General features: G+C 36.5%; 1 protein-coding gene across 1 annotated transcript; it reads right to left on the bottom strand.

Annotated features, from left to right (window-relative positions):
* Positions 1-57,095: 57,095 nt before the first annotated feature.
* SPOPL (speckle type BTB/POZ protein like) lies at positions 57,096-138,906 on the bottom strand. The gene is made up of 12 exons (XM_037028903.1): positions 138,717-138,906; positions 87,664-87,708; positions 83,025-83,162; positions 82,723-82,844; positions 82,324-82,475; positions 78,876-79,003; positions 72,648-72,825; positions 72,512-72,567; positions 69,456-69,578; positions 64,627-64,769; positions 64,484-64,537; positions 57,096-61,366 (listed from the first exon to the last, which is right to left on the bottom strand). The coding sequence occupies exons 3-12, from the start codon at positions 83,100-83,102 to the stop codon at positions 61,222-61,224; spliced, it is 1,179 nt and encodes a 392-aa protein (XP_036884798.1). The 5' UTR covers positions 83,103-83,162; positions 87,664-87,708; positions 138,717-138,906; the 3' UTR covers positions 57,096-61,221.
* Positions 138,907-144,179: the final 5,273 nt, after the last annotated feature.

Genomic DNA, 144,179 nt, shown 5'->3' with positions numbered 1-144,179 from the left:
GCACAGTCTAACTTGGTATGTCTTCAATTAACAATGGCTTATGCCTCCCAAATATTTGCTTTTTAAATAGGACCTTCAATGCCTTGAGCCAGAGTCAACCAGAATATATAAGTGGAGTTGGCATCTTTGCAAAAGGAAACAGCCATCTATAATACATCGCAGTCTACAAACATCAATGTAGAACACCATTTAACTTTCTCCAAATGCCACTGGGGATACTTGAAATGGGATTCTTTCTTAAGGTTCAATTTAAATTTCTTGACAGGAGAAAGAGAATATGAAGATTTGTGTGATGCATGTTACTTCTGGTTTGTCCAACTAAAGAAATTACATGGTATCCCTTTTTTTCTTCTCTTTCTTTTTTCATTCTCTCTTTCTCATTCCTTTTCTCTCTCCCCACAATTCTCCATCCATTAATCAAAACTCTCTTCACTTAGGTTTGAATAAAGAAAACATGTTAAAATATTCAAGTACATCTTTTGTCCCTTTCTTTGTGCTAATTCCCTAGCTTATTGACTACCATAATAAAAGTTATTATTCATTTTCCTCCATTCCTCTGCTTTTCTTTGTGTTTGAAGAATTCTCTTTTATATTCATTATATTCAGTAATCTAACTCTATTCCATAAATGACTCCCCTCATCTTTCAGAGGACTGATTCTAATGAATTTTCCACTTCTCTGCCATAAATCAACTTGCAATGATGTTTAAGCTCCACAGTAATTTCAAGGCAAACATCAGGAGAGACCCCCAACATTTACAGCTTCTTCATGGAGTATTTTAAAGATCACCCAGACAGGAGGTGGGTTCTAGTTCCAGCTCTTTCACACTGTCACCTTCAGTAGTGTCTTTCTTATCTTTAAAATGGAGATAATGTCATGCTATTTCCTGTACATGATACTGACCTAATTAAGCTTAATAAGAAAAAATTTAAATACAATTAAATATCAAGAGCTGTAGCTGTTAGGAGATTTTTGGGTAAAAGAAACAACTCAAGTAACTGTAACAATTGGGTTTAGGAGGAATCCAAGATGATGGTAGAGTAGGTGGAAGCTGCACTCATCTCCTGCCAGGACCAACTGAAATTACAACTAAATTATAGAACAATTATACTAAAATAACCAACTAAAGACTAGCTGAAGAGAAGCCTAATAACCAAAGATTTACAGAAGAAGCCACAACAAGACTGATAGGAAGGGCAGATATGTAAAAAAGTCTGGGCCCATTCCCACAGGTAGTGGCTGAGGTTCTGGAGGAATAGCTAAGCTGCAGGGGGTTCTCCCTGAGAAGCAAGGGGTCTCAAACCCAAACCAGGATCCCCAGATCAGAGCACCAGAAACAAAAATAGGTACCTGCATAACATCTGGCTGTAGAAAGCGGTGGGCTTTATGTCCACCAGGGGAAGACTGGAGTTCTCTAGAGATATAGGCACCCTCTTAAAAAGCTAATGAACAAAGTTTGTTCACAGTCACCCACCCTGGGCTCTGGTGGAAGCAGGGTAGAGCAGACAATAGTAGTGTGAGGAATGACTAAAGATCATGGCACTGGAAAGGGAGACTGAAGGGACAGATGCCAGGATTCCTGTGTTGAGTCATTCTCCCATATCACAGATGTCATCATTCTTGGGTGGAGCACTCCCCTCATGTGAAATCAACCTGAGAGAAAGCAGTACCCTACCCTCTGGGCTCCCTCTTGCCCCACCCTGTTGAGCTTATGCCCAACTGAGGAGTCAGCTGCCTGTGTCAGGGTCTAAAGGACTGGGAAGACTCAGTGAGTGTTGGAGACAGGATTGTGTGGTTTTGGATAGGGTCCATTCTCCCCTGTTCCTGAACCTGAGTGGTACTTCCCACTTGTGAAAGATCTGCTAGAACCACTCTCCAAGCTTCCAGCAAACACAACATCTGGACCCCAGCAGCAGCATCCACCCAGCTCCTACTGGTTCTGTTCTGCTGAAGTTGGGGCAAAATCTGATACAGACTGAGCTGTGTAGCTCTGAGGCAAAAGCCACACAATAAAAGCCTAACCACCACCTCCCCCTCACAGGAAATCTACTAGCTCAGGTCCATCCTATCTGCACTCAGCAGCCCCACCATGCTGAGCTCTGTCTCCTACTGGGATAATCTGGAACAGACCGAATTGTGTGGCTCTATGACAGGGGCCATTTCTTCCTCACTCATCCAACTGGAGAAGAGCCCTCCCTTCACATGTCCAAATCATGGTCTATTTGAACATGATAAACTGCATGATAAACTCACTTGATGATTTCCTGAGACCCTACCCAAACACAAAGATGTGCAAGCACCCAACAGATGGTGATTAGACTTGGTATATCTGGAGATATATGCTGAGTGGATATATACACTGGCACTAATTTTGAACTCGTGTCAGTCTGATGAACATTACTTGCCCCTACCTGATGACTCACTGAAAACTTACCTTATGCAACTTAAGCAACTCCAGAGGCTCTTTAATTTACTGAGCCAAACAGGCAGCTAGCCAGTGGAGGCAGGAGGAGACAGATATCAGGGTGCCTTGGAAATTTTGCTGACCTGCCCCATGGCCTGGTGATAGTAAAAGCCTGCCTTGATGTGCAGATGGTCCTTTCTGTGTACACCTAGGCCCAGAAAAGGCAGCCAAAAACTATGGATCACTTATAATTCCAAACAGGTTGCCCAAGACCAGTCACAGACAATACCTGACATTGGTCTACACCAGAGTCCCCCACAAGAGGACCCAGAACAGACACACCCAGTGGCAAGCTTCAGACAACATCAGAGCAGGTTCTAATTAACTTTATAACTGGCATATCCAAAAAGAAATCTCAGCAAGCACTAGACCCTGGTAAGGCGAGGGTTTCATGTGGTCAGTACTTGCACAGCAGCTCCCATGCTATGGTCAAAATTGAACCTCACAGTCCGTCAGGCTGAAGGTTGATCCTGCACACAAACAGGCCAATAGCAATCAAGATACATTTACAAAAATTAGGGCACAAATAACCTACACAGGGACATTCCTGGAGAACACAGCTTAGGAAATCAAGGATACTGTACCACTGGACCCTACAGGACATCTACAACATAAGGCCACCCCACCAAGACTGGGAGTCATAGTAGTACTATCTAATACATAGAAATAAACACAAAAAGGCAGCCAAAATGGGGAAATAAAATAAATAGGCCCCAAGTAAAAAAAAAAAAAAAAAAAAAACAGGAGAAATATCCAGGAAAAGAGCTAAATGAAAGGGAGGCAAGCAATTCATCAGATACAGAGTTCAAAATAATAGCTATAAGAATACTTACCAGCATGAAAAAAGGCCTAGAAATAATTGAAAAGGATCAATCAGAAATGAAAAATACACTGGAAGGAATAAACAGTAGTTTGCATGAAGCAGAGGATAAAATCAGCAATTTGGAAGCAAGGTAGAAAAGAACACCCAATAAATGATGAGAGAATCAAAAACAAAACAAAATTTAAAAAATTATAAAAATGAAAATAGTTTAAGTGTCCTTTAGGACAACATGAAGTGTAACAATATCCACATCACAGGGTTACCAAAAGGAGGAGAGAGAGAGAGAAAGATCAGGAAATTATTTGAAAAAATAATGACCAAAAACTTTCCTACTCTGTTGAAGGAAACAGACATACAAGTCCAGAAGCCCAGAGAGTAAAAAACAAGGGGAACCTAAAGAAGCCCACACCAATTGCAGACTGGTGCAACCACTATGGAAAACTATGGAATTTCCTCAGAAAACTAAGAATAAAACTGCCTTTTGACCTGGCAATTCCACTGAAGGATTATATCCTAAGAACTCTGAAACATCAATCCAAAAGAATCTATGCACCCCAATGTTCACAGCAGCACAATTTACAATAGCCAAGTGATAGAAGCAACCTAGGTGCCCAGCAGTAAATGAATGGATAAAAAAAAATGATGGTACATTTACACAATGGAATTCTATGCATGAGAAAGAAAGAAAGAAAGAAAGAAAGAAAGAAAGAAAGACAGACAGACAGACAGAAAGAAAGAACGAGCTCCTACCCTTTGCAACAGCATGGATGGAACTGGAAAACATTATGCTGAGTGAAATAAGCCAGGAATGAAAGACAAATACCATATGATATCACCTTTAATGGAACCTAAACAACAAAACAAACAAGCAAGCAGGATATAACCAAATACACTGAAATAGAGAACAGGCTGACAGTGACCAGAGAGGAGAGGGGAGGGGATAAAGGGAAAAAAAGGTGAAGGGTTTATAGGAACAATTATAAAGGATATATGGACAATAACAAGGTGGGATGGAAATGGGAGAGGGAGGCAGGAAGGGTTGGGTTGGTGGGGAGGTGAGGGGAGAAAAGGCAGAAAACTGTACTTGAACAACAATTTTTTTTTAAAGCCCACCAAGATCCATCATAATTAAACTGGTAAAGGTTAAAGACGCAGCTGATTTCTCAATAGAAATATTTCAGGCCAGAAGAGATTGGCATGCAATATTCAAAGCGATGAAAAGCAAGGATCTACAACCAAGACTACATTTACCAGCAATGCTAACATTTAAAATTGAAAGAGGGATAAAGAGATTCTCAGACAAGAAAAGGCTACAGTTGTTTGTTACCACCAAATCAGTATTACAAAAAATATTCAAGGGCCTTCTGGAGGAAGAAAAAGGAGGGAGAAGAGAGAGAGAAGGATAAAGAGAAGGAGAAGAAGAAGAAAGAGAAGGAGGAGGAGAAGAAGAAAAAGAGGAAGAAAAATAACTACAACAGAACATAATTAAAAAATAAAGTAAAAATAAATATGTACTTATCAATAATCACTTTAAATTTAAGTGGATTAAATGCTCCAATCTAAAGACATAGGCCAGCTGTATGGGTAAGAAAACATGACCATATATGCTGCATACAAAAGACCCACTTCACAATGAAAAATACACATAGACCAAAAGTAAAGGAATCAAATGAAATAAGATATTTCATGCAACTGAAAATGATTTTAAAAATCTGGGATAACAGTACTTATATTCAACAAAATAGACTTTAAAACAATGACTATAGCAAGAGACAAAGAAGGACACTGCAAAATGATACAGGGGAAAATCCAACAAGAGGATGTAACCCTAGTGAACATTTATGCACCCAAACACAGGAGCACCTAAATATGTGGAGAAAATCTTGAGGGACATAAAGGAAGAGACTGACAGAAATATAGTCATAGTAGGGGATTTTAACACACCATTGACTTCAATAGATATATCTTCGAGACAGAATATCAACGAGGAGACAGCAGCCTTAAATGACATATTAGATCAAATGTATTTTACTGGTATCTTCAGATTATTTCACCCCAAACTAGAAGAACATAGTTTTTTCAAGTTTATATGGACTGTTTCCTAGGACAGACCATATGTTAGGACACAAAACAGGTCTCAATAAATTTAATAATATTAAAATAATATCGAGCATCTCTCTGACCACAATGGTAGAAACTACATATCACTCACAATAAGAACACTGAAAAACACACAAAGGCACAGAGGCTGAATAACATGTTACTAAACAATGAATGGGTTAACAATGAGATCAAGGAAGATATAAAAAGATACCTTGAAACAAAAGAAATTAAGAACACAACCCAAAATCTAGGAGACATAGCAAAAGCAGTCCTCAGTTGGAAGTTGTTAGCATTATAGACCTAACTCAAGAGACAAGAAAAATCTCAAAAAAAAACACCCCAATCTAACAGTACACTTAAAAGAACTAGAAAAAAGAACATTAAACAAAACCCCAAGAAAGTAGAAGAAGGAAACAATAAAGATGGGAGTAGAAATAAATGAAACAGAGTCTTAAAAAAAAAACAACAAGACAAAGATCAATGAAACCAAAAACTGGCTCCTTAAAAAGTTAAACAAGACTGATAAACCTTTAACCAAACTCATCAAGGCAAAAAAGAGAGAACCCAAATAAATAAAACCAGAACTGAAAAAGAAGTGCCAAGTGACACCAAAGAAATTAGAAGAACTGTAAGAAAATATCACAAATAACTATATGCCAACAAATTGGACAACCTGAATAAAATAAATAAATTCCTAGAAACATGCATTCATCCAGAACTAAATCAGAAAGAATCACAAAACCTGAATAGACAGATTACAACTAATGAAACTGAAATAATAATTAAAAAACTCTCAACAAATAGAAGGCCTGAACTGGATGGCTTCATAGATGAATTTTACCAAACATTCAAAAAAGTAACAGGTATCCTTCTCAAACTATCCAAAAAATTCTAGAGAAGGGAAGACTACCAAGCTCATTTTACAAGGCCAAAACCAGACAAAGATAATTCAAAGAAAGAAAATTATAGGCCAATATCCCTGATAAACATAAATGTTAAAATTTTCCACAAAATATAAGCAAACTGGATCTTGAAATATATTAAAATTATCATACACCATGATTAAGTGGGATTTATTCCAGGAATGCAAGGTTGGTACATTATCTGCAAATCAATAAATGTGATAAACAGCATATACAAAAATGAATAATAAAAATTATATGATTATATCAATAAATGCAGAAAAAGAATTTGTTAAATCCAGCACACATTTATGACTTTAAAAATTTCTCAGCAGCCCTGGCTAGTGTAGCTCAGTGGATTGAGTGCGGGCCTGCAAACCACATGAACGCGATTCGATTTCCAGTCAGGGCACATGCCTGGGTTGCGGGCCAGTTCCCGGCAGGGAACTCATGAGAGGCAATCATACATTGATATTTCTCTTCTTCTCTCCTTCCTTTCATCTCTAAAGATAAATAAATACAATTTTATTTATTTATTTTTTAATGTTATTTATTTATTTATCTTTAGAGGGGAAGGAGAGAGGGAGAGAGACATCAATGCATGGTTGCCCCTCGTGCGTCCCCTGCTGAGAGTTGGCCTGCAGGGAACTGACCTGCAACCCAGGCACTTGCCCCGACTGGGAATCGAACCTAGATCCTCTGGTTCGCAGGCCTGTGCTCAATCCACTGAGCCACACCAGCCGGGGTAAATAAATAAAATTTTAAAAAATTCTCAGCAAAGTGAGAATAGGAGAGAATATATCTCAATTTAATAAAGGCTGTATATGACAAACCCACAGCTAACTTTATACTCAATGGACAAAAACTACAGGCACTTCCCTTAAGATCAAGAACAAGACAGGGATGTCTGCTTTCACCACTCTTATTCAACATAGTACATGAAGTCTTAGCTACAGCAATCAGACAACAAGAAGAAATAAAAGGCATCCAAATTGGAAAGGAAGAAGTAAAACTGTAATTATCTGTAGATGTCATGACACTGTACATTGAGAGCCCTTAAGATCCTATGAAAAAACTACTAGAAGTAATATATGAATTCAGTAAAGTAGCAGGATACAAAATAAATATTCAGAAATCAATTGCACTTTTATATACCAATAATAAACTATCAGAAGGGGAAACTAAGCAAACAATTTCATTTACAGTTGTATCAAAAAAATAAAAAATATATCTAGGAATAAATTTAACCAAAAACGTAAAAGACCTATACTCAGAAAATTATAAGACACTGAAGATAGAAATTGAAGAAGATACAAATAAGTATATACTATATTCATAGATAGGAAGAATTAACATCATTAAAATATTTATACTACCCCAAGCAATCTATAGATTCAGTGCAATTCCTATCAAGATATCAATGATATATTTCACAGAATTAGAACAAATATTCCAAAAATTGATATGGAATACAAAAGACCCTGAAAAGCAACAGCAATCCTGAGAAAGAACAAGGTTGGAGGAATCACACTACCTAATGTCAAACTATACTATAAGGCCATAGTAATCAAAGCAGCATGGTGCTGGCATAAAAACAGATGTAGAAGAATGGAACAAAATAAAGAGCCCAGAAACAAACCCACGCCTCTACGGTCAATTAATATTTGAAAAAGGAGTAAAAAAAATACATTAAGGTAAAGATAGTCTATTCAATCAATGATATTAGGAATATTGGACAGATACATGCAAAAAATGAAGCTAGACCACCTTATACTTTACATAAGAATAATCTCAAAAGGAATTAGAGACTTAAGTGTTAGAGTTGCAATCAAAAAAATCCTAGAAGAGAACATAAGCACTAAAATCTCAGACATTGCTCATAGCCATATTTTTTGGTATATTGCATCAGCCAAGGGAAACAAAAAATAAATAAATGGGAATACATCAAACTAAAAAGTTTTTGGACACCAAAGGAAACCATCAACTAAATGAAAGACAACTCACTGAGTGAAATAACATATTCATTAGTGATACATCTGTTAAGGGATTAATTTTCAAAATTTATAAAGAACTTCACAACTCAACACCATAAAAGCAAACAACCCAACTAAGAAAATAGCCAAAGAACCTGAATAGACACTTCTCCAAAGAGGACATACAGATGGCCAATAAACATAGGAAAAGATGCTTAATGTCACCGATCAGCAGAGAAATGCAAATTAAAACCACAATAAGATATCATCTCACATGTGTCAGAGAGCTATCATAGCGAAGCGCCTTCCCTCCCACCTCTTCTCTCTCTCTCTCTCTCTCTCTCTCTCTCCCCCCTCTCCCCCCCCTCTCTCTCAAAAGCATTAAACATATCCTCAGGTGAGGAATATCACATATCACACACCTAACACCTCCTGTTGGTGAAAGTGTGAAAACATCTAATTGTTCAGAAAGAGCAAAAACTAAAGAGTCAAATGAATACTGCCTCTTTGCCTCAGGTCTGTGTCTCCCCCAGATCTAGATTAGGGTCCAAGAGAATCAGCTTCATAAATAGAAATTATCAACACAGAATGCTCTTCTCTGGCTCTGAGACACTTAGTGACCAAAAGTGCAGGTTTCAGAGTCAGATAGGCATGAGTTGAATTCTTTTTCTGCCCTTTCTAGCTGTTGATCTTGGCCAAGTTAGTGTGTAAAACCCTCCTGGTACTCATTTGAAAATGAAAATAACAGTATTACGTATCTCCTTGTATCACTATGAGGTTTAAATGAAAAGCACTAATTGCAATGGCTGCTATATAGTAACCACTCAGTAAACGGTAACTGTTATTAGCATTAGTAGTAAGAGTAAAACTTTTCAAATTTAAAGATTCTCTGACTTTATCCCAACTTTGTCCCCCAAAATCAAAGTTAACAAAAGTTATGCTGACTAGTGATATTCTTTCACTTGTATCTGAAACTGAACCACAAAATTGCTGGAATCCATCCTAGATTCTCTGTAACTGTCAGTATTTGAATGACAAACTCTCCTACATGGACTAAGACTTGTAAAGAAAACTATGCTATTCCTGGGTTTGGTGATCAGTCCTGAGAATACATCTAGTAAGCTCACTAACTGTCTGTGGTAGCATCTTGCCAAATTCAATCTGCAAAGACACAGCTTGATAGTCATTCCTTTTCATCTTGTTTGTAATATTGACCATTAAATAAAAGATGCACCATGCCAGATCTTGTTCATTTCAAAGCAAATTAGAAGAGGTGACTAAATTGTGCATCAAGAGAAAGAGTCCCGTGTTTCACCAGCAGGGCCACAGAATCAGACATCTGCTTTTTGACAAGCTGACAGGTTCAAAGAATTGAAACTTGATGAATCTTAATGCTGTCTGTCACATACATAGTGTTCTTCAATTATTTCTTTATGAAAAAAATGACGAATGATAATTCCTACTAGAGGATCATTTGCATATTCAAGCTCAAGTGTTTCACAGAGAGGAAAATGTCGATATGTTGAGAGGGCAAATTCCTCCCCTCCAGATTAAAATTCTTCTTTTCTGCACACTGCTCCATTAGGCTAGCTATTGAAACCCTGGGAGAGATGACATATAATTCATGAGCTGAGTACAAACCTATTTTCTCATTTCTAAGAAAAAATAAAAACAGTGTCTTTTCCTCATATGCTAGACTAGATTTTTCAAGGACATGCTCTGCAGCTGCCATTGTTCATAAATGAAAAATGATCTGGATACAATTGGCCTAATCAACTCTTAATATGAGAACATAAGTGGATGATTACATTTAGTGTTACCCATACAAGCAGCTGCTGACACCAGGGCCCTTTAGAAAATGCTGCTACTAAAATAAATGCCAGGTAGGTGGTTGAAGACCTCAGACTCCGGGGCTCAGGGAAGCTGAGCCATTGCATCTAGTGGACTAATCCACAAAGCCGAAAGACTACTCTACTGTCCAGATGAACGAGAGTTAATATAGCTGTCCTTAGACCAGGAGTAGCTGCCAGCCAAGGTCGCCACCCTCCTAAAGGGTGGAGTTGGAAAGAATCAACCATGGCAGTCTGATTGGTTTGACAGTTAAGATACCAGAAACCTGTCAAGAGGACTTGCTGCTGCTACAAGACTGCACACAGTTTTTCCTAATTACAGGGTAAAACAATGTCACACACAGTTCCGAGAAGCAGTATCACCTTCTTCCCAGCCTCATGCTGCTTTTAGCCCACTTCCTCTGACAGCATAAAGTTAAACCTGCCCAGGGGTGTCTACAAAGTCCACTTGGAAGCAGTGAGTGATGCATGAAAGACAAAAGAGGAGAGAGTATTTCTGGTAGAAAGAACCTCATGATCAGCTCAAGTCTGAAACACCATGATGTTGGTATCAGTTTCCTAGAGTGGCCTTAACAAAGAACTGTAAAGTGGATAACTCAAAACAACAGAAATCCATGCCTTACATTTCTGGAGCCTAGAAGTCTGAAATCAAGGTGTTCTCAGGGCCATGCTCCCTGTGAAGCCCATAGGGAAGAATATTTTCTTACCTCTTCCTGCTTCTGGTGATTCCAGGTATTCTTTGGCTTCTGAGTATATAACTCCATTCTCTGCCTCTGACACCACATGGCCTTCTCTGCTGAGTTTCTTATGGCTTCTTATAAGGATAGCAGTCATTAGATTTAGGGCTCACCTTAATTCACTGTGGTCTCATCTTACCTTGACCTTATTTTCCAATAAGGAAACATTCATTTGTACCAGAGGCTAGAAGCTCAACATATCTTTTGAGAGATACAATTCAACCCACAACATTGGCACATAAAGAAGAAATAGGAAGCATGTAAGAGAATATAGAGGACAGGCTATTTCTGATAGAAAAAAATATATATCACAAGTTGGGACCAAGGAGCTTGAAACACCCTGATGCCTTTCCAGAAAAACAATGCAGTTGTCTGGATTTCACTCCCTATCTTCACTCTCATCAGACCCATTCCTTCTCTTGTTGTAAGACCTATACCATGTAAGATTACTTGTTCATTACATATAAAGAAAGGTCATTAATGCAATCACACTAGCCTGCCCTTAACATTTGCACAGGATGAGAATATAAATAGAGATGCACACAGTAAATGCCTAATTGTTTCAAACTTATATTTCATGCTACAAACTGTTAACTAAAATATATTCTGTTTTTCTATTTTGACAAATATACCTTTCATTACTATAAAATTTAAAGAGAAATTGAAAAGTTCTTGCTTTGATTTAACTGGAGGCCAGCAAAATCTCAAAGATGATCTGCCTGGGTGTTCTGTTAGAGGGTTGGTGATGTTAGAATGAGTACTAACATATAGACATACATAATTTATTTTTATTGTCTTAATTTCAGAAAATGTACTAATTTTTCACATAATTTGTATTTATTGACAGCATTGCCAAATTAGACCAAATTTCTTAAGTGATTATTATTCTTAAGTAGTTTTAATGAACTTTAATCTTAAAACACTTCACTTTGCTGAGATAAAAGCAACTGATATTTTCAACAAAATGCCTAAATCAATGCCTAGATTTAGATATGATAGGACTCATGAATTTTAGAGAACATGTTCAAATATCATTCATTTACACATGAAAATTTATCATTACCACAGGAAAGGTTACTGTATATTTAATTTCATCATAAAAATTGCTGTAACATATCACAGTTTTGGCCATCATTTAAAGCGATATCTATAGTCATTACACATTTCTTAAGTTTCTTAAGAAAAACTTCTTAAAATAAGTTTTTCTTATTTTAAATATTTCAATATTGAGATGTTTATAAAGAATATTGAGAATAGTACCTTATAAGATTTGTTCAAATATCTCTTTACCCTGATCAAGTGGCTCAGTTTGTTGTAGCGTTGTCCTATCCACCAAAAGGCTGTGGGTTAAGTCCCCGGTCAGGGTCCCTACAGGAGGCAACTGATGCGTGTTTCTCTCTCATTTTGACATCTCTCTCTCATCTCTCTCTCTCTCTCTCTCTCTCTCTCTGTCTGTCTCCCCCAGTCAATAAGCATATGCTTGGGTGAGGACTTTTTTTAATGTAGACCCAACAAATATCTCTTCAAATAGGACTATATCTTAATCTATAATAGCCAGAGAATAGTCTTTTTAACTTAGTTTAAAAATTACTTGTATGTATTATTTATTTTTCCTTAAAGTCATTTTTTTCTAATTTCTAGTTAATTTTTAATATTTTGTTAACACTGTTTTATTTACTGACTCACATAGAGTTTCTTTTCTTTTGATTAAAAGAATATGTTCTATAATTTAAACTTAGGGACCTTGGTCTTAGAGAAGATTTTATTAATTTGACCCCAAAGCAAGGGAAGTAAAAGCAAGAATAAGTAAACTGAACTCTGACAAACTAAAGAGCTTCTGCACAGCAAAAGAAACTGCCAACAAACCAAAAAGGCAACTAACCAAATGGAAGACATTTGCAAACAACAGCTCTAACAAAAGGTTAATATCTAAAATATATGAAGAACTCATACAATTCAATGACAGACAAATAAACAAAACAATTATAAAAATGGGCAGAGGAACTGGAACCTGAACAGACACTTTTCCAAGAAGGCATACAAGTGGCCAACTGATATATGAAAAAATGCTCAACTTCACTAACTATTAGGGAAACACAAATCAAAACTACAATGAGATACCACCTCCCATCTGTTATAATTGCTGTTATCAACAAACCAAATATTAACAAGTGTTGGTTGGAGAGGCTGTGGAGAAAAAAGAATCATCTTTGAGATTCATTGCTGGTGGGAATGTAAACTGCTACAGCTACTATGGAAAACAGTACAGAGGTTCCTGAAAAAATTAAGAATAGAGTTACCATGTGACCCAGCAATTCCTCTGCTGGGTATCAAATTTCTGAAAAAGGTGAAAACATTTATTTGCAAAGATACATGCACCCCCTATGTTCATTGCAGCACTATTCACAGTAGCCAAGACATATAAACAACCTAACTGTCCCTCAATAGATGACTGGATAAAGAAGATGTGTGCATATGTACAATGGCATACTACACAGCCATAAGAAAAGATGAAATACTGCCACCTGTGACAACATGGACCTTGAGAATATCATTCTAAGCAAAACAACTCTGACAGAAAAAGTCAAAGGACATAATATGATTTCACTCATGTGTGAGATATGAAAGTGAAAGCAACAAATGAACCAACAGGACAAACAAAAACTCACAGACACAGACAACAGTATGGTGGTTACCAGAGGGAAAGGAGGAGGGGCAGTAAAGGGCAGAGGGGGGCGAGTGCATGTTGACAGAAGATATGGCGTTGGGTGGTGAGCACACAATGCAATATACAAATTTGTATCATAGAGTTGTACACTTGAAACCTATAAAATTTTATTAACCAACATCACCCCAATAGATCTAATAATAAATGAATACATATATACATGTATATGCATGTGTGTGTATATAGAGACAGTATTTGGACTTTTTTATATTACAAACTGTTCTTCCATTACCACATGAATTATGGCAGATTCAGTGCTAATTCTTCTCTACGTTCTGGACCACAAATTGGATCACAAAGATGAAAAAGAAAATGAGTGCTAGACACTACAAAGATAACATACTTCATTAGGCAAAATTCTAGTGTATTCATCCCAGCAGAGAAGGAAGGACAAATTAATTTATTCACCTTTTCCTTTATCTTTTAAAGTGCTCCTCAAATCCAAATCCTTCTCAAACTCTGGGTCTGGTTCCAAAGTTGGCAGTGACTCAACCCCAAACTTTTCACAATCAACTATGTGTTCAAGGATATGGGGTAATAAATTTGTATCTCAGAAACCTGGTATGTGGGCCCTCTGACATAGAAGGCTCAGAGCAGAGACCCCTCTTTTTCAGGAATAAGGAGGGTTCTGCAAAGAGTCATCAGTTCCAGGGACTCTGTTGGGCATAGCTCACTGGCTCACTGGCTCACAGCCATAGGAACCCAACAGACAAACCATACAGTCACACTAGTCAAATAGGACCTCTAAACAGCACCATGTGCACATACCCATATTTTCCTGTGTATAGCACACCTTTTTGCCCAAGTTTTTGGAAGAAAAATAAGATTACGCATTGTACATGGGTATAATGATTGCACACCATGAGTTATAATAATCCCAGGTATAATGTGCACAAAAACATGGATGTGCATGATACACGGCAAAATATGGTACATACATGCACACATTGGTATGGCAACTTTAAATAGTACCTATGTGCACCTTCATTACAGTTATTTTGTAACAGTGATAATGATATTAATAATAATAAAAAAGAGAAGGGGAAAAAGGCAAGTACTATTTATCAAAGCATTCCCATGTGCCAAATATTGTGCTATATGCCTTGAGCATATTGTCTCATTTAGGGATTATTATCCTTATTTTATAGATGAAAAAATGAAGACCCAAAGAAGTTACATAACTTGTATAAAGTCACAGCTGATTAGTATTCAAGTAAGATTTAGACCACAGATTAGTCTGATTATAAAGTTTATGTTTCTACCCATTGTAGTAGACAGCATTTAATCTAACAGGGCAAGACATTATCAATCATTACTCTATTTTTCCTCTTTTTTAAAATTCTCAAAATGAAAATACCTACACAAATAATAAAAGACAATGTTGTTATGATAAACAATTCAAGAAACACAAAATTGTATACAGTAAAATGCTAAGGTTATGTTTTACCTTCCACCAATGTCCTTTTCCCCTTTCCAGGTGACCAGGGTGTAGCTTAGTGTGCTTCAACACCTATAGTTTCATTTCAGTCAAGGAAAAAAAACTATGTATTATTTTGTGACTGGCCTTTTATGAATGTGCAATATGTTTTGAAATAGTTTTACAACTCTATTTCCAGATTTACCATACTTTTGGTGGCCAGACATTTTTCCTCTTTCAACTGGAATTGAGATCATTTACATTTTTTGTTATTACTAAAATGCTGCACTGAATAACCTTGTGCATACATCTCAGTGTGCACATTGATTTTGAAGAAACAAAGAACAGAATTTAAATTGCTAGGTTGCAAAGTATATCAATTTTTAGCAGTTTGACAGAAATTGTCTAATTGCCTTTCAACATTACTAATCCATACCCACACCAAAATTGTACATGATTTTCTTTTGCCATGAGAGATGGATTTATTCAAGGGAGTATATTTGCAACTCTGTAGCTAAACCACTTCTACCTATAATCAAGGGTACCCAAAGTTCATAGTAATCTGCTTAAGGCATCCAGTTCTCAGTGGATAAACAAGTAACAGATCATTTTTCCTAAGTTCTTTTCTCTCTGTGAAAATCTTTACTTCAACATACTATCTGTAATTTTTCCTTCCACAAGAACAAAACCCTGAATTAATTAAAAATGCAATTCATATTTGGGTTCTTTCAGGCTTAGGAATGGTGATGCTAAAACCTGAATTAGTATTGTGGTTTTGAAAAAAATTTTCTTACAGCTTTATTGAAGTATGCCTGGCACATAAAAAAATATATGCATTTGGATTGTACAATGTGAGTTTTCAAAGATGTACAATGTGATTATTTAATATATGTATATATTGTGGAATAATTAGCATAATCAAGTTAATCAGTACATCAGTTAACTCACATAGTTACTTTTGTTTGTGTGTGTGTTCCTTTAACAAATTTGAGTATTTAATACAGTATTGTTAACTATAAGCACCTTCTGTACTTTAGACTCTTAGAACCTATTCATCTTTAAACTCGAAGTTTGTACACTTTGATCAACATCGCTCCCCTTACCCCTCCCCCCAGCCCCTGGAAACCACAGTTCTAGTCTACGGTTCTACAGATTCAACACTTTCAGTCTTGAGGGCATGAAGAAAAGGGAACCTTGGTACTCTGTTCATAGGAATGGTAATACAGCCATTGTGGAAAAGTCTCGAGGTTCCTCACAAAATAGATCCAGCAATCAATCCTACATGTAGGTGGATAGCCAAGGAAAATAAAATCAGTATCTCAAAGAGGTATCTGTTCTCCCATGTTCACGGCAGCGTGATTCACAATATCAAAGATGTGGAAACAAGCCAAGTGTCCCAGTGAATGAATGCATAAAGGATTCCATTGTGTGTGTGTGTTAAATATTATTTAACCATGAAGAGAAGGAAATTCTGGCATTTTGAACAACATGGATGAATCTGGAGAACATTATATTAGATTAAATAAGTCAGATACAGAAAGACAAACACTGCATGATCTCACTTTAGGTGTGTGTTACTTTCAAACTATTTATATATGTATATCATTTCCTTTATAAAACCATAGAATTTTAAACATAAAATAATCTTATAATGTTTTATTGGACTTGGCTCTACATGTAGTTTGAGCTTTCATCTGGTCAAGAGTGGGGACTCCAGTGTTTATTCATCGTGGTCTCCCTTTAGCTTTATAGTGTGTTTGACATTTAGGATGCAGATAAAACTCCCCAGTTCAAACCTTCCTTTGGACAGAATTTTGGGAGTTTACTGATGACAGAATCAGAAGTCTTAGCAGCTAAAATCACAGCACAGATAGGCCTCAGTGTGCTGTCTCCTGCTGTTTAAGCACAGCAGGTCACGCATGGAAACTTCACCACGACTAAAACTTGTCTTGTGGATCGATCACCTGGTTTAAAAACTAAGAGCTTCTCTGACTATATTTTTCACTTACCACCTGTGTACCGAATATCAGGGTTCTATTTGGTTCAGTTTTCCCTCTAATTTAAAAACCAAAGGCATCTAGTGTAATAGGTAGAGAAAATAGACAATTTGTCTAGCTATCCACCTGGTTTATTCCTATAGAACCATTTCAAATTGCATTCTTTTTTCCCTGCTCTCTCTCCCCTAACCTAGTATTTTAAATTTCCTTTTGGCACAGGTTGATGTGTGTGGTGAGGAAAGGCCACACACATCAACCTGAATTTCCTCACATCTATAACCAAGGAGACTGGCAGGAAGGGAAGTCAGGCAGCAGCATGCAGCCAAAGCAGATGCAGCCTGCCTTGGAGAGCTAATCCCTGAGGCTTTGCTCACAGACAGGCACAAGGCAGCTGGTGACCCTCTCCGACCTGGCTGGCCCCCTCAGCAGAGAAAACCCTGAAAACGTGCCTCTCCACCACTTCTTTAACATGAGGCTCCACTGCTTAATCCCCCAGAACCTACTTTTGCTTGAAAGGTTTCCAGCTCAGCCAGTTCTGAAGTCTAAAGCAGGATCGAACAGGCCACCTACTCTCTAGGGCAGAAAAGCATCAGAGGTGCCTGGGAGCTCAAGCACAGGGCCTGCTCATGCTCAGGAGGTGCGGATGGCATAATCGCCACATTTCCAAGCATTAAAGCAGTGGGCCAGCCACGCCTGGCTGGCCTTTGTAGTGACACCTACAAAGGTGATGAAGGTGTGTTTTCTGTCCTCCGGAGGAGTGTTTTCATAGGCCGAGTAGGTTGTGTCTCTGAATAATGGTGCCAACCAGCATGTCCCTGAATAATAGTGCAAATTTATATGTGATCGACAACCTATAAGAGAAGCTCTAAACAAGCATTCTAAGAGGAAATAGTTTATTCTAGCCAGATGGCTCAGGAAAAGGTAAAAAAGCCAGAGTAAACACCCATCAGTGACTAACTACCACATGCCTCACATCCTTCCCCGAACAACCAACGCTACCTACTCACACCACCTTGATCATGGGAAAGGGGCTTTCCACTTACTGCTGATCTCAAAGGGATGCATCAAGTTAAAGAGAACAAGCCCTTCCAAGGGCATGTGTCACAACTTCATTAACAGTTATATCTGAGGAAGATTCTAGTACCCCAAGTAACATTTTTTCAAGAATTAAGAAAAAAAGTGTCAATAATTTAACCCAATTCAAATTACTTGACATAGGTTGAACATTTATTTAGTATAGGTCATAGTTTATAAGTGCACAGTCCCTGACAGCTATTTCTCAGCAATTTGTTGCATAGTTAAGTTGCTGTGGAAAGATTTTAAGCATTACCTTGAATATATGTAGTAATTTGATATTTAGAATATATATATATATATATATTAGACTACAGATATAAAATAGGCTAGAATACTGTAGAGAAGCAAAAAGGAACTCTTCTTAGTGTTCATGAATTATATCTATTCAGAAAATACTCTTCCAATAAATAATTGGTGGGAGTAGTTATCTATGTCAGGTCTCACATTAGGTAATTTTGTATCTGACCCTAAGAACTAATAGCAAAGTCAAGAATAGTCACGGACACATAAAACACAGCATTTCGAACCAACTGTGATGGATAGTAAAACAATGGGCTATATATACATTTGAAAAATATTAGATACCTATTTCTGACAAATACAGAAATAAAATTTGCCTGCTTAAGTATCTAAAGAATAGACTGTTAAAATATCTAAAGTAGGCCCAAGATGGGGTTGCTCATGCTAAGCTCTATGCCAGCAAACCAAAATGTAACTAAGTTTCTATTCTCAGTTTTCCCAGAAAAGAAAGGCCTAGCTCAACCAATTGCTGCTTGCTTGCTCAGCACAAGCTACCTAACCCTGCTCTGTTTCAGCCAGTCAGCAAATACCCAGTATAACATCCTTGTTCCTGGTCACGTGGGTCTGTAAATATCTCTCGTTGTGCAGCTCTTCAGAGCTCCTTTCTATCTGATAGATTGGATGCTGCACAATTCATAAATTGATGAATAAAAGCTTACTAGTAAATTATCTGTGAAAAATTTCCCTTTACCAAGACCCACTTGACATTTTGGTTTATTGAACATTACACCCGATAACTGCAGAGTACACATGGAATGTTCCCCAAGATAGACATGAGCTCAGCCCTTAAAAAGTCTTGCTGAATTTCAAATAAATCAGAGTATGTTCATTGATTACAATGGAAGTTAGAAATTAGAAATCAATAATAGTGATACCTAAAAATCCCTAGATATTTGAAAATTAAACAACCAGATAACTAAATATACTTGGCTCAAAAAATAAATCATAAAGAAAATTAGAAAATATTTCAAATTAAATGATCATAAAAACAAGAATCTATCAAATCTTGTGTGAGGCAACTAAAATAGTGCTAGAGAGAACTTGAGTGTTAAATGGTTATATCAGAAGTGAGATAGGCCAACCCAAGCTTCTGCCTTAAGGAGCACAAAGAGAATGTCAAACCTCAAGTGAGTAGAAGAAAATAATAAGAATAAATCAAAATCAATGGAATAGGAAACAAAGCATTAAAAGTCAACGAAAGTAGAAATTAATTCTTCAAAAAGATTAATAAAATTGACAAGCCCTGAGCAAAACCATCGAGATAAAAAGAGAGAAAACAGAAGCTACCAATTTCAGGAATAAAGAGAGGATACTACTAAAAACTCGTAACATTAAAGATATTTTTAAAGGATGTTATAAAGAATGAAATACAGTCATTCCTCAGTAGCTAAGGAGAATTCATTTCAGGACCCACACCGATAGCAAAATCTGAGGGTGTTCAATAACCTATGTTGCCACGTAAGCTACAGCAGGGTGTGCCTACACATCACTTCATTTGCCTGGACTCACGGCACATGGCAAATTGAAGTTTTCCTTTTTGGAACTTTCTGGAATTTCTTTTTTAAAAATATTCGATCTGTTTGTTTGGAAGGCTGATTGTACCAAGAAACTCAATAAATTAGGTGAAATGGACCAATACTTGTAGAAACAGTTTACCAAAATGTACTAAAGAAATAAAAAAATTATATAGCTTTATATTTATTTCAAAAATTGTGTATAGATAAAAATATTCACACCACAAAAATACTAGGACTCAATGGCTTTATTGGTGAATTCTATCAAACATTTAAGAAAGAAAGAAAACCAACTGCATACAAATTCTTTTAGAAAATAGAGGCGTGGGGAGATTTCCCAATCTGTTTTCAGAGGCCACAGCATAACTCTTATTCCAAAATTTAACAAGGATATTACAAGACAAGCAAATTACAGATGAATATTACTCCAGAACATGTGTATTTATACTTAATAAGATATTTGTGTATGAAATTAACAACAACAACAAAAAACCAGCAAGCAGGGTTTATTTCAGGAATGAAAGTTAGTTTTAACACTTGAAAAACAATAAAAAAAAACAATATAATTCACTATACTGAGAGAATAAAGTAAAAACTGAGTTATTATCTAAAAAGCTGTCCAAGAAATATATTTGGCAAAATAAATTACCAAAGAATAATAGTAGTTTAAAGATCTCAGAAACCAGTAACAGACATGAACTTTCTCAACCTGATAAAGGGTATTTACAAAAAGTCTTCTGCTAATATAACACTAGTGATGAAATGTTGAATGCTTTTCTCCTCAAGTTGGGATTAAGGAAAGATATATATTCCCACTTCAACTTTTCTACATTGTATCAGAGATCTAAGAGAGGGAATTAAAGCAAGAAAGTGTAATAATTGTGTTAAGATTAAAAGGGAAGAAGCAAAATTGTTATTTGCTGATGATATGATTATATATATACATAGAAAAGAAAACAAAAGAAAATGCTAAGTGATCTGCAGAAACCTATTTGAATTAGTAAGTATATTTGGCAAAGTCACAGGATTTCAGGTCAATATACAAAACTTATCTGCATTTCTAAATACAACCAATAAATAATTTTATCATTTGAAAATTCAAACTATTAGGAATAATATATAATAATAAGAGATGTCTATACTGAAAACACTGCTGAGAAAAATTAAGATACCTTAAACAGTGAATACCATATTAGTGGATTTAAAGGATCAATATTTTTGAGATGTCAATGCTTCTCAAATTTATGTATAGATTCAGCACAATCTCCATCAAAACATTACCAGGCCTACAATAGATCAGACAGGTACAGAAGCAACCTATGTGTCTATCAATAGGTGAACGGATAAGAGGTGGTAAATATATACATATATAATGGAATATTACTCAGTTATTTAAAAAAATATTGCCAATTGAGGTAATGTGGATGGACCTAGAGAGTGTTATGCTAATGAAATAAAGACAGAAAAAACCCAAATACTTCATTTATATGTGAAATCTAAAAATAAATAAATAAACAAAACAGAAACAAACTCATAGATACAGAGAAGAAATTAATGGTTGCCAGATGGAAGAGGAGTTGGGAAGTTGGGTTAAAAGAGTAAAAGGCATTAAGAAGTACAAATTGCCAGTTATATTTTAAAAGTATATAAATTATAGCATAGGAAATGTAGTCAATAATATTTTAATAACTAAAGTATGTATGGTGTCAGATGGATACTAGACTTTGAGGTGATCACAATATAAAGTATATAAATGTCTAAACTAAGTTGTATACCTGAAACTGACATAACATTGTATGTCAACTATAATCAGAACAGTAATTAATTTAAAAATATATAATCAAGCTTTATTTCAGTAGACAACAACAAGCAAATTCCAAGATTTACAAAGGAATGCAAAGAACCTGGAATAGTCAAGACAATCCGGAAACAGAATAAAGTTGGAAAACTTTTACAATACAATTCAAAACTTGTTCCTAAGCTATGATATTTTTTAAATGGGGTATTGGCATACAGATAGTTAAGTACTTGAGTGGAACAGAATGAAGACTTGGTCATATTCATCAGTTCACTGACTCGTTGATTTCCAAGAAAAGTATTGAGGAAATGGGATAGGGAGGGATCGCTGAGAGGGTACAGGTCTCTTCAGAAGTGATGAAAATGTCTTGAAACTTGGTAGAAGATTTGGCTGCACAACACCATGAGTGTTCTAAATGTCACTGAATTCTACACTTTAAAATGGTTAATTTTATGTTATGCAAATTTCACCTTAACGATAACAACAGAAGAACATCAAGGGAACTCAGTGGAGTAAAGCCTTTTCAACAAATGGCACTGGAATAACAGGATATCCATCTGATTTTTTTTAAAAGAACCTTGACCTTTTATCACTTGCCATTTGCAGACATCAATTCAAAGTAATCATAAATCTGTATGTACAAGCTAAAATTTGAATGTTTTAGAAGAATAATGCTTCTATGAACTTGAAATAGGCAAAATATTTTTAGATAGAATACAAAAAGAACTAATCATTTTAAAAAATGAAAAAATTGTATTTCATCAAGATGTAGAACTTTTTGCTCATCAAAGATCACCACTAAGAAAATGAAGAGACAAGATTTAAACTAGAATGAGAAAATACATATATTTGGCAGGGAATTTGCATCTGAAATATACAAGAAGCTACAAAATAACAACAAAAATAATTAATAAATAATAATTATGTTAAAATAAAATAAACAAATCATTTAAAAATCTTAAAGTAGACAAAACATTTTAGTACTTTACAAAAGAAGATACATGGATAACCCACAACACTTAGTGATCAACATCATTAGTCAACAATTACACACCAGTTAGAAAATCACAAAGGTGCCACTTTACACACAGTAGAATGGCAGTAATTAGAAGGTCTAACAATATGAAATGTCAAGGACATAGAACAACTGTAATTCTCACACTTTGCTGTGGGAGTATTAATAAGTACAACTGCTTTGGAAAACTTTAGAAATGCATTATAACCCACTGTATAAAATAGAAAATCATGTTCATACAGATACAAATAAATCCATTAACAAATACGTAAAAACTTTCATGAAGAGTAGATGCTTAGACAGTTTCAAAGTAACTCCTCACAAAGTGCTTACTATAGCTGATCCTGGCACAACACAAGCAGAGCGCAGGCAGCGAGTGGGGGAAAGGAGATTAGGTGCAACCGGCCCCTTTCCGTCAAAAACCTGAAGTATAACTTTTGACTCTACAGCTAATGCTTCCCATCTGCATCCTCATATTCAACCAAGCCCAGGTCAAAAACAGCACTTTTATTGTCTTGAAGGTTTTATTTATTTATTTTTAGAATGGGAAAGGAGAGAGAAAGAGAGGGAGAGAAACATAAATGTGTGGTTGCCTCTCATGCACCCCCTACTAAGGACCTGGCCCGCAACCCAGGTGTGCCCTGACTGAGAAACAAACTGGTGACCCTTTGGTTCACAGCCCAGCACTCAATCCATTGAGCCGCACCAGCCAGGGCAAAAATCAACACTTTAAATCTGTAATAAGGAAACTGCAGTTAGGAGTGCAAAAGTAGCATTTCAATCCCAGGTAGATTGAATTTGCAGATTGGAAACACATTGATATAAAAGGCCAACTCCACTTATTGAAAAAAAATTGCATGTAAGAGGGCCCAGGCAGTTCAAAGCCATGCTGTTTAAGGGCCATCTGTGATTTTAAAAGGATAAAAGAGTAACAAGACAGTGGAAAAGTCCTACAGACAGCACCTTAATTAAATGATCCAAATGAGTATAATCCGCAATGGCACAAATGGGGAATCCTGTGCCACCAGATAAGAAACAATGAGCACAGATTTGCGTCTTAGGCATGCCCACCAATGCAGTCCTGCGTGTAACCTGTAGTCACAAGGAAAGAAAGTAATCAAATGAACCCAAATCGAGGGAAATTCCACAACATAAAAGACCCATTACAACTCAATGCAACACGTGATGCTGAACTGGATCCTTTTGCCATAAAGAATATAGGGACATTGGAAAAATGAAGAATGCATGATTATACAGTTTAATGTGTTGATGTTGATTAGCTGACTTTGATGATTCTACTGAATAACATCCTTGTATGTAGGACATTCACCCTGAATTTCCATATACAGGTTATGGAGTATCAAGTCAATGACTTCCTCTAAAATAATTTGGGAAAATAAGTTCATTACTCTGTAGTTGTAACTTCTAAGCTTACAATTCATTAAAAAAAATTTAAGATAATATATAAAATAATAGAATATGAAGTACATTCCAAATATGAAAATAAAAAAAAAAACTATGGCTACTTTTATATATGTATCTATGGAAATCTAAAGAAAGAGCTTTGGATGAAGAGTTGGAGAAGTTAGAAAGAATTCTTATTTGTGAGTAAAAGTATTTCTGTATTGTTTTCATTTTTATACAGTGATAACATTTTCATATGTTGCTTATATAAAGTAGGAAAGAAGAAATACAGTTATCAATGTTTGCAAATGATATGATTATATACTTGAAAAATAAAATTAACTTGAAAATTACTACAAGCAGTAAGAGAATTCAATAAGGTAGCAGAGTAGAAAATTAATATATGCAAATCAATCAATATCATATATACATGAAACAAGTTACAAAATGTAACAGGAAAGAAAACCCATTCTTAATTATAAAAAAAATAGATATAATTTGTAGAGGAAAAATAACAACATATCAGTTCTGTGTGAATTAATTTAGAAATGTAATATAATCTCAAAAGTATCAATAGGTAGTTTTTAAAAACTAAAGAAAGTGATTTTAAAGTTTACATGGAAAAGTAAACAGAAATAGCTTGAAAATTTTTGAAAATGTTATAGAACTATCATGTTAAAAACAGATAATAAACTCTTCATAGTACAATCAGTGAGATACAGCTAGCTGTCAGGATAGACAATGGAACAAAATAAACATGGAACAAAACCAGTATCCAGCGATAGACCTAAAAACACTGGCATCCAAAATGACTGGGGACCAGATGGGTTTTTCGGTCCTTGGTGATGGGAAATCTAGACAGCTGCCCGAAAGTAAGGATGGCTAAATTTTACATTCTATGATATGTTAAGTTCCATAAGGATGAAATAATTAAGTATTTTTAAAAATCTTAAAGTTACTAGAAGAAAACTTGAGCAAATCCTTTATAAACTTAGAGGAAGGTCCAAATGTGATTCAAAATCTAGCTATTAAAGAAAAGATAGATAAATGGTTATCTTCACTTCCATAAAAATAAAAACTTCCACTCAGTAAAAACAAAAATATAAACAAGGTCAAGTTAAAAATGATTACATGGGAGAAGTATTTAGAAGTTCTATTAATAATATATTGCTAATCTTTCCAATACATAAATAAAGAGCTTCTAGAAAATATTTCATAAGGCCAAGACCAATAGCTTAAGAGTAAATGAAGAAAAGAGATGAAGAGGCTTTCTGCAAGAGGAAAAATATATTCCTTAAAAGAAAAAAACATATAAGCCTTATTTATAGTAATAGAGATACAAATTAAAAGCATATTAAAGTACAAACTTTTCCTATCTTATTAGCAAAAATTTCTACCATTTCATGCACATGTTGGTGAGGCTATAGGGAAGAGGCCTTTCCACACTTCGCTTGGCAGAGTACACACTGACCCTGTGGAGGCAACGTGGCTGTAACTATCGAAAGTGCACATACTCTCACCATTTGACTGAGCAATTACATTTTAAAGAATGTATCTTTTTTAAAGAATGCATCTTAATATACATCTGCACTCATAGGATATAATGTCAATCTTTTTTTCTTAATAATTATTTTTTATTCTTCTAAAATTTATTTTTTAATTTATTTTTCAATTACAACTTATATATAATATTAGTTTCAGATTTACAACATAATAATTAGACATCTACATACCTTAAGAAGTGATCACCCCAATAAAAATAGTACCCATCTGACACCTCACAGTTATTAAAATATTATTGACTATGCATTCCCTATTCTGTACTTTGCATCCCCTTAACTACTTTTATAAATGGCAATTACTTCCTAATCCCTTTCACCTTTTGTAATGTCAGTCTTATTTGTTAAAATATTGCTTATAATAGCAAAGTATCTGCTGATGACATTAATAGTCATCTTAAAAATCTCAACAACCTGAAAAATCTATCAGCTGGGACCAATAAGTCATATTATACTCTTACAATGGAATATGTAATACTTGTTTTTTCAAAGAGGGAGAAGCTACAAATAATATAATATGTTATTAAGTTTTTTTAAAAAGCAAGGCACAGAAGAGTGAATATGTTTAACAATGTGTTTTGCAAGAAGAATAAAAATAATGAATACACACTTTTATTTGCTTATTAGAGGGAAAGATATTCTAGAAGGACACGAAAGCAACCATTAACATGAGCATTAGGTTTGAACAGAGGTAGGGATAAGAGGATAAGAGCAGTTTTTCTCTATATTACTAGTTTTAATCACCCTACAAGGTGTGGGATAAAATTGGCTGGCCATATTTAACTACTTTGATCTACAAAAATGGCAGTTTCTAATAGTTAATATTACTATTGCCATTTTATAGATTTTTGAATATATGTGAGACTGTTGGAGAATGTAGGAGATGCTAATATTACTGGAATGGTACAATCTAATTAATTGCATTAAATCAAAATATAGATACACGTCGTCTGAGAAATTGGTATGTTTCCTTTCACAGGACAAAGTTAATTCATGATCTTTATCTTCTGCCTTGGCTAACTGAAATCTCAAAAATGTATTGACATTTAACGGTTGTCATGTTTTCAGTTGCTTTTTTCTTCTTAATTTTTGTGAATGCTTAAATTTTGTTTAATATTACAAAAGGTATAGTAGCTGGTAAAACTGATAATCTCTATATCTAGGGAAAATCAAAGGCCTGAATAGTAGAGGCATATACCCTAATAAATTAAGTCTTGAATTTAGATAATCTCATAAGAGGTACAATAGTTCCCCCTTATCCTCAGCAGACATGTTCCAAGACCCCCAGTAGATGCCTAAAACCACAGCTAGTACTGAACCTGATACTACATTTTTTCCTATATACACATACCCATGATAAAGCTTAACTTAGACATTAGGCAATTCCAGGGATAGAAGATTTCTATTTACCATAGATCTTAGAAACCTCAGCACACAATTCTTTTTCTTATTGAGAACCTTCACCTTTTCACTTAAAGGGAGCACTTTACAAAGGCTTCTTTTCAGCCTATCAGAGCTGCTGGCATCACTACTCTTGTGCTTTGGGGGACATTGTTGAGTAAAATAAGGGGGGCTTGAACACAAGCACTGCACTACCATGACAGTTACCTGATGACTCAGCTGGCTGCAGAGTGACTAATGGGTAGGGAGCATCTGTAGTGCAGAAACTCCATACAAAGCAATGCTTCACATCCAGGGCAGGACAGAGTGGGACTGTGAGTCATGCTGCTCAGAGTACTGAGAAACTTAAGACATACAAATTGTTTACTTCTGATCATGTTCTTAACGTTTTTGGATCAAAGTTGACCACAGGTGATTGAAACCATGGAAAGCAAAACCACAGATCAGAGGGGACTACGGTACTGGAAGTCAGTGAGTATACTGTGATCAAAGAGTCAAGCACAATTTACAATAGCCAAGTGCTGGAAGCAACCTAAGTGCCCATCAGAAAATGAGGGGATCCTAGTCTTTCTTGCATACCAATGAAATAAAGGGGAAGGAGCCAAGGAAAAGAAGCAACAATACAGAAGTGGAGAGAAAAGGAGTAGAGGAAGATGGCTAAAAAACATAGGTCCGAAGACTCTAAATAGATGGTTACTTAATCTGAGCCAATTTTGGGAAGAAGTTCTTAGCTCTCTTTTTAACAAAAATTCAAAATGCTGAGATGCACAAGCATTGACCAGACAGATAGGAAATCACCAAACTTAAATGTAGATGACGGAAAGAAATACATTTGATTACAACCAAGAGCTACAAAAATATAGCCATCGTTCAAGGCCTTCCTATAGACCTGAAAATTAAAAAAAAAACATTTTGGAGAGGAAGGGAAGGAATGAAATAAGCACATATCTGATTCGAGCAGAAGGAATACAGACCACGTGAGGAACATTTAATTTACAGATTAGCGAAACGCTGCAGCTTCATCTGTTTGCTCCTCTTGCTCTTTGTCCCCTGGGCTTGTAGCTCAGGATATTGGTTCAACATTCTTTTGTAGAGTTGAGAAATTAGAGCATAGGTCTTATTTAAAAGGCCAATTGTTTCAGCCTTTTAAAGATGAAAGTGAAATTTAAAATAATTAGATCTTCTTTAAATTGATTGGATCCTGTCCATCTACTTTTTTACTATTTGTGGTATTGGAAGTGATTTTCCTCCCAGGGAAAAACCAAGGAATTTGTCCTTAAGAAGTCAAAGAGATCGATTTGCAACATTCTGAATGTAGGAAATCACAGGAAACTATACAATGTAGGATAACAATGATCCTTTAAATAAAAATGGATCCTATTATAAATCAATCTATTGGGCTGGCTTGCCCTTTACAATTCTATAAAAAAAGAAAGGATCACAATGAAAATAAAGTTTGCTCCTAACTTCCAATTTTCAATATATGCTTAATGACAGATCTATAGAAGTTTATAGAGATTCTTAAAGTCTAGTAACACAGAATGAGTTGAACCAAGATTTTTAAAATATTTTATTTATTTATTTATTTTTAGAGAGAGGGGAAGGGAAGGAGAAAGAGAGGGAGAGAAACATCAGTGTGTGGTTGCCTTTCACATAGCCCGCACTGGGGACCTGGCCTGCAACTCAGGCCTGTGCCCTGACTGGGAATAGAACCAGCAACACTTTGGTTCACAGCCTGTGCTCAATCCACTGAGTTACACCAGCCAGGGCGAGTTAAACCGATTTTTAATGGGAGTTTACATTTGAAATATTACATTGTGAATATCCACAATGTCAACATATCACTACAACAAAGAGCACTTATTTTTTAATCTCAGAAACAAGTCAAACCCAATTTCTGATCTGTAAGACACAAAAAAGGATTTCCTAGATTTACCTTCTATAAAAGGAAAAAAAGAGAAGAGAGAAATTAAGACAAACTCTTTACTTAGAGCAATATCAGAACATGACAAACTTTTCTTTTGGTATCTCAGGGTCTTGGGCCCTGGTTGCCCCATTTTACTGGGAGGAAACAAAAGTCTCAAGAGGTCGCATGCTAATTTGAAAGAGAAAGTCATTAAGCATAAGGGTACCCAAAGGCTTTGGCCAACATCTGGTCTAGGATGAAGCTGATCCATTTTGGAGAATTAAGAGTCTGTAACTAGATACTAAAAGTAAAGAAGTCAATTTCTGAGAGTGGTCCCTTCTGTGGAATGATTCATTCAAGTTTAGTGATTAACCAGAAGCTCTTAGTAGCTTGAAAAGTGAACTAATGTCCTTTTTCTGGAAAGAACTGTTCTGTTCTACATTATTATTTCACTGTCCAGGGCGGTATCAAGTTTTGTGAGGTCTGAAGTTTATAGAACATAGTGGAGGGTGTTTTTAAAGAAAAAAACAGTTATTAATACAAAACTTAGAAAAGTCAGTGTTCTAAGTAAGCAATTACAATAAATTATAAATTTATAAAAGCTGATCATAATACATCACAAATTAGTATAAGCACAATGTTTTTATTAGTGATCTGCTACACACTAAATTCATATACTTTTCATAACCTTGGAATAGCTCTTAATACTGGCAGTTTTGCAACGTATTATCTGTAGACTTAATAAATACATAATTCAGTCTAAAGCATGGCTGATGAAATTGGTATTACAGTTGCAGGACTGGGTGAAAAAGGTGAGGGGATTAAGGAAAAACAGAGAAGCACCCCATAGACATGGACAACAGCATGATTCCCAGAGAGAAAGAACAGGGTAGAGGCAGTCAAAGAGGGTATAGGGGGTGTATATGGTGAAGAAGGAGACTTGACTTTAGGTGGTAAACACACAATACAATATAACTATGATATATGGTAGAATTGTATATATGAATCCTATATAATTTTATTAACCAATGTCACCCCAACAAATTCAATAAAAATTTTAAAATGTAAAAAAGTCAGTTTCAAAAGTTGTTGTTGGTAATGAGATATGTTGCAATGCATAAAACATGACTTCACACTTAGCTCTACTGCATCTGTAATACTGCTGTAGTTCTTATGCCCTGCGTACATAGAAATGTTGATAAATACCACGTAAATTTCATCAAGAAAAAGGTTCTGCACTGATCATTTTATATGGTGCATTGTTAAGTATATTTTGTAGAGCACAACTCCCATTTTTGTAGGTAGTAGTGAGAACTGAATTCGTCTCTTAAAAATTTACATATCTGAGGATTGGATGGCTTTTCCATAGGCAATTTGGCTTCCTACACTGCAAACATTATCTCTCTTTACTCTGCCCTTCCATGCCAGGGGTGGTGGGGCATGTTTATATCATCATGCAACATCTGGCCTTGCACCCTTCTTACATTGCTTCAGGAAGTTGGCATGGTGGCCAGAAGGATTATTCCTGGAAGTCATTCCTACACCAGAGCAGCTAACAATAACTTAACTGTACATGAACATGTGACCCACATACAGAAACCCCATAAAACTCAAAACTAAAAGTATTCCCAACTCATCTTTCCTTGGCTGGAGCCTGAAAATGCCTGCGGTCACTCCAATATTCCCTCAATATGAGGGGGAAATTGACTAAAAGGTGAAATCAAAAGATGCTGGTCTTAACCAATTGCAGTCAAAACATTTTATTTTGCAGATCTTATGAAAATACATAAATGTGCAATCACATTACCAGCTTCTCTCCCAGGGCCTTGGAAGGAGCCCATCTGTGCAAGCTAGGGGCTTTAAAGCTAAAGCTTCATTAGCTTCATGGTAAGCCCACATTACACAAGGGCCACGTGAACACAGTTTAGAAATACTGGGTCTGCCCCTCCATCCATGCTCACGGCCACAAACGCCAGTTAGAACTTCAGCATCTTTGTTCAGCAAGTGCTCTCGTACTTTCCTGTCTCGAACTCCAATCTCTTCCTTTTCTTAACTTTCCACATTAGCCTCATCGTTCTCCATTTCGTTTTCACACCTCTCACATCAGAACTATAAACTGATTACTAATTGCCTCATTGGAAGGTGAAGAGTCTTGATCCTTTAAAGAGCCAGTTTTCTGAAGTTTAGGAGAGCTGGAGATTAGTTTAACTGTTGATTAATGAGTTGGTGGTGGTGCTAGGCAATGAGAGCTACTTTTTCCTGCAGACAGGTATGTTACTACATGTAAATCAGGTGTGATAATTGCATTCACGTTCACTCTCTCATTCAATCCTCACAACATTCTGATAAGGTAACAAAGTAATCAACATTTTTTAAAGTGAGGCAATAAATTTAAAGTTTCAGGCATTTGCCCAAGAACACACTGTTAGTAAGCACTGGAGGATTCCTCTGTAGTGACACAGACTCCCACTTGCTTAATTGAATCTGTGCTGAGAGCAGGTTGGCGAAGCCACACTCTACTGTAGGGTTTAGGCTTAGTGTGTCCCTTCAGTGTCTATGTGCCTCTCCAGTCACTGTCCTCAGGTATGCCAAATCCCTCCCTGGGGCCCAAAGCAGTCCAGCTGCTTCTGTAAGACAAAGTTAACCACAGGAGGAGACATTGTCCCACCCCACCATTTGATTTTAAGCTTCCTTAGCATCTTGACAGTACACTATCCAAAGCACAGGAGTTCAGAAATTATAGGGATAACATGGACATGTATAATTATTCCTCAGATGATAGCCATCAGATATTCATAAATAAATTGTATTCTATTTATTCACAGAGAATAAAAAGGACACATTTTTGAAGGACTACATGTGCTTTTTCAGGGGAGTGTGCCTGAGACTATATAGATGAAAAAGAGAAATTCAGAAAGAAAATACACGTAAAATAAACTGAGAAGTAAACTATCAGGATATAGGGATGAACATGACAACAGAAATAATCAAAAGAAAATTAATGAAAAAATTTTAAATGATTAAAAATATGCTCCAATCTTCATCACTGCAAACCCTCGGGGATAAGCAGCTGACATTGTGCTTTCATTTTCCTCTCATACTGATGTCTTCGTAGAGAAATAGAACCAGCCACCCTTCCATGTCCTACCACCCACCATCACCTACTCTGATCCTATGATCCTTCCATCTTGTTAAATGAGCCAGAGAAACTATCTTTTCTTCTACTTAACCCCACTTACTTTATTGAATATCATGCCAATGTGTGTACTCCAAAACCCTACACAGTCCATTAGCCTGTTTCTTATATTGTTATGTTTTCCCTCTCCCCGGGATATTCTCATTAGCTTAGCAAATGTTTTTGTTATCAGAATAGTACACAGGCATAGTATAAAAAATCAAACAGTAAAACTAAACCTACTGTGAGAAGGAGCGGCCCCCGACATTTTGCTTCCCAGAGGAGTTCAGTCTCTGCCAGCTCTGAACTCTTCCCTCTGAAAGTAACCTTCTTCTTTCCAAACTCCGAATTGCTCTTATGCCTATTTGTTTGTTTGTTTGTTTGAGACATTAACTATTGATTTCCCACTAAGGAAAAGGCGTGGTTATGGCAATATTTAGTGTTTATACTATCAAGCTACTATTAAACATAGTTCCTGGCTGAGCCACATAGCATGGTCTGATTGCATTTCCTCTCTGAAGAATTTTTCATACCCTGGAGTTAACAATATTTTTGTTCATGTATTTGCTTAATTTTTTAGTTATCCATCATTAACTTATCCACACACTCTCTGCTAGAGTTCTCTAAATAAATATAAAACATCAAATGGAAACTCAGATCTATGGGAATAAGCAAGGAGCATTGAAATAGGAAATACGGGGGTAAATAGAAAATATTTTCTTTCATTTTATTATTCTTAATTACTGTATAAGATATTGACCATTCAGAACAACAACTATAACATGATATAATAGGGCTTATAATGTATGTAGAAATAAAGTATTTAACAAGAGTGGCACAAAGAATGGGAAGTGGTAAATGAAATTAAATAGTCATACTTTTTTATAGTTTCCAGAAAATGATGCAACATTGTAAGTGCACTGATCAGTTGGAGCACACATTTCAATGTCTATAGAACAACCAATATGTATGCATAAAAAAGTATATCTAAAGGTAAAAGAAAGAAACAAAATAGAATGTTAGAAACATCTTTTAAAAGTCACAGAATAGAAAAGGGGGCAACAGAGGAACAAAAATGTAAGAGAAAAACAAAAAAGAAATATGAAAATAGTATGAACAAATTCAAACATATCAGTAATTACATAATGTGATTTATTTAACATAGTATACACACACCAATTAAAAACCAAATTTTTTTTAAATGAATGAAGAAGTAAGACACATCTATATGTTGTGTACAAAAGACTCACATTAGATATGAAAACATAAAGGGGTTGAAAGTGAAAGGGTGGAGATATATATATGTACCATGCAAAGTGAGTTTTACAAAGCTAATATAACTATGTTAATGTTGCTAAAACAGATTTCAAGATAAGGAGTATTATCAAAGATAAGGGGGACTATTTTATTATAATAACAAGTCATTAGAAAAACATAAAAGTCCTAAGTGTCTGTACATCTAATAAAAAGAACTTCAAATACAAAAAGTAGGCATTGACAGGGACTGAAAGGAGTAATAAACAAACCCACATTAGAGTTGGTAAGGTTGGGATTTACAACTCTCTAATTAACTGATAAAAAGGTAGACAAAAATTTGCATAGATATATATTTGAGTAGTATTATTAACCAATTTGATCTAATGATATTTATACATCGATACATGAGAAACTAAACAGTACATGTTCTTTCCCATACACATGAAACATTTACCAAAATAGAATATATGCCGAGTAATAAAAGAGTGTTAGTAAATATCAAAGGCCAGAGTATGTCCTCTGGACACAACAGAATTCAATGTTTTTAAAAAAGATATCTAGAAAAAGATCCCAACTATTCGAAATCAAAATAAAACACTTCTACATAACTTATTGGCCAATGAAAAGAAATCACAGGAAAATTAGAAAATGGTTCAATGGAAAAATAATAAATCAAAGCAAAAAGAAATTTGTAAGATGAAGTTATAAGATTGTTTCAGAGGGCAAGTTATAGCTTTACATGCTTATGATAGAAAAAAATTAAAGTGTAAAACCCATAATCTAAGTCTCTACCTTAAAAATCTACAAAAAGTTGAAAATTATTGTAACTAAAAAAGAAGAAAATAGTTAACAAGTCAGAAATCTAGTAAATAGCAATAAATAGTAACAGAAAAAATTCAAAAGGAGATTTTAAAAAACAAAATTGGACATTTAAAAAGATTAATGAAAATTGATAAAAATCCTATCATACCAATCAAAAGAATCAAATTAAAAAATGCCAACATCAGGAATGAAAAAGGGTTATCACTGTAGATCTTACAATCACTAAACAGGTGAAAAGTAAATATTATGTTGCCAATTAAGTTTGACAACATATATAAAATGGTCATAAGTAAAACATAACTTAACCAAAATGGGCACAAGAAAAAGAAGAAAATCTTAATAGCCTCATATTATTAAAGAAATTGCAAAAACATCTTTATAGAGAAAATTTCTGGTTTACATAATTTTTCTCATGAGTTCTTTTAAACATTTAAGAAGGCAACAATGCCATACCATGCAATCTCTTTCAAAAAATAGCAAATAAGAAAATACTACCCAACACATTTAGGATAATTTAACTAGAATGATTATAATACCAAAGTCTAATTAATACATTATTAAAAGAAAAAGACAAAACATACACCCCAATATCCTTCATGAACACACACAAAATTTCTTAAACATATATTCACAAATGTAATACAGTAATACAGAGAATGAATAATAACACATCATAGTCAAGTTGGGTCTATTCCAGAAATTCAAGGTTGCTTTAAAATTTTTAATGTTTTTCAGTGTATTTCACTACATTAAAAGGATAAAAGAGAACACAGACAAGAGGTAGGGGGGGTGAGGATATGTATAAGGGGACCAAATGACAATGGAAAAAATACAACAAAAACTTTTTTAAAAGAATAAAAGAGAAAGGTATATAATCACTTCACTACATTAAAAAAAAAACAAACATTTGACTAAATTTGACATCTATTTATGAAAAAACTGAGCAAAGCAGGGACAGAAGGCAATTTCCTTAGTCTGTTAAAAGCATCTGGGATAAACTACAGGTAGCATCGTACTTAATGAAGAAATAGTAAATATTGCCCTGGCTGGTGTAGCTCAGTGGATTGAGAGTGGGCTGGGAACCAAACGGTCAGCAGTTCAATCCCCAGTCAGGGCACATGCCTGGGTTACAGGCCAGATCCCCAGTAGGGGGCACATGAGAGGCAACCACACACTGATGTTTCTCTCCTTCTTTCTCCTTCCCTTCCCTTCTCTCTAAAAATAAATAAATAAAATCTTTAAAAATAAGTAAACATTTTCCTCTTTAGTAACACTCATCACTCTGTTCAATATTGCACCAGAGGTCTTGACAATGAACACAGTCCAAAAAAATAAATTAATAAAAACCATAAAGAATAAATAAATAAAGCTAGAAGTAAACTTTTCTTTTGTCACACAGGAGAAAAATTTATGTAGAAAATCATAAAAAAATATACAAAAACAAAAGAAAACCCAAAATCTCTAGTACAAATAAATGAACAGAGAAGGACATAAATACAGATCAACAATAATAAAAAATAATTGTCTGTCTACTTCTTAGAGCAAACAATATAAAATAAAATTTTAAAACTACTGGGTTTCTCACTTCCATTAAGTATTTAGATGCCTACAAGAGCCCATCACTTTCACCCTAACAACCAAAATAAGCCAGAGAGGTACAGTACCATAACTTTTCTAAATTCATCAAGAGTTAAGAATGCAAAAGTGAAACAAAACAACAATAAAAAAACACCTAAGTAATAAAAATTCCAGAAAGTGACTAACTAGCTCTTTATAAGAGAGCTGTTCCCACTCCAGGTAAAGACCAGGATGTCCATACATACACTATCTACCATAACTGTAAGGTGACACTGGCTTTTTTTTTTAACCATTTAAAGGCTGTGTGAGGACTGACATGACAATTGGAATTCTGAAAGGCCGTAGTCACAAATCAAGTTAGGCACCAATCTAACAAATCTTTCCTATGGAACTTTACAGAGTACTAGGACACTTTACCAAATCTGAGAGTAGGGCAGAGCAGGAAGAACACCCTTAGATGTACAGAGCCTGTCCAAAATGTAAGGCAGCCTCCCACGGAATTGAATGGGTAGAGCAAGCAAAATGCAAGACATCAATTCAAGTGCTCAGGACTTACCTACAAAGTGTGGGTAAGAACTGAAGAACTGAGAGAGCACTTCCCCTATAATCTCCATCTCTAGGCACTCTAGACTCTCAGCTTTCAACATGTGCGGATGAAATAAGATATATTTCTCCACTGCTTTCTAGGCAGAAAGGCATCTTCCAGGAAATTGAAGCCTGGAACAAAACTGAAGGCAAATGATACTTCTTAGCTGGCAGCTTGGCTATAATATATACATATACCTGGAATAATTCCACTGTTCAGAGAGAAAAATTGATCTTTTTTTCAAAGTATTTCAAGCCATTGGTGAAATGATTTAACCCAAATCTGCCACAGAGCCTAGAACAGAATCATTACACATCATATTGACAAAGTCTTACTTAGTGGCATGACACAAGATCATGCACTTTGGGGAAAACAAATATTATTTACTGTAGTTTCTATGGTTTTTTATTTATGTGTGCCATAAAGTTAAACACTGCATTAAAAAATGTGACTCATTGTCAAGAAAATGGTCAATAAAAGCAGATCCAGCTATAGTTCAGAAGTTGGAATTAACAGACAGTGACTTGAAACTCTACTAAAAATGCTGAAGAATATGGGAAACTAAATAATATATTTGAAGAGCCCTGGCTGGTGTAGCTCAGTGGATTGAACGCGGGCCTGCGAACCAGACGATCGCGGTTCGATTCCCAGTCAGGGCACATGATTAGGTTGCAGGCCAGTTTCCGGCAGGGGCCAGTTCCCTGCAGGGGATGCACGAGAAGCAACCATACATTGATGTTTCTTTCCTCTCTCCTTCCCTTCCCCTCTAAAAAGATAAATAAATAAAATATTTAAAAAAAAATTCTTAAAAAAAAATAATAATATATTTGAAGAAAAAAGCAACTTCTGAAGAAAAATTGAAACACTGGGAGAATCAAATGGAAATTTTCTAAGTGGAAATTATATCATTAGGTGAGATTAATAACAGACTAAATTCCTTAAAGAAAAAAATCTGTGAACTGGAACACAGGTCAATAGATAGTACCCAAACTAAAACACAAATAAGATAAAGAATGGAAAAGAAAACCAAAACAGAGCATATGAGATATGTTAGGCAATATTAAATGATCTAACATACATAAATGGAGTTACTGGAAAGAACAAAGAGAGAATGGGAAAGAAGAAATATTTAAAGAACTAGGAACCTTTCAAAATTGATAAAAGATATCAACCTATACATCAGGAAGCTCAGAAAATTCCAAAGACTATCAATTCAGAGTAAACATACCTAAACATTTTATAGTCAAACTGCTGAAAGCCAAAGATAAAAAACAAATTTTAAAGGTAAACGGGGTTAGGGGTGGGAAGACTTATTATACACAATGGAAGAACTACACATGTCACCAAAACAACAGAGGTCAGATCACAGTGTAATAACATCCTCGATGTGCTGAAAGAAAATAAGCTTTAGCATTTTATATCCAATGAGATGGTAAATTTTTAGAAAGGAGAAATAGAAACCATTTTCAGGCAGACAAAAGCTAAAAAAATTTAAATACTAATAAAAATTCATCAGACTAAATGGAAATGATGTCAGTTATAAACAGATAGCTGAGGAAGAAAAAAAGCACAAAAAAGATAAATACTAGGGTAAATTAAAAAACTTAAAAATGTCCATACATACACATTTGTAATCTTTTAAATGTAGTCAAAACACTATTGCCTGTTTAAATTAAAAATTAGCAATGTACTCTGCAATTTGTAGCATGTATTACATACATGTATGTAATATATAAGCATACAAAAGCCCAAAATGTGGGACTGTGTTATACTGCTGTATGTAAAATATTAGCTGAAGGTAGACTGGGACAAAGTTGCAAAATGTAAACTTTAGAGCAATCATGAAAACATATCAAAGAAACTACATATCAAGAATTTCATAATTAAAAGTATAATAAAATATTTTTAAGCTTATGTGATTCACTCCATAGAAAGCAGAAAAGAAGGAGGAGAAAACAAATAAATAGGATAAATAATAGATATGAAGATGGGAGAGTTAAACTCCAGTATATCAATAATCACCTTAATTGGAAATAGACTAAATACTCTAAGTAAAATGCAGGGATTTTCATGCTGCATAAAAACAAGATCCAACAGTGTGCTATTTTTAAGGGTGTACTTTAAGTATAGAGAAAAAGGCATACTGGAAGTATTGTAAAAGAATGAGAAAAATATGTACCATGTTAACAGTGTAGGGAAGGTTATTTGGCCTCATTAAAGTGACCTCAAAATAGAGTGTCCCTAGAGATAAAGAAAAACCTTTTATAATGATAAAAGGACCAATTTATCAAGAAGACATAGCAACCTTCAACATGTGCTCTTAAACCCAAAGTTTCAAAATGCACAGAAAATTAACAGTAAAGGAAGAAGTAGACCAATTCACAGATAAAGTTGGACATTTAACATTCCTTGTTCAGTAATTGCTACAAAATAGTAGACAAAAATTAGTGAACATATAAAAGATTTGATAAATCACCATATAAATGATGGTTAGGTCAGACACTAACAGCCAGCATGACCTAATCATCATTTATAGAATACAACATCCACAAATGCAGAAAATATTTTTAAGTTCATATTAGAACCTTTATTCTGTGCCATAAAATAAGTATCAATAAATATTAACTGATTGAAATCAAAGAGAATATGGACTCTGTATATCATAGATTTAAATTAGAAATCAATGAAAATATGATATTTAGAAAAACCCTCCCAAATGTAAAAAAGTAAACCCACAGTCCAAAGAATAAATCCAAGGGATATTTTAAGCTGGTGATAATGAACATACAATAAGTTGTGGGATGTAATTAAGGAGATGTTTAGAGAAAAATCAGTAGCTTTACGCGATTATAAGACAAGAAGAAACAAACTTCCAGTCAAGATGGCAGGGTAGGTAAATGCAGTATTTGGATTTTCCAACAACCACATCAACATTACAACTAAACTACAGAACAACCATCTTGCCAAATCACGTAAAATCTAGCTGAAAGGGAGTTCAATAATTAGGAAAGTAAAGAAGTCACATGGAGACTGGTAGGAGGGACAGAGATACAGAACAGGCTGGGCCCACACCCATGTGTGGAAAATAAAAATTGGAAAGGGTATCTCAGCAGCAGAACACCCCGCTAAGGAGCAAGTGATCCCAGCCCCACACAAAGGCCTCAAGTTCGAGGTTCCAGTGCCAGGAAGAGAAGTAACCACAACCTCTAGCTGTAAAAACCAGAGGGGATGTAGCTGAATGAGATGGAAGGCTCCTGAAGTCCCAGGCAGTTCCTCTTTTTTTAAAAAAAAATATATATTTATTTATTTTTAGTGGGGAAGGGAAGGAGAGAGGGAGAGAAATATCAATGTTTGGTTGCCTCTTGTGCATCCCCTGCCAGGAACTGGCCTGCAACCCAGGCATGTGACCTGAGTGGGCATGTGATCCTTCATTTCCCAGACTCACACTCAATTTACTGAGCTACACCAGCCAGGACCAGGCAGTTCCTCTTAAAGGGCCCATGCACAGGCTTATTAGAATTCACTTCCTCCGAGCTCCAGTGCTGAGACCACAGCTTGAAAGGAACTAGGGCCACACAGGGAGGAACTAAATTTCAGGGTATTAGAGTGTGAGCTAAGGGAGCAGTTTTCTACCAGAAAAATAGTACTGATGCCATTGTTTCTTTTTTGAGGCCCCCACCACTTGCCAGACGGTGGGCACCATATCTGAGAATCCATCAATCTAGCTATCATTGTTCACCACACCCCAGTGATTCTCTGAGGGCCTGCTCTGCCCAAACTGTGGGTCCATCCAAGCTGTTTCTAGTGCCTTTTCCACACATATGTCCTGTCTTGCCTTATACTTCAGACTTTCCTAAAATCTCTCAAACAAAGGGCACCTGGGCTCAGTGTGCCCTGTACCTTTCACTAATTGTCCCTAGGCCCAGCACGAGCAATAGCCAGCCTTGGTTCATAGCTGGGCCTTGCCTGGGCACCTATAAGCATAGCACAAATATTGGCCATCGGAAGATCACTTTGTAGCTCATACTGGGTGGCCCAGAGCAGAACACAGGCAGTGGCTGACCTTGGTCTGCACCTCCTAGGAGGCCCCACAGCCAGCACACCCAGTGGACAGCGTCAGACCACATGGATCATCACCAACCAACCACTTCCATAGGCAATACACTGAAGATGTGGACTCGGTGGGCAAAAGAGCCCCATTGAAGTAAGTGCTGCTCTGTGGGGTGGGCCCTACACAGCTAATCCTCCACAGTGGTTGGCATTCACAGACAGTCCTTGCAGTCGATCAAGTTGGGAACAAATCCCCACACTGATGTGCCAACAGCAGTCAATGCTGAGCTACAACAAGAGGGTATACACAGCCCACACAGGTCTTGGGGGTGAAACTTGAGTGCCCAGCTTGGGTGATCAGGGAGGCTGTGCCACATACTACACATACTTTTTAAGGCCAATCTACCAAGCCTGGGAAATGTTGCAGGTCCACCTAATACATAGAAACAAACAATAGAAACAGACACAGGAAGACTGCCAAAATAAAGAGACAAAGGAACATGTACTAAATGAAAGATCAGAATATGTGGTCAGGATGGTGAGTAGGCAGACATGCCTCACCTTTCACACAGTCACATCAAAATTACAACCAAAATATAGAACAACCATCACACAGAAACATCAGAAATCAAGTTGAATGGAAGTCTAACAACCACAGAATTGAAGAAACCACATCCATCAAAATTGGTAGGAGGGGCGTGGATACGGAATGTGCTGGCCCCACACCCACATGGATAAAAATGCAGAAGGGATATCTTGGGAGCGACATCCCAGCTCAGGATTCCAGTACCAGGAAGATAAGAACCTACAACTTCCAGCTGCAAAAATCAGCAGGGATTGAATCAGTGGAGGAGGCTGCTGGAACCCTAAGCTCTTCCTTTTGGGGAGACCATACATGGACTCACCTACTCAGACTCACTCCTTTTGAGCTCCAGTGCTGGGGTGGCATCTTGAGGCACCAGTGGTATAAGGGAGAAAGTGAAATGTCTGGCATCAGGAAGAACACAGGCCATTGTTCCTTTGCTGATCTCCACCCCCACAAAGCCAGTAGGCTGGTGCCATATCTGAGACTCCATCAATCTGGGTAACAGTGTGTGACCCAATTTGGAGATACACAGAGGCTCCACAGCACCTAACTTACTGGCCCACCCAAGCTTCTTTTTCACAAGAATGTGTGGCCTTGGCTCCTAAATCCCACCAAACAAGCAACAGCTGGCTTCAGTGAGCCCTAGCAGCAGCCAGGGTAAAGTCATAGCTTGGTTTCAACTGGGAATCTCCAAGTACAGCACAAATAGCAGGCATCTCAGATTTTTTACAGCTCATGCAGGGTGGCCCCAAGTGAAACACAGGTGGGGGCTGACCTTGTCCTATACCACCCAGGAAACCCCAGGGCCAGCTCACCCTGTGAACAGCTACAGACCATGTTGGAGCACTGCCACCCTGCTCCTGCAGAGCAGATCATGGAAAGCAGAGGTTGGTGGTCACTGGTCACAGCCAATCCTTGCAGCTGACTGGCCTGGGTAAATCCCTCCCATTGATCTCCCAACAGCAACCAAGGCTCAACTACAAGAGGAGGGTGTACTCAGCTCACACAAAGGGCACACCTTGAGTACTAAGCCTGGGTGATAGGGGAGGTTGTGCCACTGAATCCTACAGGACTAGGCCTACTGTATTAGATCCTACTCTATTAGGCCACACTACCAAGACATGGAGTCCAAGCAGCTATACCTAATACATGGAAACAAATACAGGGAAACTGCCAAAACTAGGAGAAAAAGAAACATGGCCCAAGTGAACGAACAGATCAAAACTCCAGAAAAAGAGATAAATGAAATGGAAATAAGCAATCTATCAGATGCAGAGTTCAAAACACTGTTTATAAGGATGCTTAAGAAATTTATTGAGGACCTCAGGAGCATAAAAAAGACCCTATCAGAAATGAAGGATACACTAATGAAGTGATTTACAGGGAAACACAGGAGAATGGATGAAGCCTAGAGTCAAATCAATGAGTTAGAATATAAGAAAGCAAAAATAACCAATCAGAAAAATAAGAAGAAAAAGAACCCCCCAAAATGAGGATAGTATAAACAGTCTCTGGGACAACTTTAAGAGGTCCAACATTCACCTCATAGGGGTGCCAGAAAGAGAAAAGAAAAGAGCAAGAAATTGGAAATCTATCTGAAAAAATAGTGAAAGAAAACTTTCCTAATGGTGAAGGAAACAGACATACAAGTGCAGGAAACACAGAGTGGCAATTGTGACGGATGCAAAGAGGCCCACTGCAAGACACATCATTATTAAAAGGCCAGAGGTTAATGATAAAGAGAGAATCTTAAAAGCAAAAGAAAAAAGGTTAGTTACAGGAAGTTTTCCAGATGGGAGGGGGAGAATGGGTAAAGAGGTGAGGGGATTCAGGAGTACAAATAGGTAGTTATAGAATAGTCAAGTTTTCTGGGGCTGTAAAGTACAGTATAGGAAATGGAGTAGCCAAAGAACTTATATGCATAACCCATGGACATGAACAATGATGGGGAGACTGCCTGAGGGAGTAAGGAGCTCTGTGTGTCAGGGAGCAAAGGGGGTAAAATCAGGACAACTGTGATAGCTTAATCAATAAAATATAATTTAAAAAAGAACAGAATAACACTTCAGAAAAAGTTCTAAAGAAAATGGAGACAAGCAATCTACTGGACACAGGGTTCAAAATGATGGCTATAAGGATGCTCAATAAATTTAGTAATAACTTCAACAGCATAAAAAAAGCCATGGGAACTACAAAAAAGAACCAGTCAGAAAGGAATGATACACTAACTGAAATAAAAGATAAAGTATAGTGAATCAACAAAAAGTAGATGAAGCTGAGAATCAATTCAGCTATTTGGAATATAAGGAAGCAAAAAACACTGATCAAAACAGCAAAAAGAAAAGTTTTAATCAAGCTGGTATAAACCAAATAGTGTTAAGAGAGGGCAGTCAACGTAGAGGTGTAGGTAAACACAGCTCACCTTCTTGCACAACCACAGCAAAAATTACAACTAGACTACAAAACAAATATCATCCAGAATCATCAGAAAACTGAGCAATATGGAAGTCTGATGACCAGAGAATTAAATAAGTCACGGTCATCCAGACATATAGGAGGGGAGGAGACACAGAGATGTGTGGAGTGGTGTACAGACCTGGAGAGATGGAGTGGCTGGTCCCACACAAGTGTGGTGGATAAAAATCAAGAGGGGTACCTCTGGAGTGAGGAATCCAAGCCCCGCAGCAGGCCATACAAGCCAGGGTTCCAGTGCCAGAAAGATAAGTTCCCTTAACTTCTGGCTGTAAAAAACAGTGGGGGTTGAGGTGGCAGAAGAAACTGCAGAATTCTCAGGAGTCTCCTCTTAAAGGCCCAGCAATAAACTTAGGACTTATGCAGACTCACTCCCTCTGGGCTTAAGCAACAGGGCAGCACCTGGAAGGGCACCAGTGGCATACAGGAAGAAAATGAAGTGCCTGGCATCAAGGTGAGTACCAGGAGACAGCTACATTTTGGACAAAACTCCAGAGACCAGGTAGCAGAACTGTCCCTTTCTGAGCCTTCCCCTACATAGACCCACTCAGAGTGGCAACACCAATTAGAGACTCCATCAACCCAGTTCATACTGCCCCATCTGACTTAGTGGTGCACTTTTCTATAATAGGGCATGCTACTAAGACAGGGAGTCAAAGCAACTCTACCTAATGCATAAAAACAAACACATGGAAGTTACCAAAGTGAGAAGACAAAGAAATATGGCCCAAGTGAAAGACCAGAACAAAACTCTAGAAAAAGAACTAAACAAAATGGAGATAAGCAAACTATCAGATACAGAGTTCAAAACACTGGTTTATTAGGATGCTAAAGGAACTCATTGGGTACTTCAACAGCATAAAAAGGACCCTGACAAAAATGAAGGTTGCATTAAGTGAAATAAAGGAAAATCTACATGGAATCAACAGTGGAGAGAATGAAGGCAAGACTCAAATCAATGATTTGGAACATAAGGAAGAAAAAAGCATTCAGTCAGAACAGCAAGAAGAAAAAAGAATTCAAAGAAACAAGGATAGATTAAGGAGCCACTGGGACAACTTAAAACACACCAAACTTTGAATCATAGGCATGCTGAGAGGAGAAGAGAAAAAGCAAGAAATTGAAAACTTATTTGAAAAAACAATGAAAGAAAACTTCCCTAATTTGGTGAAGGAAATAAATATACAAGTCCAGGAAGCACAGAGAATCCTAAACAAGATGGACTCAAAGAGGGTCACACCAAGACACATCATAATTAAAATGCCAAAATTTAAAGATAAAGAGTCTTAAAAAAAAAACAGCGAAAGAAGAGGAGAGAGTCCCATAAGACTGTCAGCTGATTTCTGACAAGAAACTTTACAGGCTAGAAGGGACTGACTGGCAAGAAGTATTTAAAGTGATAAAAAGCAAGAAACTATAACCCACATTACTCTATCCAGCAAAACTATCATTTAGAATTGAAGTCAGATAAAGTGCTTCCCAGACAAGATAAAGCTAAAGGAGTTCATCATCAACAAGCCATTATTATATGAAATTTTAGAGAGACTTATTTAAGAAAATAAATATCAAAACTATTAACATTAAAATGGCAATAAATTCACAACAATCAACAATTGACTCAAAGCAAACTAAGCAAACAAAGCAAACTAAGCAAACGAGCAGAACAAAAACAGAATCATAGACATGGAGATAATATGGAGGATTATCATGTGGAAGGAGAAAGGGAGAGAATGGGGTGAAAGGGGCAGGTATTGAGAAGTGCACTCTGGTAGGTACAGAACAAACAGGGGGGTGTTAAAAACAGTATAGGAAACGAAGTGGTGAAAGAACTTATATGCATGACCCATGGCCGTGGACTAAGGGAGGGATTGCTGGAGGGAATGGAGGGTACTGGGTGGAGGGGGCAAAGGAAAAAAATGGAGGCAACTATAATAGCATAATCAATAAAATACATTAAAAAAATGAAACAGATGGTGTTAGAATATTTCAAACAAATAAACTAGATCATATAAGATGCTAATGCAATGTCCTAAAGGTGGCAGTAGCCCTGGTAAATGCTTATTCCCAGTCTCTTTTGTTCTTTTACTACATAAGCCACAAGTTAGACTTACAGACCCATTTCAATTAAAATATGAACAACAGAATCCTAAATAAAATTCTAATAGCTAAAATGTAGAAGTAGAAAGTAAAACAAACCAAGTCTCCTAACGCTAATCTAGGACTCCGAGAAAGGTTTAGTATAAGGGTATCAATTCTACACCACACCAAATGTTAACTAAAGCCATTGTCATTAGTTGAACTCTACAAAACTGCACATGTATTTCACTCAAGATATCTTTACAAACCAAGTATGGGAGACATGTTTATTATTTAAAATTATTCTAGAAATTTTGTTCCATGAAACAAACATGCAATAGAAGTATGGGAAAGGCCTGTATTTGAAAATTACATACAATTTTTTTCCTATAAAACCCAAATTAAATTTAAAATGTAAGGCTAATTTAGTGAAATGGCCAGGAAAATTAGACATGATCTAAAAGATATATGTACAGGCCAAAATCATTTATGAAACATAACATCCCAATCACAGTGGCAGAAAATAAAATGGAAAGGTCCTAGTGATGATCTTAGTTGAGGTATAAGAGCACTCACTACAAAATTATACTGAAGGATAAGGAAAAAATAGGAAAAATATTTAATAAAAATATACTTGAGGGAAATATGAAAACACAATAAAACTATTTGTTTTTGAATTATGCAACACTGGGAATCATTTGTTTCAATAGACCACATTTTTTAAATTTTCCATAAGACATATGTGTATTACATCATTAATGAGATAAAAGATTGTAAACATTAAAAATATATATTCTGGAAAAGTCAATAAATTGATTTTTTAAAGCTATCCAAAATGGTAAAGGTGGTAAAATCAAGAACAATAAATTAGTGAGACTATTGACCACTCAGCTTGGGAAAGGTAATATTTCATGTCACCTGGTTGATTTGCTAGTTTGTACTTAACTCTTATGCAGACCATCATTACTGATGAGGTTGTTTACAATCATTTGGACATAAAGTGGCACACAATTGTTGGGATGGTGTGAATCCTTATTTTAGAAGGATACATTTTTCACAAAATTTTTCTTGCATTTTCCAAAAATGAATTATAGTTCAATGTTGATCTGTTCCAAATGTGAACTTAAAACACTAAAGCAAAGGCAAACCTAACACATTGGAGTCTTTATCTGATCCATTCCTTTTGGAATTTAAGACTTGCAGCTGTAAAGGAGTGTTTCCTTTAGTTACAAATATACAATTGAGCCCTTACTCAATTTGTGCAAATTTCTGGGGATACAGTGATGGTAAAACAAAACAGACAAAGGCAGGCTTGTACTCTCATACACTATGCTCACAGACTAGTAGACCAATTAATCAGTAATGATCAGTTTTGCTAGATGCATATCAAAAACAAACTTTTGACTTTGTTGATTTTGCCTATTAGTCTATTTTATATTTTACCGATGTCCCTACCTAGCTTTATTTTCAATGTTTTCTAGTTTCTTAAGGCAGAAGCTTAGATAATTTATTTTTGTACGTGAGGGGGAAACTCCCCAAACCCGGAAATATCTTCTGGAGGGCAGGCCCCTTGTAGTACTGGCTTTCCCCACTAGGTGAGTGTTCTAGGAACCCATCTGTATCAGTGCACCAGCTGGCATTGCTGTGAGAGGCTGCATTTGGCTTCAGTGAATTATTTTTGAAGACTCAACACATTCGCCTATTTCAGATGGCTGATTTACAAGCACACTTGCCCACACTGCTTTTAGTGTTCAGCAGTTTTTGACCAAAAATGTCATGACCCCCATGTTCCACCCTCCCAATTTACCGAATCCTACCCCCACAACTTTTTTTTGTTACCCTGGATTAAAAAAAGTCTTCAAAGGGAAACATTTTGCCAATACAGAAGTGAAACAAAAAGCATCAGAAACAGTCAAAAGTATCAGGATCAAAGAGTTCAAAAACTGTTTTGAGCAGTGGAAAAAAACACTCAATAGGTGCATTGTATCGGAAAGACTTCGAAGGTGACTTAAGGTTAAACAAGTATGAATACATACACACTTTTTAATAAATAAATGGTATGTTGGGGGGTTGTCCCCCCATATATTCCTCATGCTGTACTTTTACATCCCCATGACTTCTGGGACAACTAGTGTGTACTGCTTAGTCCCTCCACCTTTTTCATTCAATCCTTCCGACCTCCCTCTCATCTGGCAACCATCAAAATGTTCTTTGTAACTATGAGCCTGTTTTTGTCCTGCTTGTTTATTTTTTTTTAGATTCAATTGTTGATAGATACGTATCTATTGCCATTTTATTGTTTATATTTTAAACCTTTTTTTCTACTTCTTCTTAATGAAGACCTTTTCATGAAATACTCGTTTGGTGGTGATGAACTCCTCTAGCTTTTTCTTGTCTGGGAAGCTCTTCACCTGTGCTTCAATTCTAAAGGATAGATTTAGAATCAGGACAGTAATACTGGTTGTAGGCCCCTGCTTTTCATCACTTTGAAATTTGCTTGCTGATCCCTCTAGACCTGCAAAGTTTCTATTGAGAAATCAGCTGACAGTCTTTTGGGAACTCCATTGTTGGTAACCTCTTGCTGCTTTTAAGATTCTCTCTTTATCTTAACCTTTGACATTTTATGATGTTCTTGGTGTAGACCCCTTTGGGTTCATCTTGTTTGAAATGTTCTGCACTTCCTAGACTCATATGTCTATTTCCTTTACCAGGTTAGGAAAGCTTTTGCTCATTATTTTTTTCTATCTTGCTCTCTCTCTTCTTCTGGCACGCCCTTTATGTGAATGTTGGTACATTTTTAGTTGCCCCAAAGCTCCTTACATTATTTCATTTATTTTGGAAACTTTTCTTTTAAGTTTATTTTTTCAGTATTTACTTCAATTTCCGTATCATGGGAATTATCAGTTCCTAGAAAGTTTAAAGTAATTTCTATATAAAACCAACCTAGTCCCAACCCTTTTGTAGAGGTAATTATTTTAAAAATGTTTCTTTTTCCTTGATTTAGTCAATTTAGACCATTTAGAATTTAAACTGGCTTTCCCGACTTAGTCCTCCCAGAGTTCTCTCACTCGAATTCCTATTAAAAACAGATGCACACACCCCCGCAGGCACCGCACATCAGCAAAAAGCTCTACCTTTCAGCTCTACCACATTTCAGTAAAATCATCACCCATCGCCTCTAGCCCCTAAGCCTTCGCACTTGGTCCCTTACAAACACATGTCCTCCCTATGCCTGGCCAGCAACTACACACTGTTGAGGTGTGTGACACAGCGTCCTTTCAACTTCCCCTCCCATAAGGTTCATATTTTGTTATCTATTTCTTAAATTCTATCAGAACACGGTACCTGAGATCACTGCCGAATGAGATTTTCTTCTAGTGGGTGTGTTTAAACTGTTCTACTTGTCATCCTCATTCTGGAGCTTTGTCATGTTACCCTTGCCTGCTTTTTTGGTGACCTAATTGGTCTCTTTCCCTGACTTGCCACACACAGGATGTTTTGTGCTTTGGAGAATATATATATATAGTCTTTTTAAAATTCCACCAGTGGACAGTTAAAGCTTCTTAATTACTTTTTAAAAATTCTTAAATCTTTATAACCAAAGTTTAAAAATCAGTAAGAAAATACTTTTAATTCCTGTTGATGGAAGAGGAAGAATTTCACACTTTTATTTCCCAATCCATTCTCTCTTGCCTAGTTTACTTTTTCTTTATATTAGATGATCACTTTCACAATTATATTTGTAATATTTACATGCTTACATTTTCTAGTTCATATTTCTAAACCAGTCAGGTTCCCCAGGGAGGAAGGCAGCCCCTTTGCAGGGAGATAAGCACTGTCTCCACACGTTTCCTGAGGGAGTATAGGAGAAGCAGGTGGGGAAGGGGAGTGCTGGAGAGGGCTGTGATCAATTTTTACATTTATATTTGCAAACAATGTTATAGTAAGTTAGATTTCCCCCTAAGTTTAATACTCACTGCCAGTCCTTTAAAGCCTCAGCTTCTATGCTTTGATTAATTTTGATCAATTTTCAGCATTCTATGCTTTGGATACTACATTAACATACAAGTATATTATTTAAATACTAACTCTAGATAGGAAACATTAAATGGCTAAAGGTTCTTGAGTCAAAATTTATTTCACATGAAATATTGTCAGATATTATATGACTTTTAAATTTTTATTTATTGCTTGAATGCCCACACTGCTTATGTTCGCAATTTACAAGTGACCCAGTATGTCTGGGTTTGATTAACTATTCATGAGTACCACTTGGAGCACTGTACATTTCCTCATTTCTAAAATTCATTTTTTTAATTATTTTTTCATTACCATTTAGTTCCCTTATACCCCTCTCCCCCCACAATCACCACCCTGTTGTCCATGTCCATGAGTCCTTTTTCCCCTTTGCTTCGTCCCTTGACCCTCTGACCTCCCACCCCCAATATGGCTGTCAGCCTGCTCTCTTTCTCTAAGTCTGCTTCTGTTTTGCTTGTTAGTTCACCTGGTTCAGGAGATTCCACATATGAGTGAAATCACATGGTATTTGTCTTTCTCTGACTGGCTTATTTCACTTAGTGTAAGCCCACGTGTAGATGAGTGGATAAAACAACTGTGGGACATTTACATAGTGGAGTAATACTCAGCCATAAAAACAAAGAAAGTTTTACCCTTTGCAACAGTATGGAGAAACCTGGAAAACACATATTTTTTAAATGATTACTATCTATAATCACTGCTTCTACTCCAATTATGTATTTGGTAACATCAATATAGAAATACTGGGTCACCTCAGTTTATCCTCTCTAAAGTCATGGCCTCCAATCTCAGCTGGGCCATCCATGTTTTCTTTCCACAATATTCCAAAACTCCTCTGTACTTCTCAATCCTATGAACTCAGAAAACTATGTAAAGTGCAGGGGTCAATTCCAGCCCACCACATACTTTAATAAATACTTCTAATGGCCCACAGATGCACTAATTTATTTACATATTGCCTATGGCCACTCCCACACAGAAATGGAATATTGAGCAGGTAAAATATTTACTAAGTGCTTTACAAAGTAGGCTTGCTGACCCTGCTCTAAAACCATCACCTATACCCTTTACTCTAAGTATATGACTTCAAAAGAAATGATAACATAAAATCAGTATATCAACTTTCAGGCAAAAAAAAAAATTCCCCCTCACATGTTAGGGACAATCGTGTCTGGCATCTGATTTCATTCATCTTCTTTTCTTATAGGACCTCAGTAATGCTTTCTGTATTCTGTTTCCTGACTCCTCATCATTGCCTTAACACACTGACATCACGAAGGAAAACCAACCAACCAAAATGAGAAAGGAGCCCTCAACCCCACCTGTAGCTACAATTTCCTCTTTGCCAAATGTCCCACGTTTATATTCACAGCATTCATTTGCTCACTCCAGTATGACTTCTTTCCCCACTCCAAAGACTCCTATCATTTCCAAACTCAAAACTTAAATGTGTGTTTTAGCTTCCTGACTGCTCAACAATAGACACTCTTCTGGGTTTATCTTTGTGATCTACCTTTTGTAAGCTGCTCTTTCTGTCCCTTTCTGCCCTGCCTTCTCTTCACCTTAGCTCAGCCTATACACACCGATTGTTACCTATATGTTGAGGATATAGGTAACTGACTCCAGAACTCAGATCACTCCCACATTTATCTTTCACAGATCCAACCAAAATGCCCAGTAGAATCTCAATCGAACTAACTTTTTTCTCTCAAAACTGCTGTTACCCTGTGCTCTCTGTGTCAGTGAACAGCGGTATTCTCCACCCAGTTTCTCAAATAAAAATCCTGGGAGTTGCACTTGACTCCTCTGTCCCTTCTACCACATGCAGTTATTTTCCAAGCTCTCTCAGCATTCCCTTTCAGGTCTCTCCNACAGCATTCATTTGCTCACTCCAGTATGACTTCTTTCCCTACTCCAAAGACTCCTATCATTTCCAAACTCAAAACTTAAATCTGTGTTTTAGCTTCCTGACTGCTCAACAATAGACACTCTTCTGGGTTTATCTTTGTGATCTACCACCTTTTGTAAGCTGCTCTTTCTGTCCCTTTCTGCCCTGCCTTCTCTTCACCTTAGCTCAGCCTATACACACCGATTGTTACCTGTATGTTGAGGATTCCTGACTCCAGAACTCAGATCACTCCCACATTTATCTTTCACAGATCCAACCAAAATGCCCAGTAGAATCTCAATCAAACTAACTTTTTTCTCTCAAAACTGCTGTCACCCTGTGCTCTCTGTGTCAGTGAACAGCGGTATTCTCCACCCAGTTTCTCAAATAAAAATCCTGGGAGTTGCACTTGACTCCTCTGTCCCTTCTACCACATGCAGTTATTTTCCAAGCTCTCTCAGCATTCCCTTTCAGGTCTCTCCTCTGTCCGTAACAGTGCTTCTACCTTAGCACAGAGCACTGTCATTCCTCAACCAACCCTTAAAAGGGTCTTCCTACCCTCTTTGAGCCTCCTACAATCTGGAGATTGAGTTTTTACTTCCCACCCTCCCCTCCCACCCCTTTAGATGATCATGACATCACCCCACTTAAAATCCCTTACTCATAGGTTAAGTTTGACTCATTCAATGAGGACTTTTTCAAAAAAAAAGCATGACCTTCACGTACTGATTTAGTCTTCTCTTCCCTTTATACATTAGATTGTAGCCATGCTCATTTCATTCCTGTAAGTGTTGCATATAGACCTTGGTCAACTTTTAAGACTTTGCATAGTGAGCTGGACAACACCCCCAGTAAGCTCCCTAACTTCCACCCCATCTCAGTGTAGACACCATTTCCTCAGGAAGGCTATGGGGCCTCTCCACCCCCACCCCAGTGTGGATGCACTTCTTGTACTCGTAGCACAGTTCACACACTGAATTGTGTACTTGCACTTTCTTTCAGAACATACACTTCATGGGGATACGGCACATTTATACTGCGTTTATCACTGTAAACATGATCCGCAGTGCCTGGCACTTCATTTGTTTATAGAAACCAAACTGCATCACCAGTATTTTCCTCTCCCTATCCTTGTCCTTGTGATCTGGGAGCACTTCTGAACCCTGTCTTCTACTGGCTCAGACTTCCATTATCATCTCTGGTGATTATCAAGTGTAATGCATCTATTTTACTCCTCTTTTTCAATTACATGTTATTTTTATTTTCCTCGTTTTTGTCCTGTTTTTCTTATGTCCTCAAGATCTTTTTAGCACTCTGAAAGTATACGTTCCAAACATCTTCAGCTATGGCCGTGAATCTATACTAGAGCAAAGTGAACAGTAGCCATCAGGACAGCGACTTTTTGGGGTTTTGGTGCCACAGTTGGTATTCCTAAATATCACACTTTTTCTTTCATTTCTTGTATTTAAGGCCTGTCTTAAATTTGGGCAAAGGTAAGGTTAGATATTATAGGAATCGTTTGGTTGTTATGTCACAGGACTACATCTGAATCCTGTATAAAAGGATTAAGGGTGGAGGACAAGAGACAGGAGGTGAAAAGGAAGCTCTCAAAACAGGAATCACAAACTCTTTTTTGCCACTATCCCTGCACATGTGTGCAAACCTCCCTGTTATCAAGAGAAAAAAATATAGCAAAAGCATATTGTGTGAAAATTTTCTACCAGTATGTTTTTCATTTTAAAATAGTGATCAAAAGAAAAGGCACTCTTAGCCTTCTCTTAGAAACAAATGATTCTGAGGTGGTAGAACGGACAGGGTTTTCACGTACTTAATCACTAAAGGCACCAACTGCTACAGAGTAGAAGATTTTAAATTTAGGGTATGTGAGCACTTGTTGTATTTTAATATAATGACATACACAACATTCTTAAGATTTTTGGCCTTTTCCTCTTCACAGGGGAATTCACTCTGCACACACATGTTCATGTTGGGCATATGAAGGGTTTCCACCATGTACTGGTACTGTCCCTTTGGCCAAGACTTTTTACTAGTAATTGTGTCACTGTTATTGACCTGGTCCAGGAATGTCCTGCCCCAAATCAGCTCTTTTAGAAAGTAGCAAACGATTAAGTTGCTACTTGAAATTAAGAAGGGGTAGGAGGGTTTTGGAAAGATCACCTTTAAGCACTATATTAAAGTTACATGACATTAGCATAACTAATTCAATATTGATAGTATGCATTTGTTAAGGCAGATACATGTGCAATACCTCACTGCTAAGCAGTTTTTAGTAGGTTCCAAAAAATAGATTGCCCATGTAGAAAAGACAACTACTCTGCAAAATTGCAAATTACCATTTAAAATGCATCGCTTTTCTTACAAAGCATTGTAGTTATCTAAAGAGGAAGACGTAAATATTATTGTGTTTCATTTGTCAAATTCCTTCCCCCTTCTGCATTTGATTTTTCTTTTACTTATCAATTTGTTTGCTCCAGGACAGACTTAAGATACGTTTCCCTTGTTTCCCTTGAATTGAACAAACAGGTGATTTAGGACCAGGGATATTCTCCTGATGTTTTGAACTAATTCACAATGTCCACCCACTGGCATAATGCTCACAGGATATGTGATGGCCCTGAGCCCATTTGAACTCAGATCCATCCTCTGCCCTCCTCAGCTCCATCTCTCAGCCAGCTCCTCCAGGCTGTTTTCCAGGCTCCTGCTGGGTTAGGCCAATAGAAGGGACTGTCAGGAACCTGGAAGGCAGAGGAAGGGAAAAGCCAGTACATTCACTCTTTCTGCCTTAGGCACCTTCCCCAGCAGCAACTCTGCCTGCTCCCAGGCCCCATTTCCTGCTGGGCAGACCTAGCAGGAATCAGCCCTGGACCCAGGCAATATCACATTTTCCCTCACACCTGCTTAAAAGTGCAATGGTTTCCTCTGGTTGCTCAAGCCTGGATTCTTCTCATCACCTGTGCAATGGATTCCCTCTGAGATTCCTTGTTGGAAATGAGTGCGGTTTCTGTTCTTCTGGTTGGCCTAAGTATATGTGCCCATTTGATATTTCAATAAGGGTCTAACCCCATTTAGAGGGGAAGGAATGATATCCACAGGAAAGTAGTCACGTTAAACTGAGGAACTTGTCTCTGCTCCTCCACTTGGCTTGACTAATGTCATTGTTTCTCTGCTCCTTACCTCCCATACTTGCTTCCACCTCCCGTAACACCAACCCCCACACCCTGCCCTCTCTCTTCATCCTCAGAACAAATTACATCTGTCTTCTGGAGTCATGAACCACAGAAACACGGTGATTAGATTTTTACATTTTTAAATCTTTTCATAATGATTAATCTTTTCAACATTAATCTTTAAATAATGTTCTTTACAAGAATATCACAACTGGTGGGTAGCAGAAAGGTCACTGGATTTTCCATGCAGAATGGGAGTGTGACCTTGCTTGAACCACTTAGCCCCATTCCTGAACAAGAGTGCCTTTGCTAGGAAAGCAGGAAACAAAGGTGACTTATCAGAGCCATGAGGAGAAGTGAGACTAAAGCATATGAAAGGATTTTGTAAATGGTAAAATACTAAGCAAACAAGGTTATTATATAAAAATAGTAAATAGACTACTTTTTCTTGAAACATTTATAATTTTAAAACTTAGCATCAAAGGTATTTCTCAACTGGAATTTATAATGAAGTTTAATAGTATCACATAGCCTTCATCTAAACGGGGATTTCTCAGTCTTAGTTCTATGGACGTCTGGCTCTGGATAAGTCAATGGTGTACAATGTAAAATGTTCAATAAAACCCCTACCTTTATCTGCTAATGCCAGTAACACCTTCCTCTTCAGTTTTGACAACCAAAACATCTCTAAACATTGCCAAATGTCCTGTGGGAGAAAGGAAGGTACAAAAGCACGCCAGGTGAGAAACACTGAGCTAACCAAACCTATTTGGAAAAATGGCACCTTTTTAATGTTAAAAAAATGGCTTCCTAAGAAAATATTTTGGGAAAGATCTTTTAGAAATGCAGGTCAGTAATGAAACATAGCCTCTTAGAGATCCATAAACCCATAAATGCAGGGAAAGTCAGTGGTTACTGTGACAGCAGTGATGTGTCCTATGAAGTATTTGTGTTGAAGAAACTCATCTTCCTGCTGAGTACTGCAGATGGACGGGCTTTCTTTACACAGTTAATACCTTTTGTTATTTTTACTAGGTATTAAAAAAAGACCACATCACTTCATATTTAACTACTACATGTTGGTATCTTTTGATGTCCTTTAAGGCAAGGAAAGTCATACTAAGTATTCGTAGGAGCATATATCTCATGACTCAGATAATCTGGGTCTGTACCTGTATAGACTACCCTGAGTGGCAGCAGGAGTTAGAATTTTATGACTAAGTCATCATCGTGGCTAAGTCATAATCAGTGGAATCCTGCATGTGATTACTACTCCTAGTATGATACTCTTAGCTACCATTGTACATCTAGGACACTGGAAGCCAAACAATAGCTATTTAAAATCTAGAAATTATTATTATTTTTAAAATGTTGACCCAGCTCTCCAAATATGCTGTGTGGGTTAGCTTTCTTACTAGCTTACGAAAATATTGACCAAAAGAGATTGTAAAACAGGAGAAGCAGGTTGTAGTAATGGGCTACTTCGGCTGAGAAAACAGTACAAATGTATTATCCTTGGCGTGTGTATAGTGCTGAGCTTTGTGGACACACATCTCCAACCAGTAAAGAGGGTAATCACTTCTTCAGGAGATTTAGACTCATTTCCTCATCTGTGATCTTGCATTCTCCCGGGTAATCTTCTTTTGGGGGACCATGGGTCCTCTTTATAGGACTCATTAACAATAATGCCACTCTATTATTATGTTTTGCTCTACTTTTGAAGATTTTTTGGTAGTATTTTAATAAAAAACACTCTTATGGTTAAGGTAGGTCACAGGAGTTGAGGATACAGACAGTGCCATTGAGTCGAGCCAGAAAGTTAGAGCCTCATTTACTGTCATACTAGAGAGTCTGAGTGACTTTGGACCAGGCCTACCTCTACATTGCTGGCCATTTCCCCAGTTCATCACATAGTTCGCCTGGCCTGCAACTTCCCTTCTACCAGGCTCCTGTGTTAGAATTTGAATTGGTAATCTCCGCCAGGACAAAGCTTGGGCTAACATTCCATCCTATTTGTGCATATTCCCCAGTAAAACGTTCTTATGTTTTAAGAAGAAATCCATTTGAGGTGTTGGTGCATCTGTTTTTTAAGGTCTGAGAAACAAACAAACAAAAACCTATCTTGTTTTCTACAGTGTGAGCCACACTTCCCATTCTCATCATAACTAAGGAAAGACAGTGATGATGTGCCACTTCAGAGTCCTTCCTTCCACCTCTGATTAACGAAAGCTACACGGCCCGGATGGAGTTACAGGGTCTAGATTTATCCTCCCACCTGTCAACAACCAAACCAAACCAAACAAACAAAAACACAAAAGACAAAATACATGAAACATGGTTTTCAAGACACTGGATAGCAGGTAAAAAGTAAGAGTTCATATTTTCAAATAAACACAAAATAAACCAATTAATTGTGAATACGTAGTAACAACTTTATTTTAACGCAAAGTGCTGAAATGCAAAAAATATTTTCAGCAACAAGATACCAAAAGTATGTATCTCATCATTAACATGAGTGGATTAAAAATGAGGCTGAGAAGTTCAATATAAGCATTTATACATTTGAAACTTGAAAATCAACTTCCCCCAGAACTAATTTTTAAATAATTTTAGATTTTCATTTTCAAAAGTGGGACTCAAGTTTTATCTTTACTCTAAAAATCTGATTGCAAAATTAACCGGGTACAGTGTACAATAATAAACTCTAACAAAAAAATTAAATATAAGAATTCCTTTTCAAACAAAGTCCACAGAGTGCACGCAGAAGACATGTGATGATATGATTACTAGCGAAAGGGAACTCAGTCTTGGATATGGCGGGCACTCAGTATTTCTTCAACTGGACCTAAAATTTACATCATTCCACAAACACTTAAATAGAGCTCATAATCTGTATAAAAGAGGTCTGCAAAATACTCTTATTTGTGTGTGAAAGTGCTGTCTTTATAATCTGAAAACACAATGAAACCCACCCACCCACCTTATTTTGCAAGAATATATTGAATATTTTTATTTTACCCACCAAAGAGGATGAAGGTCCAATTCAGAATAATTGAACATTTGAAGTATACCTGGCTATGATAAAAGCTCTGTGAGTTTAAAAATCAACTTACTGAAGTTCCTAGTGCTCTATTTTAGTAACAATGGGTGGCGTCTATAATCCACAATTTTATAAAGAATTCCTGCTTACGTTTTAAAATGCTTAAATGCATAAAACTTAAATGGGCAAATAAATTCGTTATTATACTTTTGGCAATTTAAAGTCTAGTTTTTAAAAAGCCAATTATAGCCATGACAATTTTTAAGAGACCTTTGTTAATATTTTGAACTTAACTTTAAAACTAATGATGTCCTAAAAAGGCACTACTTTGTCATGCAGTAAATTGGTCACATTTTTGACAATTATTATTTCCTCTGTCAATCAATATCCCCCGAAGTAAAGCACATTTAAGTGAAGTATTTCAACTAGCCTGAACTTTCAACATTTAACTGAGTCCTATTTCAGAAATTCACTCTCTTGAATATACCACACACAAGTCCAAGTGAAAACAAGTACAATACATGTACACTCACACACACATGCACACACGCACACACTGATGTCCAAATAACCAGGTAATACATGCAAGGTTCTCCAATGACTATTTTAAGACAATGACACACGAGTATTCAAGGAGGTAACAATGGCAGCCATAGTATTATGGCACCTTCATATTTGTGCTCCAAATACCAATATACACATTAAAATTCAAAAATGAAAAAGGCACAAATACAGTGTGTTTCCCTATCTGAATCTAAAGAACGGTTTTCTAATGGTTACCTTTATTGTATGTAATGTTGAAAAGCCAGTCACTACTTTTGAAGAAAAAGTTCCATTTAGATGACAAAAGGGAAACAGGAACAGGCTGATAATCAAAAGGCAAGACTGCTCTAGACAGAATCTGTGCCTGTTGAAAGCAACATCTTTTCAAAGTGAAGAAAAGGGTTGTCAGAGCACTTATGTCAGAACACAGTTTTTTTTTTTTATCACTGCCTCAAGAACCTACAATACCAAAAATGTAACATAATAAATAAAAAAATACATGAACTACCATATGATCCTGTTAGTATAAAGGTAGGCATTATATTATCTGAAAAGTGGACATTTCTACAAACATGGATATTCTTACAGCACAGTGTTTGACATTTTTGGTACAAAATGTGCTATTGAACTAAAAAAAAGTACTTACAGTAAAATCCCTAAGATTTGCAATAAACACAAAAACAAGTGAGGGCAAGCTGAAATGTTCATTATATGGTATTACGACTCAAGTCACTATGCTCAGAAATGTGGATTCTGACCAGGCACGTTCCAAGCAGTGAATTCACACTGTGCCTGTACATGTTCGATGTAAGTGGGCATTCCAGTATTTTTTTTTTTGATATACAACAAAAAAACTCTATAGGAGTTTTTGTTTTCTTAACATAATTTTAAAGTAAAATCGTAGTATATATGGTATGTGTGTCTATCTTTTAAATTGCACATTGTAAATTTAATGAATTCAATCTTATGGTGAATTTAAGAAAGTGAATTTCTGCTCCCTACAGCAGGGCTACATAGGATGGAGTCCATTAACATATAAGAATCTTCCTTCTATCTCAAGGGACTCTTCCAATTTCAAATGTAATTTAACAAAACAAAGAATGAATGAAACCACACAGAAAGGAATAAAGATATCTGAAAAAACAAGATCTTTCCAAACTGCAGTTTGTTATGGATCACAAGTGCCTATTTGACAGTGTTGTTCAATGTAAATATTAATCACTCTTGCTATATTAGAACTGCTTCAGTGAATACCTAACAAAGAGATAACCCCCAAAATCTATTTTGAAACCCCAGGCTTATTTTTCCTTTTTATCCTAAATTCAAAACCTAAATAAACAAATTATACATATCTGAATCTGGGGACTAAAGTAATATATGCAAGTATATAGGTTTATGCACCCTTTCCCAGTGACATACTTTCCCCCTGTGATCAAATACAAATCTTGCCTAAGTGCACTGTCACTATTTCAGGGATCAGATGCAGTGACCTGACACCGAGAGCTCCTCCTTCTCTGGGACGACGCTCTGGAACAGACCTCCTCTATGAACAGAGCTATCGAACACTGAACAGGTTATTTGTTTAAAGCTGAAATTCATTTATAATAAAGAACTGGCCCATGAAAAGCAATTTATAAATAGTTTATCCTGTTCACATTATGCAGAATTTCAGTATCATCCACGTTAGTACAGTAACTGAAACAGAAAGGAGAACACTAGGTGTGGGGGCGGGGGGTGGAGTTTCAGAGTGTGACCTGACATATTTCTAAGGGTTCTCCCCTTTGGTCTGCCAATAGTATCAGTCCGTTGTTTTTAGAATGGTAGACTGTTCAGGATTCATTTATTGTTCAGCTGCCTTCTCCAAAGTGTGATAAAAAAGAAGTAAATTCAGCAATAATTATCTGAAATTGAAACCAATTTAACGATAATGAAGGATATCTTTCTTATTATCACAAACTGCCCAGTTACCTCCATCTGTCTTAAAAAATTCTTTCAAAAGTTAAGACACAATTAATTATACCTTATTAATTTTCTCAAAAGCAAAAAAATATATGTACCATTCAGCATACAAAAGTTACACATTAAAAGTGCATATATATCTTTCTTAATTGGCCCACTTATTAAATTTACATTTGGTCATCCTTACTTCTAACATGTACAGAATTCTTCATATAAATGTAGGTCACTATAAATAAAAAAAATTAATCCAGCACAAAACATGCTTTCTTCTTATTGAAATCTTAACCGTAACCAGTTCTCAGTAATTGTAAACTTGGATAAACCCACCAAGAAAAGGTTTGTTATGCTTCTCTTAGTTCGCTGAACAGTTAACAAACACACATCACAGATTTTACTAAAAATTAGGGCCAACTCATTGCATATTTGCTCCATGAAATGAAAAATAAATTAGAACTGAACAGTGTATTGTCAGAACTTACTCTGAAGGTAAGCAGGTTCTCCTGTGTTTACAGAACTTAGACTGGAGACATTAACGGTTATCTCCAATGCAAGTGCTTTTAGGGAGAACCTATTTTTAAACTTTGAGATAGCACAACACAAACCCTATGAAATTAATTTTGCTTTTCTTAAACTAATGGAAGATCCTTTTGAAACTTAGTATCTTCAGTTATCAATATTACTGCATTATGGAGCTAGTGCAATCCTGCATAGCCTTGGTCAAAATGACAAGGCACAATAAAAACTTAAAAGTATTACATGAACAAGAGAAGTCATTGGAGATAATTTAAGGCCTTGAAGTGAATTAGAGTATAGTCTAATTTAAAGCTGAAGAATAAACCATAAATTATCCACCTGAAACACAAGCAATATGCTTTTTCAGCTTCTGTTCTGTGGACAAGACAACAGCAACAACTCTTGCTTATAGTTTGTCTATTAGAATCCTGGACCTGGAGGAATAAAAGTCAATTCCATTTTTCTACAGTTCATGGAGGATTTCAGGACTGTTTTAGCCGTTTGCGTGGAATGCCAAACTGTGGACACTGTGCAGATGCTAGTGCTCGGAAGGCTTCTGCTACTAAATGAGGATGAGACTGAATCATGGACTTCCACCCTGATGTTTCCATTATGTCCGCTGCTTGGCTGAAAAACAAAGTAAGAGGTGTTTATTAAAGAGTACATTTCAAAATGCATTGTTGCACTGTCAATTTTTTTTAATTTACGGATTTTAAAATGTTTTGAACACTGCTTATGTATGTAACCGAACCACTCAAATTCATTAAATCATCATCTTCACCTTACTAGTTTTTTTGGTTGTAACCGAAACTATTAAATTTTTCTGGAAATTCTTTTCTCCTGAAGTATGTGACACTCGTCCCTATAGTCCCAGTCCCATTGTTACCATTTCCAAACCAGCTCTTTCAAGAGCTCTTTTCCCTGGCTCAGGTTTTCCTTAGAGTTCCAACTTTTGCCCTCTAGGCTCCATCCATCTTCACCCTATCTCACCCATTCTTAACAGTTTTAACTATCATACTCAATGATGACAACTACTGATTTGTTAAATCCTAAGACTCTCACAAGGTAAGTTCCCAACTACTTGTTCATTTTGCTTGGATGTGTTTCAAGACCCATAAATTCAGGACTGTTGGATAAGAACTCAACAAGTCTCTCCCTAAGCCCTAAATTCTTCCCTCCTCATTTCTAGTCAGTTAATGCTTCCATCATCATCCAGTGATTCGAGTCATGTTAGACTCTGTCCTTTCCAGTCAATCATCAAAGCCCTATTTTAATTCCCAGAGATATCTTAAATCCCTAGTTAAGGCCCACATCATCTCACTTTACCCTTCCCTGTCTCCTCCCTCTTCTGCCAACCTGGCATCCAAATATAATAATATCCTAATATTATAGTTGTCCCTTTGGAATACTATATCCTTTCATTTTTCTCTAGTCCTTCCATTACCTATCAGGTTTAATCTCTTGCCTGACCTACTCCAGTGACTTTCTAAATGGCCAATTACATTTATTTAACCTTGTCAATCACCACATCACCTCAACCTCTCCACAATTTATTTTCTCTGTGGAGAAAATGCTAAAAACACAAACTTAATCAGGCCCTGTCCTAGGTTGAAACCTTTTACTAGATTACTCTTTGAATAATTTCTTTAAAAGCCTTAATGTTAATTTACATGGCTTTCCAGGATCTTATCCCTGCCTGCTTTCTCCAGCTTCCCATAACCAAAATTTTGCATACCTGATTCCCTTTTTCTGGGACGCACTTTTTCATCTCTCCCCTCCTCTTTGCCAGGGTAATTCTCACTAATGTTTTAGGTCTTTATTCACACAATTCCTTGAAAAGGCTTCCTCTGACCCCTAGATTAGGTTAGGTACCTTTATTATACACTCAGATGGCACGCTATACTTTACCTATCATCATACTTTATTCCAGTTACTTGTTTAATTCCTATTTAGCTCCTGCTAAACCATAAACTCCATGAAGAGAGAGAACACATATGCTATGTTCACTACTATATTCTTGATACTAAAAACAGTGCATTGGGCCATATTTACTGGGTAATAAATATAAATATCTGTAAAATGAATGATCAGCTACTGCCTTCAGGCTTCTATGTTTTGATCCAAACTATCCTTTCTATCTTCAACCCGTTATTTCCCTTTTAGTTCTGCTAATTACTATTCACGTTTTTAAGACACCTCTGTCATCTGCAGTAAGCCATCCCTACACCTCCAGCCTTTGTTAAGTGTTCTGTACACAGCTTCCCTTATAACATTACTTACCACATTATAATAAAATGATATGTTTATGTATTTGTTTCTTTCATTACATTTCTCAAGAATAGGAATTTTCCCCCATAACTGTTCTTTACAGGCAGCACATTAGCATGGGGTCTGAGATACAACAGATACTAAGTAAATGTTTGTTGAATAAACAACTTTTTTTATTTACCTGACATAAGATTATCAGTGTGTCATTATGTTTATAATTTCAACTAGTTGTTTAGAATCACATAGATATCTCTCAAGATATCTGACATTTTCATTTATTTAACAAATATCTACTGATGTTGTATGTGCATCTACTGTTGTACATACAATAGATTCTTCAGGGGATATAAAATAATTGATTTTTTTCCACATTGAAAAAGCTATACAATGTAAAATATTTTCTTCACAGAATAAAACTAGAGCTTGCAAATGACTTAGTACAAATGATTATAAAATTGTCATTTGCTGCTTATTCATTGTATTTTAAATTTAAACTGATTTTTATCTAGATCATATACAGTAATAATAACATTATCACACACTGACAAATATACAGAACCAATAAATTGTAAGCAGTCATTAATTTTTACTTTAAGAAAACAGAATTCACAAACTGACAGGAATTCAGTTAACTTCACATATACCAAAACATTAAAACAATGGGAAATAATTAAGTCAACAAACACTCATTTTAATGCCTCTAACACTGACTTTTTAATTTTTTTAACATCCTTCTATCAACTTTGGTTATATGCAAAAATGGAATTTAGGGGTTTACAAACAAAAAAAATCAAAAGATGCAAATTTCAACCTATCAACTCTACCTTTTTTTATTTTGAATAACTATAAAGAGTAGAAGAGTATCTCTAAAAATGACAGAAGAAAACAAAAAGAATAGTAAGTTCTAATAGTTCATATTCAAAAGAACTGGGTTTAGAAAAGATATAACTATGCTACCTCTTATAGTTTACCAGGGAAAGTAAAGAGCAAATTATTCCCATTTTTGGATATTAGGCAGTTGGCTTAATATAGCATTCAATACAAAGTACTTGGCTATCCTGAGAAGTAATACGCTGCCTGCATCCAAATATAATGACTTTTTAGGCAAATCTACAGGTACATTACTCATAGGCTAAAAATGATTATTTTCTGTATTTTTAGAAATGCATCAGGGACAAGAAAAGGGTCTCTAGTAGCCACTGAAATAGCTGGACTCGGCTATACAGTATGTGAGCATATGTGCTAAAGAAATTAGAGCATTCATCCCAGTTCACATTCACAGCTGATCTACAAGGAGGCATAGCCTCAAGAATTCACCAAGTTAGTCCAATTATTATTATTTTTAAATAACCAGCTGTTTCCTCCATATAACTAATATTTTTGATTCCTACATTTTGTAGATGAACAAAAGGCTATGCAGACACTTAATTTAATGTAAGAAGATCAACTTTAAGTCAGAAACTGATGTCATCTTACTTGCTGTTCCAGTTTTTCCCATCTTTACACCCAAGCTGTCGAAGTACACTGCACCTGCATTGAAGATTTAAACACATGTAAAAAAAAAGTCCAGTGAAAAAAGTTGAAGGTGTCATGCTCACTGAAATACAAGCATACCTTACCTATTAATAAAGTCTATGGCTTGTGCTTTCAACTGTTCTGCACTGTGCAAATCTGCGAGGACAAGGGTATCAGCAACATTTTCTACTGAGAGGTTACTACACAAAGCTTCTTCACACATGACCTTCAGCCGTTCCAGTGCATACTATCCACAAGAAAAACATAACCATTAAACATTTAGTCAAACTACCAAGTTTTAAATAATATTTAAATATTAAAATTTATAATATTATATTATTACACATAATAATACATAATATTAGTGACTTAGAAATAAAGTTACAGCACTTTATATTTTGAACTGAGAGTAACTTAAAATTCTCTAAATTATTTTTAACCTAACATGAAGAAAATACAAATGAATACATTCAAGAGAAAAAAACAATTTTCTTTAGGAAATTTCAACTTTCATAGTACAAAATACTGTGCATTTTAAAAACAGGGTTTTGTTCTTTAAAAAACAAACAAACAAACAAACTTATTGCCCTGGCTGGCGTGGCTCAGTGGATTGAGTGCTGGCTTGCAAACCAAAAGTTGCCGGTTCAATTCCCAGTCAGGGCACATGCCTGGGTTGCAGGCCAGCTCCCCAGTTGAGGATGTGTTAGGAGGAGTGGACTGATACATTTCACACGTTGATGTTTCCCTCCCTTTTTCTTCCTCCCCTCCCCTCTAAAAACAAACAAACAAACATACTACTAAATACTCCTAATGAGTATAGCTCTCTTCTCTACTAACCAGTATATTGCCACAACTCAATCTTAAAGAATGAATTATAAAGCTAAAGAAATCATATTCATAGCCACTAAATCCTTAGTATATATTGTTATAACATCTTTAGCAGCTTTATTGAGGTACAGTTAACATACAATAAACTGTACAAATTTAAAGATTATAATGAGTTTATGTAGCCCTATAATCACCATTAAATCCAGATAGTGAACATATTCATCACCCCTCAAAGTCTCCTGCTGCCTCTTTGTAAACCTTTCCTCCCATCCCAGGCACCATGGTTGACATGCCTTCTACTGCTATACTTGATACTTTGTGGAATCTTCCATAATTCAAATCATACAATTTGTACTCATTTTCGACTGGCTTATTCCACAAAGTGTAATTATTTTGAGATTCATGCATGTTGTTGTCTGTGTATCAAAAATCCAATGCTCTTTATTGCTGAATATGCCATTGTATATAAACATACCACATTTGTTTTATCCATTCATCTGTTAATGAACATTTGGATGCTTCCAGTTTTTAGCTACTGCAAAGAAAGCTTCTATAAGCATTCATATATAAGTCAATGTATGGGCAAACACTTTCTCTACTCTTGGATAAAAACCTAAAAGTGAGTTTGTTACATCCTATGGCAAGCGTAAAACTTCTTAAGGAATGACCAAACAAGTCTTTTTAAATGGTTGTGCCATTTTATATCCCATTTGCAGTATATGACAGTCCTAATTCTTAACAACCTTGACCATACTTAGTATGGTCTTTTAAATTTTTAGGTATTACGATAGCTAAAGAAGTATCTTGTGATAATTTCAATTTTCATTTCTCTAATGACTAATGATGTTGAGCATCTTCTGATATGTTCGATTGATACTATTTCAGGAAATGTGTGCTCAGATATCTTCTATTTTTTAGAAATAACACTGCTTTCTCACAACTGAGTTTTGAGAATGTTTTATGTAGTTAATAAATCCTTTATCAGATATATTCTGAACAAAAGTTGTTGATCAAGCATATGGTTTGTAAATATTTCCCCCCAGTCTGTCACTAATCTTTAGTCTCCTTTTTAAAAAAATAAAAAATATTGATTGATTTGAGAGGGAGAGAGAGGAACATCAATTTGTGGTTCCAATTATTCATGCATTCATTGGTTGCTTCTTGTACGTACCCTGACTGGGGATCAAACCTGCAACCTTGGCATATCAGGATGATGCTCTAACCAACTGAGCTACCTGGCCAGATCTCTCCTGTGTCTTAAGAAAAGAAGTTTTAATTTTACTTAAGAAGTCTTTGCCTAACCCAAGATCGTGAAGATTTTCTCCAGTTTCCTTTTAGTAGTTTTTAGATCTTTGGGTTTATAATCCTATTTTACACAACTTTTTATATATGACATGAAGTTCATGTACAAAGTTCACTTTTTCAAATTAGTTCGAAGTTCAATTTGCAGGGCATTTTGGTATCTAATTGTTCAGCACCAATTGTTGAAAAAACTATCCTTTTTCTACTGAGTTTTTCTTGCACTTCCATGAAAAGTCAGATATCCATGTGTGTGACAGTCTATTTTGTTGGGGACCTCTCTGCCTGGTTTCAGGAATTGTAACTACCCCCATGGCTAAGGATGAGTGAGTGATCTCTGGAATGGAAGACAAAGCTTGTCTCTGGTAGCGAATGCTGCCTCAGTTTCCTCCCTGCCCCCAAAGCTTGGTCAGAAGTCAATGACAGGTAAGACCCCTCAGAGGAGGGGCAACCTAAGCCAGACTCAATCACTTGGGAGGCCATCATGGAAGGACTCGAGGGGCTGCAACAAAGAGCGAGCAATGGACCCTTGCCCCCCCGGCTATGTGACATAGCCCAAGTCCCCATGTCCTCTGGGAGAAGTGCTTCCTGGCTCTAATCCCCTTAAGCCTGAGAACACCAGGGAGAGGGGTGCAGCTCCTTGCCTTGCCAGAGCGGATCTGTGGAAAAATCTGGCATCACAAGGAATTCCTCAAAAACCTGTGAAACCTGCTCTCCTAAGAGTGCTTTCATTCACATGTTAAGGGTCTGAGCAGGAAACCCTAACGTTTCTGCAAAACCCCCTTCCTGACAGACACTGACTCAGACTAAGCCCTAAGATTTCTTTGAAATGTTATCTACTGTTTGATCCTTGCCACCTGTATTCCTGTGTATTACAACCCAATAAAAGCCATTGAGGAAGGGGCTCTTGGGCTTTTTCCTCTGAGAGGTTGGCCACCTCTCCTCCCCAAGCAAATCATGTCTTGGTAGTGTTTACTTTCATCAGTGGCGGATGAAAGGAGAAACTTGTGGGAAAAGTCACCCCCACACTATTTCTGTACTCTGTTCTGTTCCAATTAATTATTTTTCCATCTTGTCACCAATAAAACACTGTCCTAAATACTAAAGCAGTAGAGTAAGTCTTATTATCAGATGGATCTTCTTTTCAGTTACTGATTATAGGTCCTTGAACTTATACATACATTTTTAAATAAGCTTATCAATTAAAAAAAGACTGTTAGTAAATGTTGGTTCTACTAATCAATTTTAAGAATAGTATTTTAATAATACTGAGAGTTCTAGCCCATCCATAAACAAGATTTATCTCTCCATTTATTTAGATCTACCTGAATTTCACTTGGAAATATAATTTTTAGTGCACAAATCTTGAACATTTTTGTCTATGTATTTATTTATGCCTATGTTTTTAATATATTTGATGTGACTATATATAAATGGCATTTTTATTTAAATTTTTATTGAGATAGTCATAGATTCATGTGCAGTTGTAAACAGATTCTATATACATTTGGCCCAGTTTCCCCCAATGTTTGCAACGCTGTGCAAAACAATGATAATACCATGAGATGGATCTGTCTATATACACACACATACATACACATATGCATATAAATGGATGAAAGTGGCATGACATCAACACTTTTGGAGAAAGCTCCCAATGTCTTCCCAGGATCAAAAACTACTGGCTTCAAGATTTTCTGTTATTTTTGTAGTTTCCCTACTTCATAAAACCACCACCATAAAAGAGCATCATAAAATTAAAATTGTTTTTTCTTTCTATATTGTCAAATTAAAATAAATTTATCTGTTGATCAGAGAATTTAATTAGTCAAAATATCCAATATTTCTTCCTTTTTATAAACAGAGGCAAGGCACTATATATTAAAAATAAGACTATCTGACAATTGCAATAAATTACATATGCTATTGTGTTCTTATAAAACAGTAAAGATAAAGTCAAAACTACTGAGTTTATAATTAATTCTCATGAAAATTCACCTTCTTCCATATAAAAATGTTTATGAGCTATTTATTTTATAAAATAAATGTATATAGCATGTTATTTATTTTTATTTAATTCTTATTCAAGTACAGTTTTGTTTTATATTCCCTGCCCTGCCCCCCTCAGTGCTCCCCACCTCCATCCCATTTCCACCCTTCACCTTAATTATTGTCCATGTGTCCTTTATACTTCTTCATGTGAGTCCCTCCCCTTTCCCCCTACGATTCTTTCCCCTCTCCTCTCTGGACCCTGTCAGCCTGTTCCATATTTCAGTGTCATTGGTCATATTTTGCTTGCTTGCTTGTTTTGTTGTTTAGATTCCTGTTAAAGGTGAGATCATATGATATTTGTCTTTCACTGCCTGGCTTATTTAGCTCAACATAATGCTCTCCAGTTTCATCCATGATGTTGCAAAAGGTAGGCGCTCCTTCTTCCTTTCTGCGGCATAGAATTCCATTGTGTAAATGTACCATAGCTTTTTGATCCATTCATTTACTGATGGGCATCTAGGTTGCTTCCACCTCTTGGCTATCGTAAACTGTGCTGTTATGAACATCGGGGTGCATAGGTTCTTTTGGATTGGTGTTTCAGGGTGCTTAGGATATACTCCTAATAGTGATTTTAAAACGATCTCATTTCCATATTATCCCACTGTATGCTATTTCATAATACTCTCAATAGCCACCTAAAAGTAGTATAAATTAATTTAGTATTTCAAAATATTTGATGTTTTCATTTGAGAACTCTCTAGATATATCAAAATCTTGAAGACATTTTCCAGCTCTTTAAGACCTATTTACTTACTTTGTCTGCAGCTGCCAACAAGTTGTCAGCCATTTTGTCAAGGTTTGGCGCTCTCCCTGTGTAAATGAATCTCATCATCTCTTTAAAAACCTCAGGGTCTACATCATTTATTTCCACTCGATTCTGATATTGAAAACAACACAAAAAATTAAAGAACATATACATGTAAATAAACCACGGGGAAATTTCAACAGTAATTTAAAAGCCCCAAATCTGTACAACTCATATACAGATTAAACTCTGTTTTTGAAACTGAGGTAAGTGTTACATTGGCCAAAAAGTTTGTTTTTTTCCGTAAGGTGGCTCTAGAAGTGTTTAGTTGTCTTTAAATTCATTTGAATCGATTTTGTTACATTGTATTGTGACAGCAGGCATGTCAGCGTGCACTTAAAAAAACTTACCAAAACTGGTGAATTTTTGTGTAGCCCTTTTATAGTAGTGAAGATGAAAGAAAATAAGTGACATTGTGGACATATTATGCTTTATTATTTCAAGAAAGGTAAAAACACACAAAAAAGATTTGTGCCATGTATGGATAAGGATGGAATGTGTCAAAAGTGGTTTAGGAAGTTTCATGCTGGAGATTTCTCACTGGACAATGATCCATGGCTGGTAGGTAGACCATTAGAAGTTGACAGCAATCAAACTGAGACATTCAGAACAGTCAACGTCTCACCAAGAGTGAGACAGCTGACATACTCAGAATATCGGTGAAGAATGAAAAATTTGTTTTTTTTATTTTACAGAAAAAAAGCACATGAACTTTTTGGCCAATCCGAGACATCTTCAATAAGGTACACAGTAAAAATGAAACAGGCAGGTCTAAGAGGAGAAGTATACCCAGCCAAGTACTACCATGTAGGAATATAAACCCCAATTTCTCAATTAAAAAGAGAAAAAAACACCATCGACCAAACAAAATACATTTGTGTTCAGTTTCTGACCTCTATCTTAGCAGATGAAGTAACTTTTTCTCCACTGAATGTCTACATTGTAATACAATGCCAAGATCCTATAACCAGCTTTAAGCAAAAGAAGGGTGAGGTATAAGATAATGCCAGAGCCCACTACACCTCAAAACCCCTTCCTTTTGCAAAATGGCATATAGTATTGCAATGGGGTTCGGAACAAACATTCCTGGGCATATAGGAAAAAAACCTCTACAACTATGGTCTTGGGGGATGAAGGAAGTGGAGGACTGTAACTGAGAGGTACTTTGTATATCTATGGTGACTTGGCTAGTTTAAGAGTTATGCTAAGTGCTCTGCTATTGCTCCGCCAGCTCTGGGGCCAGGAAGATGGGTGTGACTTTGACTTGTGATGTAGCTGAGGGCCTACAGTGACTTGTGATGTAGCTGAGGGCTTACAGTGCCTGCACGAGAATCCCTTGCCTGCCCTGATGAAGAATGGCAGCCGAAGGAATGTTAACTGTACAGAGGACTGGCAGAATGTAGTCCACAGTGAGAGGAGTCAGAAATGGGGTAATGTAAAAGGCTCCAGGTCAGGATTTAAATAAAGCAGGCAGCTATGGGAGGGGATCCAGCCATGCAGCTTGAAAAGGTGTAGAAGGAGCCATACTGCCTGTAGGGAGACAGGAGCCATGTGGGCTGTAGGAGCTGATCTGCCATGGGCTAGTAAGAAGGCAGGCAGGCTGCTTTGTTAATGCCCACTCTAGCAGACAGCAAAGCCATCCAGGACCCTTCCTTGCAAGAAACTGACCTGCCGCCGTGCAAACCCGGACTCTATCTCGACTCTTGAGACTCACGTCTTTCCTGGACTATCACAAGGAAAATGATTAACAACATACCCCAGATCCTAGAGGAGAGAGCTGCTGTGAAAGGATGGCAAATTTGGTACCTTCCAGGGGAAATGGAGAACTGTTCACATAGCCAGTTTAAAGTAAGAATATGGGGATTTTTTAGGGCTTTTTGCTTATAACCTTTTGGGGGAGCAAGGGAAGTAAGTACAAGATCTTGTGAGAGAACAGAGCTCAAAATTGAAGTGCTGTGAGCTCCTCCTACCCCCAAAGTCGGAATATTGTAAATAACGACCTGTGCTTTCCAGCATTATTGTTGGATCATTCATCAAGGTGTCAGGCAAGTGGACCCCTGTCTGCTTGTTTACAGTATTATCTACTGGCACCTGACCTATTTACTTAACACATACTCAAGCCCAAAGAGGACTAGTTCCTTTTCTAGTCCTATATCTTTGTATATTTGGTTTCTCTCCCAGGATTGATGAACCTAAAATCTAACATTGAGCAACACTAAACTTTTCTGACCCTTTGCTGACAATAGCCGTGGACACATCATTAATGTCCCTTTACTTGGAAATGATCAGAAGGCTGACTGATCATAGTACCTGCCAAGACCAACATTCACAGGACAGGAAGCCGCTATTTTGTTGCAGCCTTCAGTTCTGCAGAAAGAATAAAGCTGAGCCCACATAAACTGTGCAGCAGTCCAGTTGGAGCACTAATGACCACATGTAATGCAACCAGTAAGGAATCAACCTCAGATCTTTAATCTCACAGCATTTCATGATGGCAGGTGACAGAGAAACAATGGGGAAAACCAAATAGGTGATATCTTAATTACAGTTGACATATAATAATGCAATTTATGTCATTTTTGTTAAATCTAATATCCATTTAAATATCCATTTACTTTAGTGGTTAAAAAAATGTCGGCGTTAATTTTGTTCTGGAAAACTAATTCCAAAATCATAAAGTCTGGAAAAGAGAAATATTCTTCTTAACTAGAGAACTCCCAATTAGCTATGGACAAAAACAGGCCTTTGGATAACTACCCTTTTGGAGAACAACTACTGAGTTATTTTCCCACCAAATAGGCATCAAAATAGTGGTTACTTGGAAGATTTACCCACTTTAGGTTATGTTACCTATTTGTCTACTATGGAACACATTTTCCCCATCTTAGTATTTCTTTCTAAAATGACAGTTTAGCAATTTAGAACATGCACCATAAGTTTTAAAATATACATCCCACTATTCTACATTTGCATAAATTCAATATTAGCACTTAAACTATGGTTACCTTTTTGCTTTCTTCCATTTCGTGTTCAAACATTGCATTAAAAACTGGGGATCGAGCTGGAACAAGATTAAGCATCATTATTTAATGCACAAATTTATAAAAGAAATGTACTATATTACCCAAAAGTAAAAAGTACCTGCAAGTACAGACTTATGAGCTTTAAATTCTTGTCCTTTTACAAAAAAACTGCAATCTGTAAATCTTGTATTTTCCCAGAGATTACCCAAATCTTCTGCTAGTCGACATTCTGGCACCTTCAAAGTGTTCGTATTAGTATGCCCTGATATATTTACTGAGTCTTGGACCACACTCACCTAATAAAAAAGAGACAATAATAAAAACATTTTTATAATTTCATATCAATAATTGGTTACTAAGACTATACTTAAATTTATCATCAAAGTCATTTGAATAATTATATACACTCCTGATAATAAATGTTAATACCTGAGAATTTACTTTAAGAATACAATTTAAATTAAGAAAAAATAATACAAAAAATATTTTAAACAAACTACATCTTTTCAGAGTGATAATTCTGTGTAAATAAATGATTTATCAACTGTTTCAAATAACTGGTTATCAAAGTACTTACAGAAACTATTTCTCAACAATAAATAAGTCACAATATGTCAAATTCAAATGTGACATTTTTGTGAGATATATTTTTTGTTTTTATTTTCTCACACTACAGACCTATTGAAATTTAAAGTTTATTATATATACAGTAAATACAACATCACACTTACAATGAATTTTTACAGTATTAAAAAAGGTAAAACTATAGTCTGCTATATGTAATTTGGGAAGTACTTTAAATACTGTTGCTATGTGTTTTAACTCTAGTAAAATTGATTTAAAATATATAAATTGATTTATATTTTAAAGTGCAAGAATTCTCACAAAGCAACTGTAGTTATTAAAAGTTCATGGGATCTTTATTTAAAAAATCAACAGTAAGAACAATACAAATATGATTTAGTTTGATTTTTAGACCTCTTATTTACCTATTAACTATGCAATAAAATTGATATTTCAACATTGCTTTTACAAAGACTCCAATATAATATGAATTAAATTACCTCTAATTAAGATAACCACTATCTACTGAATGTAATCTTAAAACACTATTAAGTCTTGCACGCCAGTTTTAAGAAAATGTGTTCTGTTAGGAATTTCAAATTACATTTAATAAATTGAAGAAAACACTACCTCAACAAGTAAAGTGTGTTTCAGAGTAAATGAACCAATTTTTTAGAAAAGTACTATATTAGTTATCCATTGTTTTAAGCTGCTAAATTCTGTGGTCATTTCTAATGTAGCAATAGATAACTGTGTTCATTTAAAAACACTTCAAATGGCCCTGGCTGGTGTAGCTCAGTGGGTTGAGCACGGGCCGGTGAAGCAAAGGGTCACCGTTTCGGTTCCCAGTCTGTACACATGCCTGGGTTTGCAGGCCAGGTCCCCATTAGAGGATGCATAAAAGGCAACCACACATTGATGTTTCTCTCTCTTTCTCCTTCCCTTTCCCTCTCTCTAAAAATAANAATGTAGCAATAGATAACTGTGTTCATTTAAAAACACTTCAAATGGCCCTGGCTGGTGTAGGTCAGTGGGTTGAGCACAGGCCGGTGAAGCAAAGGGTCACCGTTTCGGTTCCCAGTCTGTACACATGCCTGGGTTTGCAGGCCAGGTCCCCATTAGAGGATGCATAAAAGGCAACCACACATTGATGTTTCTCTCTCTTTCTCCTTCCCTTTCCCTCTCTCTAAAAATAAATAAAATATTTTTTTAAAATAGAAAACATAAAAAAACCACTTCAAATGGCTTTTATTAAATAAGACTAAGTATAAATAAAAATATGCATAAGTACAGTAATAATGTAAATATGTAAATTTCAAGTGGATAAATAGAAACAAACTACTAATGTGCTAATACAGAAAGTATAATAATATAGGATAAGATATTTGGAGAATATTAACTCTCAGAAGTCCCCATTTATCTAGATGTATAAACATGCATCTCATGTCAATAAATGGGTAGTTCTAAAAAAAGTTCTTTTTTTGAGGATTTTTTATTAATCGTTTTGTTATTCCAACTTGCATTATTAACCTTTTGGAATCACATGTTTTTGAAATCATCTAGTCCAATATCCTTATTGGGTAAAAAGTTTCCAAAGTGAGGTCAAGAGAAGGCAACTGAAGGGTCCTAAATCACACTGCTAGTCAGTATCACTAGACATATCTCCAGATTCTTTTTTCAAAGCTCTCTTTGTACTAGACAATATTTCTTTTGGTATATTTTTAAAATTAGTAGTGCTGCTTTAACACAATTATGGTTCAGAAGTATTTACCACAAACCTTGTAAGATGCTTTTTAAATACAATCACCAAAATATTATGTATATAAATACTGTTCTATTTTTTAATTACTAAAATAATTTCCAAAATTTTAATAAACACAAATAATCACTAATCCTTACTTGATTGCTCTGTTATACCATACATTATAACTTAATGATACATAAAACACGTATGTTGGTGTTAAACTCAGGGATTAGTGAGGGATCAGTTTTTTATCACATAGATAGATAGTATTTATTTGTTCATATCAAGCATTTCTCTTGAGATTTCTAGACAGCAGGAACTACATCAGTTTAATCACTTGCATAAAGTATGCAGTGAAGCTTTAAAAATGTGATCATGTATTTAATTTAGAAATGGATTTCTTAAAGTCTATTCATTGTATATTATCCTAACGCAAAATAGAATATTTAGTGTAAACATTTGTTAAAAATCAGGTAATGGATGAAATAAAAGCTGCCCTGGACAGGTGGTTCGGCTGGTTCAGCAGGTTCAGCTGAGTGGAGCACTGTCACGACACCAAAAGAGCTGTGGGTTCTATTCCTGATCAGGGCACATACCTAGGGTTTTGGGTTTGATCCCCAGTTGGGGTGCAAACAGGAGGCAACCAATCAATATTTCTCTCACACATTGATATTTCACCCTCTCTCTCTCTAAGAATCAGTAAGTATATATCCTTGGATGATGATTAAAAGAAAAACAAATAAATAAAAGCATCAAAAAAAAGCTGTTATTATCTGGCACAATAGTGATGATGTTACATTCATATTTTATATATGTAATCATAATTCAGCTGAATTTATATTATTGACATACATAGTATTTGTTATAACCATACATATTATTGACTACATAGTATTTGTTATAACCAGCACAAATTTTAACTAAGACAATTCATACCCCAAAGGGTATTGAAGGGACTATTTGTAAAGTATAAGTTAATAATTTAATTAAATAGTGATATGCAGCCCTAGCTGGTGTGGCTTAATGGATTAAGTGCTGGCCTGTGAACCAAAAGGTAGAAGATTCAATTCCCTGTTGGGACGCATGCCTGGGTTGCAGACCGTGTTGGGGGTGCATGAGAGGCAACCATACACTGTTGTTTTTCTCCCTCCCTCCCCCATCTCTCTGAAAATAAAGTATTTTAAAAAATTGATATGCAATTAATTCTGATAATTATTTTCTCGATACTTAAGAAGTCGGTAAAATTTTAGTTTTTCTCTAGTACATATTTAAATATATGTAATAAACATTCTAACTGAATGGAACCTAGAGTAAAAAATTCAGAAAAAAGGCTGAGATTCTTTCCTGAGATTAAACTGTTGTTCTTTCAAAATAAAAGGGCAAACACACAATACTCAAAATTGACTACTGTTGCAAAGGAAAACCTCAAACTCATTTGACAGCTCTTTTTCAAATTTGCTTTTGGCCCCCCTCTGAGAATACAATTCAGACTAAAGATGAACAGGCAGAGGCTCAAATAAACTAGAAGCGCTCTAGAAATGTGGGTCTTCTCTAGTGTAGTTTTAAGATGACAACTAGTTCCATTTTTTTAAAAAATCTCAATTCTCTAAATTAATTCTGAGAACTAGGCATTTAAAAAGGTGTATAGGACTACAAATTTTTCCACTGTACTTAACTACCTAATCATCCCTCACGCTGGCTCCAAAGTGAGAAACTTTTTTACAGCAAAAGTTCACTCATCTTACAAAATACTGGATCTCAGATCTTCTGACTTTCATAGATAGGTGTCCTATTTTAAAGTCTGGGTGATAAAAACAATGTCAACTTTTCATTTTGGCATGAAATAGCTTCTTAGAGAATAAAACCCAACTTCCACCCATCATCGCACGTATTATAAATAGAAAGAATATCCTAGCAACAGAAAAATGGGATGGGAGAGAAAACGGTGTCTTTCTAAACAAAATTAAATTTTATATACATATTTTTGTGCATAAATGGCATGGGTCTGTAGAGTAAGATATTATTTAAAATCTTTTGGATTTCAAAAGATGAATTAATCTAACCAATTTTCTATTTTTCCTACTTATTCCTCAAATCCTGCAATCTGTATCTCTTTGAGACAGGAGGGTGGAGCTGTTTACACGGCTAGAAATTTCTACCACTGGCTACTTGATTCACAGTATGGAACTTGCAAGATTAGGTTATGTCTTGCACACAAAGGGTAGCACCAAACTGCCTTACCTGTCTACAGCACCACTTGCAGGGGAGGGGGAGGAGGCAGTTCTTTACGCAGAGCAGTGCAATGCTTCCTCCTCTTCTGCAAGCAGTGCTGGAGGTGCTGTAGAAGGAAGGGCATCAATGAGAGGTGTGGAAGATATGGTGGAGGGCATGAGTAATGTTTGTTCAAAGTACTCTTTGCTCTCCTATGCCTAATATGGTGCACAGAGTATAAATGTCTACATTGATAAAAAGGTACAGAATCAGTATCTAAAACTGAATCTGAACAATGTCAACTTAAAATGTATGTCATGGTCAGTTCTATTTTAAGGTCACTAGCACATATAATCTAGCATGGAGATAAAAGGTATACTTCAAAAATATATACCCCCCCAAAAATCTTAATTTCAGCCTTCATTCTGAATTTCTTGGTTGCTAGGTTCCGATACATGCTTAGGAAAATATCTGTAAAAACAACATTTCAACAAAAACAAACATCCTAAAGAGTTAATATTACAAGTTAACAGCCCAAGTCTTAAAAAGAGTTTTAGCTAAAGTTTTCTAAATTGGACTACATAGCTTTTAAAGCCCTTTAAATTCTAAGGTTACAAGATTTTAAAAAAATCAACATGCTAAAACGTAAGATAATTGCTAGAATTCCAGAAAATTCTATATTAAGGATGCTAAGTTTTAAATACCCTATATTTATTCAGAATACTGCTTATAATAATATCTACCTATTGAAAACAAATGTCTTAATTATTTAAAAAAATTATTTAATGATAAGCTGTGCTCAAAACACTTGTGATATGTGCCTTATCAACCAAACAATTGTGCTCTTAACAAATTCATCACACAGTTCATTTAGCCTGTCTAAATGGAAATAAGATGCACTGTATTTGCACTATGTAGTCTCTGGGGCCATATTTCAATTACTTTTCTAACACAGCATAATGGCATACAATCAGGTTGTAATCTTGCCAAGAAATTTAACATGTTTTGTATAAAGAAATTATGGAAATTAGTAATTCCCAAAACTCTCAGCTGTCTACAATAGCCTATGGAAATATATTTAACATTGAGTTTACTTGATTATAACTTTTCAAGTGGCTTTGCTATGAAAATTATCAACTGCTGCAAAAATTTTTTGATAAAACTGTTTAACTAATACATATTCTCTATAAACTATAGTGGTAACAAAATTCTTGAATTCATTTGAAAGATGAATCTCAACAATTTGTACATGTAAAAATACATAATGATAACAGGCAGACAGGGGTAGACTTAAAAATTTGAGATGCTATTGCTTATAATGCTAATAACATCATTTGATTAAAAGAACCCAACTACTTGAATAAATAAAAAGCTTCCCAATATTTTTCAGGAGCTTTATTGTTCAAAGTATGGGTTCAGACTGATAAACTACTAATAATGTTTTTATGTTTAATACAATCAATCTGAATATGAAAAAATATTTACCATCTATGTCAGAGTTATTCAGAAAGACAAAAATATTTAAATTTTTCATATAATGATGTATGTATCCATAGTCTTCCTAAGAAAAAGAAATGTTTAGTATACATTAGTATAACTGCATATCTAATTTATAACAAGAGATATGAGCAAATTTTTTCAGAGTGGGCTACTATATTGATTTCTAAGACAATTTCTAAGACTTTACTGGTAAAACATTTTCAGATGAAACCTTATCAATTATCCCAATATTATTTTGTATGACATACCCAATATAGTTACGGTTTATATTTTTGCTTTACCACTAAATATAATCATGAAGTTCCTTGAAATAAGAAATGTACCCACCTCACAAAATAAAGTAAGCTTGTCATCTGGTAAAAGACCATTAGCTTCATCAAGCAAAAAATCCCTTCGAATGAATTTTTTAAAACCCCAGTCTTTCCCTTGTACAAATCGATATGCTCTTTGGCTTTCTGGTGGAAAATAGAATAGAAATTTAAATAAAGCAAGTATCTAAGAAACATTTTTGTTAATGATAATATAGTAATGATTATGAAATAAGTAAGACTTGGATGATACATCCATAATAAAAAGTAAAGATATTTGTGTGCCATAAATATCTTTATATCTAAAGATATATCTTAATATCAACAATAAAAAGTAAAGATAAATGTGCCATAAGAGTTACATCAGGTAGAAATAAATCACTCCTCAGCATTACTCAAATTTTGGCCATCAAATGAGCTCACTTTCAGATTTCTGGATCTCTATGTAAAAGAATAGCCAGATCAAATCTCATAGAGAGGAAAGATGTAGGCCCTACAATAATAAAGTAAGATCAAAATGCATGGGCATAGGCATACTACTTGTAGTCAACCATCAGAACCTGATTAGAAACATGACTCCCATTTCCTTCTTCTCCCTTTAAAAATAAATGCTCTAAATCACCAGGCCACCCTTTAAGGTTTCCTGGGACACCATCCCACTGACTTAAGTTTTACTGAACTAGAAAACATCCATTAACTGATGAAAAAGCTAAATAAGGCCACTTATCACTCCCAGGTCTTCACACACAATCCCCTACACTCCTAAACGCTGCTTTCATAAAAATCTAAAAATCAGTTTTTAGTATAATTTCTAACAAACGAATGTCTGAAGTAAATGTTTCAAATATCCAATATAATGTATAACAACTGTATACAACAAAATAAACAAGATTCTCCAATATTAAGTATTCAATGTTACATAAAAAAATGAATTGGAGGTAGAAACCAGTGGTAAATATAACTAAAATATTCCAAGACATGGACTGAATGTGTATCCCAACAGAATTCTCATATTGGAACCATATATCCCACTTGTTTCTTGCTGATTTGCAGCAGTTCTTGGCAAACAATAATAAATAATGATGAAACATGAAAGATAATGACTACCCCTAGGGTTGAAGTTGGAAGAGGAATAGAATCCAGAAAAGATATACAAGGGCTTTCAAATCACTGTAATGTTTAATTTCTTAGGTTAGATGGTAGGTCAAGTATATTTACTGACTTAATCTTGCTCTGTTTATAAATCTTTGTACATGTTAGCTAGCATTCACTCAATGTTCTTAATCAATGCTTCTCAACTGTTCGTCTCCAGAGCAGTAGCATCAGCATCACCAGAGAATTTGTTTAGAAATGCGAAATCAAACTGTAAGCCAGACCTCTGGACTCAGAAACTCTGGGGGCAGGACCAGCAATCTGTGTTCTAAAAGACCTACTATTACTGTAGGAAAAAACTAAAGCACATTACTGATACTATCTTTAAAATAAAAATATTATAGTCAAGATCCAACTATTTTTGTAATTTTTATTTTAGGGATGCTATTTCTTGGCATCTGTAGTATATATCTGAACGAAATTTCAAAAATGTTTTAAACTATTTATTGTTTATACAATTCTACTGCATAAATACTGGGATATCTTTCTTCATCACTATCTTCCATGAAAGTTGAAAGTCTAATTTCTTTAACTTAGAACGTCCGACATTCACCCTTTACAATTCAATACATAAATAAGGGAGGGAGGGAGGAAGGGTATATAAGGGAGGAAGGAAGGAAGGCCAGCCATACATCCCAATATGATGGTAGTATTAAGAGGTCAGTGATTGACATCTGAATGAGAATGCTGCTCTTCTAAGAGACCTCACAAACTTCCCTAACCCTTTTTCCACAACATAAAGACACAGTGAGAAGCTGATAGTCCCTAACCCAGAAAGGGCCTTCATCAGAATCTGACCAAGGTGGCACCCTGATCTTGGACTTCCCAGCCTCCAGATCTGTGAGATATTAATTTCTGTTATCTATAAACCATCTCATCAGTGGTACTGGGTTTGCCAAAAAGTTCATTTGTTTGGTTTTTTTTCTTAAGATGGCTTGGTAGTCTAATAGTGCTTAGTTGTTTTTAATTTTATTCAAAACAATTTTGTTAGGGTGTATTGTGACAGCTGTCATATCAGCGTGCATTTTTAAGAAAAACTTAACCAAACTGGTGAATTTTTGTATAGCCGTTTTGATAATGAAAATGGAAGAAAATAAGCGACATTTTCGGCATATCATGCTTTATTATTTCAAAAAAGGTAAAAATGCAACTGAAATGCAAAAAAAGATTTGTGCAGTGCATGGAGAAGGTACTGTGACTGATCAAGTGTGTCAAAAGTGGTTTGTGAAGTTTCATGCTAGAGATTTTTCACTGGATGATGCTCCACAGTCAGATAGACCAATTGAAGTTGACAGTAATCAAACTGAGACATTAACTGAGAACAATCAATGTTATACCACATGGGAGATAGTTGACACACTCAAAATATTCAAATCAATAAAGTTATTGGTAAAAATGAAAAATGTCCTTTAGCTTGAAGTGAATTTAACAAGTCGTAAGACTAAGAAAAACTGACATTCTTTCAATTAATGTTCAGGTCTATTATTCAAAAAAATTCTACAGATAAAATATCAAGACATTTAATATCCTTTCACAATAATCTTCAGATTTTAACTTGCAAAAGTAGAAAGGGAGAGAGAAATATTTCCTCAACACCTATTACATACAGTAGGCATGAACCAGGTAACCTTGCCCTTAACAGCAACATCTTTTTCAAGTGACGAATGTCATTTTAAAACATGAGGAAATTAAGGGCCCTGGCTGGTGTAGCTCAGTGGATTGAGCGTGGGCCTGCGAACCACACGATCGCGGTTCGATTCCCAGTCAGGGCACATGCCTGGGTTGCAGGCCAGTCCCCACTGGGGGACTCACGAGAGGCAACCATACATTGATATTTCTCTCCTTCCCTTCCCCTCTAAAGATAAATAAATAAAATATTTTTTAAAAAATGCCCCTGGCTGGTGTAGCTCAGTGGATTGAGCGCGGGCCTGCAAACCAGAGTATCGCGGTTCGATTCCCAGTCAGGGCACATGCCTGGGTTGCAGGGCAGTTCCCGGCAGGGGACACACCAGAGGCAACGATACATTGATATTTCTCTCCCTCTCCCCTTCCCTTCCCCTCTAAAGATAAATAAATAAAATATTAAAAAAAAAACATGAGGAAATTAAATTTTTGCATAAATTTTAAGTATTAAAGTAATTTTACATGTCTATGAAGACTAACAGTCAGAAACTATAACTTTACATTGCCGTTTAAAATTAATAACCAAATTAAATATTTAGTGGAAAAAATATCCTCAATTTTTGCAGGCAAAAGTGTAGAATTCACAGCATGTAGTTACAGAGACTTCTTCATTAAGTTTGCAAATCACTTACCCATTGCTTTTGTTTCTTCCCTTTTAGCGTTCAGAAGGGAAAATTTGAATTTTGCTCGAACTTCACTTTTTGGGCAGCTGACTAAAAGCAAATATAAGGACAAGTAGTCTTTACTTTCATCATCTAATCCCTTTGGATTTACCCTCAGGCACCTAAAATAAAACAATAGGCTCATATGGAGAAATATAATACTTTAAACATTCAAAAAAAGAGGCAATATTGAAATCATTTGTTAACATCCCATCAATAGCCCCATAGTTCTTTACAGTCCTCTATACTATTAGACACTTCTTACAAATCTAATATAAAGTAAACTAATATCTATTCGGAAACAGAAACAAAACAAAGTAGCCAACAATAATATCAAAAACAAAACACCAAGCAAAAAAAAAATCTTACCATTTCATTTTGTCACTTGGGCTAGAAGAGAATGTTGAACTTTTTAACACTTCGCCCATTTCTTCTCGACAAAAACTGAAGTTATTAATGGTCCACATGTAGGAAAATTTTACTACTTTAACCTAAGAGATTCAGAAAAACACTTTCATAATAAATTTTATGCTTTTAAACTGTCACATGTTAACCATTCTATGACCTAATCTTTTACCATGTCTAATAACTGTGCCAAGGTACATCAAATATTCCCAAAATACTATAAAATCTGTAAATGACATACAGTAAGGTATTTCAACAATATATACCTGTGTATAACACCAGCTTTCTGCTATTGGAGCAGTAGACATATCTCCAGGGAGAGATGGGGTGGGTTCCCGAGACATTGCCACTTAATTGCCACTTCCAAGACTTATGCAATAGATCCTACAAAGCTGAGTATTTTACTACAAAAAAAGAAAAAGTTTCATTTACTGATCAAAGAGCGTAACTGACTGAATCCTGGGGAAAAATTATTTAAACAATCATAAAACAACTGCTTTCCCAAATTAGATTACATGATAACATGCACAGATTTCATTATTTTTATGACTTTTAAGAAATAAAATCAGCCTCTGTAGCATAACACTAGAAATCAAACTTCATACTTATAGGCAACATATTATTTTATGAAGGAAGATTCAAAGAAACATGAATTAAAGCTTTATCTAGCTTAACAGTACAATCATAAATATAAAATCACAAAAAAAGAGAATAACAGCTGATTCATCTTCCTTCATCTTTTCATTGACCTATCTGCAAAAATCAAAATGATTGCAAAGTCAGAAAGAGCCCTGAAAATTACAAATACCGGTCATATATCTTATAGACCCCAAAGTTTTGACCAACTAAAACACAGGTGGGAGCTAACTGGTAATGCTGTATAAGAATAATTATATAGATTTCCACAAAAGTCTAACTCTATTAGATTGTTATCCCTATCAGATAATATGTAATATATTGTAAAATTTCCTCCAAGTTAGCAGTTCTCACACTACATTTATTTGGATGCATAATTATTTCTTCATAACCTGGTGAGGACATTAGTAACTAGATGAAACTTGTAAAGTGTGTAAAAGAGGCAAAATATAAGAGGTACATAGTAGGGTGGCTCTGCAGGAGCACTGAGGGGATAGGGGCTTCAATGTTACATCAGAACACAGGGACTCAAGTCTGGAGAATCCTGTTTTCATTTAAGAATAATTAATGAGGAAAGAAAACCACATAACTCCTATAAAAAAAAAAACTACTAGGGGGAAAAAGGGATTTCATGTAAAATGGAGAAGAAAATACTTCCTCTATGGCTATACCCAAGGAAACAACAGTGTGAAGTGAGAAAACAAAGACTGAAGAAAGCCACCTGAAAGATACATAGAATCAAAAAAATGTATAAAGCCCTGGCTGCTGTGGCTCAGTTAATTCAGCATCAGCCTATGAACCAGAGAGTTGCCAGTTCCATTCCCAGTGAGAGTACACACCTGAGTTGTGGGCCAGGTCCCCACCAAGGGCACACAGGAGGCAACTACATACTGACTGATGTTTCTCTTTCCCTTCTTTCTCCCTCCCTTCCTCTCTCCCAGGAAATAAAATCTTTAAAAAATGAAAAAAAAAAAGATCTATAAAAGGTATGAAAAGATTTTAAACTACAAATGAAGAAGCACATCAAAATCTGCACTAGACTTGAAGTAGTGGCCTTATGTAGATGAACCTTGTTTGACCCTGCCCTATCTGATTATCTCTCAAGCCTTTGTGCTTGTCCAAGGAGCAAATTATTTTTTAATAGCTCCCAGTAGTTAAGTATATGTCAAGACTTCTCAGCGTCCCAAATGGGAAAATGTCAGCAACAAGATACAGGGTAACTGGCAGCCAGGCCCTCAGGTAGCAGCTTTCAAAATTACACAAATATATATAAGCCCTACAACCCATTCGAGTTAGGTGATCTGGAGGTGTCCCCTGGGTGGCAGTTACAAAAATATGGGCTCGAGAATAAAGCTTTTTTTCTTTCAGATACCAGAAAGCTAGAGCAAGGCAGAGGGAGAGCACCAAGATGGTGTCCAGAACCTACAATCCTTGAGAGCAGCACGTAGGACACTAGACATGGGTGAAACATGAAGCCTGCCCCTCAGGCCAAAGGCCCAGGACAAGCTAAAAGATCTCTTTCAGAGACTGGGAAGTGTGCCTCAGTCTGCTACCTGTGCAATGTGATGGGACTGGAAGCATGCCAAAACTGTCTCTCCAACTGCCACAATCCCATGGGACCTAGGAATGCAGGCCCCTCTCCCCCTTGGCCACCAGAGCCTGATATCAAGGGCATCCCCTGAACAGCTGGCAAAAAAGCTATGGCATCAGATGTATGTGTGTCAAGCTGAAGAATACAGTAAGTAAACTGAAAAATACACTAAAGCGGTACAACAGCAGATTACATGAAGCAAAGAAAGGATCAGTCAGCTCAAGGGCGGTAGAAGTCACCTAATCATATTAGCAAATAGAAGTATTTTGAAACATAAAGATAGCTAAAAGGACTTATTATATAACATCAAACCAACTAACACTCACATGACAGGGCTCCCAAATAAAGAAGAAAAAGGGCAGAATTCTTATATAAGGAAGTAATGCCTAATATTTCCATAATGTGAGTTAGGAAACAGACAACCAGATCCAGAGAGCCTAGAGAGTTGCAAGTAAGATGAACCTAAAGCAATCTGCACCAAGACACATTATAATTAAAATGCAAAAATCAAAGACAAGGAAAGAATCTTATAAGCAGAAAGAGAAATACAACTTGTAACATACAAGGGAATCCCTATACAAGACTATCAGCAGATTTTTTGTATTATAAACTTTTCAATCAGGAAGGGATGGCGCAATATATTCAAAGTGGTAAAAGAAAAAAATTCCAACCAAGAATGTTCTACCCAGCAAAGCTATTCAGAATTGAATGACAGCTTTCTTGACACACAAAAGGTGAAGGATGTCATCATGACTAAATCGGCCTTACACGAAATGTTAAAGGGAGTTCTTTAAACTGAAAAGAAAGGGCATCAGTTAGTAACCAGATACATGAAACAATACCACTCACTGAAAGGTATATAGCAATGGTAGTAGATTAATCACTGACAAATTCAGTATAAAGGTTAAAAGAAAAAAGTAGTAGACTATAATTGCAGTAGTTAGGGAAATATACAAGTTAAAAGATGTAAAATGTGACAAAAAACAGGGAGATTTAAAATATTGAGTTTTAAAATGCAACCAAGCTTAAGCTGTAAACAACTACAATAGACAGATACAAGTTGTCACATGTAAGCCTCATGATAACCACAAAGCAGAAAACCCTATCATACTATACATACGTGGAAGATAAAGGAATAAGCATACCACTAAAGAAAGTAATCAAACCACAAAGGACGCAAGCAAAAGAAGAAACAGAAAGGAACTATAGAAACAGACAAAAAAAACAATGAACAAAACAGCATAAGTGCATACCTATCAACAATTAAATATAAATAAACTAAATTATCCAATGAAAAGACACAGAGAGGCTAAGGGTATAAAGTAAAAAAGAGCCATCTACACGCTGCCTACAAGACTCACTTCAGAGGCAAAGACACACACAGACTGAAAGTGAAGGTATGGAAAAAGATATTCCACACAAATAAAAACCAAAAGGAAGCTGGGGTAGCTGTACTTACATCAGACAAAACTGACTTTAAAACAGAGATTGTAATAATAAACAAAGAAGAGAATTAGAAAATAATAAAGGGCTCACTATAAAAAGTACATATAACATTCATAAATATTTATACATCCACATAGAACCAAATTATATAAAGCAAATACTGCCAGATCTAACGGGAGAAAGAGACAGCAACACAATAATAGTAGGGGACTTTAATACCCCTTACACTAATGGATACATCATCCATACAGATAAAGAAACACCAGCCTTAACTGACACCATGGATCAAATGAACCTAACATATTTATAAACAACATTCCATCCTCAAATGCACATGGAATATTTTTCCTGGATAGGTCATGTTAGGGCAAAAAAATCTTAATAAATTTAAGAGGAATAAAATCATAATAAGCATCACTTCCAACCAAAGTGGTATTAAACTAGAAATCAATTACATGAATAAAACTGGAAAATACATAAATATATAGAGATTAAGTAATTTGCTACTGAACAAGGAATAGGTCAAAAAGAAGGCAAAAGAGAAACAAAACCTTGATACAACTGAAAATGGAAATATAACATAAAATGTATAAAATTTTATAGGACGCAGCAAAACCAGTCCCCAGTGGGAAGTTCATAGCAATGAAACAACCAAGAAACAAGATAAGTCTCAAAAAAACCTGACCTAAACTTTACACCTCAAGGAACCAGAAAAAGAAGGACAAATGAAGCCCAAAGTTGGTAGAAGAAAAGAAGAAAAAACAATATAAGAGCAGAAATAAATGATAATAGGGAGGAAAAAGACAACAGAAAAGCTCAATGAAAATAAGAGCTGGTTCTTTGAAAAAAAATCAATGTAATTGACAAACCTTTAGCTAAACTCACTAGGAAACAAGTGAGGGCTGAAAATAAAAAATGACAGAGGAAATATAGTAACTGATACCACAAAATACAAAGGATCATAAGAGACTTCTACGCCAATGAATCAGAAAACCTGGAAGAAAAGGTTAAGTTCCTAGATATATTCAACCTACCAAGACTGAATCATGAAAGTATCAAAAATCATAACAGACTAGTAGTAAGATCAGACAAGTAATCAAAAATCTCTCAGAAAACCAAAGTGTGGGTCCAGATAGCCTTACAGGTCATTAAATATTCAAAGAAGAATTAACACAAAATCTATCCAAACTCTTTAAAAAAGAAGAAGAAGAAAACAATGCTTCTAAATTCACCTTCTGAAGCCAGAATTATCCTTATTCCAATCTCAGACAAGGACACTAGAGAGAGGGGGGGAGATTGACTGATATTCATTACAGGTTATTATCCCTGATTAACACAGATGCAAAAATCCTCAATAAACATTAGCAAGTCAAATTCAACAACACATCAAAAGGACCATACACCATGGTCTAGAGATTTATTCCAGGGATGCAAAGCTGGTTCAACAGCTGCAAAGCAGTCAATGTGCTACGCCAAATTAACAAGATGAAGAATAAAAATCATATAATCACCTCAATAGATGCAGAAAACCATTTGACAAAATTCAACATTCATTTGTGATAAAAACCCTCAATACAGTAAGTATATAGTGGGAATGTACCGCCATATAATAAAGGCCATATATTATAAGCCCGCAGTCAATATCACACTCAGTGCTGAAAAGCTGAAAGGAAATATTTCAAATGGAACAATTTTTAAATTAATCATTTATGGGGGGATCCAAGATGGTGACAGTAGGTAGAAGCTATATTCCCTTCTCCCATGCCGAAACTGAAACTACAACTAAATTATAAAACAATCAACTTGAATAACCAATGGAAGACTAAACGGAAGTCTTATAACAAAGGATTTACAGAAGCCACACAGAGAATGGTAGGAAGGAGAGAGATGAGAAACTGAAGGGCTGGCCCTGCTTCCACATGCAGCAGATTAGAACCCAGAGGGATATTTCAGCTGCAAAGGTCCCCTCTGAAAAGCATGGGGTCTCAAACCCAGATTGTGGGCTCTCCAGCCCAGAGAACCAGAAGTGGAAAGAGGAGCCCATATACCATCTGGCTGTGAAAATTAGGGTGGGATTCTCTCTGCCAGGCTGAGATGGAGATCTAGATGGTCTTCTAGAAACCCATGACACCTCTTAAAAAGCCAGTGGAAAAAAGTTCCTTCTAAGCCATTTATTCTGGGCTTTGGTAGAGAAAGAGCAAATCGAAGTGGACAGGAGTGGTACAAAGATAAGCTGAGTTGTGCAGCTCTGAAAAGGAAGCTGAAGGGAGAGCTACTAGGGTCCCTGTCCTGAGTACCTCTACCATATTTGCACCCAGATACCATCTTTCCAGGGTTAACTACTACCATCCATACTGCATCGGCCTGGAAGGAAACACTAGCTAACCCCACTGACTCTGTGTCCCCCAATCCTGCCAGGCCCTGTGGAGAATCAGCTGACTGAACCCTCTGTACAGACTTTCTTGGTGGGCTCTTAAGATGAACTCGGGGATTATCAGAGACCGAGTTTGTGGTTCTGAGACGGGGGCCATTTTCCCTCCTCCTTGCAGCATGCTAGAGCAGCAGTGACCTATGTCCTGCACACCTGAGTGGCCCTGCACTCCCATGTGACACTGCACCCCCACAAGAGACTTACTAGCCCCACCTATGGAGATCTTAGTTCTACTACTCCTGGTAGTCCCACCTACCTGAGCTTGAACTCTGCAATACTGTCAGCTGGCTGTGGCGGGCCTGGACCCCCAGTGCACTATACATTCTCTTGGAAGTCTCTAGAGGAGGTCAGGGCAGACTCTGGGGAGACTGAGTTGTATGGCTCTAGGGTGGAGGCCATTTTTCCCTTGCAAGCCCTACTGGTGCCACTGTTCCTGTGTACACACTCCCTTTCACACAGACAAATCTTGGACTCTGCTGGCCTTACCCCAGTTACTCTGAGACCCCTCTTGAACACAACAGCCCAGAAGCACCTGGCAGGTGGCAAACAACCTTGGTATAGGGAGATTGTTGCTGAGTAGTCTCAGATCCAGCACTGGTCCTGAGTTGAAGTCAATATCAATCTGCTGAAGATCATTCATCCCAACCTAGTGACTCACTGAGAACTTACCTCAGGCAACTGGCATACCGCCAGAGACTTTCAATGACTGAGACTAACAGACAGGTGGAGGTAAATCTTGGGGTGTCTTTGACCTTTTGCTGACTTGGACCCAGATTCAGTGCTGGTGAAAACTGACCTTTGTGCATAGGCTTGGCCTCTCCCACACACACCCAGGCTCAACACAACACCACAGACTACAGATTGCTTTGCAGCTCCAAACAGGTAACCCAGGGCTGGTCACAAGCAGCATCTGACATTGACCTACACCAAAATTTCTCCCAAGAGGTACCAGAACCAACACACCCAATGGCAAGATTCAGACTACATCAGAGCACTACCCAATTATCTCCAGAAGCAGCACAACCAAAGGGAAATTTTGGCAGGCACCAGAGCCTACTGTAAGGTCAGTCCCACACAGCAGCTTGTACACTGTGGCTGGGTTGGTGCTCACAGTAGACAGCCAGAAGGGCAACCACACCCACAAACAGGCTAACATCAATCAAGACTCAACAAGAAAGGGTTCACATAACCCACACAAAGAACATTCCTGGAGCACCTAACTCAGATGATCAGGAAGACTGTGTCACTGAGCCTCAAAAGACACCTACTATATAAGGATACCATATCAAGAGTGGGAGGTACACAAGATCAACCAAATACACAAAAACAAATACGGAGAAATAGCCAAAATGGGAAGATGAAGAAACATTCCCCAAATAAAAAAACCAGGAGAAATGTCTAGAAAAAGAACTAAATAAAATGGAGGCAAGCAAGTTACCTGAGTTCAAAACAATGGTTATAAGGATGCTAATGGAACTTAAAGAAAAAGATGGGTGAATTCAGTGAGAACTGAAACAAAGAGTCACTGATCATTAAAAAAAAAAAAAAAAAGACAGGAAAACCGAAAGAATCAGTCAGAAATGAAAAATACAATATCTGAAATGAAAAACACACTAGAAGGAATCAAGAGAGGCTAAATAAAGCACATGACTGAATCAACAATTTGGAAGATAAGATAGCAGAAAACACCTAATCAGAGCAGCAAAAAGAAAAAGAAAATTAACCCAAAGTGAGAACAGTTTAAGGGACCTCTAGAGCTATATAAAACATAACAACATCTGCACCATAGGGGTACCAGAAGGAGAAGAGAGAGCACAAGACATGAAAACATATTTGAAGAAATAATGACTGAAAACTTCCCTAACCTGGTGAAGAAGAGACATACAAGTCCTAGAAGCACAGCATCCGAAACAAGATGTACCCAAGGGGACCACACATCAAGACACATCATAAATAAAATGGCAACAGTTAAAGACAAAAAGAGAATCTGAAAAGCAGCAAGAGAAAGAGAGTTTGTTACATACAAAAATGTTGTCATTAGATGATTTCTCAATAGGACATTTCGGTCCAAAAGGTTTAGCATGAAATATTCAAAATGATGAAGAGCAAAAACCTACAACCAAGACTGCTATGCACAGCAAGGCTATTATTTAAAATTGAAGGTGAAATAAAGAGCTTCCCAGACAAGAAAAAGCTAAAGGAGTTCATTACTACCAAACCAGTATTACAAAAAATATTAAAGGGACTTAAGAAGAAAGAAAAAGCAAAAGAGGGGTATAGTTATAAAGAATAAAAATCACAATAAATATGTACTTAATAATAATCACTTAAAATGTAAATGGATTAAATGCTCCAAACAAAAGACAAAGAGTAGCCAAACAGAAAAGAAAACCAGACCCATACATATATACTCTCTACAAGAGACACACCTCAGACCAAAAGATGCACACAGACTAAAAGTAAAGGAATAGAAAAAGGTATTTCATGCCAATGGAAAGAAACAAAAAAAGCTGGGCTAGCAATACTTATGTCAGATAACACAGATTTTAAAACAAAGGCTATAATAAGAGACAAATAATAATATTACACAATTATAAAAAATAAATCCAAAAAAGTAGATATAATCCTTGTAAGCATTTATCCACCCAATATAGGAGCACCTAAATATATAAAACAAATCTTTTTTCTTGAGATTTTAATGAGTTTACCAAAACCAAACAGATGATAATCTCCAGTATAAAACAAATCTTCGTGGACATAAAGAGATTGACAGTAATGTAGTCACAGTAGGAGATTTTAACACCCCATTGACATCAATGGATAGATCTTCGAGACAAAAGAATCATCAAGAAAATAGTAGCCTTAAACAACATGCTTAAACAGATAGATATGATACAAATTCTTTTCAAGTGCACATGGAACACTTCCTAGGACAGAGCACATGTTAAAACACAAAACAAGTCTCAATAAATTTAACAAGATTAAAATCGTATCAGGTATCTTCTTTGACCACAATGGAAAAAAATGAAAAACACAGAAACACATAGAGGCTAAATAACATAACTAAATAATGGGTTAACAATGAGATCAAGGAAGAGAACAAAAGATACCCTGCTACAAACAAAAATGAAACCACAACATCACCAAAATCTATAAAACACAGTGAGAGCAGTCTTAAGAGGGAAATTCATAGCAATGCAGGTCTATCTCAAGAAAAACCTCAAATAAACAATCTAACCTTACACCTAAAGGAACTAAGAAAAGGACAACATATGAAGCCCAAAGTGAACAGAAAGAAGGAAATAATGAAGATCAAAGGGGAAATAAAAACAAGGGACTAAAAGAAGTGATGCAAAAGATTAATAAAAACACAACTGACAAACCCTGAACCAGACTCATGAGAGAGAGAGGAACACCGCCCCCGCCCCCGAAAAACAAAATTAGAAATGAAAGAGAAGAACTGACACCACAAAGTACAAAGAATTGTAGGAAACTATTACAAACAACTATATGCCAACAAATTGGACAATCTGGAAGAAAAAATTAATTTCTAGAAACATACAACCTTTGAAAATTGAACCACTATGAGACAGAAAATCTGGAGACTGTTCACGACTTGTGAAATTAAAGCAATAATAACTCCCAGCAAAAAGTCTTGCAGCAAAAGGATTCACAGATGAATATTACAAAATAGTCAAAGACGAACACCATCCTTCTGAAACTATTCCAAAAAATTTAAGATGAGGGAAGACTCCCAAGTTTATTTTATGGGGCCAGCATTAACCTAATTCCAAAACCAGAAAAGGACACTACAAAGAAAATTAGTGGCCATATAATGCAAAATCCTTAACAAAATATTAGCAAACTAAAGCCAGCAATTCATTTAAACGACTATGTATCATGATCAAGTAGAATGACACATGATCATGTATCATTTGTTTCTGGAGTGGTACATGGTTGGTTCAACATCCTCAAATCATTAATATGATACACCACAAACATAAGAACAAAAATCATATGGCCATGTCAACAGATGCAGAAAAATATTTGACAAAATCCTGTACCCATTTATGATAAAAACTTTCAGCAAAGTGGTAACAGAGAAATGTACCTCAACATAATAAAGGCCATATATGATAAACTCACAGCTAACATCATACTCAATGGAGAAAAACCTAAAAGCATTTCCCTTAAGATCAGGAACAAGACAGGAATGCTCACTTCACCACTCTTATTCAACATAGTTTTGAAGTCCTAGCCATAGCAATCTGACAAGAAGAAATAAAATCATTTGAATTAGAAAGACATGAAACTGCTATTATTTGCAGATGATATGATACTATACAGAGAAAACCCTAAATGCACCACTAAAAAAAAAACCTACTAGAGCTGATTAATAAATTCAGTGAAGTAGCAGAAAACAAAATAAATATACAGAAATCAGCACTAGTTGGTGTGGCTCAGTGAACTGAGTGCAGGTCTGCAAACCAAAGGGTTGCTGGTTTGATCCTCAGGGCATATGCCTGGCTTGGGGGCCAGCTTCCCAGTTAAGGGCATGCAAGAAACAACTACACATTGATGTTACTCTCCCTCCCTTCCTCTCTCTCTAAAAATAAACAAATAAAACAAATAAAAGATGTTTTAAAAAAGAAATCAGTTGCATTTTTATACATGAATAAAGAACTATTAGAAAAAGAACTAAGAAAACAATATCATTTACAACAGAATTAAAAAAGAATACCTAAAAATAAATTTAATCAAGAAGGTAAAAAATCTTTCTGAAAAACTCTAAGACACGGAAAAAAGAAATTGAAGAAGATATGAATAAATAGGAGCATATACCATGTTTATGGTTAGGAAGAAGTGACATTGCTAAAATATGCATTCTACCCAAAGCACTCTACAGATTCAACAAATTTCCTATCAAAATACTAATTCTGTATTTCACAGAACCAGAACAATAAAAATCAAAAAATTCATGTAGAACCACAGAAGACCCCGAATAGCAATAACAATCTTGAGAAAAAAAAATTGGAGTTATGCTACCTGACATCAAACTATACTTATAAGATATAGTAATCAAAAACAGCATGGTAATGGCATAAAAACAGACATATATAGATAAATGAGAGAGCCCAAACATATGGCCAATTAATACATGATAAAGGAGGCAAGATCATACAAAGACGGTCTATTTAATACATGGTATTGGAAAAACTGGACAGATAACATGTAAAAAATAAAAGTAGGCCATCTTCACACAAGATACACAAAAATAAACTCAAAATGGATTAAAGATTTAATTAAATGTAAGATTAGAAACTACAGAACTCCTAAAAGAAAACATGGGTAGTAAAATCTGACATTTCTCTTAGCAATAGTTTTCCTGATATATCTCCTCAGGGAAGGGAAACAAAAGAAAAATAAACAAATGGGACTACAGCATTCTAAAAAGCTTTTGCAAACAAAGAAAACTATCAACAAAATAAAAAGACAACCTATTGAATGGAAGAAGATATTTAACAATAATACATTTGATATGGTCTTAATATCCAAAATTTATAAAGAACTCGTAGTCAACATCAAAATCACAAATCATCCAATTAAAAAATAAGCACAGAAGCAATCTCTCCCTCTTGGGTGCATACCAGGGCATTTCCTTTCTCCTCTTTGTCACTCCCCAGGTATGTTACCTTTAGCTTTCTCTTTCCTAAGCTCCAAGGGCCCTTATTTTCACTTCTGTAACTTGTTTCCTGAGCCCACACGGCCCAGTTGGCTCACTTATACGATCTTGGTAATTTTTTTAAGAGTTCTTTTTTAAGTATATTTTATTGATTATGCTATTACAGTTGTACTTTTTTCTGCCCTTTATCCTCTTCTACCCTATACTACCTTCCCTCCAGAATCCCTCCACCTCATAGTTCATGTCTATGAGTTATACATGTAAGTTCTTTGGCTTCTCCATTTCCTATACTATTCTTAACCTTGCCCTATTTTGTGCCTACCAATTATGCTTTCTTATTCCTTGTACTATTTCCCCCATTCTCTCCCTCCCACTCCCTACTGACAACCCTCCATGTGATCTCCGTTTCTGTGATTCTGTTGCTGTTCTACTTGATTGCTTAATTTTTGTTTTTTAGGTTCAGTTGTTGGTAGTTGTGAGTTTGTTGTCATTTTACTGTTCGTAGTTTTGATCTTTTTCTTAGTTAAGTCCCTTTAACATTTCATATAATAAGGGCTTGGTGATGATAAACTCCTTTAACTTGACCTAATCGGGGAAGCACTTTTCTGTCCTTCCATTCTGAATAATAGTTTTGCTAGATAGAGTAATCTTAGATGCAGGCCCTTGCCTTTCATGACTTCAAATACTTCTTTCCAGTCCCTTCTTGCCTGCAAGGTTTCTTTTGAGAAATCAGCTAATAGTCTTATGGGAACTCCTTTGTAGGTAACTCTCTCATCTTCTCTTGCTGCTTTTAAGATTCTCTTTATTTTTAATCTTGGGTAACGTAATGGTGATGCGCCTTGGTGGGTTCCTCCTTGGTCCAATTTCTTTGGGACTCACTGGGCTGCCTGGACCTTCTGGAAGGCTATCTCCTTGGCCAGATTGGGGAAGTTTTCCTTCATTATTTGTTCAAGTAAGTTTTCAATTTCTTGCTCTTTCTTTTCTCTTTCTGGCACCCCTATAATTCAGATGTTGGAACATTTAAAGTTGTCCCAGAGGCTCCTCAGCCTCTCATTTTTTTGAATTGTCACTTCATTCTGTTCTGGTTGAATGTTTATTTCTTCCTTTTGTTCCAAATCACTGATTAGAGTTCCGGTTTTCTTCCCTTCACTGTTGGTTTCCTATGTATTTTCCTTTATTTCACTTTGTATAGCTTTCATTTCTTTCTTTATTTTATTACCTTACTCAATCACTTCTGTGAGTACCCTGATTTCCAGTGTTTTGAACTCCGCATCTGATAGGTTGGATCTGTTCTTTCATCTGGGCTGTATTTGTTTGTCTTGGTGCACCTATTATTTAAGGGATGGAAACTTAGGTATTCACTAGGGTGGGGCAACCCACTTTGCTGCTTTGTGGGGGCTCTGTGCAGGGGGGTGGGGTCAGAGAGGGCACAATACCACTTGCTACCTTGCTCAGCTCTTGCCCCACTTACCCTCACTTCCCACAAAAGGACTGTGCCATTTCAGGTGTTGATTCCCAGGTGGGTGGTCTTGTGTATGTTCTAGGACAGCACGGGCTCTCCTGTGAGACTTCTTTTAGTTTTTCCCACTGCTACACCCCCAAAGGTTTTTACAGCTACAGGTTTTGAGACTTTAGTTTTCTGTACTGGAACCCTGAGTTGTGTAATTTGTCTTGCTCCCCAGTTGTTCCTCCAAGCTTATTTGCATGCAAATATGGGACTACCCAGTGCACTATCTGCCAGCTGCCACCTCACCACACGTTCTCTCTGCCCAGGCTGCCCATCTCTGCCCCTCCTAACCATCTGGATGAATGTTTCTTCTTTACCTCCTTGGTAGACTTCTATACAGTTTGATTTTCTGGCAGTTCTGTTCTGTTTTGTTTTGTTTTTAAATTGGTTGTTATCCTCTTTTGGTTGTGCAAGGAAGTGAAGCATATCTACCTACACCTCAGTCTTGGCCAGAACTCTTCCTCTGTAACTTTCTAAAGAAACATTCCCTTATAATTTGGAAAAAAGTTAGCAGAGAACTTGAACAGACGCTCCTCAAAGAGGACACACATATGAAAGGGTGCTTAACATCACTAGCCACTAATAGTCACTAAAATGTAAACTAAAACCACAATGAGATATCACCTAAAACCTGTGGCTATCAGAAATAAATCCACAAATAGGTGTTGACAAAGATGTGGAGAAAAGGGAAATATCGTGCACTGTTAGTAGGAATGCAGACTTATATAGCCACCATGGAAAACAGAATGGAGGATCTGCAAAAAATTAAAAATGGAACTGCGTTATGACTCAGAGTCTACTTCTGTGTATAAATCTAAAAAAAAAATGTGAGAGAATATATGCATCCCTACATTCATTGCAGTGTTATTTATAATAGCCAAGATATGGAGGCAACCAAAGTGCCCATCAATAGACAAGTGGATAAAGAAGTAGTGGCCCACACATACGGGGTCAAGCAAAAGGAGGTTTATAGTTGTTTGGATGGAAGAATAATAGAATAATTAATAAATAATAATGCAAGAACTCAAAACTATAAATCTATTTTCTTTGCCCTGTACACTGATTATTATTTGACAGTAAAAAGGAATAAAATCTTACCATTTGCAACAGCAAGGATGAATCTAGAGGGTATTATGCTAAGTGAAATAAGTCAGTCAGAGATAAACAAGTACATATAGCGAACTGGTGGCTGCCGGAGGAGAGATGGTTTGGAGGGCTGGGTAAAAGAGGTGAAGGATTTTAAAGATACAAATTGGTAGCTGCAAAACAGTCACAGGGATATAAAGTACAGCATAGGGAATACAGTCAATAATATTGTGATAACTATGTATGATACCAGGTGGGTACTAAAAATATCTGGGGGAACACTTTGTGAAGTAGATGATTGTCTAAGCACTATAGTGTACGCCTGAAACTAATACAAAATAATATTCAATGTAATCTATAACTGAAAAATAAAAAGTAAGGTTCTTTAAAAAAATCCTTTATGATGAATACTTAGGTAATTTCACTTTTTAATAATGGTATCTATACTAATACTCTCACCCAACTGTATTTATGTAACTTTCTAAATATTTATGAAGGTTCTTCACATACAAAAAGTTCCTATCATGTAACGTACTTGGAGCGCAACACAATGAACTGAGAATCTCCTCATATTATAGAGCTGCAATAGCCCTTAACTATCTGGTGCCACTCTCAAATTTATAGATGAGGACTAAGATAAAAAAATGAATTAGACTACAGAAATAACCTGTCAAAATTTACACTTAGGTAATTACAAGACAAAGATCTCCCAATATTCATTTCAGTGCTATTTCTTGTATTTTATTTTTCCTTTTCTTCAAAAGAAAAAAAAAAGAAAGACAGACTATCTACTACCTACTACATTCAAAATGCTCACGACTTCCTATTCTTATTCATACAGAAAAGCCTTCAGAGCCAGACAGGAAAACCAAAATAAGATCTAGAGAATAATATAAGACAAGCAATCTACACGGGTTAGTTAATAAGTAAAGGATTCCTCCATGTTCTAAAGACACCTCTTTTAAAAACATTAATTGAGCCCTGGCTGGTTTGGCTCAGTGGATTGAGCACTGGCCTGCAAACCAAAGGGTCACCAGTTCAGTCAGGGCACATGCCTGGGTTGCAGGCAAGGGTCCCAGATGGGGGTGCATGAGAGGCAACTGATTAAAGTTTCTCTCCCTTTCTCCCTCCCCTCCCCTCCCCTCCCTCTGAAAATAAAATAAAATCTTAAAAAAAACACCAAACATTAAATGTGACATTTCCTAGTTTTATTATGAAGAAAAGCAAGACTCTTGTTATTAGAATGCATACTTATGAGGTATGTATTCTAGAAAAAAAGTCCAACCATTGTTAATGAAAACAGTTTGCACATCAATGTAATCTGGCAGCCAAGAAGAGTGGATTGGAATGCACATGTGTGAACAATGACAACTTCACCATACTTAGTGGGGACAGGGGATGCCATTGAGGGAGCATGTGTACTTTGTTGCGCTCACATTCAAAATGACTGAGCAAGTAGAGCAATGAATCTGCATCAAGTTTTGCATTAAGCTTGAACACTCCTCTGGGGAAACTATTCAGATAATTCAGAAGGCCACAGCTATAGGCAACTGGCAGCTTCAACAGAACAATGCACCCGCTCATACACTGAGTCTCATGCAGAGTTTTTTGGCAAAACATCAAATCACCCAGGTGACTCAGCATCGCCCCCCCCCCCCGCCATGGCCCAGATTTGGCACCCTGTTACTTCTGCCTTTTCCCAAAATTAAAATCACCTTTGAAAGGGAAGAGATTTTAAACCATAAACAAGATTCAGGAAAATATGACAGGACAGCTGACAGAGACTGAGAGAACTGTGTGAGGTCCCAAGGTGCCCACTTTGAAGGGGACTTAAGGATTACTGCCCCATGTATAATGTTTCCTGTATCTTTTACATTCTTCATTAAACGTCTCAATTTTTCATATTATGTGGCTGGATACTATATGGACAGACCTCACATATCCAAAAATAATTTTTAAAAATGCTCAAAGAAAAATTTTTTTTAAATTTTTTAAAGACTTTATTTATTTATCTTTTAGAGGGCAAGGAGAGAGGGAGAGAAACATCAGTGTATGGTTGCCTTTCGTGCATCCCCTGCTGGGAGTTGGCCTGCAGGGAACTGGCCTGCAACCCAGGCATGTGCCCTGACTGGGAATTGAACCGCAATCCTCTGGTTCACAGGCCTGTGCTCAATCCACTGAGCTACATCAGCCAGGGCTTCAAAGAAAAATTTTATATGAATGTTCATAGCAGCACTACTCACAATAGCCTAAAGGTTAGTGGCTAATAATCCATAGTTGGACACTCCAAATGACCATCAACAGATGAACAGATAACAAACTGTGACATATCCACACAATGAAATATTATATAGCAATAAAAATAAAGTACTGATATATGCTACACATAGATGATCCTCAAAATACGTCAAGTAAAAAATACCATACACAAAAGGCCACACACTATGATTTCATTTGTATGAAACCTCCAGAATAGGCAACTATATACAGAAGACATATTAGTGGTTGCCCAAGGTTGTAGAGAAGAAAAATTAGGGATTGGGTGTTCAATGGATATGGAGCTTCCTTTCAGAGAAATAAAAATGTTCTGGGACTAGACAGAGCTGTGGTGCTGGTTGCACACAGTCACTGAATTGTATACTATAAAACTGTTATTGTATACTGTAAAACTGCTAAGATAGTCAATTTTGTTATATGAATATTATCTCATTAAACATATACATGCACATATTCAACTGTACACATATTTCTTTTGTGATTAAAAAGTAATGGAAGAAATTATAAAGTTTCATCTCTAACCACTGAGCCTAAATTGGCTACTATTACAGAATAAAATACTAAACAGATTATTTTTAGTGAATCTCAAAACTATTACACTTTTTGAATAATTATCTTAAATTGTACAGTATTCCTAGTGTATTAGCTGTTGAGCTTCTAGACAAATGGGATATATAAATTATCAAGTAGCTTATTTTAAAAATCACAGTGTCTAAAGAATAGTATCAAAATTCTATAGTTATAAAATATGACTATCATGTTTGAGGTCACCTGTAATCTCTTTTTAGTGTTATCTACAATGCGCTCAAGTCTTCTAAGTGCTAACTTAATCATTGTAATGTTACTCATAATACATTTTTATTTATTAATTATTCCACTAATAAAATATAAGTCACTCTACAACTATAAAACACTGTATTTATGTTCAAAGTTAACTTTACTGCTTCATAATATTATAGCTGAAAATACCGTTTGAAGTCAACATAATTTTATATATCTAATGGCAATGAATACATAATGAAAGTGAATGAATCAATATGTAACAATATATAATGCTCGATGTTTTTCTAAGACTATTATCTGGAGAATTACACCAGAATAAATGCTTGCAAAGGTGATAAAACAATTAAAATATATGTATTATAAATTTCTTAAAATGTCTTTGAATTAAGCATATGATGACTTCATGTGAATGCAGTAAGCATTTACTACATGCTATATATACTGTACATTATAATGGGCCTTGAAGTACAAAGATGAGTAACATAATCTCTACTTTGGAGACGACTACAATATGGTTAGGGAGAAAATGTATGCTAGGATAACTTTCAATATGATAATATGATAGTGAAATGTAGAGCAATAATGGAGTATTTTTAAACCAGGAAGGATATCATGAAGATAGTCCCTGAGCTGGATTCTAAAGGAAGCAAACATATACTTTCTAAAGTATAGAAAGATCACAAACTAAAGCACAGAATTTAATAGCAAGGGTTATATGCAGAGACCAATGTGAATCACTGTTTTGTCACAAATCATGTGATTTTACAGACACCGGGCCTCTCCTTTGTCTATTAAATGATTATAGCATCTTATTTCTCTATGGCTGGTAAGTGATAACATAAAATACAGAGTGTGTCAGAAGTACAGCCTGCTTGAGTGTGGTTCCTAGGGTAATAATATGTGTGTTATAATTTATACTTTTAACTTAACATTTCACCTAAAATGTCATATGGTGTGCTTGAGTGTGGTATTGTTATTTTCAGAATTACATGGTTATGATTTTGTAACAAAAGATTTTGTAACAAAAACAGGGTGTTACTTGTGCTGGGCCCTGTATTTAAGTCCTTAGTTACACATAATACAAAGTAAGCACTAGAATAAAACCCACATCAAGAAAAACTTTACAAGTGACATATCAGGGTAAGTAATTTGGGCAATAGTGTTAAAGGTGGTAATACCCAAGTCAAATAATTAATGTATTTAAGAAGTACTTAAAAGCTATCATGGGGTCTTCTTCTGAGTATGATGGAATAGTTGGCAGGTGAACTAAGTTCTGCTATGAAGTAGAAAACCCTGTGGGGGGGGGGGGGGGGACGGGACTATCCATTTAAAGGCATTTAGACTTGCTCAAGCAGTCAGGACAGGGGTTCCTAAAATTCCAGAGAAGGGGGAATAATCTAAAGGTCAAGCTGATAGAATACAGCTACTTTCTTCTCTAAGAGTATTTGCTGATTCTAGCTACAATGCAGAAAATCCAGGCTTTGCTCAGGTTGAGCACTTCTGTCAAGTGGTAGAAATGCTACTTAGTTAAGACTTTGTTGGCTTTGTGGGATAGGAAATAAAAATGGATTCCTGAGGGGCTAATATCTTCATGCAGTCATCCTTAAGATTTCTGCCAAAAGCTGACCATGCATAGAGCAGGGTGCCAAGAAGAAAGGCCCCAAGGAACATGGCAAAATTTTCATGTGTCTCATATTGCTGAGAAGATAAGGATTAGATTTCAGGATCTGACAGAGAGAGAAGCCCAAATAAAAACTTCAGGCTGTCATTTGGAAGGTCTGAAAAGACAGGCTGTACAAGAAGGACAAACCAAATGTGCAAATAGCCTTAACTCAGTCTTGATTCACACAGCCCCTGACTGGCTCAAAGTTATCAGACTCTATGCTTAACAGCTAAGAGAGGCAAGAATAAGCCAGTCAAAGACAAATACTACATGATCTCACTTATATGTAGAATCTAATGAACAAAATAAACTAATGAACAAAACAGAACCAGAGGGATGGATACATGGAACAAACTAACAGATCACAGAGCAAAGGGGCTGGGAGAGGACTGGATAAAAAGAGAAGGGATTAACCAGAAAAAAAAAAAAACAGCAACAAAAAACCATGTATATATATACACAACAGTGTAATGACAGCAAGAGGGAAAGAAGGGGTGGGAGCTGGAGAGAGGTGGATAAAGGATGGGAAATTGAGGACATCGTAATAGTGTCAACAATAAAACTAAAATAGAAAAATATCAATTTTCCTAATGATTGGTGTTTAATTAATAATTACAGGGCTTCCAAAAGACAGATACACATGACTGAAAACTAGAGGGAAAAAATGGTATCAAACACAGACCCAAACTTTCAGACAGTCAGAAGAACTCTAAAGTAACTATAATTAATATGTTGTATTAGAGAGGAAAAAATAAAAAAGCTGATAAATAGTTCATCAAGAATTTAATTCTTTAAGGAAGCATCAAGTAAAAATTCTAGGACTGGAAAATACCTGAAATTAACAACTAATGTATAAGTTTAACAGCAGACTAAACAGCAGAAGATAGGATCAGAAAACTTTAAAGGTCAATAAAAGATATCGGCACTAAAGCAGAAAAATTATTTCAAAAAAACAAACAAACCCTAGAACAAATATGAGACACAGTGAAAATCTAACATATATGTGAATGGAGCTGCAAAAAAAAAGCTAAATAACTAAAAACTTTTGAAAACTGGTCAACAAAACCATAATTCTAACGTTTTAGGAGGCTTAAATCTATCTACAGTTAACATGCATAACAATCATGTAACAAGTGTTGTAAGTTCTAGCATTCTTGGGGAAATGGCAGGCATAAGTATTGGTATTAGTGATAATAAGTAAATGAAGCATATAAACACTAGGGTAACCACTAGAAGAAAAGTGAGACAGCACAACTAAAAACAGACAAAAGAAGGAGGGAAAAATATAGAAAACAAATTAAAGTAAGGTATAAATACATAATAATTACATTTGTATGTAAATAGGTAAAGATATAAATATAATAATTGTATTTATATGCAAATAGGCTATACACTCTAATTATCAGACTGATTAAATAAACAGATAACCAAAGGCATACCTAATTGCAATGTCAGATCTTGTAATACAGTAAAAAGATGGTAGTGGGAAAACTGGTAAAAATCTGATTCCAGTCTTCAGTTAGTTGACATTAACAGTATTATACCAATGTTATTTCTTGGTTTTAATAAGTTTTAATAGTTATTTTATTTAATATAACAAAAAGGTTTTCACACTTACTGCTTAATATAGTATTAATATTACAGGAAGCTGTGTGAGGAAAAAACAACTATTTGCTGTGGAGGAAGACTTAAATATAAGGGTATAGAAAGGTTTAAGTTTTTAAAAGGATGGAAAAATACATATCTGACAAATCCTATCCAAAACAAAGCACGCACAACTACACTAGGCAGACAAACTGACCTTAAAACGAGAAGCATTAGAAAACGTAAAAAGGAAATAAGAAAAAGTTCAACTGTGAAATCATAATTCTAATTGTGTTTGTATGTAATAGGATCAGTTTCAAAAATTGAAGTGTTAAACCTACACATGTACATGTACATGAATCTCTGTGTATATATGTGTAGGGAGAGAACATGGCACCCAACAGCAAAAAAAAAAAAAAAAAGGTAAATTCTTCTCAACTGCACAGAAAACATTTACCAAAACTGACCATATTGCCTCATGACATACAAAACCTCGCAAACAAATTTCAGATCATTGAAATCACAGAGGAATTAAATTAGCATCAATAAGCAAAAGATAAACAGAAAATATGTAAGTCCCCAGAAATAACTTACTAAATAATCTATGGGTGAAAAAAGAAATCACATGGAAATCAGAAAATATTTTGAACTAAGTAATATTAAAGATAAGAAATTTCCAAACTTGCAAGGCAAACTACATTGATGTATAGGAAATCTATATATAATCTTTCATGCACATACAAGTGAAAGAAAGCAGCATATCACAAACTTAGGCTTCCAATCTAAAAAGCTCGGGGGAAAAAACTAACACAATGAAAATATTAATAGAATAATAAAGATATGAGCAGAAAACATGTACAAAGAGAAAATACAAAGTTAAAAAATACAAAGCCAAAGTTAAGAAATACAGTAAAATGGACAGATTTTTGTCAGGTTAATCATAAAAAGAGAAGGGACACAACTTATAACACCAAAAATGATTCCCTAAAAAATAATGAGGCTTTACAACAACTTAACTGATAATTTAAATGAAATGAGAAAAATCTTTTGCAAAATGTAACAGCAAAAGTGACACACAACATGAAAATCAGTCTAATTTTGATTAAAATTTAATTCATTACTAACCCTCACTCCCAAAGAAAACTTACACAGAGAGCTCCACTGCACTAGCTCTTCCACATAATGGGAAATGAAAACAAACTTCACATTTTGTTTGATGACACCAGTGAAGCTTTTATACCAAAACTTGTCAAGCACATTTTAAGTAAGGAAAATATAGAAAACTCTCTCATGAACATGGGAGTGAAAATCCTACACAAAGTAATGCTAATCAAGCCTGGTATTGCATAAAAAGGTATAATAAAGCATACTATTTTATCACCAATGGTGTTTTTTATTCCAGTAATGCAAAAGTGATTAACATCAGAATCTATTAATATAATTTATCTTAGTAACTAAAACAGGGGAAAATTACCACATTGATGAACAAAGAAAAAGTATCTGATAAAATTCCACCCATTCAGGATAACAATCTCTTTACAAAAATGGAGTAGAAGAATTTTTTCTCAATTTTACAAAAGGTGTAAGAGTTACCAGTGAGATTAAGAAGGACCACTATCAACACTTTAATTCCACATTGTTCTGAAAGTCCTAGCCAGTACATTAAGGCAAGAAAAACAAAAGGCGTAAGAACTGCAAGAGAAGAAAGAAATGATCATCACTACAGATAACATGATTGCACACACACTAATAAAATTAACAAGTAATTTTGTCCAGATTGCTTTATATAAGGTTAATATACAAAAATTCATTGTATTACTATATGCTAGCAAAAAAAACAATCAGAAAATAATAATTTTGAAAGATACCATTTATAGTATAATTCAAAAATCCAATTCTCCCAGGAAAAATCTATTGAAGGATGTTCACAATCTCGACAAAATTGCAAAACAATATTGAGAGAAAAGTAAAAATAAGCTAAATTAACAAAGGAATATACTGTGTTAATGACATGGAAAACTCAATCTTATAAACAATTTTCCACAAATTGATATGTAAATTTAAAGCGATCTCAATCAAAACTCCAAAAGTGCTTTTGGTAGATATTGACAGGTTATTCTAAAATGTACATAGCAATGAAAAGGGACAAGAAAACACAAAGCATCCTGAAGAACAATAAAGCTGAAGGATTATAATGTCAAGACCTAAGTATAAGAAATAAGTATAAAATACCAAGACAAAATATAGTCATTGACATTAAGACAGTGTGGTATTAGTGTAAAAAGAGAAACTGACCAATGAATGGAAGAAAATAAAGAGCCCAGAAACAGGCCCACACATTTCAGCCAGTTCATTCATAACACAGGTAAATAAGGAAGTGTAGTACAGAAAGGATCATTTTAGTAAAAGGTGCTAAGTCAAATGGATAGTCATATAGAAGAATGAAATCTTGATTTCATATCACATACAATGGTCAATTCTACACCTATTTCAGATATGAATATGAAAGAGACAAAACTTCTGGAAAAATGTGAGATAATATCTTTATAATTCTGGGGTACATAAATATTTAAACAGGGTAGAAGAAATTTGCAATAAGGTATCTGATATAGAATTTATATCCAGTATATAAAGAGAATTCCTGCAAAAAATTATAAAACATGCAGGCCATCCAACAGGAAAATTGTCCAAAGACTACATAAAGAGTTTAAAAAGAGGGTATCCAAAAAGTCAATGAACATATGAAAGAAAAGGTGTTCATCTTCATTAGTCATAAGAAAAACACATTAGAACAACAGTGTGACACTACTACTCACACAAAAAGAAAATAGCTAAAATCGAAGATAATCTAGTAAATGTTAACAGGTGTGGAGAACTGACTCTCTAAAATTATATTAATAGTGAAGTAAAAATTAGTATAACCACTTTGGAAAACTATTTGCAGTATTTATGAAAGCCAAACAAATAAATACTTTATAACTCATCAATCCCATTGCTGGATATATATCCAACAGCTTGCACTCATATGTGCAAGAGTATCTGTACAAGTATGTTCATAGATGGACTCCAGATATATGAAAATAAAGCAATTAAAGCACCTATGATAACCCCAAACTAAAAACAACACAAATATCCATCAATAATAGAATGGATAAATTGTGGTAGAGTCTTATAATGGAATACCATACAGCAATGCGAATGAACAATCTATTACAACATGCAACAAAGATGAATTTCATAGACATAATATTAAGCCAAAAGACATGTTACATGATTCCATTCAAAGTTTTAAAACAGGTAAAACTGACCTCCTATATCATGTTAGGTAAAACTAGCAGAAAGTCAAAATAGTAGAGGTGTAAGTGTCAAGATTTTGAGGACTTACAGATATCAACATTTGTAATTTAGAAAGCAATTTAATATTAAGGGGATTCATGTAAAAGAATAAAAAGCTTTTGGATAACTTAAGAATTTGAGATACTAGTGGGAAATGTTTGCAAACATATTCAAAAAGACCATAAAATATGCATTATATTTATTACAACTTTACAGACGCACACACAGAGAAAAAATTCAATGAGTGTTATTTACCTACTGGCTTCCTACGTGCCTCATCATTCAAAGAGCTCTATTATTCCAGTAGACACTTCCTAAAACAGAACAAAAATTTCTAGTAGCCAACCCCCTACAAATGTGCTTGGGTTTGCAAATGTACTGATCCAGCAAATCACCAGCAAATCACCAGCATATCACCAGCAAACTGCTTTACCGAAAGTTCTCAACTCATAAAACAGCGATTTTTCTCTACAACTGCATCTTCAGGATTACAAAGACAATCACTATGAAATTTTATTTTATAGTAAACTACTGTGTAGTCAATTTTGCAGAAACTTATCTGTTCTGTGAGAAAAAAAGCTACCTAAAATGCGTAACTATCATTTTCCTGAATGGAAACAATTTAATAAAACCAAGTATAGGTTTTTTAAAAGACTTTTTATAAGCCTGACTTAAGAATATAATTTGATTCCTAAAATAACTCTATGAAGTAAGTAATAACTGCTTCTGCCAATGTTATAGATGAGTAAACTAGACTGCAAAAGGCTATGCTACCTGCTCAAGATTATAACACTAAACTATGTCAATGCCTGCCTGGATTTCAGTCTAAACTTACACTAAAGACCTATGTTCTTAAGATACCCTTTCCTGCAAGATTGTAACCGTACTCTCCCCCACCGAACCCCCCCAAAAAGCCTCATTTTAAAAAATCCAGAACAAGGGGATTTATACCCTCTTCCATACTCCTGTGACAGATATTAGCCTTGTATCACTTTCTAATTCTAGATACCTGGAAGAGACATTGTACCCAATATGGAACTTTGAAAACAGTTCATTGCTCAAGGCAGTAAACACTTACTTGTCTCTTGTAGTTCCCAACATATCAGTGAGATGACAACAAACATTTACAAAAGAATGAAAGCATAAAAGGCCTGGAATATAAGAAAGGATGATATTGGTAATCAGAAATTGGGGATTTCAAGGCAGATAAATGAGAACAAATTAGCAGAGAAACTAAGGAAGAACATCACAATCCAAGATACTAAGAAGTATCTACCCACAGTTGTTCCAAGGAGGCCCAAAGAAGAACTATCCCTTCATCAAATACGGAGAGCAGGAAAATGGCCAAGTGGCGATCATCAGGTTACTGGTTTTAGAAAAAGCATTTGGGCTAACTGAGAAAACTAGGACCTTCCCCCTTCTCCAGGCTGGCAGTTGTGGCTTTTACCATCATACCAAAGCCCAAGAATTGCACTCTAAAGGAACTGGGCCACCTGCCTGGGTACATTCCTTGTGGAAGTATCAGTGCCTAAGAGACAAACAGGATACAGAATGACCTATCTCTGAATATCGTAACAGACATTAGGGATAAGGAGGTGAGAAGAGTTAATTCCTAACAGAAATTAAATATTAAAGCACTCTACACAAAATGAAGCCCTCCTGACTTGGTACGTGTGGAGGTTCACAAACCTACCCATACAACCTACAGTGAATGATCACTATGTTGAAAACACTTGGCCCACTTGCACTGAACGCATCCATCGCCTTCCCTTTTAGGGGAGAGGCTTCTGAGAAACAGACCTACACAACTTTAGAGAAAACCATGCCAGCCAGATATCAACTTATGCTGAAAACTATGCCTGCTTATCAACTTCATTCTTCATTCCAAAATATTAATGGAAAACCCAAAACAACAGACATTTGGAAAAAGATCCGAAACCAGGAAACAAAACAGACCAATACAAGTAACCCTGGTAGAAACAGAGACAATCTTGGAAATGGTATACTTAAACTTTTTTCTCATCAAGCATACTTATTTGATAGAACAATAGGAAGCTGCTTTTAAAAAGTGGTTGATACATAAGTAGAAAATAAAAGATTAAAAACTGCTTTTAAGGACACAAAAAATATAGGAACTACAGTTAAGAAATTAGGGATCTGGATGTCAGACTGAAGAGATTCAACTGGCACCATATGGGCTCCTGAAGGAGATTAAAAGCAGAAACAACAGATATATAGAGAGTAAAGAGAACCAGCAGACTATTTCCATAATCTGAAGAAAGACAGGAGTCAGAGATAGACCACACCAAGTATCAAAATGCTTACTAAAAAAAACATGTATACCTAGCACATCCTGGCTAAACTTTAGGAGTTCCACCAAAACAAGAGAAATTCCTAAAAGTTTTTATGTTATTTATACATTAGCAAATCACACTGAAATCTGAATGCTCTTAAGACACAGAATAAATACATTTAAGGTTTTCAAAGGAAAATTTTTGAACCTAGAATTCCATATTAAAATTTACTCAATAATGAATATCAAATAAAGAATATATTCAGACAGCACATACTTGAAAAATCCATATCCTATACTGAAAATTATTCACTAAGATATTCTGAACCCAGTAACTTCAAACACTTTTGTATGGCATACCATTTTTATGAGTAAAAAAACATCTGAACATATTCTCTCAGCACACATATTTATTTTATAAAGCATAGCAAAAAATAATAAGGTAACAGCAGATAACAATTTCTAGCATATTTTGACAGCCCCCTTTAATGTGGTTGCCTCATTTTGAAGACCACAGCTCTAACCAAGCAAAAAAGAAATCCAAGGTGGAGGCAGATGGAGGAATCATGGATTGAAGAAACAATAGAACTGAACAGGTCTCAGAGGAAGAAAAGAAACTAAAATTGAATGAATGAATGAAAGAAAACACACTAGAATTTGACACTTGAAAAAATTTAATTGCTGAAGTTTTAAGGTACATAGGAATACATTTCCTTCTGTCGGATCACTCTATTTTGTTCTACATTAAGTGTTTATATAATATTACAAATATTTCCAGATTTAAAATTTTTAGAATTGACCTATAAATAGAACAACAAAGAAATTTTAGTTACAGAATAAAATGCCAAACCTTTGATGATGAAACATTAACAACAAATAATTGGGAGACTATGGGAATGAGGAGAGGAACTAGACTATCATTCACAGAAGTAGGTTACCCAGCAAGGGTGGGTGGATCTCTGCATCACATTGGAAGAAGAGTTGTCTTGAGCTACACATTAAATACACTACAGCACATAATCACACAAAAAAACCACCTCATAATGTTTTATGTAAATTTACGATTTTGTGATGGGCTGCACTCATAGCCATCCTGGGCTACATGTGTCCCACGAGCTGCAGGTTGGACACCCCTGGTAGAGCTAAAAAATAGAAACAACATTATCAATAGAAACTGCTAGCAAAACAAAAAGAAGGCATAATTTACAGTGGGAATTGGAACTAGTAGTGGGAAGGTAGCTTCCTATTCTTTTTACTCTTTTATGTAATCTTGATGCAATTACAACTTCTATTTTTAAAAAGTATAAGCAGGGGGTAAAGCCTGACAGATTATGCCTGTTTAGAAAACTGCAATCAACTACTCATTGCCATTGCCAACTCACATTAAACAGTCCTATGGCCTCCATCACCTCCCTTCAATTACTGCCTTTTATTACTGAGTTTTATGTTTATGGTTGTGTTTTATATGTACTATAATCTCTTGAAGGTTTTTTGTGTTTTATTCATTTCTGTAATGTAAACCCTAGCACGATGCTCAGTGTTTGTTTAATAAAAAGGAGGGAACTAATTATATAGTCTGGGGGAATTAATGGAATAGCTAATTCAGATCTAGCCAAGGAAACAAAACAAAAAACACTTTATAGTTTCACTTAAAAACAGTATAAAGTTGACTAAAATGTGATTACATGGATAGAAAATTTCCCCTCTGATACAATAACAGCTGTGATTCTCAGTAGAATGATCTGAATCAATGGCAGCGTATCTAAGCACACAAGCTGCAGGGAAGAATCTTAAGCAAAAACAGGATGAATAATAATATAGCAATGGCAATATTCTGAACTTTCAAGAAAAAAAATTGGCTGGGAATGGGAAGGCCATTACTCCTTCCTAGCTATACATTTTTACATAAAATGAAAGCCAAAAGAGCTGGGGAAGTGGAAAGAGGGGATGGGCACCCAGAAGTCAACAGCTAATAATATTACACAGGCCTCAGTTTTAAAGCAGAAAAAACTATGAGACTTGACAAATATCTCACTTCTCTGAACCCCTTAATTTTGTCCTAGTTTGGCTAATGGGGCCTAGTGAAATAGATTATTTTACAGTTCGAATCCTCTGTTCCAAGTAAAAAGTGACTTTTCTTCAAAGCCTGGCAAGTTTAAAGTTTATATAAGTCAAAAGCAGGTGAGCCCTGCCCCGTGTGGTTCAGTTGGTTGGGCATCGTCCATACAGTGAAAGGTGGCTGGCTGGATTCCCTGTCAGGGCACAAGCCCAGGTTTTGGCATTGGTCCCTGGTTAGGGTATACGCAAGAAGCAATAGATCAATGTTTCTCTCTCACGTCCATGTTTCTCTATTTCCCTCCCTTCCCCTCTGTCTAAAAATAAATATAAAATCTTTTAAAATTATACTTTATTATGATGATGCTATTACAGTTGTCCCAATGTCCCCTCCATTTCCCCCCACCACCCACCATCCCCTACTCCCTCACGTAATCCCTATACCATTGTTCATGTCCATGGGTCATTCGTTTAAGTTCTTTGGCTACTCCATTCCCTGCACTGTACTTTACATCCCCATGACTGTTCTGTAACTACCTATTTGTACTTCTTAATCCCCTCACCTCTTCACCCGCTCCCCTATAACCCACTCCCACCTGGCAACCATCAAATGAAATTTTTTTTAAAGCTGGAGAAATATCAGAAAATATTTCATATGGTCTAATGTAATATTCCCAGCCTCTAGTGATTACAAATGGTAGACTTACAAGTTTATATTTCTTTCTGGCAGTGATTCTCAAATCTCAGTGTGCATTAGACTCCCAAGGGAGGCTTGTTAAACCAGAATGCTGGGTCCAAACCCCAGAGTTAGTGAATGATTCAGAGGGTCTGGGGAAGGTCCTGAAATTTGCATTTCTAAGAAAGATCTCAGGGGGTGCTGATCACTTGGAAACACTGTTCTAGTCTGACGATTAGACTAGAAAGTTAGTGATGCCGCTAACATAATATTATCACTGCCCTTACTATCCATTTGTCCCTCTACTTCTCAGTCTTCCATTTTACCTGAAAATGGCAAACTACCTTTAACAATGGTAAAAATGAAAAAAAAAAAAAAAAAAAAAAAGCCCTGGGATCTACATTTTGAGAGAAGTAAATTCTATTCCTAGACATTTTATGTTTCAGACCACGTGCCCTTTGGCAAATCACTGAATGTTTGGCTGTACAAGTTAGGGACAAAAATCACTAAGTCCCACACAGTTCTACCAAAAATTAATACAATAAAACTCATACACTATAGACTAAGACTAAGACTGACTCCACAGCACTACATAATTTCCTCACACTTATTTTTTAAAGTTTTACTTAAAAAAATACAAATCATTTTGGAAACGGACTGCTTTTCCAACATATTAAGGATACTCTGGACATTTGAATATCATTTTTCAAAATCATCACTTGTAAACAACTACACTTGTTTCTACAAGTTCAACTGTTCTTATTACTTGCTAATAACTTATATACAAGGGATGATAACACAAATATAAGTCTGCCTGAATACGTATTAACAGCCATAGCCCCATTAAAGTATATGAAGCAAATATTTCACTTTTCAAAAGGAGGCTATTTCCCAAATTCTGTTTTATAAAGACAGAATAGGGACTTTTGAAACAATCAGCTTTATTTAGTTAGCATGACAGTTTGTAACTATGGTCATTAAACTTCATGATGTAAGACTTTAAATTACAGTAATATACAAATTGTGGTGAACTAAAAAGGGGAAAGGCTACAAGTCGGGAGGACTATCAGCAAGTTGTAAGACCCTTCTCTCTCTCTTTTTAAACTATTCCCTCATTCATTCATTATTTTCTTTCTTTCTCTCTTATTCACTGACCCATCTGCGTATTTTAGAGGAACCTACACTGAGGTGGGCTAGACTCCATGAAAACAAGAAAGGCCAATAAGAAGACAACCTCTGACGGCATAATTGAATTAAATTTCAGAGGTCCTCTGGGTAAAACCTATGAAAAACTTCAAATGTGCTGAAGAAAATAAATAAAACTGTAAACATCTGATGTCTTTTTTTTTGGTAAAAATTTCAAATAGCTAAGACCAAGTATCATCCACCTATATGTGTGTATGTATCTCTAGGCAGCTCAAGCATAATAAAAGGAACAGGATCATGCAGATGCACTTAACAGCAATGTATCACCTTCAGTTTACTATGGGCTTCTAAAAACAAACTTACTTGGGCATTAGCCTACAAAATTTTGCAAATTTCAACAATTGCTTTAAGCTTTTAAGACAGGCAGAATCAGAAATGACCAAGTGTAATTTGTTTTTGTAAAATGTGTGGAAGAGCATAGAAATACATACACTTTATAAACTTTTGATAGAAGTAAATTTTTTAAAGTCAAGTTAATTCAAACCCTAATTTGTAAATTATAGCAACACACTTCTTTTATCCAAATCATAGTAGTATGTTTTCTTGATTAACAAACTATAATTTAATTTTATCCCTTCTTTAAAAACCAATACTGTACTGGAATCTGTGTATCTTTTAAAAATTATTAATTTTTATTTTTCAATTACAGTTTACACTTAATATTATATTAGTTTCAGGTACAAAACATAGTGGTTAGACATTTTTATAACTTTCTAAGTGATTTCCCCCCACTCAGCCACATGACAACATATGTAGTTATTATAACATTGTTGACTATATTTTCTATGCTATACCATTTTTTATTCTGGCAATTTGTACTTAATAATCCCTTCATCTTTTTTCATGCAGTCCCCTAACCACACCTTCCTGACAACCTTAAGTTTATTCTCTGTATCTGAGTTTGATTGTTCATTTATTTTTTTAGATCCTACGTAAAAGTAAAATCATGTTATTTGTCTTCCTCTGTCTAACTTAGCATACCCTCTAGGTCCATCCATTTTGTCACAAATAGTAAGATTTCATTTTTTATGTCCCAGTAATGTACCAATTCTTCTTTATCCATTATCTTTTAGTTGAAGCATTTAATACACATAAAGTGAGTACTGATAGGTATGTAATTATTGCCATTTTATTGTTTTCTAATTGTTTTTGTAATCCTGTTCCTTTCTTATCTATTTCTTTCTTCTCTTGTATGTTGATGACATTCTGTCGTCCTGTATTTGAATTCTTTTCTTTCTTTCCTATATAGATTTGTAGACTTTTGCTTTGTGGTTACCATGTGCTTCCTAAGGTAACTGTTTATAATGATCTATCCTAAGTTGATGATGGTTTAAGTTCGAACACATTCTAAAATCACTACCATTTTTACTCACCCCTTTCACATTTATGTTTTTGTCATGATTTTTTACTTCTTTTGTGTGTGTGTGTATATTTGTGTATATGCCTTAATTTACTGTTTTAATTACACATGATATTTACAATACTGTCTTTTAACCTTTGTAATAATAGCTTTAGTGTTGATTCACTGCTTTTAATGTTTGCCTTTGTCAGTCAAATTTTCTTTGTGACATTTTCTTACCCATATTTCTTTATTTTCTTCCTTCTTATTCTTCTTAAAAAAGTTGTTTTAATACTTCTCGTGTTATTTTGGTGGTGATGAACTTCAGCTTTTTCCTGCCTGGAAAGCTCTTTACGTTTCTGATAATAAATGACAGCTTTGCTGGAAAGAGTAATCTTGGCTGCAGGTCCTTGCTTTTAATCACTTTTTTAAAAAAGATTTTATTCATTCATTCATTCGTTCATTCATTCATTTATAGTGGGGAAGGGAGGAAGGAAGAGGGAATACAAATGTGTGGTTGCTGCCTCTCATGCGCCCCCTACTGGGGATGTGGTCTGCAACCCAAACAAGCACCCTGACAGAGAATAAAACTAACCACTTTTAGTATTTTGTGCCAATCCCTTTGGCCTGCAAAGCTTCTGTTGAGAAATCAGGTAGGTGACAGTCTAATGGGAGTTCCTCTAAGTAGGTAAAAAAAAATGCTTTTCTCTTGATGCTTTTAAGATTCTTTGTCTCTACCCTTTGGCATATTAATTATAATGTGTGGGTCTCTTTGGATTCATCATGTTTGAAACTCTCTGAACTTTCAGTTACTCCCTGAACATCCTGGTGCTTTCCTAGCTGCTCTCTCTTCACTGGGTCTTGGGGCTAGTGTTTGTGAGCAAATGAGTCTATTTATGGTGAGCCACCCTTTAAGAAGAAACCTAGGTCAAGAGCAGACTTCTGTTGCCTGGAATGTGTCCCTGCTATTTTCACAGCCAACTGTTGTGAGGACTCCTCTTTTCAGCACTGATGTTCCAGGCTGTGAAGACCAGTGTGAGGCTGAGACTCCTTGCTCCCCAGGGAGACCTCCTTAGTGAGATATCCCTCCCAACTCATAAGTATCACATATGAGTGTGGGATGAGCCGGCTCTGTATCTCCACCACTACTACTGGTCTCTGCCCATCTTACCAATCTCAATATGGCTTTTTTTCTATATACTTAGTTATAAGACTTCTGTTCAGCTAGTTTTCAGGTAGTTGTTAAGGACGATTGTTCTGTACCTTAGTTGTTAACTTTAATGTTGTAATGGGAGGAAACAACACAACATTGACTTATTCCACCATCCTGACAAGAACTTGATCTATCTTAAATGTCACCCCTTCCATAAAGCATTTATTTATTGAATTTGTTGGGGTAACACTGGTTAACAAAATTATATAGGTTTCAGGTGCACAATCCTACAGCAAATCGTATGTACACTGTATTGTATGTTAACCATTGATTTTATAAAATTTACATTCTAAATTATAGAGACACAGAGGAAGAAAGAAACATCATTCGTTCTTCCTCTTATTTATGTATTGATCGGTTGATTATTGACTGTAACCAGACAGGGGATAGAACCTGCAACCTTAGTATATTGGGATAACACTCTGAGCAACTGAGCTACCTGGCTAGGGTCCATAAAACTTTTATAATCAACCTTTGTCCCCCATTCCACTTTCCTCAGTAAAATTAATTACTCCCCAGCTATCCATGCACTTTCATCAGCAATGCCTCTCATATAGAATTAATCAAATTTATTGTAGTTATTAGTACAATTATTCATAAGATCTTACTTCATACTTTAGAACTTTACCCTTGTGTATACATACTAGCTCACTTGATCCTCTAAATAAGCCTGTCTTCTATTTTACTAATAGGGAGACAGAAACACAAAAACAACGTGACTTAAGGTCACAGAAATTAAAAAAAGAAAAAAAAAGACCACTGGCAAGGCATCATAAATTGAATTCAGAATTTAACTGAAAATACTATTATTTTTCTGGCGAAAACAAAACCTTCACAAACTGCTGGTGGAAATGCAAACTAGTATAGTCTCTATGAAAAGTAGTATGAAAGTCCTCAAAAAATTAAAAATAGAATTACTTTATAACCCAACAATTCCACTCCTGGGTACATAGTTGAAAAAACCCAAAACACTAATTCAAAAAGATATACACCCCCCCCCCATGTTCAATCCAGTGTTATTTACAATAGCAAAGGTATAGAAGCAACACAAGTGCCCATCAACAGACAAATGAATAAGAAAGTTGTGATATACATACACAATGGAATTACTCAGCTTTAAAAAAATAAAATAATTTCACCCTGGCTGTGTGGCTCAGTTGGTTGGAACATCGTCCTGTAAACCGGTAGGTTGTGGGGTCAATTCCAGTCAGAGCATGTGCCTAGGTTGCAGGTTTGGTCCCTGGTTGATGGGCAACTGATTGATGTTTCTCTCTCATATTGATACTTCTCTCCCTTTCTCTTTCCCTCCCTTCCCCTCTCTCTAAGATCGATAAATACATCCTCGGGGGAGGATAAAAAGAAAAAATCTTACCATATGAGACAATGTGGATGTGGACGGATCTAAAGGGTATTGTGCTAAGTGAAATAAGTCAAAGACTAATGCCATATGTCTTCACTTATATATGGAATCTAAAGAAAAAAATACATAAAATAGAACAGACTCATAGATACAAAAAACTGATGGCTGCCAGAGGAGAAGGGAGTTGGGGAGATGGGTGAAAAAAATGAAAGGATTAAGAAGTACAAATTGGGCCCTGGCTGGTGTGGCTCAGTGCATTAAGTGCCAGACTGCAAACCAAAGGGTCTCTGGTTCGATTCTCAGTCAGGGCACATGCCAGGATTGTGGGCCAGGTCCCCAGTAGGGGACACATGAGAGGCAACCACACATTGATATTTCTCTCCCTCTCTTCCTCCCTTCCCCTCTCTCTCAAAGCAAATACATAAAATCTAAAAAAAGAAGTACAAGTTGGTAGTTACAGAATAGTTACAGTGATGTAAAATTCAGCATAAGGTGTATAATCAATAATACTGTAGTAAACATGCGAGTTGCCAGGTGGGTACTTGAATTACTGAAAGGATCACTTTGTAAATTATATAACTGCCTAACCACTGTGCTGTATTTCTGAACTAATATAAAATAATACTGAATGTCAAAAAACCTACTAGTATTTTTCCAATTCATCAAATATGATAAACTCCTTGAAATTACTATATTTTCATCTCTATATGACCATTGCCTAGTACAGAACTTGGCAGATAGTAAGCAAAGACACACTGACTGGATGTGAAGTCAACAACGGGAAAAATATTACCTATTTAGTAGATAGTAAATGTATTTTGCCTTCTAAAAATCTAAGTACCAAATATATTTTAGTATTACAGAATGATCCAGGGAACACCATCAGATTAAAAAGTTGGTTTCCATAGGGTTTCTAGCCAAGATGGAGGCATAGATATATACACTTTGCCTCCTTGCACAACTAAAAGGACAGCAAATTTAAAAACAAAAAATAACCAGGACTGCTAGAAAATTGAACTGTATATAAGCCCCACAACCAAGGCGTTAAAAAAGAAACATTCATCCAGACCAGTAGCCTCCCCTCCAGGTTTGTCCCTCACAAACACAGGCAGCTAGGATGGCTAGAACGCTAGGCAAGGTGGCAGCTGAAAGACTAGGGTGGGCGAGATGGCAACCAGCAGAGCAGGCAGTACAACCGGCAGGCAGGCAGTCCAACATCCGTGTGCGGATAAACAACTTTATTTCCCCACAGTGGAGCCCTGGGTTGCATGGGAAGCGAAACACATCATGCAACCTAGGGTTCCACTGTGGGGAAATAAAGCCTCAAAACTTCTGACTGAAAAAACCTGTGAGGGTTGAGGCAGCAGGAGAAACTCCCAGCCTCACAAGAGAGTTCGTTGGAGAGAAAACCACACATGGTCCTAGACAGTACACAAACCCACCCGCCCAGGGCATGAGCATCAGAAGGGCCCAATTTGCTTGTGGGTACCAGGGGAAGTGACTGAAAGTGGGATGAGAGCCAAGCAAGCAGCATTGTTCCTTGTTGGACCTCTCCCCCACATACAGCACCAAACACAGCAAAGTAGGATGCCCTGCCTTGGCGAATACCTAAGGTTCCACCCATTACAATGTAACAAATGCACCAAGATAAAGAAATATGTCCCAAATGAAAGAACAGATCAAATCTCCAAAAATACAACTAAACAAAGAAAAGATAGCCAACCTATCAGATGCACAGTTGAAAACACTGATAATCAGGATGCTCACAGAAATAGCTGAGTACGGTCACAAAACAGAGGAAAAAGTGAAAGCCATGAAAAGTGAAATAAAGAAAAATGCACAGGGAACCAACAGTGTCAGGAAGGAAACGGGGACTCAAATTAATGGTTTGAGAGCAGAAGGAAGAAATAAACATTCAACCAGAACAAAATGATGAAACAAAAATTCAAAAAAATGAAGAGAGGCTTAGTAACCTGAGGGAAAACGTTAAATGTTCCAACATCCAGATTGTAGGGGCACCAGAAGGAAAAGAGGAAGATCAAGAAATGGTAAACTTATTCGAACAAATAATGAAAGAGAACTTCCCCAATCTGGCAAAGGAAATAGACTTTCGGGAGTCCAAGAAGCTCAGAGAGTCCCAAAGAAGTTGGACCCAAGGAGGCACACGCCAAGGCACATCATAATCATATTACTCAAGATTAAAGGAGAGATCTTAAAATTAGCAAGAGAAAAGGGGACAGTATGTACAAAGAAGTTCCCATAACACTATCAGCTGACTTCTCAAAAGAAACCTCCCCGGCAAGAAGAGGCTAGAAGGAAGTATTCGAAGTCATGAAAGGCAAGGACCTACATCCAAGATTCCTCTATCCAGCAAAGCTGTCATTTAGACTGGAAGGGCAGACAAAGTGCTTCCCGGATAAGGTCAAATTAAAGGAGTTCATCATGACCAAGCTCTTATTATATGAAATGTTAAAAGGATTTATCTAAGAAAAAGATTATCAAACTATGAACAGTAAAATGACAAACTCACAACTAACAACAACCAAACCCACAAAAACAAAAATGGACTAAGCAAATAAGTAGATCAAGAACAGATTCACAGAAATAGAGATCACATGGAGGGTTATCAGTGGAGAGGAAGATGGGGAGAGTGGGGGAAAAGTACAGGTAATAAGAAGCATAAATAGTAGGTATAAAATAGACAGGGGGAGGTTAAGAATAGTATGGGAAATGGAGAAGCCAAAGAAATTGTAAGTATGACCTATGGACATGAACTAAGATAGGAGAATGTTGGGGGAGGTACAGGGTGGAGGGGAATAAAGGGGAGAAAAAAATGGGACAACTGTATGTATGTAATAGCATAATAAAATATATTTTAAAAAGAATTTGGTTTCTAATTTTAGACACATTCAATTTCTGAAGTTGTATGAGTTCTTCGGGGCTTAGTTTTCTTATTTGTAAAATGGGAATAATAAATGATACTCATCTGAAATGACTGATGTATTAAATGGGAATGAAAGAAAGACACCTAGTATAGTGTCTGGTGCATAGATAGCACTCATAATATATATGCATTAATATAAAACTCAAAGATAGACCTAGCTTACAAAACAGTAATAATCTTGTGAACTATGAAGGAGAGCAGAGTTAAATTTGCCTAAATATGTTTTTTGAGGTTTGACTTTTATCACTTGGCTATCCATTAGCTATTACACATCAGCTACTAACTTTGCTGTTCTCATACTACTTCTCTCTAACACACAGGTGGCAAACACAAGGCCCGAGGGCTGAATCTGGTCCTCCACCTTGTTTTATCTGCCCCAGCATCTTCTTGCTACCTGCGGCAGCACCAAGCTCTCGCTTAACTGTTAGCCAGTAGTTACATTTATGCAGTCCTAAAATTACATTTGGCCCTTTGAAGGCAACAGTGAGGCTGATGTGGCTCCAAGTGAAAATGAGTTTGACACCCCTGCTCTAACAGATCCCATCCCCCTTTTAATGTACATAATGTGGGGGTGTATTTGGAAAAAGACAGACTGATGTGTAAACGTCTCTCAGGAATTGTGTAACCTTCAAGGGAACTTTCTGGGGTAATGGAAATGATCTATATCTTAATGTGCTGTTATTACACAGGTGATACAACTGTTAAAACTATTGAAATATAACATCTGTGTATAAAACAATGCAAATTTAATTTGTTGTTGTTTTATAACCCTTGAACACATTATTTTCATTTTCTGGCTCTTAACTTTCCCATCCTCAAAAAAGAAATATTCTTCACTCCAAAAGATTATAGTGAGGTGTGTTCCCAAGTTCATTCGTTCTCTTTCTCTTTCTCTCTCTCTCTCTCTCTCGTTTCTTGCTCTTATCCAAGAGCCCTTCTTTTGCCTCTGTAACTTGTTTCCTCAGCCCACAAAGATCAGCTGATTCATGTATTCTACCTTTGTGACCTTCTAAATAAGCTTTTGCTTGTATTAAAAAAAATTATAGTGAGTATGAAAGAAGTTCTGTAAAATACTTATGGTGGTGTCTATACAGTTACTTGCCAATTCTGAATCCACTAATATTAACCCCAGGCATTTTTCAAAATCACCTGAGTCCTAAAACATTCACCCAAAATAAAAGCTATATATTCTCCCTGTCCTTTTACCAATCTCTTTTGTTTTGGAAAAATATGGCTAAACATCTGTTTAAAACTTTTGCCCACATAGCTTCTCTTTCTCTCTTTTTAAACAAAAATCAAGTCTTTTGCTTTCATTCTTCTCCTTCTGCTCATTTACTGATGGCTAAAAGTTCTTACCTTAAATTACTGAAAAATTTTAATGTATTCTGTCCAAAGTCAATCTACTATAATTCCTTCCTCAAGAGCCTAATGTACTAATACAAGGAAACAACAAAATAATCAGTTGACAAGAGGATATTGCATTAATTTTGCAATATCCTCTTCTACACCTCTAAAAATCAAGATTAGTCCACCAAATATCTCAGCTACCCTTAATCATCCATTGCAAAAGTACCATCTACTGAAAGTTATATAATTCATTTCCTATATTACACTTTGAGATACAAACATACCTAGTTAAAACTGGGGTAATCCATACTTTAAAAGTACAATTGTGTTAAAGTAACAGTTTCTTTTACTAACTTTCAAATCAGTTTTTAGAAGTGTGTAAGCAATTCCTTGTTCTAGAATTCCAGGACACTGGAACAATTTCACATTCATCTAGCATTTACTTAACAAACACTTATTAGGCACCTAAACAGGTCTGGCACTAGACAAACAAAGATCAGCTCAGAGCAGCAAACACCTTACCAAAGCAGACAAAGTAGAATTACTAAAATAATATCCTTTTCTTACAACTGTGAAGGACCTAGGAAAAGGAGTTGGAAGTAGAGTTCTTCCAACTCTGCACTGTTCTTCCAGACCATATTTCTGGTCTTCTAAAACCATTTGGCCATTGCATGAGTCCAATATTACACTTTCTTAATGTCTTCTCCTTTGCTTTCACCTACCCTCTCTTCCAGTTAGGCTCCCTTACAGGGAGGACTTGAAAGCTTGTCTCCATTGTTTTCTTAACCAGGCCTACCATCACCTTGCATAATTTCACTCCTGTGGACTTCTGACCTACCAGCAAAAGGTCAAGTACTCCCCCAAGTACTTGACCTTTCTGAATGATCTCATCCACTTAACATTTTAGTGATTTTTTTCAAATATTCTGACTTGGAACTTACTACCTAAAACAGCTAACCAACTATGAAAATAAACCTTAGTATACCATTCTTAAAACAGAACCTATTCCTCAATTTTATATCATCAATTTAATCCTAAATACCTCTTATAACCAACACTTCATTGAGTCTTTCCCATTCTCAAGTCATTATCCCCATTATGGCTTCACTTCCATATCAAACCCAAAACCCAAAATGCATCATTTCAAAGGCTCTCTAGCAAGCACGCTTAACATTTGTCCTTTTTTTTTAAACCACAACCATTCTGTGAACTCTCCACTCTTTTTCAATACAGCTACCCAATGTCTGCTCCTTTATTTTCATTGCTGAGCAATGGTGCAGAAAATCTTTAAAAAGCGAAAGAGCAACCTTTTAAGTATATGTTTTCATTAGATACAGTCTTCTGTTTTTTAACTAATTGTTTGCAAAGGGTCTGTTGCAAAATAAAAGTTTTACCAAATAATGAAATAAATTAAATTAGAAATTCAGTTCCTCAGTTATACTGAACTCATTTTAATTGTTAAATAAACACAAGTGGCTAATGGCTACCATAATGGAAAGTGGAGATTTTAAAACATTTCCATCAATGCACAAAGCTTTACTAAACATTGCTGCTCTACACATTGTATGACAGAACTGCTCTGCCACTATTTCAACTCATGTAATCTCTAATTTCCCAATGACACCACCTACTGCCATCCTTGTGACTTAACGAAGTGTGCAAGCTGCAGCACGAACACTAAACAACAGACTGGGACCAAAGCGGTATTAACAAGAGCAGTGGCATCAAATCTATCTTCCACCATCACCTTAGACCAAAAGGAGTTAGTTGTCCCTAGTCAATTGTGTCCTAGCCCACTTCCAAACCTGGAGATCCCCACCCCAATACTGAGGAAGGTGTTGGTCACACTGTATCTGAGAAGGGTTAGGGAGAGGTATACTTAACAGATTCCTTTCGGATTTTATCACTTGTTAAAGACAGAAGTCATTACTGCACATGCATCTCACCTATCAATAGACTAGACCATGGCAGAAGCTGGAAGTAAAAATCTACCAAATCTACTCAGACTCATTTTACTGTAACTGTTAATATTAATGTTTTATTAAAATATTTATTACATGGCCCTGGCTGGTGTAGCTCAGTGGATTGAGCGCGGGCCTGCGAACCAGAGGATCGCGGTTCGATTCCCAGTCAGGGCACATGCCTGGGTTGTAGTCCAGTTCTCTGCAGGACAACTCCCAGCAGGGGACGCACAGAAGGCAACCATACATTGATGTTTCTCTCCCTCTCTCCTTCCTCTCTAAAGATAAATAAATAAATAAAATCTTTTAAAAAAATATTTATTACAAATGCTAAGTATGAGAAAAGGATGCTGGGGGGCAAAACATAAAAACTATTACTACGCTAGGCAAATGCAGGACAAATCATTAACCTTGAAAAAAGGTTTTTGGACCTCTACATTATAGTATCTAGGGGAAAAAATTGACAAAGTCACATGCCTTAGGGTAAACAGCAGTAAGGATCTGTATGTCAATATCATTACAACCTGCATGTCCATAACCATTAAAATGGCTTAATTTTCCTTAAAGAAAAAATTTTACACATAGCTGTGTAATTTACAGGAAAAAAAAGAGAAAGACATAAAGACAAAAAAAATTAAAAGAGAAAAAGAAAACAATGAAACAAAATCACCCAGGAAGAGCAATGTATGAGGAGACCCTGGATTTTAAGCCAGTCTTTTCTGAAATGAAATAACACATAATCAAACCAGACTTAAGGATAAGAAATTATTGCCATCTAACTACCAGCCCTACATATCTCGTAAGGAAATGCTTTGTAAAATAAACTGAGTTGTTCTTGTACCTCGCAGGAAACCTTTAAGGACATGAATGCCAACTCAGGTCCTCAGATGATCAGTTAATAATTCCAAGATTATTACTCAGTTAATAATTTAATAATAACTGAATTCTTATTCAGTTAATAATTCCAAGACTCTTAACAATAATCAGTAAATTCATATGAATATGCAGAGCACAAGTAGGCATCAAACAGCTGTTCTATCTTGGAACAGTACTTACAGCAGTAAGAAATGAAGTCATATAAAAATGTTGAAAAGGGGAAACTATGGGCTCCTCTGCAGCTACAAGGCTATATGTGTTTTAACTGAAATCAACTAATTGTGATCCCAAAAATGTACAAGAATGGTGATTCCCTACATGTGATTCTAACAGTCTACATTCACTGAGGAACAAGAACATTCTAACCATAATTCTGACACTGAAAAGAATTCGCAGGCAGAAATATGTTTTGCATTTTTGGTTTTCACTACAATTTGATATGCAAAACACTTATTAACAACACTGCCTCTGTAACACAAGAAAAAAAAACATTAAGTAACAAGAAATTAAATATAAAAACACACTGCATGCTGTGGGCATATGGTAAAATTTTCTCAATTTTACTTTCAAGTTCTGAAAACTGAATAAGCTCTGCTGTGTTTACAGTATTTCCCTTATTTAAAGTGTAACAAAACCTCACCAAATAATGAGTGACAGGCTACAATCTGGGTGGACAGTCAAGTAAAATTAAGTGCATTTCAGCATTGTGTAATTAAAGCTTTGGGTCAAATGTTGCAAATTCATTCAATAAAAGAGCCTATAAATCTTTTCACCAGCTTGCAAAGTCTTAAAACCTTTTCCATGTTTAGCAATAGGCAGAAATGCACCATTTGTCAGAAAGGCAACCAGAATTATCCAAATAGGGTTTGTGAAAATAAACATGTCTCTATTATTTTCCCTTCGTGAGCACATCGGAGGAATATGAGGATATGAACAGGAAAAGGAATTCTTTTTATTTTGAAAAACTAGCCTATCCACAATTCAATACCCCCTTACACTCACTGGGATGGCTAAATAAATAAAACAATATCAAGCCAATGCTGCAGAGTAACTGGAACAAATGGAACTTTCATTCACTACTGAGATTGTATAAATTGGTACAACCACTCTGGAAAGCACTGTGTAATATATAAACATAGCCCTGTCTGGTGTGGTTCAGTTGATTGAGTGCCAGCTTGTAAGCCAAAAGGTCACCAGTTCAATTCCCAGTCAGGGCATATGTCTGGGTGAAGGGACAGGTCCCCAGCTGGGGGAGTGTGAGAGGCAACTGAATAAAACCTTTAAAAAATAAAATGTAAGGCCTTCTGGTCAAGATGGAGGTGTAGGTAGGTAGATACACTTCACCTCCTTGCACAACCAAAAGAAAGACAACAAATTTAAAAACCCAAAATTACCAGAACTGCCAGAAAATCAAACTGTATGGAAGTCTGACAACCAAGGAGTTAAAGAAGAAACATTTAATCAGACTGGTAGGAGGGATGGAAACAGGCAGCCAGGGCAGAGAGGACATGTGGTAACATGGTGGTAGTGGAACAGAAGGTCCCACATTTGACCAGATAAACCCAGAGGAACAACCCTGCACACTACCTCCCACTAGCCTCCTGCCTACCCTCCCCCCTCCCCCGGCCCCTTAGTTCATATCCATGGGTCATACATACAAGTTCTTTGGCTTCTCCATTTCCTATACTATTCTTAACTTCCCTTTGTCAATTTTGTACCTACCATTTATGCTTCTTATTCCCTGTACTTTTTCCCCCATTCTCCCACTCTACCTCCCCACTGATAACCTTCCTTGTGATCTCTATTTCTGTGAATCTGTTTCTGTTTTTTTCATGTCCTTAGTTTGTTTTTGTTGTTGTGCAAGAAAGACTGCACAACCCAGGGTTGCATAGCAGGGAACTAAAGCTTCAAAACCTCTGGCTATAAAGTCCTGTGGGGGTTGGGGAAGTGGAAGAAACCCCCACCCTCACAGGAGAGTTTGTTGGAGAGACTCACAGGGTTCTAGAATGTACACAAACCCACTCACCCAAGAATCAACATCAGAAGGGCCTTATTTGCTTGTGGGTACTAGGGGAAGTGACTGAAAGCCAGCCCAGAGCCCAGCAAGTGGCACTGTTCCCTGTCGGACCTCTCCTCCACAACAGCACCAAACACAGCAAAGTGGGTTGCCCCACCTTGGCGAATACCTAAGGGGCTCCACTCCTTACAATGTAACAGGGGCACCAAGACAAAGAAACCAGCACTCAAATCAACAATTTACAGAAGAAAGAAATAAACACTCAACCAGAACAGAATGAAGAAACAAAAATTTTTAAAAATGAGGAGAGGCTGAGGAACCTGCAGGACAACTTCAAACATTCCAACATCCAAATCACAGGGGTGCCAGAAGGAGAAGAGGAAGAGTTAGAAATTGAAAACTTATCTGAAAAAATAATGAAAGAGAAATTCTCCAATCTGGGAAAGGAAATAGACTTCGAGAAAGTCCAAGAAGCTCAGAGTCCCGAAGAAGCTGGACCCAAGAAAACACAAACCAAAGCACATCATAATTACATTACCCAAGGTTGAAGATAAGGAGACAATCTTAAAAGCAGCAAGAGAAAAGGAGCCAGTTACTTATAAAGGAGTTACCATGGACTATCTGCTGATTCCTCAAAAGAAACCTTCCTGGGAAGAAGGGGCTGAAAAGAAGTATTCAAAGTCATGAAAGGCAAGGATCCACATCCAAGATTACTCTACCCAGCAAAGCTATCATTTAGAATGGAAGGGCAAATGAAGTGCTTCCCAGATAAGGTCAAGTTAAAGGAGTTCATCACCAAGCCCTTATTATATGAAGTGTTAAAAGGATTTATTTAAGAAAAAGATGATCAAAAATTTGAACAGTAAAATGACAACTCACAACTATCAACAACTGAACCTTAAACAACAACAAAAACAAACTAAGGACATAACAAGAACAGAAACAGATTCACAGAAATAGAGATCACAAGGAAGGTTATCAGTGGGGAGATAGAGTGGGAGAATGGGCGAAAAAGTACAGGGAATAAGAAGCATAAATGGTAGGCATAAAATAGACAAAGGGAGGTTAAGAATAGTATAGGAAATGGAGAAGCCAAAGAACTTGTATGTATGACCCATGGATATGAACTAAGGGGCTGGGGGAGTGGGGAGGGTACGCAGGAGGCTAGTGGGAGGTAGTGTGCAGGATAGAGGGATTAAAGAAGAGAAAAAAATGGGACAACTGTAATATTATAATCAATAAAATATATTTTTAAAAAAGTAAAACTAAACATAAACAGATTCTGGCTGATCAATTCCACTACAAGGTATATATCCTACAGAAATGTATGCATGGGCAACAAAAGATACACACAAGAATATTCTCTAGGGAGTCTATTCTTTGTGGCTCAAAATTGGAAATGCCCTAGATGTTCATCAAGAGTGGAATGGATAAATTACGGCATATATAGTCACACAACAGAAGAAAACACTATAGAACAATGAAAATGAATAAGCCACTACTACACACTACATGGAGAGGTCACATGAAGTGTTATGGTAAGAAGCCAGATACAAGAGTATACATGCATGCTGTATGATGCTATGTGCATGTCTTTGAATGTAAGTTTGACTTCTATAAAAGTTTACTTAAAATACAAAAGCAAGTAAGTATTTAATAAATAAATAAGCAACCTTGATGCCTAGATATTCTCAATAAAAATCCTGTTCCCAGAGCTATGTTCCTATCATCCTAAATTTGGGACAGAACACTTTTTTGAATCTTCCCTCATGCTAATTTAAAACATTTTTATATTATAATTTAAAACATTTTTATATTAAAACAAATAATGCTGTGTTAAGGTAACAGAATGTAAGAATTAAATCCTTTTTAGGTGAAACCCAAGTTCTCTACTTCCACCACCACACTACCTTGATCACAATCGATCTTTACACCCCGCCCCCAACCACTCAAGAGATCACCTTTTACAGCCATTTATTTAGTAGAAACATTTGAAAGTAATAAATAACCTATCCTAGTAGGGTCATTATGAGAATAAAAAAAAGTGTACATATAAAGATTTCAGCACTGTGCCTAAGCACTCAATGACTAGAGAGGATTAATAAACCCCAAATACAAGTCATCCAGGTCAAGGGCTATTTCCCAGTCATCACTGTAAACACAAAATCTGGCACTTAATACTTGGTCAATAACTATTTGTGGAGTAAATGAATGATGTGAGCTAAAAACAGAAAAAGAACAAGATGAAAACAAGGCAAAAGTAGGCATGAGGAAAAGTTCAAAGTAAGGTCATAACCCATTTTTGTTATCAGGGTGTATAAGAAGAGGTTTAAGTCTCAAAACAAAGCAACAAAACCATATACATATAAAACCATTAAAATAAACAAAATTGCCTCAGTGTTACTTTTCTCACATATACTTCACACAGCAGAAGTGGGATGTTTTAACTAAAATTAAAACACTCCTGAATAAATCCCTCATGAGATTGACTGGAATTATAAGTATACTACAGGTTATTTTTTAAGACATCCATCGGAGAACATCAATATTCTGACTAAATGTGTCTTAACAGAGATGAAAGAAAAGTATATGTCAACTGAACCTTTTATAAGTATTATTTTTATGGAAATAAAAGTGGAATTTAGATATCAAAACTGTCAAGATTGGAATCTTACATTAGTTTCAAAGACAAGTCAACAATATACTTTTATCTTCATTTTGTGTACTAAATATCAATGAATCATTTATTAAGGGCCCCATCCCCTTCCTTTTAAAGCACATCACCTGGTGATGTATCTCAGGTCACGAATAGCATTACTGTTTTTCATTGACCAACATTTGGACAAAACACTGAACTATGTGAAAAGCAATATTCTAAATGTAAAAGTAAATCATTCAGTTATTATCACAGCTCTTGAGATAGGTACTTAATCATTTCCATTTTACAGATGACAACACTGAGACAGAAATGCTAAGTAGCAAAGCTAAAGCTTTAGACGGCAGACCAATGCACATTCATAGCCTCTACCTATGCTGCCCAGTGCACTCTGAAGTACAAGTAAAGCAGAATTAAATGTATTCTGACTTCACTTGATGTTGGGACGTTAGTTACTTTGAAAACTTTGGGTGATAACCATAAAATGATGTAGCACTAATGGCTCATTTCATTAATTCTAAGATACCCATTTTTTTCATATTTTAACATTTCTGAAAATGATAGTATTTTACAACTGTAATTGACAATGCCCTCTCTCTTGAGGGGACATAAAATAATGGTGCATACGGTGATTGATAGCAAGTATAACTCAAAACTTATGATATTATCTATACATCATAGATTAGTAATAAGAGGTAAATGAAATAAGGTAACCAAGCTAAGTACTGTCTGGTACAAGTGCCTTAAATTAAAAAATGTAGTTCTTCCCTTTAAACTAAATAACCTATAAGGAAATTCCATGTAAAGATATCTTTGCACTAGATTAAGTTGTCAGTTTCTCCTGCCCATGTTCAAATAATCCAGGTTTCATTACACAACCTGATGAAGAAAATTTTTTTAATAAAGGACTTGGAGTGGGGTAAGGAAGAGAGACGAAACAACAGTGGAAATAAAGCCACCTGAGAAAAATAATAAAAAATAATCCACAGTGAAGCAGAAGTATGATCAGAAACGACAATCTGTGTGGTGTGTGCACATACCCCAGTAGAGCTTCTCTAATAAAACGAAACATACTAAACTGAACTGCCATGTTCAATAACTGGTCAATAAAGGTCTAAACTTATCCTAAGAGTTGCCAACAACAAAAATATTAATAAAAGTCAATTTATTTAAATTTTTGGTAGCTTCCTGTGTTGATACTTGCCTTGGCGATTTTAGGATGACATATTCAATAGTATTCTGTGTTTGTGTTTGGTTTTGGTTTTGTGTGATAGTATAAAAACTATACCTTTCAAGGAAAATTCCCACTGCAAAACACCAGAAATTGTATCCAAATTACAATGAAAAAAAAAATGCCTTAAGACAATTGCACTGTCTACCTTAAATATCAATTATTTGGAGGGCAGAAATAACACACAAGAGGAGGAGTACAAGTGCATTTTACACAAGAAAAAAACTTAAATTTCTTTCAGAAACCACACAAACAGAAAACATTTTTAGATAACAAATCTCAAACATTTAAAAAGCATCACACTACTTCTCAGTTTCACTACCACCTTTGAGATCTTACATTACTAATATGAAGGTATTGCAAAAGCCTTCTTTTTTGATTTTGAATTGGTATTCCCAATAATTTTTATTCCTTTTTCTAATAAAGGATAAAAGGCAAATATGAAAACCCCAAACGAGTTTGTGGGGCAAGGGGTAGCTATTTTATTAGCACATTCATACTGCACACATGACTTACAATATTTCCACCATACTTTTGCTCCAATTATGTAAACAACCCATCCAATATTTGCAGAAAAAAATTTAATTTGTTATCTTTTACCTATGTAAAGTTCTGTTTCACAACACTATTCAGAATGTAATGTTAATAATTACTCTGGAAAAGGTTGCCTGTTTTTAAAAATCATAATATACGAAATGCATACACAGGAATTTAGTAATATTTAATAAACTAAAAACCAAGGAGAGGACAAGAGCAAAAAAAAATTAAAGTCAGTTAGGAACTAATAAAAATAAATTTTAAGTCATAATTTTATTAATATGAAATTTAAGGAAGGCGTTCTTAGCAGATGTTTCTACAATAACATAAAGAAGGTATTTCAGAAACAAGTTTTAATGTAACCCATTCCTTTTTATTTTACGGGGGATGCCTCCTAGAACGTTTATTTATCATGGTTTTAAAATTCATTTTAATATAATTTTCCCTTCTAACACACTCTTTTTAATGAAACTTTGATCTTGCCAATTAAGGTTTTGCCAACTACAGAAAGTAATCTCTTTCTTTATTCAGAAAGTAATCCCTACAGATAAACAGTTTTCTAAGTGTAAGTCTAAGGATGTTCAGACAACTACCTAAAACAGCATTTAAGGTATCAAGGGGATGTTATTATTATAATGAGCCCAAAAGCACCATCATTGACCATATACCTGAAGTTAACAGTAAACTCATAGCAATCCTTACCAAGGCCTTCATTTTCAACTCTCTAAATTTGAGAAAAAGTTACAGGTACTGAATCATTACTTACTTAATGATTCTATAAGTATAGGTATAATATATAAAATATATAGCTAACCGGTAAAAATAAAACACCACCTTGCCCTGGCCGGTGTGGCTCAGTTGGTTGAAGAATGGTCCCACAGACAGAAAGATCATGGGTTTCATCTCTGGTTGGAACCCATAGAAGGTAATTAATCCATTGACCAATGGAAAACAGTAATGCCATTTGGCAGCACTTCTGCCAAAGTGCTGTTTTCCTTAGAAAGCCTTCCTTAAAGCAGTTTCTCTGTGCTTCCAAGGCAACCTGAATAAACTGCTATGACAGCTCTGGTCACACTATAGTAACAATATTTAAATGTCCATCATCTCTAGTCTCTAAGGACTAATGACATTCCTTAGAAGTCTAGTATTCAATATCTAATAAATAATACTTAAAATACTTATTTTGTTTGAATATGTCCCAAGTGAGAGTTATACAGAGTTTGAGATGCATATAAGAACATCCAGATGATGATAAATAGAAACATGAATCTCAGCCCAGGAATGAAGATATGGCTGGTGCTATAGATGCAAGTTTATTCTGAATTTGAACTGTTACTTTGGCAGATTAAAACAATATTCATCAAGTAGTTTATAGATAGGCTAATTTTCTTCATGTTGATAAATATGTGTACTTTTTAGTTCCTAACTAAATTGATTTCTCAGCTTCATTCAAAATAGTTAATTAGCCACTCCCTTCTTTTTCAAAAAAGTCTATTGCCTTGGCCTCAGTGACATCAAGGAAAATTTCCTCCAACCTCTGGTTACACCTTCTCAGCCTCCTTTACTCCATTTTTTTCCCTTATGTTTAAATATTGAAGAGTCAACCCTGGCTGGTGGTTCAGTTGCTTGGAGCACCATCCAGTACAGCAAAACACTGCAGGTTCAATCCCAGTCAGAGCACATGACTAGTTTGGGGGTTGATCCTGGGTCAGGGCACCTACTGGAGTCTCTCTCCCTCCCTTTATCCTCACTTTCTCTCTAGAATCAATGAACATATCCTCAGGTGAGTATTAAATGATTAAATAAATAAATATTTAAGAGTCATACTGTGACAATGAAAATACCTCTATTTTCTCTCTAAATCCCGTATTTTGCCATGTACAATGTGCACCCACATTTTTGTTCCAATTATATATTGTGCCCATGGTATGTGATCATTATGCCTATGTATATTTTCCCTTCAAATTTTGGCAAAAAGTTCACCTTATACATGGCAAAACAGGTACTTTCTCCTTAGGTCATCTCACTCCCCACCTCCCACACCAAGACATCAATTATAACCTATATACTGACTATTCCCAACTGTACTATGTTCAATACTCATGCACTTCCACTGTTGGTGGGATTGCAAACTGGTACAACCACTATGGAAAAACAGTATGGAATTTTCTCAGAAAACTAAAAACGGATCTACCTTTTGAGACAGCAATTCCACTAATAGGATTATATCCTAAGAACACTGAAACACCAATCCAAAAGAACCTATGCACCCCAATGTTCACAGCAGCACAATTTTACAATAGCCAAGTGCTGGAAGCAACCTAGGTGCCCATCAGTAAATGAATGGATCCAAAAACTATGGTATATTTACACAGTGGAATTATATGCAGCAGAAAGAAAGAAGCTCCTACCCTTTTCGACAGCATGGATAGAACTGGAAAACATTATGCTAAGCAAAATAATCCAGGTGACAAAAGATAAATACCATATGATCTCACCTTTAACAGGAACCTAATCAACAAAATAAACACACGCAAAATATAACCAAAGACACTGAAATAGAGAACAGGCTCACAGTGACCGGAGGGGTGGGAATTTCAGGGGAAAGGGGGAAGAGTTTGCAGGAGTAATTATAAAGGACACATGGGCAAAAACAAGGGGGGAGAGGAGTGGAAACAGGAATGAGGTGGGTAAGGCTGGGGAGGTGGGCTGGGATGGGGGTAAAAGGCAGAAAACTATACTTGAACAGTGATTAAATTTAAAAAATCATTAAAAAAATACGCACTTCCCAGAAACTAACAAAAAAAAAAACACAGATCCTTTCCCCAAATCGCCTATATTAGACACAATAACCACTTACCCTGAAATTAGCCTTCTCCTCTCTCCAAGCCCCCAAATCAAATCCATCACCAAATCCTATCAATTTTACTTTGATAATATTTGTTAATCCAGCTACTTTATCACTGCCATACTGGACCAAGATTCCATCATCTCTTGCCTAAACTACTCTAATAGTCAAACTCAATTCTACTCAAAAGTGTGATGTGTGGACCAATACTGTTTTACAAACTACTATTATTAGTCTGAAACAGGTAAATACAGAAACTAAGTGGAAGCGTTTAGAAATTTTTATAGCCACAACATCCACTTTATTATGTTACCAAAGTACCAGCATAGATTAGAAACTAAAACAAGCCACAACATCCATTTTATTATGTTACCAAAGTACTAGTATAGATTAGAAACTAAAACAAAATAAAACAAAACGGGTCCTTAACCACAGACACATTTGAGCAGCAGCTGCCTCTCCAATCTGTCCTCCACAGAGGAGCCAAGTGATGTTTCTAAAACGAAAATTTAAGTAACTTCCTCAGCTGTTTACCATTCTTCAGTGCCTCACATTACTCTTAGAATTAAATACAAAATATTTAGGTTTCCAGTCTAAGAAAGAGTGGATTCAACTACAAGGAAAAGCTGGGAGGATGAGTATTTTAAGTGAAGTAATCTAGGTCCAGGATTCTTCAAATACAGACAAAGCATCATAAACCTCCAAAGTAAGGCTGAATGACACTATTCACAAAGAAGCCAAAAGTTGAGATGAGCAAAAGGTGAATCTTATTTTTACTGGATCTACTGCTCAGATGGAGAAAACCCTACCGTCCTCTTCATGTGTTTGTAAACTCAAGCACAGGAGGAATTAGGAGAAAGGGTACCAGAAGGGAACAGAAAGGAGAGAAGTCAAGACTTGAACCGAGAAGCGCGGAGCGATCGTGTCGTACCTCGGTGGATTTTAGAGAACTTGTGCTTGTAGGTAAGGAGGTTGAGGGCATGACCAGTGTGGCGTGGAGGTACTGAGTAGTGTGACTGGGAAGTCGAGAATTCGACCTAAAATGGGTAACAAGGATGACAACGTCGAGTGTACATGTTTGAGACCAGGAGGTACGGACGGGGACGTAAGTGAGAGGAGGGCGTTTCTCGCTTACAGCACTACTCAGGGTGGGAAGAACAGACAAGGTGTGAATGGGCGGGCGTGGAGGTGTACGGGTAAAGAGGACTGGGGCTGTGGAACGAGAAAGGGGGCCAGACTTTTGGAGGAAAGTCTAGGGGATCCTGGTAGGCGAAAGCTGGGAAATCAAAGGGTGTTGGCGGGGGGCTGGGAGGTAGGAGTCCCCAGGGGAAGTGGAGACTCGCGTGGGGAGGGCGGTCCGGGGTGACCAAGGCTGGGGCGGAGCGCCTAGGGAGGAAGACCAGCCCTGAGAAAGGGGTAGGCACGAGCAGGATTAGGGTCCCGGACCAATGGGATGCCCCCCCCGCCCCCCCGCTCTGGCGCAGGCGAGTCCGCGGGCCGGGGGCCAGGGCTGCAGCAGAGAACCTGAGGGGGAGGGACACCTACCCGGACTTGCGGCACGGTGACGAACAGTCCCGGCGGCGGCTCCTCTCCCGCTGAAGCAATAGCGGCGACGGCCACCGGAGCCCGAGGCTGCGGCGGCCGTGGAGGCAGAGGTGATGGCGGCGAGTCCCTGTGGCGGCCGCCTCCGCCGAACCGCATCCCTCCTTCCCGTCCCGCCCTCCTTCCCTATCTCCCGGTCCTAAACTTCTTCCCCGGGATAAACAAACCGGCCGCCAGGGGCAGCCGCCTCCGCCGCTCCCGCCCCCGAACAACCCCCCCACCCCCCGTCCCGGGCCCGTCCGGGCTCCGGCTTCCGAGCTGCGTTTCCAGTCCCAGCTCCAGTCCGCGAGGGCGCGTGCGCGCTGCGAGGTGACGGCGGCCGCTCGCGAGGTTCTTTCTGCCTCCCCGCCGCGCTGGGTACTTCCGGGCCAGTCCAGATCTGCCGCCGGGTTTTGGAGGTAGCCGCCGCTGTTGCCACCGCCTGCGCCTGGCACTGGCTTCCTCCTGGCCCGGCCGCTTTGAGGAGGCCGAAGGACTTTACCTTGGGAGGGCCCCGCCTAGGCGCATACTGACCCTTCCTTGCTTAAAAGGCCCACTTAAAACGCCTCCTAACTCGTGTCTTTGACCCAAGTAGGGTGCGAAAAGCAACAACTGTTTCTGCTCACGATTTCCTGGGGACTTACCAGGCTAGAACTGTATGAACTGCTGAAACAAAAACTGCAGTATGCAGTCTATAAGGAGAAAGACAAATGACCTGCCACAGTGGAACGGCTTTCCTTTGGACGTGATGAGCCTCAAATGGAAGTCTAGGGCCTAGGAGAGTAGGGGTATGTCTCGGGGCAGCCAAGGAGCAGGCTGTTTCCAAGACTGGGCGTTGGTAAACGAAGTGCTCTCTAGATAGAGGTCTGAAGAGATGAGAGGACTTCCTCATGGAATTTAGAGAAACAGGTGATAAAGAACAGAACTTTATTTAGCAAACAATGGGCAAAAGATAATTGATCTAATTGCCAAGAAAATTCTCATTTAAACAGGTGTGAGGGACTTAACTATGCAGGCCTTGCCAGAGCAGACATGAGTATCAGTTAAGAATCCCGACTCATTTCACTGTAACTGGGTATAATAACTCAACAGACTGTTTTAAAGAAGAGGGGGTGGGGGGAGTGGAGGAAAATAATTTATTATTTTACTATATTGAGCACTGTAAGCAAACTTGTATAATCTTTTTTTTAATCCTCTCAACTTCTTTACAACTTCACAGTGAAAATTCTCATCTTACACAAAGCAACTGAGAATCAAAAAGAATTACTCATCCCAGTGTTACTACTGAGGTTCGAAATCTGAAATTTGAAGATCCCCATCACTTCAAATTAATATTACATTGGCAATCTTATTAATGTATTTAACCCAAAACATGTGTTACAAAAAGAGAGTAGAAAAAGATAAGACCAGCCTAACCATAGAGTTCAAAGTTAGGCCAAGAGTTTAAAATAAAAACAGAAACAGAAGTGAACACTGGTGTGCTGGGAACTGGTGGAGAAAAGAAATATTAGTGTAAAAATTCACATTTCCCAAGTATGAAGAAACAACCATTAAAACCATTTGTCATGCCCTGGAGGGATAGCTTAGTTGGTTAGACAGGTCCTCCCAATAGCCAAGGTTGCAGTTCATCCCTGGTCAGGGCACATACAAGAATCAGCAAACAAATGGGCAAATAAGTAGAATAACAAATCAATCTCTTTCTCTCTCTCTCTCTCTCTCTCTCTCTCTCACACTCTCTCACACACGCACACACAAATGAAATTTTTTAAAAAAACCTTTTTGCTTTACTCACTCTGGGCCTGTGTTAATTCCATATGTGACAGATACTGTGAAAATTTATTTTCACCCAGGCCTTTTAGCTATTTCAACCCCTTAATAGTATATCCTGCCCTCTCTTACACTGGTCAATTTATCACTAATAAATGTAATATGCTGAAGGAATCAAATTATAATAAATCCTTGAAGTAGAATTTCTAATTGGAGTTCAGGAATGAGTGGGATGGATGACCGTTGACACTTGACTGGTTCTAATCAGGGAGTGGTTCAATGAACTAGACTATTATAATAGGGCTTTAATTTATTGCTGCTATATGTGACTTTTAAAAATACGTTAGAGCTTTATCACTGGTGTACAAAATAGTATACTTAACCCCATCATGTATCAGGCTTACATCTCTTAAGGCATTAGCCATCAGGGTCACCCAACTACCTAACTCCTTAGAAAACAAGAAATTATGATAATCATTTTGCTGCTTATTTGTCAGTTTTCTATGGGAAACCAGATTTATCATTGGATGCATCTGACTTTGAAGTTTTACTTATTGTAATTAATAGCTTCGTCGTAGTTGCTAAAGATCAGAAGAGCCATTCTCTGAGCTTAAGGAGCACAGATGAGGATCACACTTTAGATCTTCTTGACCCAGCCCTACAAGGCTCTGACTGAAGACCCAACCAAGTATCCCCATTTTGATATTTTAGGGACTGCAGCATCTTATTCGTCTTTTCTAAATTAAACATCACAGATGTTCCCTTTTCAGAACTGGGTACACACAATGGACTTGGCAAACAATCCACTAATGCATTATTATCTTCTGTTTAGAGGTTAAAAATAATAGTGATATGCTTGTTAACAAGCATGATATACTTCATGAATCCTCAGTGATCACTCTCTTAGCTTCCCTGGACATTGTGCTCATCTCCTTACCCTTGTGTGGTCCACTAAGCTCTTCCTCTCATAGTGAGCTGGCTTCCCTTGTTTTTCTAAACTCCCATCTTAAATTTTCTTTAAGGGAACCAAACTCAGGCCTTACTTCTATAGCCTAACACATGTGATCAGACACTTAAAATTTCGCTTTTGGAATTTATGTGGAAAAAAAAGAACAACTCGTTGACTAATTTTTTTTTCACTTTTAATTACAGGCCTGTTATCTGGAAAAGATCACTAGGACCTTTGTTTTAACTTACACATTTCATTTTCTCTGCCCGTGTCTTCATTTCTTTTTCTATCTCTGGATTTCCACCTTGTTTGTGAATTCCTATTTTATAGTACTTTTGCATTGTATGATACTGTTTAAGGATCCCAAAACTTCAGAACTCTAGCATTATCCCCACAACCTTGTGCAGTAATGCCTACAGCAAAAAAGAGGCCAGTAAGTTTGATACACTTATCATTCAGAAATCATTCCTAGAAAACTGAGAACAGGGCCCACCCAGAATTCTGAGAACAAAGTCATTTTTATGTCTTTGTTTAGGTCCTGCATTGATACCCCTATTTTCATGTCCCCAGCCCCATTATGTCAAGTATTTCAGGATGCTCAATCATTTCAAATTAAATAAACATTCATACATTTATATTTATTTAGATAAATATAGATATTTACTTAGCCATATTTAGTGTTTTGGTCCTCTGAATAATCTGTTGAGTCCACTATAGGAGAGGTGATTTTTGTTTTCCTTCTATCACCATGTGAAGAGTTCACTAGTTGGTGAACTGGTACATTTTATAGCCATTCAATCAAATATTAATTTTAATCAGGTTTAAAACATATCTGAGGCTCTTAATACATTAATAATCCCTAGATTCTGGGTCAGTAATGGATGTTAAATGAATGAGAAATAGCAATACCACTACCTAGGCAGCATTACATCTTGAGAAATCTTGGTCACCTATGTGTTAAGTTCTCTATTTACAATATATTAGGAGAAAAACAAAAATGATCTCTTCTACAAGTTATCCAAAGCTCCTATAGCATCCCTCCAGACATGCCTTGAGAACTCTCATTCCAGGTCACTTACAGTTGCTGGGTATCTTTCGCCGTGCCAGGATCTAGGCGGTCACTGCTGCCATGATCTAGTAGTCTCTGATGACCTCTCTCTTCTTTAGCTTGGCCAGCTAAGCTCTCGCTCCTCTGCTGGTGCCCAGGCCCTGTCCCTTCTCTGTTTTCAGGTAACCTGAGAAGTTGCAGTTGATTCTGAACCCTGGAAAGAGTCCCAGGTGAAGCCTAGGGCTCTGCACTGCGCTCTTCAGCCAGAGGTCACCAGCCTCTGCAGCAGTCCCAAATGGCTATAGGGTGCAGCTGCTCAGTCTCCTCTTTTATCTCTGCTCAGTCATCACAATGTCTTTAGTCAGGGTCTTTGATCCCCTCCCAGAGAGACACACCCTTCTGCCTATCAGGGCAATTTCTGACTGGAGGATTTAATTTAAACATCTTCCCCTGCAACACCCACTGGATAGTTCGCTGTCTCCTTCAGCCTTGTTCTCCCTGAAAGTTGGGGTCACTTCATTCCACTCCCCTCTGATCATGACTCAAGAAATGGCAACTCTGTAGCTGTTTTCTCTGGCCACATTAAGGGGTCCTGCCTGCAGGGTAATAGATGGCCTCCTGCTTCTCTCAGACTGAGGCACCCCTCCTCCCAAGGGGGAAGCATATAGAACTGGGCCCTGCTCTCACACCAGCAATCTAAAAGTCCTAGAAAACCCATTGGATAAACTTCTGTGTTGTGTCTGGGTTGGCCCTGCAGCCAATTAGGCACTAAGTGAATCTCAGAGTCTTGGAATTTCTGTGCCCCCGTGTTCCTTAACTCCCTCATTTTCCACTACTCTGCAGCCTCAGAAGCACTGAGTTCTCCTGCTCAGTCCTTGCTTCCCTTATACCACTTCCCCACTTTGGAAACTAAGCCAGCTATCTAGCTGCTGCCAATTCTGCATTCATACCCCAACACAACTCTTAGTGGCCATCTGCCTCCAGATGGTTCTCTGCTCTTCATAGCCCTTTGCTGCCAACCCGCCTGCCAGATTGGAAACCTTGGTATAGCCATTTCCAAAATTAGAAACTAGACTGTGCCATCTCTAGGGATACCACGCCTGTACTTCCTAGCACCTGGTAAAGCCCAACCTCTGCCACTGTCCCAGACACCCTTTCCTCAAAACTTATTTTCTCCCTCCCCTACATTTCTGTCCTTGATGATTTGGGGTATGGCTTGCCCACCTTGCCTGCCCATTCTTGCCTGACCTCCTCTGTCTGAACTATGCCAGGACAAAGAAGGGCCAACTCAAGGGCTACATAAATCCTGGAAGTGGGGCTTCATGTTACATACTAACAAACACTGGAAAAATATAGCCATATTCCATGTGAAAAAGACAATTTTTGTTATGCAAAATGAAAGATGTGTAATTTTCCACTTGAAATATTTATTAGTTTAATTTTACGGTATTCTTTGTATTTTAGAGCCAAGACGTTTTCTTTTCCAGCACTCAAGCAATTTGATAAAACCTGGAAAAGCTTATGGGCCTTGGGCACTGTGCCTATAGTGAGAACCTGTGCCTTAAAAGGATTAAGAAAATGGCTTGGGAGGGAGGGAAGTAAGCATTTACAAACTTGACTCAGTTCCAAGCCCCTCCCACACTCCAATCATCTCTTAAATCTTTCTCTTCCCCAGCTTTTAATAACTGGGCTTCTTTGATCCCTTGCCTGTGTCACTCACCCTTTACTCTCACTGCTCACATGGATACTCCTCTTATTCCAAATGCCAGCTGGCCGGCCTGGATTTCGCAAGATCACCACCAGCTCCTGGATGGCTTTTCACAAGTTCTTCCCTTGGTTATTGTCTTAAGGCCCCTTTCCCCCAGGAGACTGCAGCTTCCAACTAAGGTATTTGTTTGCCCGACCCTGTAGATATGAGAGGGTGTTCTCTATAGAGTGCTCTGTCTGCAGCTGCATCCAGCTCTTTGCCCATCCCCCACTCCAAGAGGCAGGGCCAGTACAGCATTTCTGATGCTTCATTTTTACCCTATCTGCTGGGACTGACCATCGTCGAACCTCACTTGTGTTTGAAGCAGGATAGCTACACACTTTACATTTTCCTACTTAAGTGCCTTCTCTGTGCTTTGAGTGTCTCCATCTCTAAAGGAAGCCTTTCATGCCAGTTACATACAGCATCGTAGATACATTTCTCTGGAGGCTTTCCTGATCACTCATTATGCGAACTGAGAATATGTACAAGGAAACAAAAATGTTCCCAGAAATTACCCCAGACTACATCTCATCTAAATATTAACCATCACTTAGCTGAAAGAGCCATTAGAAGTTTGACTTTCACTTTCCAGGATTTCCAGTTTTTACACTAGTGGTTCCACAATTTCAATATACTTTTTAAAGAATGAATTATGCATATTTAGACCACATAGTGAGCCAGGTCAGAGGGAGAGCTGTAGCAATATATTATTGCCTCTTTGTCTTCCTTTTAAATTTTTTTCTTCCAGAAAAAAAAATTCAGCTAGCTTTTTTTCAGCTAGTCTATCATTCTGAGAGAAAAGGTATATGTTTTTATTTTTGTGTTGTCAAGAGCTCAGCAAGAATCTGCATCTATTTTGAATGTGGAGCCTACTGTATGCAAAACATGTGACAAAATTCCAACTTCCTTTCTAAATACCTATTTGAGCTATTTTCTATTTTTTATTTCTCTTAAAAAAGATTTTATTTATTTACTTGAGAGAGAAGAGAAGAGAGGGAGATAAACATCAATGCATGAGAGAAACATTGACAGGTCGCCTCTCCAATGCCCCCAACAGGGGATCTAACTCAACCCAGCAGGTTCTTTGACTGGGAAACGAACCAGTGAACTTTAGGTTTGTGGGATGACACCCACCCCACTGAGGCACAGCAGTCAGGGCTCTTTTTCCATTTCTCTCAGTTATAATCACTTAACCATAAAAGGTCTAGATTACTTCTCTCTTCTGAATTTGATTTTTATTTTACTTATCAATTTGTTTGCTCCAGGACAGACTTATGTAAGATATGTTTTCCTCAACTTGAATGAACAGATGATTTAGATCTTGGAATATTCTCTTGATCCTTTGAACTAATTCACAATGTCCTTCCATTGGCATAATGCTCACAGGATATGTGATGGCCCTGAGCCCATTTGCACTCAGATCCATCCTCTGCCCTCCTCAGTTCCATCTCTCAGCCAGCTCCTCCAGGCTGTTTTCCAGGCTCCTGCTGGGTTAGGCCAATAGAAGGGACTGTCAGGAACCTGGAAGGCAGAGGAAGGGAAAAGCCAGTACATTCACTCTTTCTGCCTTAGGCACCTTCCCCAGCAGCAACTCTGCCTGCTCCCAGGCCCCATTTCCTGCTGGGCAGACCTAGCAGGGAATCAGCCCTGGACCCAGGCAATATCACATTTTCCCTCACACCTGCTTAAAAGTGCAATGGTTTCCTCTGGTTGCTCAAGCCTGGATTCTTCTCATCACCTGTGCAATGGATTCCCTCTGGGAGATTCTTTGTTGGAAATAATGAGTGTGGTTTCTGTTTTTCTGGTTGGCCTGAGTACATTTGTCCATATGATGTTTTCATAAGGGTCTAACCCCATTTAGAGGGGAAGGAATGATTTCCGCAGGGGAGTAGTGACTTCAAATTGAGAAACCTGTCTCTGCTCCTCCACTTGGCTTGACTAATGTCATTGCTGCTCTGCTCCTTACCTCCCATACTTGCTTCCATCTCCCATAACACCAACACTCACACCCTGCCCTCTCTCTTCATCCTCAGAACAAATTACATCTGTCTTCTGGAGTCATGAACCACAGAAGCACGATGATTAGATTTTTACATTTTTAAATCTTTTCATATAATGTTCTTTACAAGAATATCACAACTGGTGGGTAGCAGAAAGGTCACTGGATTTTCCATGCAGAATGTGAGTGTGACCTTGCTTGAACCACTTAGCCCCTTCCTGAACAACAGTGCCTTTGCTAGGAAAGCAGGAAACAAAGACGACTTATCAGAGCCATGAGGAGAAATGAGACTAAAGCATGTGAAAGGATTTTGTAAATGGTAAAACACTAAGCAAATGCAAGAGGTTATTACTTAAAAATAGTAAATGAAACTAGTGGTTGGGCCCTGACCAATATAGCGCAGTTGTTTGGGCATCGTCCCACAAACCAGAAAGTGCCAGGTTTGAGAGGAAACCCATTCATGCTTCACTCACACATTGATGTATCTCTCCCGGTCTTTATTCCTTCCTCTCTCTCTAATAAATAAATAAAATCTTTAAAAAATAAGACTAATTACATTTTTCTTAAAACAAATGTCATTTTAAAACTTAGCATCAAAGGTATTTCTCAATTGGAATTTATACTGAAGTCTAATCGCTTCACATAGCCTTCATCGAAAACGAGATTTCTCAGTCTCAGTTCTGTTGATATTTGTTACTGGATATTTGTCACTGTTGTACATGATAAATGTTTCTGCTAATACTAACATGCTCCTCCTCAGTTTTGACAACCAAAACATCTCTAAACATTGCCAAATGTCCTGTGGGAGAAAGGGAGGTACAAAAGCACACCAGGTGAGAAACACTGAGCTAACCAAACCTATTTGGAAAAATGGCACCTCTTTTTAATTTGTTTTAAAAAATGGCTTCCTAAAAAAATATTTTGGGAAAGATCTTTTAGAAATGCAGGTCAGTAATGAAACATAGCCTCTTAGAGATCCATAAACCCATAAATGCAGGGAAAGTCAGTGGTTACTGTGACAGCAGTGATGTGTCCTATGAAGTATTTGTGTTGGAGAAACTCATCTTCCTGCTGAGTACTGCAGATGGACGGGCTTTCTTTACACAGTTAATACCTTTTGTTATTTTTACTAGGTATTAAAAAAGACCACACCACTTCATATTTAACTACTACATGTTGGTATCTTTTGATGTCCTTTAAGGCAAGGAAAGTCAGACTTAATATTAGTAGGAGCATATATCTCATGACTCAGATAATCTGGGTCTGTACCTGTATAGACTACCCTGAGTGGCAGCAGGAGTTAGAATTTTATGACTAAGTCATCATCGTGGCTAAGTCATAATCAGTGGAATCCTGCATGTGATTACTACTCCTAGTATGATACTCTTAGCTACCATTGTACATCTAGGACACTGGAAGCCAAACAATAGCTATTTAAAATCTAGAAATTATTATTATTTTTAAAATGTTGACCCAGCTCTCCAAATATGCTGTGTGGGTTAGCTTTCTTACTAGCTTACGAAAATATTGACCAAAAGAGATTGTAAAACAGGAGAAGCAGGTTGTAGTAATGGGCTACTTTGGCTGAGAAAACAGTACAAATGTATTATCCTTGGCGTGTGTATAGTGCTGAGCTTTGTGGACACACATCTCGAACCAGTAAAGAGGGTAATCACTTCTTCAGGAGATTTAGACTCATTTCCTCATCTGTGATCTTGCATTCTCCCGGTTAATCTTCTTTTGGG

This window comes from Sturnira hondurensis, unplaced genomic scaffold (genome assembly GCF_014824575.4).
Source record: "Sturnira hondurensis isolate 20B ecotype Veracruz unplaced genomic scaffold, ASM1482457v3 Scaffold0000256, whole genome shotgun sequence".
NCBI classification, from domain to species: Eukaryota; Metazoa; Chordata; class Mammalia; order Chiroptera; family Phyllostomidae; genus Sturnira; species Sturnira hondurensis.
Note: the sequence above shows the minus strand (reverse complement) of the source record. Positions and strands in the feature narration are given on the sequence as shown.

Coding starts and splice junctions, on each gene's coding strand:
- SPOPL (XM_037028903.1), bottom strand. CDS start 83,102: ATGTCTCGGGAACCCACCCCATCTCTCCCTGGAGATATGTCTACTGCT. Junction 72,826..78,875: donor AGCTTACTTTATTTTGTGAG/GTGGGTACATTT, acceptor CTTTTTTATTAG/GTGAGTGTGGTCCAAGACTC. Junction 72,568..72,647: donor TCATAAGTCTGTACTTGCAG/GTACTTTTTACT, acceptor ATCTTGTTCCAG/CTCGATCCCCAGTTTTTAAT.